The sequence below is a fragment of the Bidens hawaiensis genome, unplaced genomic scaffold, assembly GCF_021521415.1.
Source record: "Bidens hawaiensis isolate Kalapana, Puna unplaced genomic scaffold, B.hawaiensis_p1.1 tig00010168_1, whole genome shotgun sequence".
Lineage (NCBI taxonomy): Eukaryota > Viridiplantae > Streptophyta > Magnoliopsida > Asterales > Asteraceae > Bidens > Bidens hawaiensis.
This window is the reverse complement of record NW_027491771.1, coordinates 21,401-141,837: the sequence shown is the minus strand read 5'-3', so window position 1 is coordinate 141,837 and position 120,437 is coordinate 21,401. Positions and strand designations below refer to the sequence as shown.

Sequence of the window (120,437 nt, the reverse complement as noted above, 5' to 3'; positions counted from 1 at the left end):
GTACAAACAGTTATAACTGTCATGTTGTACTCTCCGGTTTTGGCCTGCCCACTCAGTTTATAAATTATAACCCGACCACTTCACCAAAAAATCGGTTTGGATTCAAAAAATATTTACATTCAATGATGTGGAAAAATAAATGTGATAACTTTTTTCCTTGTTAAAACTTATGTGTCCATTTTATGTTGACGTTTGTAACATGTAAATGTTTGTGACAATGTGACATTTTATTGTTAAAGGACGAACATCACTTGTCTCGTTCATTCATTTAGATTAGTTTATGTGCATTTATGTTTGTTAGTTTACGTTCGTTTAAGTTCTTTCGTTTATGTTTGTGAATATTCATTTAAACTTTTAAGCCAATCACAATTTGGTAGATTTTTATAACTTTTTATGTACAGCATGTTGTTCTTTATGTTACATTTAACTAGTTCGTTCAACTATATAGTTATGTATGTCCGTTTTTGAACCGTTTGTCAAGGAACAGAACAGGAATGAACCGATGGTAATAGAATCTAAATTTGCTTGAGAAGGAGCGAACATAAATGAACCCAGTTTCCTTGTTAAACCTTTTTTTAATAAACTATTGATTTCCGACTACAAACTTTCTAAAAAGTATACGACATATGAAATTTATAAAATCCAACATCACACATCAATCGATAGTCTATGAGAAAATATTTTTTCGTTTTGTCTCTATGATATATGAGACGAACATTTCCCCGTAAACTCCACATCTGTCATGTACATGAGCGGGTGAATGACACAAAGTTATTATTTTTTTTTTGGTCACCCCTGGTTAGTAGTTTATTAATAAGAATGTGTAAAACAACAAACGTGTATCATGCAAAAGAAAAACAACTTTACTTTTTATGTCCAATTTGAAAGAAGAATTAAAAGTGCTAGGAATAACCAAAATAAACTTGGAACACCTTATTCATCATCTTATATTCTTCTTGTTTTTATTTAAGTTAGAACCCTAAGTTTGAATTCAAAAGTTTCCTTACATTTTCTTCACCTAACTTTCTTATTCAAGATTAATTGTAAAGTTGTTTTTGGAAAAAAAGAGAAAAAAACATCCCAACATATTACCTCTATTAGTTTATTCGTATCTTAACTCATGGGCTAAAGTTTTAAAGGTCGAATAACCCGTTAATAATGATGCCGTAATTTTTGCTTAATTTGACACATTGGTCATATTAACTGTAAAATCCGCTTATGGTGAGTGAATAGTGTTAAAAAACATTTTTTTACCTTCAAATATCGTTTTATAATTCCTAATGTTAAGACTGTTTATTTCATGTTTTATTTATTCCACCAATTTTTCTCAACACATTTACCTAAGGTAAAAAGGAGTTAAAATCAACTTTGTGAAATCTATAATTAGAGGACGGATGAATAGTATAATTGAACTAGAACAAAGTTGATAGATGAAAATAAAAATAAAACATTTAAGAGTCAATATACTAATTATTATATTAAAGCAATATGGTTTTCACATGGCCTTTAATTATGTTATCCATATAAGATTTTATCTCAACAATTTTCAAAATTATAATTTACACCTAATAAGCTATTTAATTTTAATCTATTTATAAATTAATCCATAAGATAAAAATATGTTATATTAAACATGTTTGTAGACATATACATATATTTTAATATGCTTTTGAGACAGCAATGTATGTTATTATGTATATTATTAAATTTAATTTTTCTTTTGTATTTTTTTAACCACCCGTGTATCACACGGGTTATAGCCTAGTAAATAAATAAATAAGTATTAATTGGACGAACTAATGATGTCGCAAGTACCCTGTTAGATCACTTGGTGTGAATTTTGTTTTATGTGTTTAATTACCATAAAGAACGTAATAAAAACCGACAAAACGTCATTTTTTTGTTTTAGTTTCAGTATCATAACTAACCTGACGGAAACCGACCGAATTCCCTTAGACTCGCCGTCTCAACGCCCGTGACCGACAATGTTCGGATTTCTATATTTTTTAGTTTGTTAGCTCCGATAACGTAACGAACGTAATCAAAAGCTACTGAATTTGTATCAAGTTACAACCATGATCGACAACGCTTGGATTTTACCATCTCTTGGGTTTTCCAACCAAATAAACTATCACTTTAATATTTTATTTTTATATGTTAATTTGACGAATCAATTTTTTGAGTTTTAACGCTCAAATTTTATGAAAGATGTGTACAACGTAATGAACATACCCGATATCAACCGAATTCGTGTAGCCTCAAACGCTCGGGTTTTATCAACTTCCGGGTTTCAATACAAGGGTTTTGCCAACTGTATTGACGCAACACACTGAGTAGAAAACTAGTTTTTTTTATAATTATTTTACTGGTTAAGTTAATCTCATATAAATAATAAAATAATCATAAATGGTAAATTTTCTCAAAGTAAATTGGTCAAGTTTCATAAAAATAGCATGACCTTCTAGAAGGATTCAATTTAAATAAAGAGCGGTTATGTAGGGGTTTCCCATGCTATTATTATTATTATTTTTTTTCATTTTGTGATAATATAGACGAGTTGGAATCACAATAAACATAAATGATCATCACGTCTCCAACTTCATTTTCTCCATATGATAGTGACATATATAATAATAATAATGTTGGCAAATATATAAGCCATATTTTCAAGGTAGCCCACATGTTTGTGACTATAGAAAGCGTCGGGTAATCCAAATTTATCATTTTTCTGTTCAGCAGAAAACCTGTCGTATAAAGATTCACGACGATAAAATCATATAGAGATCTGATTCAAACTTGAGACATTGCAATTTGTGACCGGAAAAAAATAACACGTGTGAGATTTGAGAACCGCCTTAAGTGGGGACCAGCCATCAACTATTTAGCTTTATAATTTACATGATATTTTTAGAAGACTTTCTAGAAGCTTATATGATATTGTATTATTGTGCAACTTGTAAAAATACTATCTTCAAACTTATCACATAGTATAGCTTTTAATTCTGTTATCACTTCAATAACTTTCTATCTGGAGTGTAGCTTCGAATTTATGATGACCGACTTAACAGACTGGGTGCGAGACAGATTGTTATGCGAAAGCGGTGCGGGGAGTGTCGTTGACATTACATCCTTTTTATACCAGACATACATTTATTTTGGAAATGGATCTGAAGAGGTATGCATCCGCCTTAACATCGAGCGGGGCGGGTCAACCCACAAGATATAGACAAGAGGCTTGAAATCAGGATGTCATGAAGGCACAAAGCCAAAACCTATGCGCATGGCGCATATCACATATGCTCACGCATCACATATGCTCACACATATCACATATGCTCACGCATCACATATGCTCACGCACCATATATGCTCACGCATATCACATCTGCGCGTGGCGCATATCACATGCTCACGCATCATATATGCTCACGCATATCACATCTGCGCGTGGCGCATCTGCGCGTGGCGCATATCACATATGCTCACGCATATTACATATGCTTGCGCATATCACATCTGCGCATGAAACATCTGCGCGTGAGAATAAAGAGAAGACTTTGCGCATCCCCAGGATAGGCGCGTATCACACATGCACATAATCAACCTCGTCCTTATCCAGGACAACCCTGATTGTGCTCATCAGACAACCTTCCAGAAGGTATCCTTTAAGGAATAAAGAATATGCTGATGTTGACAGCTGCCAATGAAAGGTGGACAACTCAGCAAAACCCATGTGCTACCACGTGATTGCACATGGGTCAGGTGAAATACCTTGGTCAGCGAATAATCAATGAAAGAGCACCAGGTGTCCTAAGGACACGTGGCGCGAAGCAATAGGAGGAGGCCAAAAAGGCCCTAATGGGATCTGAGCCCAATCATTGGAAACCCTAACACTATAAATACCACACCACCTCCACAAGGGGAGGTAAGCAAGAAAATACACTCTAAATCCTTACTCACTTTCAGATTATTATTATCTTCTCCTACAAACTCTTATTCTCATACCGGAGGGTTACCCCAAAGAGGACCCCTCTGTCCCTTTCTGAGGGGTAAGTTCACGGTGCTGCTCGTTTTGTAGGTGGAAGAATTCATACTCCGGAGAACCATTGGTGATATAGCACACTCGTACCCGAAGAAAGTTGATCGTCTACCAGCGAGCCGATCCACGTTTCTTCATTGGCGCCATCACCTGTTACAATGGCAATAAAACCACTATCTCATCAGTTCTCTCTAAAAATCTTCACCATGGTTTCCGGTGTTCGAAACAGCGATCAAGTTCTGGAGGATAATGAGCTTGAGGATGTTAATGAGGGACAGCAGTTTCTGAGGGCGCCGCGTGATTCTGCGCGCACCACCAGTAACCATCACTTCATCACAACTCCTCATAGCCAGACTGAAACTCCTCCAGACGATCTCACGTTCCAAAATCTGACTGGTGCAAAACAAAAAGGACCAATGGGTCCAGAAGTTGAAACCAATGACCCTAAAGAATGGTTCATAAACGAACAACGGCGTTTAATGGACAAATACACTGAGCTGGTCAAACATAAAAAGTTAGCCGACTTAACACAAAGGCTCGCATTTGATAAGCAAACCATTCAGGGAACAACAAAAAGGGCGCGCGCGCCGGAAGATGGTCACTCTGTTCACACCGAACACGCTGATTTTAGTGATGAAGAAGTGCACAGCATGAGGAAGACGCGAGATACTCATGCAGGAGGCTCACAGCTCCGCGCGAACATGAATATAGCGCCTGGAGCCAAAGCCGATATGGATCTATACACACCGTACAACCCACCAGCGAGAGGGCAAGTGGACGTAACCACACCATATAGGCCAGCCATCTTGGTGAAGCATTCAAAATTCACTGAGCGCATCGCGAAGGCTCCCATTCAACACAAAACCAAGATGCCAAGTGGTTTGGGCAAGTACGATGGCACAACAGATCCAGACGATTTCTTACAAGGTTTTTACAACACTGGAAACCTAGAAAGCTGGACGATGCCAACATGGTGTCACATGTTTGCTCGCTGCCTCACGGGCGCAGCGCGTGTCTGGTTCGAAAGCTTGCCGACTGGACAAATCGATAGGTTCGAAGAGCTATTGGAGAAGTTCCAGGCTCACTTTGTACAGCAGCGCAGACACACGCGCGACCCCGATGACATCATGCACTGCGTGCGCAGGAATGATGAAACCATTGAAGACTACATAACTCGTTTCAATCAAGATCTCTTGCAATTGGAGGTATCATTGAACAACTCTTGCGCGTGGCCTTTATACAAGGTGCGCGCAGTGATCAACTCCGCAGAGCTCTCGTGAGCAGAGATGGCATGCCAACCACTTGGGCTAAGCTTATGGAAGCGTCGCGAGTCTTCGCGCGAAATGAAAAACAAATTGCCCAAGATAGAGCAAGAGACAGAGGGCATCAAACAGAAGCACCACGCAACAATGAAAGGAGGGGCAAACAAAACTCCGTATGGTCCAGGTTGCAACAAACCAGTTTTTCTCCCGCAGAAAAGCAAGCGCAACAAAGTTCACCCCAGCCCCAAAAAGACATTCGTAATCGCGGAGAAGGTGACAAGAGGGAAGGCGGCAGAGAGCCTAACAGACCTCTACCAAGAATATGGACTCCCCTCACCAAAACGCCTTCGCAAGTGTTAAGCACAGAGAATGTCCAGTTTAAAAGCCCCAAGCCATTACTCCATAAGGGACCACCAAACAGTGGCAAGTATTGTGAGTTTCACAAGTCCACAGGGCACAACACCGATGCATGCCACCATTTGAAGGATGCGATTGAAAGAGATGTGAAATCAGGCAAGTTGGCTCACCTGGTGAAAATCCCAAGACCAGAGAATGAACAACCGGATGGAGCCTCAGCCAGTAAAAAATTCAAAAGAATCTGTGTAGCCGAGGGAGGAAGGCAAGGGCAAAGATCGAGAAAGAGAAGCGCGCAAGTCCAAGGAGATTGGCGCGAGCAACAAGTAATCTTCCCAAGAATCAGAGGAGGCCCGTCTATCAGCAGCCCTCTAGTCATCACTACACACATTGCTCATTACGAGGTGTCAAAAGTCCTGGTGGACACCGGCAGTGAATCAAACATCATGTATGAGCAATGTTTCAGGAAGTTGGATCCAGCAGACCAAGCAAGGCTCGAAATTGTGAATGCACCAATCTCGGCTGTCTCAAATGAAATTATTCACCCCCTAGGTCAGATACAATTCGAACTAACTATGGGGGATGAGAAACACAAGCGAGCTAAAATTGTCAACTTCTTGGTCTTGCCCACCACTTCATGCCATAATATGATCTTGGGTAGAGGAACGATTGCCCAATTCAACGCCATACCGTCACCAGCGCACGGCGCGTTGGGGTTCCCAACACCAACAGGTGTAACATTTGTATATCGAGATCATTTGTGCGCAGTGACAAGTATACCGCGAGAGGGAAGAATGAGACTTCCAATGGCAAACAACGCGCCGGAGGAATGGATTCTCAACCCAAAATTCCCAGAGCAAATAATCACAATTGGAGCTACGATATCAGACGACACAAGGTTGAGAATGAAAAGATTGCTCACAACGTATATGTCGGTCTTCGCGTGGCAACATTCTGATATGACTGGGGTTCCGCGAGACCTGGCGCAACATTCTCTCAACACGTTCAAGTCTGTAGAGCCAATTGCTCAAAAGAAGAGAGTCATGGGGGATGAGAAGGCAAAGGCCATGAATGAGCAAGTAGAAGATCTACTGCGCGCAAATATCATCCGCCCAATACGATACAAAACATGGGTAGCCAATCCTGTGATGGTAAAGAAGAGCAACGGGTCATGGAGGATGTGCATTGATTTCAAGGACCTCAACAAAGCATGTCCAAAAGATTGTTACCCCCTCCCAAACATTGACGCGAAGGTGGACTCTGTGGCGCCATTTAAGCTCAAATGTTTCCTGGACGCCTATAAGGGCTATCACCAAATTCAAATGGCACCACAAGATGAGGACAAGACTGCCTTCAGAACTGACAAGGGTGTTTTCTGTTACACAAAAATGCCCTTTGGTTTGAAGAATGCAGGAGCCACTTACCAAAGACTCATGGATGCGGTTTTCAACGAGCAAATTGGAAGAAACTTAGAAGTCTACGTGGATGATTTGGTGACTAAAAGCAGGGAGGAAAAACAAATGCTCAAAGACATCGAAGAAACCCTTTGGCGCCTAAAGGAAGTAAACATGAAGCTCAACCCGAGCAAATGCACATTCGGCGTAGAAGAAGGGAAATTTCTCGGTGTAATGGTCACCAAGGATGGTTTCATGGTGAACCCAGAGAAGGTGGAGGCTATCCTTGACATGCCCTCACCATCCACCATGAAGGAAGTTCAAAAGTTGAATGGTAGATTGGTATCAATTAACAGGTTCCTAGCGAACCATGCAAGCAAATCTACCCCATTCGTTAACACATTGAGAAATTGCTTAAAGAAAAGCCAATTCAAGTGGACGCCTGAGGCCGAGCAAGCTTTCAATGAGATAAAAGAATGTCTGATAAATCTGCCCGCGCTCACAGCTCCACTACCTGGCGAAACTCTAACGTTGTACCTGTCAGCAGGAGAGCGCGCCATCGGCGCAGTGTTGTTGGTGGATCGCAAGGGAATCCAAACACCAATCTATTATTTAAGTCGGGTGCTGACAGATCCTGAGACGCGCTTCTCCATCATGGAAAAGTTAGTTTTATCACTAACCCATGCGTCACGCAAGCTTCACAGATATTTCAATGGTCATCCTATTGAAGTCCTGATTGGTTACAACATCCAGCAAGTCTTGCGGCGTCCCGCGCTCTCAGGAAGGCTGACAAAATGGGCGCTGGAATTAGGAGAGCACACGATCGCCTATAAGCCCCGTCCAGCAATAAAGGGACAAGTCTTAACTGATTTCATCGCAGAAATCCCTGAAGGAAAAATTGAAGAGGCTCAGCGCGAGGTAGACCCTCCGCAAGCCAATAATGAAGAAAATGTTTGGAGATTATTCACTGATGGAGCTTCAAACAACGAAGGATCCGGCGCAGGCCTCAAACTGGTGGATCCAGAAAATCATGAGTATACTTACGCAATCAGGTTGGATTTCAAAAGCACCAACAATGAAGCTGAGTATGAAGCCCTGCTGGCTGGTCTGCGCATCGCGCACAAGTTCGGAGTTAAAAAGCTAGAGGCTCATGTCGATTCATACTTGGTAGCAGCGCACAGGTCAATGGCCTTTATGATGCCAAGGAGAACACCATGCCTCTGTATTTAGAGCAGGCGAAGAAACTCACCGAGCAATTTGACTTCTTCAGAATCATACATATTCCGCGCAGTGAAAACAAGTCTGCCGACGCGCTGAGCAAGATGGCATCAACCAGCTTCGATCACCTTGGCAAAGATGTCAGGGTAGAAGTAATGAGCAACCCGTCGGTGGGAGCGAAGTCTGTCCTTGTAATTCATACAACACCTTCATCATGGATAACTCCAATAATGGAATTCTTGAAGGAGGGAAAGGTACCGGACGATCGCGCACAGGCGAGGAAGATAAGACACAAGTCGCAAAACTATGAACTGCTGAATGGTACGTTATATCGACGCTCTTATCTTGGACCGCTCATGAAATGCCTGGATGCCGAGGAAGCAAGCTATGTGATCAGAGAGATACACGAAGGAATATGTGGAATACATGCTGGCCCGCGCATGGTGGTTGCCAAAGCAATGAACGCATGTTACTATTGGCCAGGCATGTACTTGGACGCGTTAAAAGAGATCCAAAAATGCAAAGCGTGTCAGAGCTATGCGCCAAACACCATGCGGCCAAAGAACAACTTGATTCCGGTGACCTCCGCATGGCCTTTCCACAAATGGGCAATCGATATTGTGGGTCCCTTACCACAAGCGCAAGGGCGAGTAAAGTTTTTGGTAGTGGCAGTAGACTATTTCACAAAATGGGTTGAAGCCAAGCCACTAGCAAAAATCACAGCCGAGGCAATGAAGCAGTTCATTTGGAGCCACATCATATGCCGTTTTGGCCTGCCAATGGAAATTGTGAGCGACAATGGCAAACAATTCACTGACAGGAAGATATACAGTTGGCTCAAGGAATTGCGCATCAACCAAGTCTTCACTTCAGTATACCACCCTCAAGGGAATGGCCAAGTGGAGCGCGCGAACCAAAGCTTGCTGAATGGGCTGAAGAAAAGGTTGGAGGGAGAATCCCATTCATGGGTCGAGTAGCTACCTAATGTCCTGTGGGCGCACAGGACATTAAGCAAAACCAGCAATGGCGAATCCCCGTTCAGCCTAACCTATGGAACGGAGGCAATGATCCCAGCAGAAATTGGATGTCCATCCCATAGAGTGCTCATAATGAGTAAGATGGATAACGAGCGCGAAAGGAGGTTGGATCTCAACTTACTTGAAGGGCGCAGAGAGGCGGCTATCATCAGTGAAGCCAAATACAAGAAAAAACTAGAAAAATGTTACAATCAACGCGTGAAAGAATGCCACTTCAAGAAGAATGATTTTGTCCTTCGGAACAACGAAGCTAGTCCCGCGATACCCCCGGGAAAGATGTCCCCCAACTGGGAGGGACCTTATCAAGTCTCGGAAGAATTGGAAAAAGGCGCATACGCTTTAAAAGATTTGAATGGAAAGAAGATCCCGCGCGCATGGAACGCAGCACAGCTTAGAAAATGTTTCATGTAAAAATTGTCAAGTTTGTAATCAAGGCTTTTTAAGCCATTATGAATAATGATACGTGTGTTGGTACATGTGTGTCAGTAGTTCATAGTCTAGCATTTGTAATCGAGTCTGTAATGTAATTATGTTTATGATTATATTTATGTTTTTGTAATACGCGAAGTTGTCAACAAGTTCGCTCTGGCGAACTTGTTGAATCAGCGAAGTTATTGACAACTTCGCCTATGGCGAAGTTGTCGTGTTTATATACTGTTTCAGCGAAACAGTTTGTGTTGGTCGTTTAGGGTTTTGTTTCAGTTGTTCAGTAAACGAGTTACGAGTCATTGTCTGTAATAGTGACCTCGGGTCACGTGTTTGTTATCAATATAACGTGGTTGGTTTATTGCTTGTGTGTTCGATCTCTACATATTCTACACTCGTATCTACCTACGCAGGGATTCCGCACCTGCGTTGTTAGCGACATCCCGTGTACGATCCGTCCGGGAACCTACAATTGGTATCAGAGCTATCGGCTCGATTGTGAGGTTCGGGATTTCACGCGGGTGTAGAAAACGTCTCGTTTGACCTATTCGCGGGACGTGTTTTTGTTGGGATTGTGTTTTGCTCGTGCTTGACAGTCATTTTCAAGCCATTGCATTGATCGGAAACTGCTGGATTGACGAAAACAGATCTGAACAGTTTCCTTGTTCATCGGGCGAAGTTACCGTTCTTCGGGCGAAGTTACTATTCTTCAGGCGAAGTTGCCATCACTGGAATTAGGGTTTCGGCGAAGATATAAGGATTAGCGAAGTTAACCACAACTTCGCTTACCTCATAAGTTCGCCTTAGCGAAGTTATCCGCAACTTCGCTTTCCACCCAAGTTCGCTTATCTCCTAAGTTCACTCATTCTAAGCGAAGTTATTTTTAACTTCGCCAAGTCTAGCGAATTTAAGACCCAGCGAAGTTCTCTGTTCAGCGAAGTTAACTTTCAAGCGAAGTTATTCTTAACTTCGCCTAGGGGGAGAAGACGTGTAGGGGTGATGAGTTGAGGACGAAACGGAGAGAAGATCATGACGATGATCCCAATGCACCGGAAGGTGCAGGTGGTGAGCTGCCAAGAACCTCTCAGGCTCTTGGGGCTTCCACAGCTGAAGGGGAGTCTACAAATGCAGCTGGTGACGACGTGGTAGCAGTTGATGATGATGCTGATGTTGAAGATGTTATCGACGCATTGAAAGAGTTGGATGTGGAGGATGATGAGTTTATGATGGAAGATGATGTGCTGCCAGTTGATGAGATCGAGAGGATTGGAGAGCAGATTACGGTTGAAAACGTGTTAGAAGAAGGTGAGATTGTAGATGACTCCGTGGAACACGAGATTCCGGAGGTTGAGAGACCAGGTTTGGGTGATGAGAACGCGGAGGAAGATGCTGAGTGGGAGGAACAACCGAAATGGAAGGAGGGTTGTGCCCACTGGTTCGTAAAGACGAAGAAGCCGGCGGTCCCTAAGATGTTCAGAAAAAGTTACAATATTAAGGGATACGCGGAAGCCAAGAAAGGTATTATCTGCTGGTTATACGACGAGCAGCTGCGGCTCTTCGTGATCAAGAGATACGATGGCATTCAGTACTTCCAGAGAAAGTTGAGATCTCTAAACACACTGCCAGAATGTGAAGTAAAAGATTTAGCCAGATTGGGATTGATAAACAGAAGTGAAGACAACATGGCTAGAATCATTGCGAAGATCGTGTGGAAAGAGTGCGTTAAAGAGAAAAAGTTTGAGCTACTGAAACCACAAAAGGGAAAACTTGTCGAAGACAAGGATAGAGGTCTGAGAGTTGATGGAAAACCTTGGATGGTCATGAAATACAAACCGATCCGGTGCCTTAAAGAAGTACCGATGAAGTTCATGCCCAAGGACGTGCTCAAAGATCTAAAATGGTGGTACATGGATTGTGAGACAGCTGAGGCTGTAATGGAAGATGAGGATGAACAAGAAGTACTTCGGGTTTACGACCCGATGCATCTTGTTAATCTATCGAAGGCTGATCTGAAAGTGCTCAACGAGAAGAAGATCTTCTACATTCCTGCTTGGAAGGATCAAGCTAGGAAATATCAACGGGTGGTGTCGGTATGTGTTAGAGAAGGGGCGCATGCGTAGAGATGCAAGATTACAAGACTCAAGATTTGAAGATCAAGATATGAAGCTACTGCCAAGGGGGAGTCTGTTGGTACATGTGTGTCAGTAGTTCATAGTCTAGCATTTGTAATCGAGTCTGTAATGTAATTATGTTTATGATTATATTTATGTTTTTGTAATACGCGAAGTTGTCAACAAGTTCGCTCTGGCGAACTTGTTGAATCAGCGAAGTTATTGACAACTTCGCCTATGGCGAAGTTGTCGTGTTTATATACTGTTTCAGCGAAACAGTTTGTGTTGGTCGTTTAGGGTTTTGTTTCAGTTGTTCAGTAAACGAGTTACGAGTCATTGTCTGTAATAGTGACCTCGGGTCACGTGTTTGTTATCAATATAACGTGGTTGGTTTATTGCTTGTGTGTTCGATCTCTACATATTCTACACTCGTATCTACCTACGCAGGGATTCCGCACCTGCGTTGTTAGCGACATCCCGTGTACGATCCGTCCGGGAACCTACAACGTGCTATTTTCTCTTAATGTGTGTTCTATTACCTTTTGCATACATGTTTCACACTTCCCTTTATTAATTTTGAGCAATATGACAACATTGTATTGGCATCAAAACTAAAAATAAAACGAAGTAAAACATACATGCGCGAGCTCCAAGCTCAAACGCGTTAACGAGTTTTAACTCTAAAACGTCAGGGCCTTAGCCCAATAATATGAGCCTTAGCTCAGGGCCTTAGCCCAATAATATGAGCCTTAGCTCAAATTACTCACAACATTCATCCTACATGCTGCACAGCTAGACCATAAAAATACCTAAGCACAGCTAAGGCAAAGCGCATGCCAAAACATAGTTATTAAGGTCTCAGGTCGAGGTCGCGCATGAGATTGTAATGGATATCAGAGTAACACATACTGACACGTAAAGGCTAAAAAACTCATAATTCCCTATAATAAATGCGCGATAACGTCGCGCAAAAGATGAATAATGAAATGCCAAAGCACGTGTCAACATATTCGGAATATTGCAAAATAATTTGAAATATGACAAGGACTAAGTAAAATAATTTCCTTACAACCTTATTCAAGTTTCAATGTGCAAGCATATCTTATATTCAACAAGCAAACACACGCAATATAAAGAGATGAATTGGGAAAGCGCAAGATGCAAATAAGGGAAAAACAAAATTTCATTCCAAAACATAGAAGTTTACAAATTTACAAAATGATGAGATAAAAACTACAAACAAAAAAAAAACATGAAGGGCTCTTCAAGTCTCTATATCAACATCAGCCTCTTCACCGTCCTCATCATTACCCCCTCCCTCAGCATCTGGCGCAGCCCGCTCCTCGTCATCTCCAAACTTACCATAATCAAGCTGTTCATCTTGAATGGAGTCGTTTTCTATCACGATAGTGTCAGGAGTAGGTCCTTTGGCCACGCCAGAGCCGCCAGCAGAGGCAGCATTGCCCGCGCCATCATCGCTGCCACCAGTCCCTTCACACTCGTCAAGTAATTTCTTTAGCGCGCCGAGATCGGGCTGGTCAGCAAGCGCGGCTATCTGCAAGTCATAAGGAAAAGTATGAGTACAAAAGACTAGGAAAATAAGTCAAGATAAACTCATTAAGGTTAAAATACCTGCTCAAGGATGGGAATGGGAGTATTCAAATACTTCTCCCCCACCTCGGCCATGTTAGCGCAGACAACGTCGAGCTGATAAGGGTAGTCGAATGGATTCTTCTTCAGCATGCCATATTCATAGCCATCCTTAAACCCTTCAGCTCGACCCACCAAGCGCGACGCAGCATTGCAATCCATCACAAGGGTCTGAAACTCGTCTGAGTATTTCATCGCATAAGCGCAACGAGTCATACCCTGTGAGACTAGCCATTGGCGATCCTGCGCGAGGGAAGAAACAGACGTCTCAAGAGCAGGAATCTGAGAGTTTAACAACTCAACAGTTTCCTTGGTCTGTTTTAGCTCTTCTCTGTCGGACGCTGCTGCCGCCAAGGCCTCATTCCTTTCCGCTCGCGCAGCATCGAGCTCTTCCCTGTTAGACGCTACTGCCGCCAGGGCTTCATCCTTTTCTGCCCGCGCAGCTTCGAGCTCTTTCTTCAGGCGCGCAACCTCACTCTCTAATAAAGATTTGTCAGTGATAGGCTACACAAGAGTTTGATCACGCGCCTCTGCCTCCAACTCCAAGTCACGCGCTCGGCGCGCGTACCTGGCCGCATCCGCCTCTGCTGCCTGCAGCTTCTCCCACGCAGCCTGCAGCTCATGCCCGCGCTTCACAAAGGCAGCGTTGGCACTTGCTCGGTTCTCGCTAAGTTCTGCTTGGAGTTTCTCAGCTCTCTCCCGAGCGTCAGAAAGATTCCAAGCAGAAACCTTAGCCTCTTGCTTGGCCTCCACAAGGGCATCACGCACTTTTATATAATCATTGCGAAGCTCTTGGGAGGCAGCAAAGAACGCAGACCCAGCAAAAAGGTGGTCATTGAGCAAGTCCACGCGAGCGCGGTCCTCCTGAAACCTCCTTTCAGCCGGAGGCACAGAGTGAGCCCAGAAGTCTTCACACACACCCATGGATTGAAATGAGCTATCCTTAGTAATATTCCATCTCGGGCGGTATATGTGATCGGCTTCCTGCAAACACAAAGCAACGCAAAAGCAACGTTTTAGTCATCTAAACACTAATATGGAAGTCCGCACAGCGGAGCAAAACGAACTTATACCTGCGGAGAGCAAGCAGAAAAGTCAGCGCCAGCCCCACGAGAAGGCTGCGCCACGAAATCTCGTGGCGCTACAGGACTTGCGCGGCCGCCATCAGAATCTTCAAAATTGACCTCCTCATCATCCTCTGTAACAGGTCTTTTCTCCTGCGACTTGGAAAAATCAAAACCAGTCTCGCGAGGAGGGCTGCGCGCAGGAGGAGGTGAGGGAGGTCTCGATGCCGCTAGATCAGCGCGTAAAATAGTCTCCTGCTCCTTAGTAATCCCAATGAGAGGAGATTCAGTGCTTGTTGGAGCAGGAGCAGAACTAACGGCGCCGGCGCCGGCGCCAGCAGTGCCACCAGCAGCTTGTGTGCCAGCCATAATTCCTATGAAAAAACCAAAGAGAAATGATTCATGACTTGATCTAAAAAAAAAAAAAAACGTCAGAAAATCAAAGCGCAATAAATACCTTGGCGCACCGCCGTCCGTGAATTGAGCATCGCCATGAAGTCCATTTTCCCCCTTTTCGAGGGTAAAACAAGGGACTTCAAAGCAACCTGCGGCGCAGCCTCGGTACCTTGCTGCGCCTGAGGTTGAGCCACAAAAGTCGCCGGCTCTGCAAACATTTGGGTGAGCAAAGATTCATTAATAACTCTATCAGAATCACGCTCATAAAACCACAAAATATAAACAAAGTATACCTGTTGGAGAAGATGAAACAGCAGGCGCAGCGCCGCTTCCCTTGTCCGCCGCTCGAAGAGAGGAGGTGGCAGCACCATACCTCGTGTGGACAGGAGGATTGCCCACACCCCGAGGCAAAGAAGATGAGGAAAACTTGGAGGTAAACCCCTTGGTTTTCTCAAATCCCTTTGCTTGGGTAGGAGGATCCTGGGCAACAGGGGCATCATTTTTCTTCTGTTTTTTACTGGCCCCTGCGCCAGTTTTGCCCTTAGCTTTGCGCTTAAGTTGTGGCGCCTCAGCTTCTTCCTCCACCTCTTCTTCCGCGAGCTCCAGCTCATAGTTCTCGAGCGCATCTACAATACGTGCAACAGAAATGTTAACCAAATTTGGTATTCTAAAGGCATAAGCATAAGTACAAAGGCTTACCAGGCGCATCGCTGTCAAAGCAAAATCCCAAATCAACAGGGATGAACATATCATCGAAGCGATCGGGGAAAGCAACTTCCCCAGCGCCCAGCGCGACAGAGCCACCCTCCATATGCTCATCATAGGCGGCGTGGACGTATTCCTTGCTTACTGCATAAAACAAGACAAATGATATCAGCAAAACGAATTATATTCGCGCAGAAATAATGCAATGAGCTAATAACTCACCTAAGCCATCAACTTGAATGACAGGCTCAGTCGCGCTTTCGGTCCACCTCTTGCTCATACCAACCCCCACCAGCGCCTCCTCGCAAATATTCTTGGCGGGGGATGGTTCAGCAATTAACTTGTTAACCCACGTGCCCGTGGGGTTCTTAAGAACATTCTCATCCGCGGGCGCAGAAGTGATCGCGCGCATGGTCATGCGGATGGGAATCACACCAGCCTTAATATAAAAAAATTTCTCAGACCAGTCATGAAGGCTTTTGAAGGAAACAGTGCAGCAATTAACCTTCTGACTGCGAGGTATGAATGAGAACCAAGAATCTTGGATTTTTGGCTTGTAAAAATATTGAAAGCGCCGAGGGGTGGGCTCCTCGCGCTGAGCTTTGCACATGAACTCAAAATGAGTCATGCGCACTAGTCCACAAGGATGGACTTGGGATATGTGAATCCCATGAAACTGAAGCAGCGCACCCATAAACCTTGTCATCGGGAGACGAAGGTTACAGTGAGTGAAAAAGTGACAGTATAAGGAGATATAGCCGGTGGGCGGATCTGCCGCCGTTTGCCCGGCCGCCGGAAGCAGACAGCCGTACTCAGGGAGAAAACCCTGAGAGGCGATGAGACTGTCGAAATCAGACTGTTTCAGTTTGCAGGGAATCTCATCCCATCTCTTCACTGTTTTGCTCTTTCCCACCTCCTCCGACGAGGCCTCGGCAGCCCGTTTTCCCTTACCGGTCTTCTTCAAAGTGGACATAACTAATGATTTTACACGGCGTTTGCTGGGGGAGATTGTGGTGTCTGGGTTATCGGACATACAACTGTGAATCAAACAGCGGTTACTTCAAGAACGGAAATCTGGAAGCAAAAGACAGGCTCTTAACCGGAATGAAAATTGAAGGAAAGAAAAAGCTCTGAAATAACAATGAAGATGAAGAAAAACCACTCAAAAGGCTTGCTTTTATAGGCCCAGGAGAGAGAAAGAAACATGTACTGATCAGAGTTCACGCGCCCCCACTCGCAGGTGCAGGCCAACACGAGCGCGACACGTGTTCCTGACACTGTGTGAGGAGACATGAAAGGCAACTGTAGCACCTCGAGCACACGAAAAGTCTGACACATGTCTCCATCTCTGACGCATGTCAGCACCAACCAACCACGTACATGGACGATTCATTTCAACCAAAAGGATAGAATTTCGCGCAACGCACATATGAGAAACAAAAAAGAAAAGACAAACCCTATTAAAAGAGCAAACTATTAAGTCTAATATCTATCTTACCTCGCTCGCGCGAGACAAGACACACATTAGACTGGGGGGGCTTGAAGAGGTATGCACCGGCCTTAACATCAAGCGGGGCGGGTCAACCCACAAGATATAGACAAGAGGCTTGAAATCAGGATGTCATGAAGGCACAAAGCCAAAACCTATGCGCATGGCGCATATCACATATGCTCACGCATATCACATATGCTCACGCATCACATATGCTCACGCATATCACATATGCTCACGCATCACATATGCTCACGCGTATCACATATGCTCACGCACCATATATGCTCACGCATATCACATCTGCGCGTGGCGCATCTGCGCGTGGCGCATATCACATGCTCACGCATCATATATGCTCACGCATATCACATCTGCGCGTGGCGCATCTGCGCGTGGCGCATATCACATATGCTCACGCATATTACATATGCTTGCGCATATCACATCTGCGCGTGAGAATAAAGAGAAGACTTTGCGCATCCCCAGGATAGGCGCGTATCACACATGCACATAATCAACCTCGTCCTTATCCAAATCAAGATAAGGACAACCCTGATTGTGCTCATCAGACAACCTTCCAGAAGGTATCCTTTAAGGAATAAAGAATATGCTGATGTTGACAGCTGCCAATGAAAGGTGGACAACTCAGCAAAACCCATGTGCTACCACGTGATTGCACATGGGTCAGGTGAAATACCTTGGTCAGAGAATAATCAATGAAAGAGCACCAGGTGTCCTAAGGACACGTGGCGCGAAGCAATAGGAGGAGGCCAAAAAGGCCCTAATTGGATCTGAGCCCAATCATTGGAAACCCTAACACTATAAATACCACACCACCTCCACAAGGGGAGGTAAGCAAGAAAATACACTCTAAATCCTTACTCACTTTCAGATTATTATTATCTTCTCCTACAAACTCTTATTCTCACACCGGAGGGTTACCCCAAAGAGGACCCCTCTGTCCCTTTCTGAGGGGTAAGTTCACGGTGCTGCTCGTTTTGTAGGTGGAAGAATTCATACTCCGGAGAACCATCGGTGATATAGCACACTCGTACCCGAGGAAAGTTGATCGTCTACCAGTGAGCCGATCCACGTTTCTATCCCTAAACCAAAAATTACACTAAAACTCACTACTTTTTCTCTCTTTATTTCAATTAAATAATACTTTTTATACCTTTTATCATTACCTTTTCTCTTTCCTTCACTTATAACCACTCTCAAAATATATTAAAAAATTATAGGAGATGAACAGTAACTTCTCAAATATACAGAAAAATCACTACTTTTTCTAAAATATAAAAACTCTTCCCTCACAACACCCTAAATTACTCCCTAAATTATAAAAATACCCCTCACATTAAATGAGAGGTTGGATGAGAATGCTCTTAGACGTCTATAATAATGCAGAAACTTTTATATGAATGTTAAATTAATGTGAAACTCAGTTTATTTAGTGATTTAAATATAAGTATAACTTTGACCTTTTTTAATGGCTAAATATATATGGTTTCTAGAACAATTGAAAATTTTGTAGTTTTCCTAGTTTCATGATAAAAAAGATGTTTTGTCAAACTCAAATTGTATTCTTGTTACCCAACTCATGCCATTTGCGTGGATAGTGCGTTAAAAAGGCATGTGAGGCCGACATATGAATATTCAAAGATGTATGTGCGTGGGCCAAATATCTATATTAAGGCAGTATGAATGCCCATAAAGTTTTCAGACCACATATGATAATGGCATAATATTTAATGCCTATGGTACAATTCATATGTTCTCTAATTTTTAAGAAAACAAATTTGATATATAAAAGTATGTAAACTAACTTGGTTAGATGAGTTGGTAAACTAACTTTTTAAGTTTTACCACAATTTATAAATCTTATTCTAATTTTGACTTACATTTTCTATAGGTAACACATTTTAAATGTGGAGGAGTCTCTTTAGGTTGTGGTGTACACCATACATTATCAGATGGTTTATCATCTCTCCATTTCATAAACACATGGTCAGATATGGCTCGCGGGCTCTCAGTAGCCATCCCACCCTTCATTGACCGCACCCTCTTACGAGCTCGCGAGCCAACCACCCCAACCCATGACCATGTTGAATACCACCCACCCCCCACCATGACCACCACGGGTTCTGAATCCTCCACCGCCATGCTAAAACTCACACTAGAACAACAAAACGCATTGAAAGCAAAAGCAAGGACCGAAGGCGGCCCCAACTATAGCACGTACGAGATCCTCGTGGCTCACATTTGGCGGTGCGCGTGCGAGGCTCGTGGACTCCCGGTTGACCAATTGACCAAGCTATATGTAGCCACTGACGGGCGGTCAAGGTTGAGACCGCACCTCCCACCGGGCTACCTCGGGAACGTGGTCTTTACCGCCACCCCGGTAGCTGAGTCGGGTACTCTTACTTCCGAACCATTGGTCAACGCTGTGAAATTGATTCACACAACACGTTGACCAAAATGGACAACGATTATTTAAGATCGGCTATTGATTACCTCGAGATACAACCCCGACCTATCGGCTCTAATACGTGGACCGAGTTACTTTGCTAGCCCGAACCTTAATATAAACGCGTGGACCAGGCTTCCTGTACACGATGCAGATTTCGGGTGGGGTCGGCCCATTTTTATGGGGCCCGCGATCATTTTGTACGAGGGGACCGTATATGTTCTACCAAGCCCGAACAACGACAGAAGCGTGACTTTGGCAGTGTGTTTAGATGCAAGTGAACAACCACCTTTTGAGAAGTATTTGTATGAATTGTGAGGTTTTGGAACCAAACAAGATGTAGGCAGTTTGTTCATTGTTGGTTTTTTGCTTGATTTCTTGGTTATTTTTGTAATAATAATTTGTAATTCTAGCCCATGAACAGTGAGTTTTGTACATTATACTTCTCATATAGCTAGAATTGCAAAATGGGCTGGGCTTTTTACTTTTGGGTTGACGGGTCAAACCCGACACGAAACCAAAATGATTAATCCATAAATGGTGTCAAACTCTTAAATCTTAAAACAACACAAGTATTTGTAAATTGACACATGCTCGAAGTGCTTAACAAAGATTGTTACTAAATTTTTTATTTTTATTTTTTTCTTTTTAAGCAATTCTCTTTGAACCATGTCAATTTATATTTGTACCTTTTAACTTATTATATAAAATACAGTATTATTAGAAAATATAAGCATACTCCAATTCCGTGATATTCAGACTAAGCATACCAATAGTCATCAGATTCATCTGAGCTTTCTGATTCATCAGATCTTACCTATTTTGAAAAAAGTCTATAAAAAAGACATGCACTAACTTATTGAATTATTAATAAACTAGGTTAGAACCCGTGTTTTTTACACGGGTGAAAAATATAATAAAAATAAAAAATTATTATATGTAATACGTAAATTCAATTGTTTCATATAATAATTTTTATTTATGACTTTTTCTATTAAGTTTTTGATATATTATCCACTATAATTTTAAGTTGAAAATCAAATATTTATGTTTGGTTTATTTAAGATAAAACATTCATCCCGATATTGCTATATTAAATATTTTGTGTATAAAAATGATATTTATAACAAAATGTTGTCATATATTTAAAAACTAAATTTACGATGACTAAAGTTTTGTTGTAAAAGAAAATAAATAAAAATATATTATATTTTAAAATAAAGAGAGAAAAGATAAACAATCTTAAATGATTGTGTTAAAGAGATATGAGAAGACAATGTGATATTGTGAATTATGAAAATGTTAACAATTAAATATAATCTTACTTCTTACTATACTATTAAAACAATACAATGTTTTTACATGGCATTCAACTAGCATGTCCACATAGGCTTCCAACTCATCAATTTTCTATTTATATAATTTTAACGTGTTAATTTGAACATTAATTTTAAACATTAACTCCTAAGTTGAAGAAAGTTTCAAAATAAATTGTTATAATTATCATTAATTGAATAATAAAGACAATTAATTGTTTTCATTGTTATTTTTTTAAATTTTGAGACTTTGTTATTTTATTTTATTTTTTTTTTATTTTTTTTTGTATTTTGAGAAATTATTTATGAACGTTTAGACTGGATGTATGGATATTTAGATTGAAATGGTGGTTTAAGTCACGAGGTTTGGATTATAATGTTGCTTTATTAAACACGCGGTTTAATAAAATTATAATTACATCTCATGCTATATTCATATTTTTAGCATTTTTTATATTGTGTACATAAATGTTTTATAATTTCAATAAAAATAGTCTTTGTAACACACAACTTATGTTACAGCATCTACATGTTTACGCTTCATAGTTTAGAACATATAATATGTCTTTTTTGTTTCATGGTATAAGTTAGAAATATGTGATATAACTTAGAATTTTGTTTTAAATTGTAATTTTTCTCTATTTGTCTTTTTATGTCGAGTTCTTTTAATTAAAATAAAAATGTGCTACATTATAATAATAATAATAATACTAATAATAATAATAATAATAATAATCTAACTAATATATTAAGGGAAAACCAATTTGTCCACGTCCTTCTCCTATGGTGTCCACCTAATGTTCCATGTCATCCACTTTTCATACTTATAATTTCCACATAATTAATCAATTAATTTTAATCCTCATGCTTGTGACATTCGTCAATTTCGGGTCTTGTTTGTATTCGTTTTTGTATTTGTTTATTATGTAAACCGACCCGATTTGTAAACCAAAGCTTATGTTATAATCAAAATGATGGATTTATATTACAATATTGTTTCACACTTGTTAGGTCTTGAAAACATCCTATTTTTATTTTTATTTTTATTTATTTATTTATTTATTTTGTTGTTTTGTGTTTTTGTCTTGATCCATTTTGCATGAAAACTCTTGTGTCTCACACCCATATTTGACCACCAACATTACCCTATATATACACCACATTTTCTCTTCATTTTCCCTTGCTACAACTCCAAAAAAAAAAAAAAACTCTCTCAAACATCAAAGATTCAAGGTTATCTTCTTAAGTGTTCTTAAAGGTTTTTAGTCTTTCATCTTAATTAGTTTATGTAGCCTTATTAATACTTGTTTATGGTTGTGCAACATATATATAATATACACCCCTTGTTTACCTTTGGTAGGTACTTCTCCGATTCCGGTCGGTGAGGTTTCGGACCTCATAAGGCAAGGCTTCATGGAGGACTTCGTGTCCTTGATATATATACATCTATATAACTTGTTCATACATATTAATCTTGCTTATTTTAGTTTGTTGGTCATGTTTACAAGTTTCATGGTTATGGGTTTTTAAGAGTCTATGCTTCGGTTTAACCGTAAATAGCTCTAAACCGTAAACCGAACTTTGTTACCAGTTTTGTTAAATAATTGTTTAAACATACTTATTGTTAGATCTAAGTTTCTAAAATCATTTTTACAAATTCTATGGTTATGGGTTTGTAGAATCTTACCTCGGTCTTAACCCGAAACACGATCTGAACCGAAAACTGAACTTTTGTTTAAAGACTTTATTGTTAACTTTTGGTATTTTTTATTTGTACATTATTATACACGTTCTTTAGTGTTTGGACATGTGGAAACCATCTATGAACTTGTTGTGAGATGGAAACCGAACCAAACCGATTCTTACTCGCTTAAGACACACAAGTGTTTTTTTTTAGCCATCAAGACTTGTATATTTCTTTAAAAATAGTTACAAATTGATTTTTAAATATTTTCTTAAGTACTTAGAAATGTTGGATCCAATTTGATCTCATAACAAAGTTTGGACCGACAAAACCGAACACTCGCTTAACGTGCGTTGTTAGTTCTAAAACAATGGAACTACATACTTGGTTAAGTCTTATTAAATTTTATTGAGTTATCTCATAACATTCAATATTTTGGAAAGTTGACTTTGGGTTTGACCAATTATCAAGACCCGAACCGACAACCCGAACACTCGATAAAAAAAACCGTTTTAGTATCTTTATTCCAAAGGGATTTGCATTCTTACATTTTACCCACCTTATTACTTAACATAGGTTGAGTAAATATTAGGGTTAGATACTTTAACCCGGTTTCGAGCAAACTTATATTTTTAAAGGGTTATTATTATAAATTCTTAAATAGTTACATTTTAAAACCTTGAACTTTAATTATTTACATTTCTCAACATTTATTTTGTTTAAAGATCTTCAAGACAACCTTTCTAAATTCAAGACTTCTTTTCTTTTTAGGCATTGTGCGTTAAACTCGTCGTTCCGACAAATCTCCAAATTATCATCTTTCAAGTTTACTACTTGAAGGTGAGTACTTCATACCCCATTTTCCATCTTTTATTTTGGGAGTGACATTTCATACTTATTCAACAAAATGCTTTATATTTGAATCTTAAACCACAAACGTAGTTGTATACTTTACCTAAATAATTGCTCGATTTGGTGTTCTATGCTTATATGCCTATGTGTTTATCGCTTTTGGTTGGTGGAACTATAAAATCCTAGACTATTTGACATCCCCTTATAGCAAAGTGTCGTTAACGTAATGCAATTAATGATAACTATAAAATCCTAGACTATTTGGCATCCCCTTATAGCTAAGTGTCGCTAATGTGTGTAGCAATATCTATTTATCCAAATTACCACTTTTATTTATCGTTTCGTATGCAAGTTTTGTGGCTATCTTTATTATATACTAATATGATTAAACTTATGAATTGCTCACCAACCTTTGTGTTGATAAACTTTATTTTATGAAATGTTGCAGGCTTGCATCTTGGCTGATTTATGATTTTGAAGAAAACGACATCAAAGACCTTAAGATATTAGTAAAAATGAACAATATCAAAATTTTCATATTTTGTGATATCTTGTTTATGGTTATTTTATGGATAATTGGTATGTGACATTTTCGATGTTGTGAAATGAAATGAGTTTATTAAATACTCTCACTTTAATTAGTGTCATGTGCTTATGGACAATCGTTACACCTCGACATGTTCCGCCGCCTTTGGTCAGGATGTGACAGATTGGTATCAGAGCCCTGACAATAGGATAGGTGGTTAGACGTAACGACCTAGTATTGTTATGTTTAGGGTCCTATACGTGTGCTCATACGTGTTTACTCTATTTTGATTGTTCATATCGCATATTATTTATAAAATTGTTTAAAATTCACCAATATCCCAAATGTTCACATACACACACTTTCATAGTATTTCCAATGTATCCTTACCTTAAAACGCAAAAAGTAGATTTTCATTGTGTTTTATGGATTACAAGATTAACTTGGATCCCGTTGTTTATAATCCCTTAAAGGTTGCATTTATATCGGGTTCGTAGCCCTTATAGGAAGCGAGACATTATAAAACGACCATTTGATAAAAAGATTCCAAGAATCGAAAGTGATTTACTTACCTGGAATGGTGGGATTATAGTGCTCGTTTTCTAGGCCACAAACCATGTTATACATGTCAATACTTTAAGTAGTCGAATGCGAGCGTTCCGGTCGCCATCCTAATTTTTCGGTGTCAAAACAATAGAACTACGGTGATTCGTGGACTAGTGCTTTGACATGACGTATCCCGATTTATGGTGTTATTATCGTTATTTGAGTCAAATACATGAAAAGGTTGTGGTGATTCGTGCACATGTTTAGAATCCAACGTTGTGTTTTATAAATTTTTTTTTTTTTGAGTTGGAATATCAAATCATGATGGTTCATGTACGATTTTTTCGACTCTATAAACCTCAAAATCTCAAAATTTTAAGCTTTAACCCCTCAAAATCTCAAAATCATTTACGATTGTTTCCGGTTTGTTGTTCATATACAAAGATTTATATTTTATCTAACACTAACATCTACTCCTCACTAACTCTAGGATTCACAATCAAAAAGAAAATTTAACTTCATCTTATTCTTATTTTATACACTCTCATATCCATTTCTTTTTACCTAAAACTTATTCCATTTCTTTATAATCTTTTAGCATGCCTCCACTAAGACCGCGAAAAAGCACCAACCGACGTATGGCTGTTTTTATCGTCAAGCAAATGGCCGCTGTGATTCCTGAACTTGTAACTCAAATCCAAGCTACCCAACCTCCTCCACCCGTTGTTGCACCCGTTGAACCCAAACCCGTATCCTACCCATATAAGCAATTTACTAGTGCCAACCCAACCGAATTCTGGGGTACGAACTGTGCGACTACCTTGTTGCAATGGTTCGAGTCTATGGAGAATGTGTTTAGATATAGCGAGTGCCCCGAAGCGAAAAAGACAAATTTCGCTTCAAGCATGTTTAGAAAAACCACTCTAACATGGTGGGGTAGTGTCTGCATCTCCAAGGGTCGGAAATGGCTATGGCTTTTTCATGGTCAGACCTCAAGGCACTCATGATGAAGAAGTTTTGTCCCAAACACGAACTTCAAAAGCTTGAGGAGGAATTATGGAACCTCAAGCAAGATAGTGGTGATAACGCCGCTTACTCACTCTGTTTCCACGAGTTGAGCATTCTCGTCCCTCATTTGGTTACCCCGGTTGAGCGTGAGCTTGACAAATACATTGGGGGTTTACCTATGCAAATCCGGGACTCAGTCATGAGTAGCAAACCCGTGAATCTTGAGGATGCCATTACTCTAGCCGGTGCGCTATCGGAGAATCATGTGAAAGCGGGTACCCTAACCCTCAAGAAACCAAACGAAAAAGCCAAACCCGAGCCTGCACCACAAGCCAAGGTTGAACCCGCACCACAAGCCATTAACTACTCCAACTCTTCCCGTCACAACAATAACAACAACAAGAAGAAACCCAAAACCAACTACCGAAACTATGTCGTTACCCAACCCCAACCTCAACAACAAACCCAACTTCCACCCCAAATCCGAAAACCCTATACCGGTACCGCCCCACTATGCAACATTTGCCAACTCCATCACCCACCAAACATGCCTTGTCGCCATTGTACCATTTGTAACTAACTTGGTCATCTCAACACCACATGCCGATCCGCACAACGAACCCAACCTAACCAACCAAGAACTTTTCCCCAAAATACTCAACACCGATATGCACCCTACCCACCAAACAACCTCAACAATCCCGAGCTTGATACAATTGCGGTGACCCTAACCATTTCTGCAACAATTGTCCTCGCCTCATCCTTACTAACCAAACCATGACCGCACCTTACTACCAAACTCAAGCTTACCAAGTTCAAACCTACCAACCTCAACTTTCCCAACTCAATGCACCACTCATCCAACCCATCCAAGCCATACAAGCACCACCTCCTCCACCACCGCAAGCACCTCAAGTCAACCAACGCAATCAAGAACGAGCTTTCATGATGAATGTTAATCAAGCTCAAGCGGCAAACGATGTTGTGAACGGTATGTTTTTAGTGAACCAACATTTGGCTTCCATTTTATTTGATACCGGTGCCGATAGAAGTTTCATTTCTTTGAAATTTGAGTCGAAAATTGCCGTGTCTCGAACCAAGCTTTCCCGATCGTTTTTTGTTGAAGTCACCAATGGGAACTCCATCACCATAAATTCCGTCGTCCGCGATTGTACTCTCGTTCTTGCTAACCACAAATTCTCCATCGATCTCATCCCGATGCAAATGGGAAGTTTCGATGTCATAGTAGGCATGGATTGGTTATCTTTACGCCGTGCTGAAGTTGTTTGCTTCGATAAATTAGTGAATTAACTGAAAAAATAAATGGATATATTTAAAACATATATTTATAATTTATAAAAATATTTATTTTTATAAAAATGTATAGTAATAAAATAGAGTTTAAAGGAAAGTGAATGATTTAATCATGTTATAGATATAATATAAATGGAGTGTAAAAGGAAAGTGAATAATTGTTGATATATGACATAATTATTTGTTTGGAGGGAAAAAAGTTATAAGGTTTAACCATAAACTGAAACGTATGTACAATTATTTTACTTAATTAGAATACGTAGATCTCATTTTTAAATATTTTTTTCCAATTTTATCTCCATTTAGTTCTGTTGTCTGACTATATCTAGTTCTCTTTGGCATTAACTTATTTTATCTCATAGTTTTCAAAAGACTCAGCAAGTTATACTCTTAACAGGCTGCTATTGTTAATTAACTTATTCGTAAAAAAAACACCATAGAACAACCTATAAGAAATCTTTCATAAGTTTTGGATCATATCTGAATAGAATTGGACATTTTGTTTTACTTCATAACAATGGTTATCACTTGTGTTAATTAATATTTTAAATCCGATAAGAAACCCGAAACCCGATGCACTTGTGTTAATTAATATTTTAAACCCGATAAGAAACCCGAAACCCGATGGGTATCCCGAAACCCGATGGGTAATTACCCGATAAATACCCGACGGGTTTGGGATGGGTTTGGGACGCCCTTTAATAAACGGTATGGGTTTGGGAATACCTAGGTGAATTACTCACATTTAACATCTTTTTTTCCAAATATCCACGACTAAAGGAAGCGTAACTCCGTTAGCCTCTGACTGCTAGAAATACGTCTTTTAGCCGGAAAACTCAACCCGAACACCACCACCTGAACAACATCGCTGACCACCACCACGTGAACACCACTACTTCCGCCAACCAACAACCACCACACGAACACCACCACCACCAATGGTTTCCACCTGAAAAAGGAGTTTTCCGTCTGAAAACGTTTTTCCGCCAACAGGAGACTAACAGAGTTACACTTCCGTTAGTCATAGATCGTTGGGAACAAACATGTTAGTTAAAAGTTAGAAACGTTACCAGTCATTCCATTAGTTGAAACCGTCTACGACCAAAAGATAACAATTAAGATTATTTAAACCCAATATAAATATCTATTGATTAATTTTTATACATTAATGGAAGACGAAGCAATATATTAATTATTATTTAATTTAACCATCTTGTACCAAACGTATGAAACAAGACTTGGTCTGGCTGCCTTCTTCTAAAACCCTAATCTTCTTCTCACTTCACTCTCTCTGACAACAACAATGGAGTTCAACAATCGAAGATCTGATACGCACAAGCACTACAATTACGTCATCCCCACGTCATCTTCTTCTTTAAACTACTCATACTTGTCCAACCAACCCATGATCCGTACGTGCGCATTCACCATTATTATTATTATTATTATTAGGGTTATGCCATAGTTTGATAAATATTTGTTTGAACTTGAACAATATCCAGACAGCCGTTTTGATCATAAGCGGTAAAACTTTAAAAAATATTGGTCAGACGTGCATGGGCGGACCTTATTAAGGGCGGGGAGGGGTTGTGGCCCCTTGGGTTTTCGGTTCAGAAGTAGAATACATAACCCATGTCTTTGTAATTATGCTGTGTTTTATATTTTGTCTCTACTATCCGAAAGCTCATGTTCATTTATGTGAAACAACATGCTATTTTTTTGGGATTTATGTTTTTTATTTGATGAAAAAAAATTTGGTTGCTTTATATATGTATAAACTTATGACTAGTTTAAAATTTTTGGCTCCTCCAATGTAACTATTCAAGTTCCGCCACTGCAGACGTGTAGCCAATTTCTAGATATTGTTTAATGATGTAGGCTTAGATGTAAGACAATGTGTATATATGTTTTTTTATTATTATTATCATTGTTATTATTTAAGTTATATAGTTTTAAGTTAAAGTTTTCATGGTGTAGTGGTTTGCAAAACCTAAAAATCTGATTTGAATGTTTTAACAGACGGGTTACACGGCGTGGTACTGATGAGAGAGGCGCCGGCGGCGTTGATGCTGGTGCAACCGCTGCGTTCCTACCACCCGTATGAGTCGGATATGCGGTTGCATGTTGAACAGTTCGCACAGTACGGTGTAACAGTCCCGGTGGCGTGTGAGGAGAGATATGGTGGCGGTGGATATCAGTACTATCGTGACGTTCGGGCGCTTGAGGCTGCTAAGGCTCCGGTTTCGTTCCATCGGATGCCTCCATCACCTGAGCTTATTATGTTGGTTAGTTGTTTATCTAAATATAGGAGAATTCATTTAAACACATAGCAAGACGCTAGAGGCCAGACAATAATGGAAAATTACAAAAAAAAAAAAAAAAAAAAAAACCACGACGCCTGTCTTTCTTAACAAATTTCTAAAAGAGCGATTTTGAATAAATCTTACGTCAGTACGTAGATAAAAAAAAGTCTCGATGGTGTATTTGGATTTTAGTGAAACTTAATATTTTTAAAATGTTATAAAAGAAAAACTAATTAGGAGTAAAATTAAATATAATAATATAATATTAAGAAAAGTACAAAAAATTCTTAAAAACTCGTTTTCTTAGCCTAAAATAGTCGTCGCGACTAGTTTTATAAACTACTCGTTGACAGTCGTCACTACTAGTTTAATATACCTATTTTGAATTTTTTTACAAATGATACCTAAAACTCGAAACTTGTTTTTAAAAATACCAATTTTGAGAATTTTCTCTAAGTTAAAACCCTAAAGTCTTAATTTTGAATTTCTAAACTGAGTATGTGACATGTGTCTGGTCCTATATATGTTCTAGGATACCAAGAAAATATTCTCTAGTTAGCAAGTACTGTTTGTTATGATCATATAAATGTACCAAGTTATATATACTTGATGTCATGCTATTTAATGTCATATCAATGCATGTAATCTTCTATACATATACTCAATCTTGTCTAGATAAAAGATATTCAGAATGATAGTATTGTTACATCACTAGTTAATTATAATCTGTTACAGCCAAAGCCAACTGGTGCGAATGCGTTAGGATCAAAACGCCAAGTGTCGTTACCACATTCACCACCGCCTGTTGCAAGTTCAAGCAGGCTTGGTTCGAAAAAGTTAACCGAGGAGTGGAGATGCTCGGTATGTGGCATTACTGCCACATCCGAGCACGGTCTGAATGACCATTTAGCAGGCAAAAAGCATCAGTCAAAAGTGGACTCTTTGAAATCCAACACCACTGGTAGTGGTGGTGACATTGGGCTTGGAGTGATGAAGACATCTACAAAGAAACAAACACTTGAGGTCAAGAGTTTGAAAGGCAACAACAGTGGTGGTGGTGGTGACATTGGCTTAGGGGTAACTAAGAGTGTTTCAAATGTGAAGAAAAGTGATGGTGGAAAGATGAGAAAAAAGTACAAGTTTTGGTGTAAGATGTGTAAGACTGGAGCTTATGATGAGGTGGTCATGAGGGATCATAAGAAAGGCAAAAAGCATTTGAAAAACCGTCGAATGAAGGCGAAAGCGCGTGCGCAAAGGAAATTTGATGAATAGGTAGTTATGTTGGTCACCTTGTTTAGGTTAATTTATCTTTGTTGTTAGGGATATATAATATTTGTCATGACTCATGATTTGATTTAACTAAATATGTTTGATCAGATGATCAGCAACCTTTAAAACTTGTCAGCATAATATGGAAACCGGAAAGAGATCTAATTTTGTCACAAGTCAGACGTTAACGAGCATAAATGGACATGAACAAACACAATTGGACAAATATGGCCTATGTTCTTCCGTGCTCATTCGTTTAGTTAATCAAACGAAATTGTTTGTTCATGTGCATTCGTTTACTAAACAAATGAGCATAAATGAACTTTCCGCCAAACGGTCATTTAGCTTGCATAGTAAATTACCAACCATATAGTTTGTGTTTTCGTTATAACTACTGAACTCAAGGAAAAACATGTAACCGAACTCGCTTCTATCAGTTATGCAAACACAATTGCTACTGGAAAAACAAAAAAATATAATATTGATATTTTTGGCAAAATCTATAGCTGGGGTCTCGGTTACCAAGCACCCTGAACCTTCAAAGCCGACTAAAAGTGCAAACGGCCGGAAAGAAAAATGGGCCCGAGAAGCAGCAGTCCGTGAAGAAAGAATACAAGAAGAAAAGAGGAACATTGTAAGCGATCGAATGGTTGAAAACGAAAGATTAGATAGAAAACTTGAACCCCTCGGTTTGATGATAAATGACGTTAAACCAGACGGTCATTGTCTGTACCGAGCGGTTGAAGACCAGTTAAAAGTTAAAAGTTTGACTTTTTGCACATTTCAAGAACTTAGAAAACTGGTAGCTGATTGCATGAGGAAAAACGCTTCGGATTTTCTACCTTTTTTTCTCTGTCGGAAGCCGTTACAGATGATATTGAAAAAAGGTTTGAGAGTTATTGTAATGAAGTCGAGTCAACGGCTGCTTGGGGTGGTTAACTCGAGCTCGGTGCATTGACTCATTGCTTGAAGAAACATATTATGATATTTTCTGGATCTTTTCCTGATGTGGAAATGGGAAAAGAGTCTTTGGATTCAAGTATTTTGTTGTCATATCACAAGCATGCCTTTGGGCTTGGCGAGCATTATAATTCGGTTGTGCCCAGTGGCGAAGTTTGGACGAGTTTGTGTGTGTGTTGGGGGGGAAATTTTAAGTCGAAAACGAGTAAATTTACACTACGTAAAAAAATTTTTAGACGAAAACAGATAAATTTACACCATGCGCAAAAAAACACAGGGGGTGGGGGGAGGGTAACCTTCACCCCTGGTTGTGCCCGTATAAAAAGTAATCCAAATGGGTTGGGTTAACATATCATACATTTAACTTTATTTATACTTTTTTTCCCATATTTTTAGACTCTGCAGTGAAGTATTGTAATGAACTATTCTTGAATTTGAAATTGTATCACCTGAAAAATGTGATGTTTATATAAATTTTAGATGCCATCTGAATTCTGAAGTATGGTGTTTGATTTGAGTTTATGGCATTTGTGCTTTGACTTTGACTTTTTAAAGAATGCTACAACTTACAACTTTACAAGGGTTTTATGGTCCGGTTTTTTATTTTAGGTTGAACTGCTAACTACGATTTCAGAAAACGACCAACCAAACTGATTTTATCACTTACGGTTCGAACAGAATGATTTTGTGATTAAAATACTAGTAAATTTAACAGACAATCTAAAGTTTGACCGTTCGTGATTATAATATCTATAACTAATAAAGGTTAAAACGGCTGAATTCAAGTTTCAAACTCGGCTGTTAATTGTCATACCAAACCATTAAAATCACGAACCAACCGCATGCTTCTGTTTTGGTAGTCTAGCAGTTATAAACATCATCACTAAACTGATTTTGTCAATAATGTATATGCCAAACTGTTTTCAAAGAAAACAACTTAGCACATAAAGATTAAACAGACAAAACATTAACCCAAAAAACAAAATTCTTCCAAAAAGATGTTTTTGTTTACTCAGCCAAAGTGGTCAAACACATAATTTTATAACCATATACATTCATATCATTTTCATCATCCTTGTTTCCATATGACAAAACAAAACAAAAAGACTCACTAATCCCACAAACCTTTCTTTACATAGATTTCTTATAAACCATAAAGTTACCATCAAAACATTAACTTCAAGTCTTGATCTTCAAGTATATAGATTTAACCTAATCCATCCAGTTAACCATTAGTTCATACCCTTAAAGCCACCGGATCTTGCCATGATATCTTCCTCTTTCCTGATCGGTTTGTCGAACCATCACTGACATTTCTACATACCGATAGCTTCAAATCATTTTGTTGTTCTATTTCTATCCTTTGATCATCAAAGCTCTCTTGTAATTCTTCTTCTTCGACCTGAAAATAAACCAACAATAAAACGTTTAGAAATCTTTAACGAGCGTTTTAACCGTTTCAAAACAAGTTTTTTATGGTTAAAAAATTTAGTTAACGTACGGATATCTGGTTCAAGTCGAATATAGGCGCTTTAGCTTTAACCACAGTTGATTTTTGGTTAATATCAACCACTGGAGACGAGTTGTTTCCATGCGAATTTACATTCCGGTCCAAGTCAAACACGGGAAGTGGTTGACTCGGAATGATGTTTTTCTTCTTCGTGTACGCGTTTCCCCTCTGGAATTGGTTGGGAATCAGGGGTAAATTGGGCAAAGTTGCCACCTTTTTCGGGTTAAGCTTCTCCTTATTGCTTTTTCTGTATTGGAGTGTTTCAACATTATGTGATTTCACTTGTTGTGGAATTGACAGTTTGGTTTTCCTTAGAAACTTGTGTCGTCGCCTCAAGAATCTGAGAAAATCAAGAACAAGAATTAGAATCTTGATGAAAATTAAATCTCATGATTGCTAAATTGAGTATGTTGTAGATTATTTAACTAGGTGATACCATACCTAACTTCAGCTTCTAAAGTACGTTTCTTTTGCTTCGTGGCTTCCAATCTGTTTCTTGCAGCCTCTGTTTCCTGTAAATGCAGTAAAATATTAACTATTTTGGTGCTAAAAAAACAAATGTCCTAAAAAATCAACGAGAGCAAACGCTCGTACATGAATATTCAACGAGAGCAAAATACGAATATTCATGAACGAGCGTTTACTCAACTCCTAGCTCGTAACAATATTTATTCTCGTTCCTACGCGGTCTTAAGTAAATCTGATTATACTAAAAAGATCATGATGGCAATAAAATAATTAAAACTCGAAAAAGCACGCTAGCAACCGCAGCTTAAAATCATACGATAACCGAGTTAACTTCAACAAAGACTCTAAAACACAAAAGATTTATTACATAAATACCCTTATATATCTATATATGAATAAAGCACCAAAGATTTGCCAAGAAATTTATGCTAATCACTTCTAAATCTAAACCCTAATACCCAAAAGTTTGTAACTAACAAAATATATCTAAATAATCAAGGGTGCAAGCATAGATCAATAATTAAAAAAAATCAATTCTTTAACATAAAACTGGAAATCTGCTGATGGTACTCATGTAAAAAATCAACGAGAGCAATTTACGAATATTCATGAACGAGCGTTTACTCAACTCCTAGCTCGTAACAATATTTATTCGCGTTCCTACGTGGTCGTAAGTAAATCTAATTATACTAAAAAGATCATGATGACACTAAAATCAACAACTAAAACTCGAAAAAAGCGCACGAGCAACCGCAACTTAAAAATCATACGATAAGCGAGTTAACTTCAAAAAAGACTCAAACACAAAAGATTTATTACATAAATACCCTTCTATAAAGCACCAAAGATTTGCCAAGAAAATTATGCTAATCACTTCTAAATCCAAACCCTAATACCCAAAAGTTTGTAACTAAATACACCTAAATAATCAAGGGTGCAAGCATAGATCAATAGTTTAAAAAAAAAATCAATTCTTTAACAAAAAACATGATTTTTCCCAAGAATCTTGAAATAACACATAGATCTATTCATAAACATAACACATAAGATCAAGAAATATTAAGAATTCTTACATAACATATCACAACATATGATTAAAACAAGAAGAACCCACAAGGAAACAAATCAATCCAAGCCCAAAAACACAAATCTTGAAGCATAAAAGATGAGATCAACAAAAAAGGTATACCTTTTGCAACTCAAGATAACCTTGAACAAGGGTTTGATGCTTAAATCTTGCCCTAATATCACCATGAGAAGATGAATCAAAAGCAACCCCTTTCATCTTCTTACTCATCAGATCTCAAATATGATAATAACAATAATAATATTATAAAGATGAGAGAGAGATAAAGAGTTGTTATTATTATGAGGGGTGTGGAACAAAGAAAGAAAGAAAGAAAGAAAGACTTAAAAAGAAATATGCTTTTTCCTGTTTTCTTCTGTGTTGATGGTGATGAAACTATGACCAAAGAGAAAGCCCCAAAAACCCACATAAATCGGTTGGTTTGGTAGACAATGGAGTGATGAAGATGGAGAATTTTGGGGGGTTGCAGAAGGGTATTTCTGGAACAAACATAATTAATTTTGGTCTCTTTGTTTTTGTGTGTGTGTGTGTGAGGTGGGTTTGGTTTGGTTGGAGTTTGAAGACTCTTATTATGATTTCTTTTCATTTTCAAGATTATCATTTTAACATGTATTTTGGTCCAAATGGGCCAGTTGAAGAGACATAGAGGATAAGTGGTGTGTGTGGACTAATCTTTCTTTGATTTCTGATGATGGGTGTGTTAAAGTTTCCATTTTTCTTGGTTTTTTTGATGACTATTGTCTGTATATAAAAAATATATATAAATGAAAGATGTGTAAATATTAAAAAAAATTAATAAAAATTGTTTCTTGACAGATAAAGATTGAAGAGAGAGATGAATGTTGCAGTTGTTGGTTGTAACTTGTACCTTGTTTTTAGGCCTGGTTTCTTTTAATATTTTGTTTGAGATGGTGACAGTGGTGAAAATTACTATTTTACCCTTCTTGTTATTTGCTTGAAAGATTCTTCTTTTTGGGCCATACAAGGGTAAAGCTGTAATTTTATAATAATCATGGAAGATAGGGGTCAATTTATTAAACTTTCTGGTTGGGTGTCACTGTATGTGTGTAATCCTGTTACAAAAGGAAACAAAAGAATCTTTCATCCACCATCTAGCAACTAAAGGGTATTATGGTAATTTCACATGTTCTATGTGCTTTCATATCTTGGTTCACCCACCATGGTTGACATTACCTGACAAAGGTGTCAGCATGTGTTATAAACCAGTTGAACAGGATAGAGAGAGAGTCTTAAAAGTTTTGGGGTATAAAAATAGAAGTTTAAAAGTTGGGAGGGTTTATTGCAAATATTAAATGTCATTTTATTTTAGCCTTAAATTACTTCTTAGTCCTTCATATAGGATGCTTGTACAATTGTCATCCTTTATTTTTACCATAAAGTTAAATTATCATAAAGAAAATTTGATTGGGTTTGGAATACGAGCACACGATAAGTTTTAGTGTTGTGCATAAATATACATGTTTCGTGTTCGTGTCTTATCATGCACGGATATACACGATATGCCAGTCCTAATATAGACCCAATAAAATTTTCTTCAGCCAACCATATAAACTAATAAAATACTATGCAACAGATAAAACTCATGTAAACAAATAGAAGAGTGTTTGTTTCATAACCACAAATATGTTGATATATGCAAGAACCATATATTGCATTTGTATCTTTTGTTGTAAGTGTTATATAGATGGCGGCTACGTAACCGCCCACCCCACGGTCTAATTAAGCCATAATGCACAACGAGCATGTGTGTTATATCATACGTCTTGCTTTAATTAAGGGGGTGTTTGGGTGAGCTTTTAAAACTTGTTTATTTGCTTGTTTGTTTGTTGAAAAGCAAAATGTGTTTGACAAAGCTCCTCCAAAAACTTCAAATTAGAGTTTTTCAAAAGTTGTTTTTGCTTTTCAAAAAGCAAATAAGCAAAAAATAATTTTAAAAGCTCACCCAAACACCTCCTAATTCAAATCCAAAAGTTTTAGTTTGATGATGAACATAATGCCAAACAAGATTTGTCACACCCCGACCAATGAAGGCGGAAACATCGAGGCACGACATGATTGCTCATTGCACAATGACACTATAAAGTTACAATATTTAAACAACTCATTTAAATCCATATCATCATAAATAACACAACAATTGTTCATACAAAATGCCAAATAGATAGATAAACAAATAACTTGTTCTTTTATTTTCTAATATCCTAAAGCCAAGATAATAAGTTTCTTCAAGTAATCCAATCAAGCTAACATCAAACCTGTAACATTGCATAAAATAGAGCTTGTCAACACGAAGGTTGGTGAGCAATTTTCATAGTTTTGGACAATAAGTATATAGTATGAAATCCACAACTAGTATATGAAAACAATAAATAATAGCAACAATTTAAATAATAAAACCGTCAATAAGAATACATTGACGACAATAATGAAATCGTCAATAAGAATACATTGACGACACCTTTCTATATGGGGATACCATAAATACTCGGAATTAACGTATGATCATACTTTGATGAGGCTACCCGCCTTAGCATTCAAGAGGCTACCCGCCTTAGCATTCAAGAATTTGCACATAATCATGTAAAACATATAACACCAAATCGAGCATTTATTTAAGTAAACATATACAATACGTGTTGTGGTTTAAGACTCAAGTATAAATCATTTGAATTTGAATAAGTATGCAATGTCAACCCCAAAACGAAAGATGGAAAACGGGGGATGAAAAAGTACTCACATTAACAAGTAACTTGAAAGATAGTGTCGTGAATAATCGGAGAGATCGGTTTAACGAGCAAGACCTATATTAAACGGGTCTTGTGTTAGTAGGTAGTCTTGGAAGGGTTTAAAATAAAATACATGACAAATAAAGTAAATAATAAAGTTTATGATTTAAAATGTAAATATTTGAGAAATTAAATAAACGAGTTTTGTAAAATAAGTTTACTCGAAACCGGGTCTCGGTATTCTATTCATTAGTTTTTTTCCTTTTTTTTTACTCAACCTATGTTAAGTAATAATGTGGGTTAAAATGCGATATTGCAAAACCCTTGGTTATAAGAATACCCAAAACGAGGTTTAAACGAGTGTTCGGGTTTGTCGGTTCGAGACTTGATAATTGACCAAGCTCACAGTTAACTTCCCAAAATAATAAATGTTATGAGATAACTCAATAAAATCAAAATATAATTAACCAAGTATGTAGTTCTATTGTGAAGAACCTTAACGTTCGTTAAGCGAGTATACGACCTTATCGGTTCGAACTTGTTATAAGATCAAGTTGGTTACCGACATGCCAAGTATGTTTAGAAACTAACTAAAATTGATTTAAAATATAATCTTGAAAAAAAATATGAGTTTTGGTGGCTAAAAACACACTTGTGTGTCTTAAGCGAGTGAACTCGGTTTAGTTTGGTTTTTGGTTCGGGCCTTGACTCGGAATAAGACCGAGGATGGTTACCACATACGCAATTACCATGGAACTTGTAAAATAACTTATAAATAATAATACTTAAGTTTTACATTCAAAAAGTTAACAATAAAGCTTTTAAACAAAAGTTCGGTTTTTGGTTCGGTCCTTGACTCGGAATAAGACCGAGGATGGTTACCACATACCCAATTACCATGGAACTTGTAAAATAACTTATAAATAACAATACTCAAGTTTTACATTCAAAAAGTTAACAATAATGCTTTTAAACAAAAGTTCGGTTTTTGGTTCGGTTCTCAACTCGGGATGAAACCGAGGCTAGTCACCACATACCCAATACCATGGAACTTGACAAATATGAACAATAAACTAAAATATGTAGAAGTTAAGCAAGTATAACAAGTTATATGGTTAGATTTGTTAAATATATAAACAAGGACTACAAAGTCCTCCATGTAACCTTGCCTTCCTAGCCCGACATTTCAATCGGCCGAGACCGGAGAAATGAAAGACCGAAGGTAAACAAGGAGTGTATATTATATATATGTTGTAACATCAAGCTTTAAGTGTTGAGAAGTTAGTTAAAATGAAAGATTTAGCTTATGAAGAACAACCTTAGAATTCAAGAATTTGAGAGAGAAATGAAGAAATGAGCAAGCACAAATGAAGAAGACGGGTGTGTATATATAGAGTAAGTTGAATGGGTCTTTCATAAAGGGTGTTTCATGAAAATGGGTTGGTTATAGACCTAAGAAGCACAAACTACAAATGGGTCCTTCAAGTCTCCATTTTGATAGTTTTAGTCCCTGGAGTTCGTTTTGAGCGTTTTCGGGGAATTTTAAGAACCGAAAAGGGTGTTTTTTTTATCCAACAACTATAAAACAAATATTTAACATATAATTCATCATTTTGATAATATCGAAAGGTTCGGGATACAAAACGGGTCGAGTTTATATTAAGAATACAAGTATAAAATAACCCAAAATTGACAAATGTCACAAGATTGATAATCAATTAAGGGAAACAAGATATACAATATAATTAATCTCGGCTGTGAAAATGTAGCATAAGCAATCTTTCTGCCTTAGGTTAATTTTTAAATATGTTAACTTTATATTTGATAACGATGTTCACCATTTCACTTGATTTGATTGATATAATTTTGGACACTAATTAAGCACAATCCCCACCAAGAAATTATGATAATCATGAATATGAATGAATCCAATATGTCACAAAGCAATTAACATTCAATACTTTACTTGATTACAATCATAGTAAAGATATAAAAAACGATAAACATGAATATGTAACACCATCTATAACAACAGGATGTATAGTTATACATGATGTGTTGAAGATCAGTGACGGGGCCACAGTTTACAATGGGTTCGGCTAAATCTGTATTTTTTTTTTGTTTTACATATAACCTGTGCATCGAACTAACGAGGGAACCGAATACCATTTTAAGAAGAAATACCCAAACAGATTAATTATGTAAAATTTAGTAAAAAAATCCGTAATGAATATTTTTGGTTTTTATCCGCGCATGTGTGTATATACTATAAACACTATTTTACTGCGGTGTGATATGAAAATGTTCATGTGATGGATACATCTAAAAACACTTGAATCAGCTTTCCACTAACTCAAATTATGGGTTTACTTCATTTGTTGCATCATGTATCTTCCTTTGCATAACCACCTCATTTGAAAATGTAATAACATACGGTTAAGGTATAACAAGGAACATACAAAAAGCAACGATTGGTGGATCATCAAATACTACAAGTCATTAAATTTTAAATCATATAAGTTGGAGGATATGAAAATTTGTCACACAAATTATAATTGAAAAATCTACTCAGAGTTGATGACATAAATATTAGTAGTTATTGTTGCTGATTAGATGATGGGGTGTTTCAATTTATCATTATCAATTACTATTCTTACCAAAAGTCGAATAATTGACCTTCCAAATCAACCCCATAAACTTCTATAAATACCACCAACATGATAACATCCAAGTCGGAGAAAAAAAAAAGTTTTTAAGTATTATTATTTAATTCCATAAACCTATAATTAGTAGGAAATAAAGAAATAAACAGCATTGCTCATTTTGTGGGCTGGAATGCTGGATAGAAAAAAACTGGATAGAAAAAAAAAAGGTCCATTTGTAATTTGGTATGATACATTACTTCAAAGTTAAACGGACACAGTTGCTGGTGTTGTTATTGTTGTTGTTATTATTATTATTAGTAGTAGTAGTAATGGTAAATAATAATAAAAATAAAAATCTTATCAATTTTTTTAAACAACCAACAAAGTCTGACCATCCGGATACATCTATTGACAGAACCTCTGGTCGCACACAACATTTTATCACAAACGACACTCAAACCAACTACATGTCCTAGAGAAAGTCACCAGAACATTAAAGTCCTTTGCTAAAAAAATTTGTTGAATCAATAAATGGTCAAAATTCAATTCCAATAAATATAAAAATATACCCAATTCCCAACAAAACTGAATTAAAAAAAATAAAGAAGTTAACATATTAAATTGTATTGAATACCCATCAATTTATTTCTAAATTGACCATATTTAAGATTTATAATAACCACTATTAAAAATGAAACGGCTTAATTTTGAATAAAATCGTTATTATCAAGTACGATATAATCTCAATTCCTAAAACGGCTACACCAATCTATGAGGCCACGACTCTGACGTGGCAATATTTACAACCTGGATATTTCCCAAGCATCTATAAATTGGACTCTTTTACCTCACAAGTAAACCATTCTTCAAAGTAAAATTAAAATAATAACAATAATCTTTTACTTTGATATTTTGGTCTTCTTGAGAAAATGGGTTCATCTAGGTTTTTTGTCTTGTGTTTTATAACGGGTTTGGTATCGTTTTCGATGAATTTTGTGGCGCACGAAGCAATTGAGATTGTGGTTGGTGGAAAAGAGGCCTCGTGGCGTATCCCTACGTCTCCTAACGGGTTAAATGAGTGGGCTAGGCTTGAAAGATTTAAGATCGGAGATGTACTAGGTGATTTTCTTTTCTTTTTTATACGTGATATAACTTTTATTATTTGTTCAATGTTATTAGAACGATTTTAAATGTTGATTTTGTTTATTTGATTTTACATCTTTCACTATAGAAAACGAAAAAAAAAAGTCCATAGTTATCAATAATACAGAATAGCTTATGAGATTTTTTAATTTTTCAGTGTTTAAATATGACCCGAATACTGATTTGGTGTTGGAAGTGGAGGAAGGGGACTACAACAAATGTAACAAAGCAAAGCCGATTAAACAATACACCGATGGCAACTCGAAGGTTAAGATGGACAAGTCGGGCAGTCTTTTTCATTAGTGGTGCTGAAGGACATTGTGAGAAGGGTGAGAAATTGGAGGTCAGGGTTTTGTCACATAAACATAGCACACCATCACCAACTCTACCACCAACTCTATCGCCTAAAGGTTCACCGGTCGTGTCACCTCCACCGGCACAAACTCCCTCAGAATCTCCTAAATCGGGTTCGGGTGCACCGAGTGTCGGGGTTGTTGGTGTTGCCACGGTTATTATGGCTATGTTGGTTTGTTTTATGGTTGGTTTTTAACTTCTATATGTTTTTATGTGTTTGATTAGACTTTTGCTTGGATTATGGTCTTTTTGTTGAAAGACATATTGTTAATTTTTATTTATGTGTTTATTAATTGGTTGATCTGTTTTATACTTCTTGATTTGGTATGTTATGAAGTAATTGTTTTAATTTTAATTGAATTTTCATATTTTTAGACTCCTCATTTAAATAACTATAAATCTATGTGTAGTGGATGCAATAAAATGGAAGGATTTTTGACACGAGGTGTCACTTTAGCAAATGAGTGTTGTAGCCAAATATGCCCTATCACATCACACATGCTAATATAATAATATCATCCAAAAAAATAACACGTCGACAAATCTATGTCCCCACCATTGTGGGTGGTGTTCTCGCCCCTTATCGCAAACAAGTCGCCCGATACGCATGGTCTAAGGCTCATCAAATGATAAATAACAGTTACCAAGCCAATTTACTTCATTTGTCTCTAATTACCATTTAAATTTTAGTAATTCAAAAGTTAAATTGTTAAGTCTAGGCTATAAATTGTTAAAGTTATACAATATAAATTAATTTGTATAATAGTTGAAAGTTTATACATTAATAGAAAAAATTATAAAATTACTATGGTAAAATAAACATCTAAAACGGTAAAACCGTTTGGTGGTGCTCTTAGATATCCAACCTTTGAATAGGATCTATGATCAACTTACGTTCACTACTTTAGAGCATCTTCAAAGTTGGACGTCTTAAAACCGTCATATCAGCTTCACATCGTATTCTAAACTTTTTATCAAAAACTGATATTATCTTCCCCTTCATCTGAACCCCATCCAAACACAATCATTACAAGTGACTTTAACTTATTGTGAGGACAATATACATAAAAGATATGTAATTCAATACACAATGAAGGTGGAAATTAAATGCATTGATATATAATAAGAGATATATGGCTAAGCATGCCACGGTCACACAACTACCTTCCATATCTTGAATATTGTTCAATATCTTTAGTTTCAAATACTATCTATTTAACAATTTTGTTTTGTAAACGTAAGACTGAGTGTTGTGGTCTCGACCCGGGCGTCATCCACCTGCCACACAGACACGATGTTGCTTTGTGTCTCGTATCAAAAGCCAAACACTCGAGCATTAGTGATACTTGATTAAACACTAAACCAAATCTTTTGTATCGACAAAATACAACAAAAGCGTTAGCAGTGTTACGCTAAACACTACACCAAATCTTTTGTCACAACAAAGCTTGAGATAGGATTCATCATTTTGCACTTTAGTGAAGGTTATACATTATCTATCATATTTCTTTATGCTATCAAATCTTTTGTCACAAAATATAAATGATTTTTAAAAAAATATTAAGTGGCGATAGTTACACACTACCAAAACGAGTGTCGTGTGAGCTTCTTGGGCTGCAAAATTTCTATGTGAAGCAACCACAATCCCTTCATTTAAGCAATCTCATAAATATTTAACTAACTATTAATGATGGTTTCTATATAAAACAATATTTAACCAACTATATTTGCTAAAATAACAAATTATACTTTAAATAAATTAGTTTATGAGATTTTGTTGCAACAAAGGTGTTTTTATACATACACCGTCAAATATACGCATTAGCATGCCTTTTGTGTAACCTTCACAAATCAAATTTGTCACATCATATGAGTTGTATAAACAAAATATATCATACACATCGTATGATTTTGGCATAACACGCCACCGTTAAAACAATCAATTAATAAGGTTACACTAGCCCGTATAACATCTCACATTATCTTATATGGTCATGTCGGGGTGTTTGATCTTACGAAAATAGAATCGTGACGCTTGTTTAGAGGTGAGCAATAACTGAACTGTTTACCAAAAGCGAACTGAAAACTGATTAACCAAAAATAAAAAATTAGTTATCCGGTGTTCTTTTGTATCCTCGGTTAACTAAAGCTAACCGAACCATTCACATGTTTATATATTTATAGCCTTAATACCTCAAGTTCATGTATTTCATGTTTTTATATCGATATTTCATGTATTTCTAAGCTAAAATTATAGCCCATGTCTGATTTTGGTTAATAACCAAAACTCACCGATAAACTAACCCAAAACCAACAAACTAATCGAATAAACCGAACAGATTGACCGAAAACCGACCATTTAATAAAACAGATTAACTAGTGCCTTTAGTTAGACTAGTAATCATAACGAACTGAACCGAACTGTTCACATCATTATTAATAAAACTGGCGACTTCAACCGTTTAAAACTGATCACACCCCTATTACAAAAAGAAAAAGGAGTACGAGTACTCGACGGTAAAAACTTTTTTTTTTGAACGACAAAAGAATCCTCTAAACGAACCACCGACTAAAGTACTCAAATCAACATACACTTGTCTTTCGTTCAGGGAAAACCCTCACCTAAGGCCAACGTGGCAACGCCAGTGAACGCTCGTTCGAAGACATGATAGTGCGGTGAGATAAAACCCGTTCAGTTTAAAGATCCAACAAGTGAAAACCACATACTCACCTAGGCTATCATCACCCTAAAACATCTGTAATTAAATGCCGGAAGCATGAATCAAACCCGAGATTACTAATAAAACATCAAACCCGTAACTAATAATAATAATAATAATAATAATAATAATAATAATAAATCCCATAAAAACAAATCCAACGGCTGAGAATAATACAACCATCGCCAATCTCCACTCATCTTCCCGATCCCCAATTAGGTGCAGCTGCAGCAGCAGGTTTCCACCATTAAAACCAAACTCACAACTCACACACAGATCTGAAAGCTTCTTCAATTGCATGACATGGGCACTCAGTCGCATCTGGGTCTTCACTTACGGATCTGTTTCCTTCTTCTCTTATCAATCCACGGACTCTCGTTCTACCTTCCCGGTGTCGCTCCTCAAGATTTCTTCAAGGTATTAAAAATCAGATCTTTATGTTATTATTATTGTATTGGGCTTGAATCATTTGATGGGTTGATTGAATTGTTCGTGAATTTGTGATTGTGGGTTTAGATCTTGAAATGTTGGGGTTTGTAGTCATTGTTTCAAGATTATAATTGTTTTGATTGTAGTGTTTAGTGGCTACTGATAAATTAAATTTAGATTATGTATGCTATGATGAGTATGAATATGAAATTGATATGATTTGATTAATTGGATGGACCGTTCGAGAGTCTGATGCGCGTGTGCGTAAGTTATTGAAGATTCGTGGGTAGATAATACGTTTTGTTGCCGGAAGCTTTTGATACTCGGGTTGTAGTTATCGATCTTTCATTATTGTGAGTTTGTGATTATTGTATTTATAATGTTAGCTTGTAGTTATTGGTTATGTTCATGAAATTGATCTGATTTTATTAATTGACTGGTCTGTTCGCAAGCATGATGCGCGTGCGCGGTATTAATGAAGATCCGCGGGTAGAGTTTATGTTTTATTAGCCGGAAGCTTTTGAAATCTTGGCTTGTAGTTATCGATCTTTCATTATTGTGAATTTGTGATTATTGTTTTTCATAATGTGGATTATGTATGTTATGATGACTATAGATAAAAGCTAAGGTTATTAGCTTTGGGACCGTAGATCTTGTATGTTCACTAGGTGGGATCTTTATGCATTATGGAAAACCTATTGCTTAAAGAAAACTAACAGTCTTGTAATACTATTACACCTCAAATACCAAGACCTGATTTGTATACGGCTATACGAGTGTATGCATTCATGGAAAACTTTTACTGTAAATTTGAAGTTGGCAACATCTCATGCTTAATGCTCTCGAATTAATGCAGTATATGCGTGTATGCATTCACGAAAAGCTTTTACTGGAAATTTGAAGTTGACAACATCTCATGCATGATGTTCTTGAATTAACACATCTTTATTGAACAGTAAACGACTGTGCGTGACAATAAGTTTCATGCATTATAGTGTTACTTTTGTAACTGTAATATGGAAAATAAATCTTAGTTTGTAACTGTTAATTGAAAAAAAAAAAAAATTCACGGTCAATGATTAAACAATGTTTTTCATGTCATTTTGTTGTATGTTTTGCTGTTTATGGCCATATGTAATTATGCATTCTATGTTACAAGCTTCATCAAATGTGTATCTGTAATTATGCAATATGTACTTATTATTATGTTGCAGGGAGATACTCTGAGGGTAAAAGTTAACAAATTGGCTTCTACAAAGACTCAGCTTCCTTATTCTTACTACTCCATACCTTATTGTCGCCCTCATAAAATAGTCGACAGTGCCGAGAATCTTGGTGAGGTTCTTCGTGGTGATCGTATTGAAAATTCTCCATATGAGGTAAAAAAATTATAATTTTTGGAGATTTTCTTATTATGTTTCTTGTTACGCAATGTTTTTAATTACATTTCTGTTGCAGTTTCAAATGCGAGTTCCACAGATGTGTAATGTTGTGTGTCGCGTAGTACTTGATGAGAAGAAAGCCAAAGAGTTTAAGGAGAAGATCGATGACGAGTATAGAGTTAACATGTAAGTTACTTCACACCTCATTTGATTTGTCATGTTATAGCAAATATACTTATTTAACCTCCATTTCAGCATAATATGGGATAATCTTTATTCCCGTTTCACGCAATCTCTTATTTTTGGTTATTGTTTATTGACAGGATATTAGATAATCTACCTTTGGTTGTTCCAATGGCAAGGCTGGAAAAAGATTCGCCCGTTATATATCAACATGGATATTTTGTTGGACATAAAATACAATATGCAGGAGTAAGTATAACTAAATCAAATTTAACTGTTTTTTTTTAATTATCTGTTATTCATCAGTTTTACGGTAACTTATGTGTATCTGCAGACAAAGGAAGAAAAGTATTTTATCAACAATCATTTGACATTCATAGTCAAGTATCACAGGGACATTCAAATAGACTCCGCAAGAATCGTGGGATTTGAAGTTAATGCTTACAGGTAATGATTCTTTGACTCGCCATCAACCTGAAGTTGTCAAATGGGTTGACTTACCACTTATAAAACTGACTGAACTGTGATTATTTGGTTGGATCCAGTGTGAAGCATCAATATGATGGAAAGTGGAACGACAAGAACCGCCTAACGACATGTGACGCACATGCTAAACGGACCGTCTCGGCCTCTGATCCTCCACAAGAAGTTGAAAATAACAAAGAAGTTATATTCACTTATGATGTTGATTTCCAGGTAAGTCTTAGTTTAAAGATATCACTTTTATTATCATTTGGATTTTGCATTTTCAACTCACGAATGGAGCATGTTTGTGTTTGTTCATTTAACCTTAATCGAGCAAACTATCGAACACGAACAATTAAACAAATCGGCATTTCTTGTTCATGTTCACGTTTGTTTATGTTCGTTCGTTAATGATATACACGAACAGTTCATGTACATTGACGAATGGACATAACTGAGTATAGATAAACGAACATAAGTAAATGAACACTAATTATAAGTAAGCACGAACATAAAAATGTCGGGTGAGGCTTAAAAATATATTATAACCAGACTAAATTGGCTTAAAATTTTATATACTTATGTAAATAAATTACGTTAAACAACATATACTAACAAACATTAATGTACATAAACGAACGAACGAGACATGTGTTTATGAACAGTTTACTTAATGTTCGTTATGTTTACAGGCATAATTTTGGTTTTGTTATATACCAATATCTCAAAAGTTTTTTAAGTAAAAAATTTTAGCATAAATGGATTCTTTTAAATGGGTTGAGAGTTGTCCAAACTATTTTTAATGCATACAATCTTTAAAAACGCTTTATTTAAAAGATTTAAGATTGGTATTGTTTTAGTAATGACTAATCATAACTATTGTGTTTTATATATAGGAAAGTAATATCAAATGGGCATCCAGATGGGACACTTATCTTCTAATGGCAGATGATCAGGTTCACTGGTTTTCCATCGTTAACTCGCTTATGATCGTTCTTTTCTTATCGGGTATGGTAGCCATGATCATGTTAAGAACACTTTACCGCGACATTTCAAAGTACAACCAGTTAGAAACACAAGAAGAAGCCCAAGAAGAAACGGGCTGGAAGTTGGTTCACGGAGACGTGTTCCGCCCTCCGGTTAACTCGGATTTACTTTGCGTTTATGTCGGAACCGGTGTTCAATTCTTCGGTATGATATTACTCGCCATGATATTTGCGGTACTCGGATTTCTTTCCCCGTCTAACCGAGGCGGGCTCATGACGGCTCTACTCATACTCTGGGTTCTCATGGGTATCTTTGGCGGGTACGCGTCGGCTCGTCTTTACAAATCGTTCAAAGGAACCGAATGGAAATCAATCACTCTCAAAACCGCCTTCATGTTCCCGGGTATCGCATTTACCATCTTTTTCGTACTCAATGCGTTAATCTGGGGTGAGAAGTCGTCCGGTGCGGTCCCGTTCGGTACCATGTTTGCTTTGGTTTTCCTATGGTTCGGGATCTCGGTCCCACTCGTTTTCGTCGGAAGTTATATCGGGTTTAAAAAGCCCGCACTCGAAGACCCAGTGAAAACCAATAAGATCCCGAGACAAATACCCGAACAAGCTTGGTACATGAGCTCAGCTTTCTCGATTCTGATCGGTGGAATACTTCCGTTCGGTGCGGTCTTCATTGAGCTCTTTTTCATCCTAACATCGATCTGGTTACAACAGTTCTACTACATCTTTGGTTTCCTTTTCATCGTGTTTGTGATATTAATCGTGACGTGTGCGGAAATCACCATCGTGTTATGCTACTTCCAGCTCTGCAGTGAGGACTATCTTTGGTGGTGGAGATCATATTTAACGTCGGGTTCGTCGGCTTTGTATCTGTTTTTATACTCCATCTTTTATTTCTTCACCAAGCTTAACATCACAAAGCCGGTTTCGGGTATCTTGTACTTCGGGTATATGTTGATTGCATCGTATGCTTTCTTTGTGCTGACGGGTACGATTGGGTTCTACGCGTGCTTCTGGTTCACGAGGCTCATTTACTCTTCGGTGAAGATCGATTGATCGGTTGGTTAAGGAAGGGATGAGTAGTAGTAATATGTAACAAGCTTTGGATGTTTTTATAGGGAAGTAGAGTATGTTATTGATGTTTAGTTATACAAACTGTTGAAATTTTACTTGCTTCTGCATAATTTGTATGTAGAGATTTGAGAGGATTTTTATGAGATTTTTTTTAATGTTTATTGCTATGTATCAAGATTTTGAAGTTTGTGTTTGTGAAGTTGATTGTGTTTGTTGGCCATGTTTTTTTGTCATGAAACTTGTGGCATTGCTACATAGGCTATTGGGCAATAACTAGTCATCCGTTTAAATCCGTTAATTTAAACTTCGTGGGGTTAGTGGGACTAGTTAAAAAGAAGGATTGGTTGTTAGTGGGAGCGTACTAGTTTGCTGCCGGAATAACATTTGGGGTGTTGTGATATGGCGTGCTCTTAGCTGGTGAGGTGGCTAGATGACGCCTCCTTTGCCATACGACAACGAATAGCCTAAATGGCCATTGATATCAAAAGCTCTAAATGGTAATCATTATATCCTTTCAAAATGGAATGAGATGATCGTTCAAGATCTCAAAGTGTTTCTATGAGCGGACCATATTCACTTTTAGTAATTGACAGCTCGTGCCAATTACAAAGTTATAAATACGTCTTATCTTGCTTTTGACGTGACTTAATCATTTTTGTATTTAATCAACAGATTATGAAGATTTTGAAAATAACCGAAAAACTAAGGATAAATGAAACAATGGAAGAAAAAGAGTAACAACACCCATAGAGAAAAAGATAACTAGTACGCGAGAATATGTATACTTTTATGTGTCACGTATTGTAATGAAATTATGGTTCTTTATAAGAGAACGGTTTTCTAATTGCACACAGAGTGATAGTAATTAACATGTTGAAATCAAAGACTACTATAAGTTAAGCTTAACTTGGTTCATATGCATTTTTCTTATTATATGTGGATTAAATCATTAAATACAACAAAAACTGTGAGACTATTGTAAGTTGAAGTGCCGAGTGAAGATATTTTGGAGTATAAAAGGAGTTAGTTAACAGCATTTCAAGTTCGCAAATCCACCCTCTCAACAATCATCGGTTACGAAGTTTGTTTAGCCGATCAACTTTAGTTTAGTCTAAATTTTGGTATGATTTTTGTCGGTTTTGTTCTTGTTATGATTTGTCTTCTATTTATTCTAATAAGGTTTATCATTTACGTGATCAAAATTATCTTTGTTTATATTATGATTTTCTTAAATAGCTTCTTAGTTGGTGCTTAATTTGAAATGAATGTATAGATAGATTAATAATTCTTATTTTAAACTCAATTTATTATCGAAGTATAAACCAAATCGGAACCTTACTATTGGTAATGGTTTGCCTTGGTTGGGTTTTAATTTTCAACGGTTCAATTTCGATTTTTGATGAGAAAAAACGTTTACTAACGGTTGAGCTCATAGTTTAATGTAAAATCATCAAAACCGGACTGCAACACACCCCAATACAATTTTTGTTAACTTCGAAAACTATAGCAATATGGTAATCAAATTAAAGAGAATAAAATGCTCGTTTTTATGGAGCAAATATTTTTAAAAAATATTGACGTATGAAAAAGTTATGACCGTTTAATAATCAGGGGGAAGTTGGGTTAAAAATGAAATTATAATAATATATAGGTAAAAGATAAAGGATAACTATTATTTAAATTTAAGAGATTAAAATTGTAACTATTTGAAGAAACAAAAAATACACATGAGATTCAATATTAAAATGACTTTTATATCCTTAACGAGGATGGTACCATATGCTTCAATAATTGTATTTACCCTTTAGTTATGTATCATATATATAGTATATAGATAAGTGAGTCACAAGATTTTTATAAAAATAAAAAAAGATATTTTATGATTTCTTTTTATTAAAGTTATACTTATTATATTATAAAAGTTAAAACCCTTAGAAATAAAAGCATAGGCCAGTGAGGAGTCACGCATGTCAACCACACTCCCTTTGATCTCAACCCAAGTTAACTCCTTACCCTATATATACTCGCCAAATGGCTCCATTAGCATTAGCAGCCATTCGAGTTGCAGCAGTAGTAACACCACCGTACTCTTTCATATTCACTAATAATAACTTCAGATCCATATCCTATCTCCGACAGCACATACGTATGGCTCATGTTATCGCTAAGGCCACTCTCGGCCTCACTCATCCCGCCCTAATCGATCACCCCAAGGTTATTATTATTATTATTCTTAACCTAGTTAGTTTTCATCGCTTATTACTTTGATTCATTCGCATCAATTAACTTCTATTATTAATTTTTGATCGATTATTGCGTTCACTTCACTAACCTAGATTTGTATCCACTTGATTCGTGGTTGATCGTTATGTTGATTTTGTAATACTAGATGCAAATTGATTGTTTGACCAAATAACTAAACGAAGTTGCATGCACGGTTATGTTGATCTGGTTGGCTTACGAAGCGTTTTTTTTCAAGCTCGAGCTTGGATCGGGCTCCACTCGTTTTTTATTTGTTTGTTTTTATTTTTATAATCGTTGTGAAGGCGTTAAACAAGCCTAAGCTTGGCTCGAGCCCGTGTGCAGTTCCTTAAACGAGCCAAAGCTCTGCTTGAGCTCAATTGTGTAGTGTGAAATGAATACATAGAAGTCCGAAAAGGCTAAAATTAAAATTAAAAAAAGTGAGTTGTTAAGGCCAGACTAGCCTAAACAAAGGCTTGAGCTCTGGCCCAATAACTAAACGAGCTTTGTTTGAGGCTCAGCCTTGGCTCGTGCTGCTTGCGTTATTTCGAATTGATACCATCTCGAGTAGCTCGCGAGGTGCTGAGCTCGTTTGCATCACTAATTACTCTTTTTAACTTATAGTTTTATAAATCTAAAGCAAGTCCTTTTTTTGTCAATTTTTAGGTTAAAAAGATATTTTAGTGGAATATGACTTATTTTGAGGGAAATTTGGTGATTAGATTTTGGTTATGTCCATGTGCATAAGCCATAAGTATAGAAATTGAGAAATCTTTTTAAAAGTCACTGTGTGCTAATTAGTTTCGTAAGTTCATTGTATCAGTGGAATAATGATTGTATCTTATATTTACTTGAATTCTGCTAATTGTGTAGTGTTACTTAAATAATTACTTACCTAATGTTGCTTTACATTTGATCATCTTGATCTATAGGCAAAAATGGGAAACTGATCAAATGAGTTAAACTCTGTAAATCAGTCAAAAGTTGCACAAAGTCTATTTTAAGTGACTACAGCCTCTTTACATGTTTTATTTTACCAGTCATATTATTATTATACTAGCATAGTTTTTGTGATTGTATTTTGTCATATCTAATAAATTCATTTCAGAACTTCGATGTTATAATTGATGTCAACTTATCCTTAATGAAATGTGTTTGTGGATTGTTTATAGAAATACTAAATTTTTCTTCTACTTTTTTTTTTGAATATGAAAGATCTCTTTTGCTGCTAAAGAAACCGATTTGTTGCAATGGAAAGGAGACATACTTGCAGTTGGTGTGACAGAAAAAGACATGACAAAAGACAAAAACTCAAAATTCCAAAACCCGATTCTAGAAAAACTTGATTCAAAATTAGGTGGATTGTTATCTGAAGTTTCTGCTGAGGAAGATTTCACTGGAAAAACGGGACAGTCAACAGTCATTAGGGTTTCAGATCTTGGGTCCAAACGGGTCAGCTTGATTGGGCTTGGAAAGCCAACAGGCCCATCTACCTCCGGTTTTCGTGCTTTTGGTGAGTTGGTTGCATCAGCTGCAAAGGCTTCACAAGCAAACAATGTTGCTGTTGCATTAGCGTCCGATGAAGGCTTAACTCCTGAACTAAAGCTAGCTACTGCTTCTGCAATAGCAAAAGGTTAGTCCTCTTTGTTATTTTAATTAAAGGTTGAAAATTGGTGGGTTGGGTGGGTTTGGTGACGGGTCAAAATGGGTCTCAGACTGACCCGCCAATGCTTATCGCTCCTTTTCTTTTAATTAGTTTTTTAAATACTTTTTAAGCGATCGGAAGCATTTATATTTGATCTCTAACGGTCAAATGCTTAAGCCTAAAGATTTGTCTAGAAAAAAATAGATTAAATGTGTCAATCGGGTTGAAAGTCATGTACTCATGCATTCAAATTCATGAAACCTTCTAACTTGATTATCTACAACTAAATGAAATACATTATGTAATACCTTCTAACTTGATTATTTAAAAGCAAATGAAATACAATTGTAATAATAATGTTTTTAATCATACTTTACAAATTAGTATTTAGGTGAATTGGCCGAAACATCACACATGTTATTTATGTTAAAAAATTAAGGATTTTAGCTGTACTGATAACGTTTCTAATATTGAATGTTTTGACTGTGATATAGGTACATTGTTGGGTACCTATGAAGATAACAGATTCAAATCCGAGTCAAAGAAGCCGTCTCTCAAGTCTGTTGACTTTTTTGGCCTCGGAAGTGGGCCCGAGCTAGAAAAGAAGCTTAAATACGCAGAAGACGTTTGCTCAGGTGTAATTTTGGGAAAAGAGCTTACAAATGCACCTGCTAATGTCCTCACTCCTGGTTAGTCAACATTCATCTCACTTATTGTTCTTTTAATTCTTTTAGTTTCATTAATCTTTTCTTACTCTATTTGTATTGTTTCTGTTTTGACATTTATGCCCTCAGAGGTACTAGCAGAAGAAGCTGAAAAGATTGCTGCTGCATACAGTGATGTTTTTACAGCAAAGATTCTCGATACCGAGCAATGCAAAGAATTGAAAATGGGTTCGTATCTCGGTGTTGCTGCTGCTTCTGCAAATCCTCCAAAGTTTATACATTTATGTTATAAACCACCAAGTGGGCCTGTTAAAACCAAGCTAGCTATAGTGGGAAAGGGGCTGACTTTTGACAGGTAATGATAGTTTTATATCTTTTTTTTTTTTGGTATAAGATATAAATTTGAACATTATTTGTTTTCAGTGGTGGCTACAACATCAAGACTGGCCCTGGTTGTTCTATAGAGCTAATGAAGTTTGACATGGGTGGTTCAGCTGCAGTGTTAGGTGCTGCAAAAGCCCTAGGTCAAATTAAACCCTCTGGAGTAGAGGTGAGTCAGGCGGGTTATAACGGTTTGGCCTGTTTGAGATTATACATAACTAGAATTGACCCGTTATGGTGGTGTTATCACAGGTTCATTTTATTGTGGCGGCTTGTGAGAATATGATAAGTGGGACCGGTATGAGGCCTGGTGACATATTAACAGCCTCAAACGGAAAGACAATCGAGGTATATTTTGTTGGGTAGTTGAAGAAGTTCATCAAATCTTTCACATGAATACGTTAATTGTTGGTTTTTATATTTTAGGTTAACAACACTGATGCTGAAGGGAGACTTACACTAGCTGATGCTTTGGTGTATGCCTGTAATCAAGGTGTAGACAAGGTAGATTTAGCTGTCCATTAACATTTTTAAAAGTTTATTTTTTGTGGGTCCTACAAAGTATACTTTGTTCATATCTGCAGATAGTTGATTTGGCTACTTTGACTGGAGCTTGTGTAGTTGCTCTTGGGCCCTCAATTGCAGGTATCATATGAAGCTTAATATATGAATAAGAAATTACTGCAACAATAAATTATTATTTCTTGATTTTGATCGATGTTCTTGGGTGGCAAACATATGGAACATGTTCCAACATCACTTGCCACCATGAATGAATTCATTCCAAAATTCTACGCCTATTAAAAAGATAGCATTTGTGCACATGGCGCTTAACGTCTAAAATGGAATCGAAGCTTATTCAAAGTGCCATCACCCAAAGCATCCACTTTTGACACGTTTACATTATTGAGGAAGGATATGTTATATACCCTAAAGAATATGTATTGTTTGTATGCGCACTATATGGTAAACTTCTAATATTTGTTAATATTTTTGTAAAAAATAAAACAGGCATCTTTACACCGAATGATGAATTGTCTAAGGAGGTGGTTGCCGCCTCGGAAGTTGCTGGAGAGAAACTTTGGAGGCTGCCAATGGAGGAAAGTTATTGGGAGTCAATGAAATCCGGGGTGGCGGATATGGTCAACACTGGTGGTCGTCAAGGTGGTTCTATTACTGCAGCTCTGTTCTTGAAGCAGGTATCTTTTTTTTGCCTCATGAAAATTGTGTTAATTTTCAATATTAGATGTTTCATTAAAATTGAAAATTTAAGCTATTTTTTTGCTTATTGTTATGATGCTTTGTTCCACTTTCTATTAAAAGCTAAAATTACATTTTGTGCATTGTGATCATCTGTATATATTTATTTAACTACTGCATTTTTAACTGCATATGAACTGTTTTTGAGGCACCACAAGGGCATTTAAGACATTTTACTTGTAGTGAAGTAACATCTCTTTGCTTCCCATTTGGTGAAAGTTGTAAATTTATCCGTTGTGATTACCATACATGTACTGTTTAACCTCCTTGAGTCAACACAGTATTTTAGAAATTTGACTTAGGTCAAAAAGTCAAACTAATGTTTTGCATTGCAGTTTGTTGATGAGAAAGTGCAATGGCTGCATATCGACATGGCCGGGCCCGTTTGGAACGACAAGAAAAAGGCGGCAACTGGATTTGCTATCCCCACTTTGGTGGAATGGGTTCTGTCCAACTCATCATCTAAATAAGACAGAGTATCCTGATTATGGCAACTACAAGTTTAGAGGTTCGAATCAATTCAAAATGTGGTGAAAATGGAACAATTTGTGATTTGATCTCGTAATTGAGAAGAAACAAAGTTTGCCAATTTGGATTAATAATAATCAAATCACTAATATTTCTTGACAACTTCTACAATCTCATGAAGCATGATTCTGATTTTTAATATTTCGGCATTTCGCGTGCATTTATGAAATACAAAAATAACATTTGGAGTGCGCATTCAATTTAATTTAGTTTTCTTCATATCAGTGATATATTGGCGATATTTGCTCTGACCTGAAACATATGAACCTTCAGCAATCTTATTAATATAAGTTACATTCTAAAGAACATAACATAAAAGTTACAAACTTTTCATCAAATTTGAAGTTTAAAAGTTTTTTCACAATAAAGACTCATTTAACTTTCTAATCCTCTCATACTGGTTCAATATCCTTTAGCAGCCCAACCACTTGTTGTATATTCGGTCGCTTATATGGAACATCAGCCGTGCATAGATACCCGATTTTCAAACCTTCCACCATTTCATCTTCATCACCCGTGGCTCGAATCTTTGGATCAATGGCTTGTGACCCTCGGTTCACTCGCACGAGTCCTCTAACCCAACTAACCAAATCTTGTGCTTTCAAGTTCTCATCATTTGGATACTCATCACCAACGGCCTTTTTACCCGTAATCAGCTCAAAAAGCACCACCCCAAATCCATACACGTCAGATTTTGGTGTCACCACATCATCTGGCGAGACGTAACCAACGGACCCACATGCCACGTCATCACTTGCACCATTTCCAAAGATTTTATAAAGACCAAAATCAGATAATCTTGGTTCAAGACTGTAATCAAGATACACACTACTCGCTTTCATGTCTCTATGAACGATCGGTGGTGAACACCCGTGGTGCAGAAACGCCAGTGCACGGGCTGCACCGAGCCCGATCTTGTGCCTAAATCGCCACGTCGTCAACGAACCTTCGGGCCCCACATTTCGAATACCATTTTCATTACTTTCTTGATCTTCCCAACTATCATTACTCCAATCTTCACTCACATGAACTCCAAGAGGAAGGTCATACAATAAATTATGCAAATTCCCATTTTCCATATAATCGTAAATCGCGATTCTTTGATCACCCGCCAAACAATAACCCATTAACGGAACAAGATTCGGGTGTTTGATTCGACCAAGATACTCAAACTCATTTGCAGCCTCTTGGTCAGTCATGGTGGAACCATGCACCAGAACCTTAATCGCTACATGAACCGCACCCCCCAAAAACCCGTGATAAACGGGTCCGAACCGACCTTCTGCCAAAAGGGTGTCTTGACTGAAGTTTGATGTAGCTGATAAAAGATCAGAGAAAGTGAAATTCAACAATGGTTTCTCAAAGATCACCACAGGGACTAAAGATGCAACCTTTACATCTGCAACCCAAGTGGTCGAATCCGTTTTGAACGAAAACGGGCCCGAAATGATCTTTTCTTGATGGGAACACTCTTTAACATCCCACCTTATGGTTCTTGACCGATACCCGAATGCAAAAAGTAGTAAACAGAGAAGCAAACAGATCAAAGTGATCGATAAACCCAAAACAAGCTTAAATCCTTGATGTTTATGCACTTTTTTCTTGAAAAGTGTTGGGTTTGCAGCAATCGGGCAGCTGTTTGTTGACCCGATGAATGCGGATCGAAGTGTTTCGAGTGAAATATCAGAATCAAAAAGGGTTAAATTATTGTAAGAAAAATTGAATCTTTCCATCCATGGGAGTTTTTGCAGGAGTGTTAAGGGTATGTCTCCAGATAAATTATTATTTGAAAGATCAAGATTTTGAAGGGTTTTGAAGGTTAAAAATGGGATCTTTCCAAAAAGATGATTGCTTGACAGATCAAGTGTTTTCAAATGAGTTAGCTTTGAAATTTGATCATCAATTTGACCCATGATGTTGGTTTTCGATAAGTTAAGGTACTCTAAACTATTAAGTTCATCAATTTGGATTAATCTTTGTTTGGAAAACCTGTTTTTAGCAAGATTAAGATGCTTAAGATTATGAGCTTTAGTTAAGTTACCAAAAAACATTCCACTAATCTTGTTATCAGACAAATCAAGATGAGTTAAGTGTGACCAATCAAAAGATTGATTAAGAGAAATATGACCTTCAAACTGATTACTCCTCAAATCAATCACCTCCAATGGCCCTTGAAATATTTCAACCACAGGACCCTTAAAAAGATTCTTGGAAATATTCAAATAATTCAAAGAAACCATTTTTGAAAAATCAGAACCTCTTCCATTAATCAAATTTTCAGCAAGATTCAAACTTTTTAACTTAGGAAATGATATGCCAAAATCTTTAGGAAGACCCCCATGAAACCTGTTGAAAGAAAGATCAACAGAAGTCAAAGAGTGGCAGTTTATGATCCCTGATGGAATAACCGAATCAAACCGGTTTTGGTTGAGGTTAAGAACTTGTAAACCAGCAAGAGAACTGAGTGAATCAGGGAGATCACCAGTGAAATTATTCAAAGAAAGATCAAGTTTTTCTAATGATGCAAAGTTGCCAATGTTGGATGGTAGATTATCTGAAAACTTGTTGTTTGAAAGATTAAGTGTTTTGAGTGAAACCAAGCTCCAAAAATCAGATGAAAAACCAGTGATTTGATTACTGTTTAAATCAAGAAACTGAAGTTTTATAAGTTTGCCAATGGTGTTATCAGGAATGGGCCCAGTGAGGCCTAAACTAGGAGCAACAAGACCAATGACATATTGTTGTTTAGAGTCACAAAACACAGCTTGCCATGAACACACAGAGGAAGAAAGATTGTAACTTTTTGATGAATTAATACCCATTTTTTCAAAAAACTGAGAGATGAAGAACTCATCTGAATTGGGTATGGACTGTTCTTGCTGTTGACCAAGGTTTGACTTCAAGAAAAGTGTTAATATCAAAATGGAACCTAATAAAGCAACCCTCATTTTCAATATTAGCAAAAGAAAGATTGATATAACAAGATGGTATGTAAAACCCTTCAATAAAAATCAAATCTTTTTCACTTTTTCACCACCTGCCACCAGTCAACCACCACCAGCCACCAGTCCACCACCAGCAGAATATGCTGCTTGGTTTCAAGAAAATATACCCACCAGAGAAAAGAAGTAAAGTTTAAAGCTTTATTGTCTTTTTGTTAAAGTTGCATGAGAAAAGGCTTCAATCTTTTTATGAAAATAATAATAAAAAAAATGGTGAAATATAGGGAATAGGTAATTTGGCAGTTTTTTAGTGAGTGAAGAGAGGGTGAGTGGAAGGGGTTGATAAATGTGTCATGGGTGGGTGAATATATCAGAAAAAAGCTGTTGATATTCAATGAATGATGGCATACTGTGTGTGTTTTGAGTGTGTTTTGTTGTGTGTGTGGGTTGGGGTGGTAGACATCATTTTGATTTTTTACTCAAGTTGGATTATAGGTTTTTTCCATGATGAAATTGGATGTAATTATGGATATGATATCAACTTTTTAGAAAGCAAAAAGAATGTTTAGAGGGAAATATAATAACTTCTTTGTCAACAGTTTTCATTTAGGAGAAATCATCAAAAATCAAAAGACATGTATGCATGATTTAAGTCAATATACACATTTACTTCGTAAAAAACCAACCAGAAAACGCCAAATAAACTAAGCTGACTATGGAAGCAAGCTTTTCGAAACATAAACTGTTGAAAAGTACTATAAGTCTACGAAAACAATCGCGTTTAATAGATAGGTTTTACTTTTTAGCCGGGGCTTTTACTGGGCACATATTTTATGGTTTTACCGGGCACAATCGCGTTTAATAGATAAGTCTACGAAAACGTTGTCCTTTTAAGGTTTTATGTGTCGGCTAAAAGCCGACCTCTTTAGCCAACTTAACTTATTTTACTTTTTTCATGGTTGGTTTTGAGTATGTTTATTTTTCAGTAGACTAGAAGTCAATATCTATTTTTAGCTTAAAAGATGGCCAACATATCTATTTTGATGATTTTTCCTTTCATTTATACCGGATTAAAATAATATCATATTCTTTTTAAATGTGTCTATCGTACATAAACCTCAACGGACTTTCTCATTTCTTCCTCTTTCCCGCTTTCATCTCACATTCATCATCTGTAGGGGTTCGTCCCCAAAGACTTATGCTTGTGCCTCTCTTGTTGTCCGTGATATTCACTTACCATCAGAAGTCCACGTTGGTGTCGGTATAAGCGTATACTAAAAACCTTTCATAAGATAATTTTGAAGATTGGCAAAGCAATTTTAAGGTGACCTTGTTAAATGTTGAAACCAAAGAACCTCAACCATAGTACAGGCTAGAGTCACACATATTTTATAACATGGTGCAATCATATTGATATATAAAAGGTTAAAAACTTTACCTTTCCTTTACCTTTGAAAACATTTCCAGGATGCTCATGTATATTATTTTAAAACCACATGTATTAGTTTGTGGGGAATTAAATAACAAATTCATAAATACTTGAATTTTAAATATACACATGCATAAATAAAATATTTTAATGCATAGATAAAAGTAGAAAGTATTTAAGTTGAAAAAAGTTATTTTTTCTACTAAGTTCTTAACTTATTATTTTTGTCATTAAATATAACATTATTCACTTAGATTTAATATTTTTTTAAAAAAATCACAAACAATGGAGGAATATTGAACCTTGAGTTAAAAGAACAGTAAAAAAGACACTTTTCTAATGATATATTTTTTTACATTTTTATTTCTTCTTTAATGTTAGTTTCTTTTTTTAATGGGATAAGTGATAAAAAAAAGGTTGCTCGATGATGTAATTTCTTAATGGGATAAGTGATAAAAAAAAAGGTTGCTTGATGATGTCATGTCATGTGCATGGTTGTAAAAATCTCGTCTACCTAATTAATCGTTAGGCCGTACAGACCGACTAGTCGTCGATTAATCTCTATTTGGTCAAAATCGGTTAAAACTGAAAATTATATATACAAAATTTCATATGTATATTTGAAAAATTACATGTAAATTGCAATCTGATTAATCTCTAGCTTTACCCCACTGACTAGCGCCTTGCGTTTTACAACACATTTGACCTATGCATAATCACCAGTTCAGTTTCCTCTCAATATTTAGACAAATTTAAACTATGTGAGCAATTAAATTCTGTTTATATTAACACAAAAGATGATACAACTATTTGTCGTGAACTTGCTTTAAAAAAATAAAAACACTTGTGAAGTCATATTGATTATTTATGTGAGCTCACATGTTACAACAAATATATCTCATTAAAGTATGACTTTGTAGGCAACAACATAAACAAATAACAATCTTCCGGGTTATAAAAACAAACAGTTACTTTATCCAGTTGATGATATTGAATATTATGTTTTTCTAGTACTCATATTTTAAAATGATAATAACTTGTAAATACTCAAATTTAACCCACCCTACAAGAGTCCAGTCATTTGATTTTCTAGAAACTTAGGGTCCGGGGCGGGCCCGATCCTGTCCAGCTTCAACTAGATGCAAATCCTTAATTACTGATACTTAAATAAGAAATCAAGAATAAAATCACAATAATGGATATCTATAATGAATCATTATACATCCTTTAATGGATTGTGGAAATAATTACAAGTCATTTAGCAGCCTGATGTTATTTCATGAATACTTATGTAAGCTTGTTTATGAAGAAAGCCATCATGAGAATTATAGTGGTGTTAATCATTGTGCCCCAATGCTCACCCAAACACACATTGCTTTTCCAAAATAAATAAAGCACAAAAAATCTTAACAAACAACCCGAAAATAGTTGTATGGTCATTACATGCAACAACGCTGTTCAAGGTCGTTGAAGCGCGTTCGATACAGAACCACATTATAAGTTCAAAGCGTTCAAAGCTCCAAGAACCGCATAATACACTTTACGCATTACAGTTAAAAAAAAAGATAAAAATATTTATTAAGTTATGGCATTTCTTTACTTGCACTTGATCTTTATTAAAAGTCCCTGCTATATGCTAAGATATCATTTGCACCAATTAAAAATGTTATAACATTTAGAGGTATTACATTACTTCAATATCCTCTTAAATCAAATGTAGTACGAAAAAACCTGAACTCGAAATACTAATTTCAGACAAAATACTCCTCACACCTCAGGAACTCACTCAATCTACAACTCACAAAATAATTTTAAGAAAATACCTGGTAAATATGCCGGGCATTCTCAATCGTCAAATCCGAGAAAACAATAATCTTGGCATAATTTCAGCATCATATCCTGTACGGCACATTGCTAGATCTTGACTCTTTAAAATGCTTGTTTTTCTTTTTTGATAAATTTTGTTTTTGTGAGTGTGACTTTAATCTCTCGTTTGCGATATCCTGAAAAGGGTTTCTTCCGTCAAATTCAGTTTTTGAGATCTTAACTTTCTTCCTCTTTCCTCTGTCATATTCTTCATCCCTGTTGAGAATTACAAGTTCATACAATATAAAGACTGTATAATTAATCAAAGTTTCTTATGATTAAAACATTTATTTGTGGCATTATAACTCACCATTCATCACCAATATAACCAATGGCAAGATCCCGCCTTTCTTCACTAAGGATCCGAGATGGTGCTGACTCATCATCGTCCCATCGAGGAACTGAATTAAGAGGAAAAACATGTGTAGGTCAAAAGTATTCAAACCATTTTCCTCAAAACACAGATAAACAGAAAAAATAAATTTTATATTACTATGAAAGTGCGGAAGAAAGGGCAAAATAGTAATTTTACTCACCTGTTCTCTCATCAATGCCTCTGGTAGGCATATGAAGAAAATTCTTTTGTGACGATTGATTTAATTCTTTAGGGTTTGATTGACTTCCACTATTAGAATCACTTGTTGCAAGTACAGCACTGTCTTCAACAACTCTCGGTTTGAATCCGTGATCATCAACAAGTTTGACCGTCTCCTGTACTTCGATTTTGACAAACGAAGACAAGCTTTCATTGACCAAATTCTCTTGAGCAAGATTCTTGACCCGCTTGTTTCGCTTATGCTTCTTTTTCTTCCTCCGGTTTAACGATGCCCCCAAAAGAACATTTGAGCTGAATTTCATACTTGTTACCTTACACTTTAACAAGTTCTTAACTTTTTTACGAGGTTTCTGCACATAAGCTTTCTTCTTTATAGAACTTTCCTTTTGTGGCAAATTTGGCAATTCTGTGTTATGGGTTTTCCCGCCAAGATCTGATGTTTTCAGCAATGCTGACTCATCCTCATCAATTTCCTGAAACTTTTCTCCAATTAGTGATAAGAAAATTTTCAGAAAGTTACAGTGGTCAAATGTGTAAAATATAAGCTTAGCTAAATGAGTCCAAAGGGTCAAAAGAGTCAAAAGCTAAGGGGTTTTTTTTTTTTTTTGCATAAAACCGCCAAAATCATTCGATTCGAAAGTTAAAATTATAACAGTTATTGCCATAACAATGTAACACATAGATAGCTTTTGTAATCATACTTAGCACTGCTAAGTTTGATTTTTTAAAATGTAAACAAAAAGTGTGCCTAACTTGTTAAAAATGACCCGTTTTGACCCCTAAAAGATTACCAGTTTTACACCTTTTACTGAGAAAGCATACCTTCTTATGGTCTTCTGTTTTACTGGGCTCCAAGGTGGTTTTTGAAACTGAAGTTTCTTTGGTTTGGGTCTGTTCTGGTTCTGACGCATCAGTATTTAATTTGAAGTCTGTTTGGGTCTCTTTTGGTGCAACCGGGTCGAGCCCATTTCCCTCAGTACCGACAGCAGCCAAAGAATTTTGAGCATTTAAGGATCCATCACTCAGGCCCATTTCCATCTGGGTCTCTTTTGGTGCAACTGGGGTGAGCCCATTTCCCTCGGTACTGACAGCAGCAAAAGACTTTAGAGCATTTAAGGATCCATTACTCAGGCCCGTTTCCATTTGGGTCTCTTTTGGTGCAACCGAGTCGAGCCCATTTCCCTCAACACCAACAGCAGCCAAAGACTTTTGAACATTTACCGATACATCATTCAGACCTGTTTTCATGTGGAACTCTTTTGGTGCATCAGAACAAGTGGATGTGCTAACAGAATTCAAAGATTTGTCTTCGCTTAATGATTCGTTACCAAGAAGAGTGTTTGTTTGGGCCCCTGCTGGTGCACCTGGCCCGTTGGGTGTACCATTACTTAGACCAGTATTCATTTGGGCCTCTGCTGGTGCAACTGGCCCGTTGGGTGTATCATTCTTCACAATGTTCTCTTTTTGTTGAGCAACATCTGCAGTTTCTGTCAATGACATTTGAGCATTTAACGAACAGCTACTTCGGCCCGTTTTCATTTGAGCCTCACTTGACGCACTGGGCCCATTGGGTGCACCTGTCATCACAATATTCTCTTTTTGCTGAGCAACATCTGCAGCTTTTTTCAATGATGTCTGAGCATTTAATATATGGTTACTTGGGCCCGCTTTCATTTGGGCCTCTCTTGGCCCATTGTGTGCACCATTCATCACAATCTTCTCTTTTTGATGAGCATCTTTAGCCTTTTTTGATGAAAAATTGTTTCTATCTTTAAAATAAAATAACATGTAAGCTTTCTGCTCAAAAACCATCTTTTCACTCACTTGAAATACCTGTTCAAATCAAGAAGTTAGACATAACACAAGAAAATGACCGTTTTATCCGCTTTCAAGTCATATTATTACCCGATTGTCATCAAGTGCATACCACATGCCACTAGACGTCCTAACAAAACAATAATAATGACCAGAACGTGTACTCCAACCAGCATGAACCAAAACACCATAAAGTGTGTACTTCAAATCACCATCCTGCATCATTTTGCAAACTTATTTTAGTTAAAATTAAAAAAGAAAAAAAAAGGGTTAAAAGTGGATACATCAATTTCAACTCGTTAACTTATGTATTAGTTGATTTTGGTTTTGTTTCACCTCTAATTGGTCAAACGAGTAAAATCAACTATATATTGAAATAATGCAGGTCAAAATGGTCAAACTTACATATGGACCGGTGACAAACGGTTTCAGGTCCAAAGTGGGACCGAAATGAACTTTCTTGTCAATCTTTTGGCCTGACATGTAGCATCCAAAGCGCTTAAGGTGAACGGTTAGAACATTTGGGGCCTTGTAAACTGTAAGCTGTTTGAGAGCTTTGACTTTTTGCTTGCACTGCTGACACTGATATTCCTTAGCCCCACCATCTAAGTGTTCTTTAGCAGTAAAATTTGCAAAAGCCTTATATAAAGTGTCGGCATTCAAAATTTCCAGACTTATATCCAAGAACGGGTCAAATTTGTTTGAGCAAGAGTTACACTGCATGCATTTCACCTGAAATATAAACAAAAAGATTAAAAAATTCCTTTAAAGATGACAACTTTGACACACTAATCATTCAAAAAAATTAAAACTTTGGTAAAGTGTTTTGGGTCAAACCACCTAGTTTGACCCACATAAACCAGCTACCCAACCCGTTTCGCCACTCGCCACAAAAAAATTACCTGACTACGAAGTTGACCACCGAATATTTTGTGAACCAAACTTTTATCATAAGCACTTTGTGATTCAATAGGCACTCCTTTAGGTAAGCAGCATTTGTGCATTGATTCCAATAAGTTCATCATGTATTCATGGGCATCCTCTTGTCTTGAATTCCTAAAAGTTCTAGATATACCTAATTATGTGTTAAGATTCAAAAACTGAAATAATAATGAATGTTGATAGATTTCTGAAAACAAAGTAACAAATAATGAAATCTTTAACTTAAAACAAGAAAGTGAACATCAATATATTGTAGGATACAACGCAAATTTGAAACAAGGTCCTTAGGTGCTAGTGATCTTCCTGGTAACTGTAGTGCACGGCTGACGTGATTCTGAATAGCACATAACGCACAAAATCCTGATTTCCGACCTTTATAAAGAGAATGGAGTACAATATAAGTCAAATGTTTGTCTAATTCATGACCAAAAATATAAGTTGATGCTTACAGGTAACTTGATGTTTTCCACTCTGCAAATATGCAGCTAAAGGTTCGGTGTATGTTAAACATTGTAGTACTGAATTAAGAAAGCAAGTGTTCCCAAGATTCTCTAAACCAGCACCCTATATATATTGTCAAATCAAGATAACATGTAAGTGTAACTTTTTCCTTCAAAAAGTTGATTGAAGTGATAGTGTGATACAATCTTATTATAATCTAAAACTTCAACTCTTCTACCTCCTTGGCGTTTTATAATCTTACTATATCAACTATTGAATAACTCAAATACTCAAATTGACTATTGCTCTCCAACAAACAAACAATCCAGTAACCCACATACTCAAATTGATTATACGGATTGGATTTTTGGTAACTTTTATCTTATTGTGCCTATTCTTAACCTGTTTAGTGAGGCATGACAAATTGACAATAAGTGTGCTAAGCATATGTACGGGTATGTGCTATGCCAGCTTAGTAGCTTACTTTTTGTTGTTAAAGTGTGTGTCAATCGGGTATGAAACTCTCCGACAACGCCTAACTCATCAAGTTACATAAGAGAATCATAGAAAAATACAACACGTCTTTTGTATAGAGGGTATTACAAGTATTCGTTCATTACAACTAATGAATACGATTTCTACACGTTTACAAGTATACGTTGGATTACTCACATATTCTTGATGACATTAGCCCAATTGGTCTCCCAAGACCACCTCCTGCCACAAACGTTGTACAAACTTTTTTGTAGCGGACCCCACTATTGAAAACAATTTGTAATTTAATTTCCACTGGGAAGGGAATCGCATATCAAATTGACAAGATTGACCAAACCTACACCATCCACCAAATCGGCTAAAAGCTTTGTAACAAGTTATAGGTCGACTTCAATAGCGGAATCCCCTATAACAAACTTTGTAACGTGTTGGTACCACAAGATCAATATGGGTGATGCCATCAAGCAATGCAATGTAATCCAATGTATATATATGTAAACATGAAAATCATACTCATTAAGTATAAGGAACGAATACTTGTAATACTCTGCATCAAAATACATGTAATTTTCTATGATCCTCTTATCTTGTGAAAGCAACTTGCTGAATTAGGCCTTATGGGATAGTTCCATATCCAATCAACACTCATCATTACAAAAGTTTAGTGATTCACGTATTTGTGCAACTTATTTGTCTTAGCAGAACATTAATCTATATATCTCACAACAATGAGAAAAGTGTATGGACTAACATAACCTAAATACCTCTATCCAATGATCATCTTCATTTCTTCACTAACAAGTAATCACTATACTTTAACCAAAAAGTCAATAGCTTGAATAGCATTTAAGTACTTACCATCCCATCACATACTCGCAAGCTACTCGAGATCAAATCGATAAAAGCTCAAAACGAGCCAAGCTTTTTCAACCTCAAGCCGATCCCGAGACTCAAATAAAGCTTGTTTAGTTATCAAGCCCAAGCTCGAGCCTCATATAGGAAGCTCGTTTATGCTCTTCGAGCCTTAACGAGCCTTGTCTATTTTTAAGTTTTACCTGTTGTTGACTTCTATGTATATATTAAACAAAACACCACACAAGTACTACACAAGCTCGAGCTCGAGCCGAACTTGTGCGTTTAAGATTTTTTTCTCAAAATATATAAAAATATATAACTTATTAAAACTGACTAAAAACGAGCCAAGCCGGAGCTTGAAAAACAACTCAGCGAGCCGAGCTCGGGTTTTAGAAAAAGAACTCGAAATGAGCCAAAGCTCGAGCTCTGGAAAGTCAAAACGAGCCTAGTTGAGCTCGGCCCTTTTACTCAATCACACCCCTAATAATCTAAAACAATTAAATTGGATAATAATAATAATAATAATAATAATAATGATAATAATAACTTACAATTCTCCTGATAGTAATGTGAAAACTGAGTTCCTGATCCATCAACTCCGATGCATCTCTTTTCTTACCCGATAACCCGATACTTTCCGACCCGACACTTTGCTGATTGTTATTATTATTATTACTATTTAGGGTTTCAAGCCTAAAACCCCCATCATTAGTGAACGGCTTGCTTGCTAAATGAAACTCAATCCTTCTAAATGTCGACTCACCACATGGCTTTTCAGTGGCACTAATATTATTATTACTATCGATCAAGCTCAGTGGTTCGGCCATGGCGAATTGAATTGGAGATTTGTGTGCTGCATAAACCCTGATAACTCTTGTGCCGTGTGAGTGAGCTTAGGGTTTGATCGGTGAATATGGACCTTTGATTTGATTTGATTTGATTTATTTAAATGTTTGTTGCTAATTTAGATATTTACGTTATTAGTTTTCAATATTTATACATGTATATTTAGATTTTAATTTTATTTATTGTAAGAAAGTTAATAATTAATATACTTGAGGTTTGATGATGAAATGGTTTCACAAATAAATGATATGCTATAATCCGGTTTAAAAGTTATCTGGGTTTGGAGATACCCATTACCCATTTATTTTCTTTATTATAAAATTGTTTATTAATTATAAATAATATATTTTTTTAAATAAAATAAGATATTAATTTTTAGTATATCCGTATTTTATAGGATTTTCATATCAAATAATTTATGAGATTAATTTTTAATATAATGAGATGTTATAACTCGTTTAAGAGCTATGTGGGTTTGGTAAAACCTTTACCCGTGAATTCGAGTCAAATGCGTGAGAAACCTTCATTTACAAATAAAACAATCTGATGGCTTGAGAGAATGATTGTTTTACATTTTTTGTTTTTTAATATTTACTTTTTGGATTTTAATTTTCTTTATTATGAGAAAGTTAATAATATACTTAGGGTTTGATGATGAAAGGGTTTCATAAAAAAATTGATATGTTATAACCCGTTTAAAAACTATCTGGATTTGGTGACCCATGACCCACTTATGTTTTTTACTATAAAAGTATTTAGTAATTATAAATAATATCTTTTTTTTTAAATTGGATATTAAATTTTAAATATATCCCTATTTTATAGGATTTTCATATCAAATAATTGATAAAATTAATTTTTTATTTAATGAGATGTTATAACCCGTTTAAGAGCTATCTGGTTTTGGTAAGACCCATACCCATGAATTTGGGTTAAATCTATGAAAGGCCTCCGTTTAAAAATCAAGCAATCTGGTGGCTTCCATAAAAGGGGGGAGCGACCACATCGCGATAAGCAGGATTTTAGGGTGTTCGTTTATATATATTATAGATAGATAGAATATATTAAAATGATCAAAACCATAATAAGTTGTTGTTGTTATTATTATTATTATGTAATGATATAGTAACACAATTCTCTTGTAGATCCATATGATATACAACTCCAAGTCGGAGTGTTAATTCATCAGATAAATACTGTCTTAAAATTTGTATACCGCTATACAATCACTGACATATGTTATGCCATATATGAGTGTATAGTGATGGATCATACATCATATATGACTGTATAATATCATATCAATAAAGTAGTGACGTATGTAGTGTGTGTATAGTCTCTATTATAAGATGTGACTAGTTATGTAGTAATATTTGGTTAAATCTTAATTTTAGATATGTGAAAACTTCAATTAAGGTATTTGAAGTTTGATTTTCATATTTTGATCACAAAACACCTTTAAAGGGTATTATTTTGTATTATCTCCTTTTAAGTGTTATTTTTATTGTTTTTCATTTACATATCGTACGGTGTGTTTAAAAATAGTAGAGAGATAAATGTTGTATCAATTTACTGAAAATAAAGAATCACATGAATAACCTCATAAGAATGTATCTGTATTTGTTCTTGGATTGAAATTTGTGGCAACTTGCTAACTTTGTGGTCATGTTGACGACTTTAACGATAGATTGGTTAAAACGATAAGTATAATGCTCATCATTAATTGTTGTGTATATTGCTAATTCAGGAAAATTGTCGTACGGAGAAAATCAATAGTAGCCTAAGATAATGTTAGCTGACATATGATAACATTCGGTATGTAAAATACGATCTCAAAAAAAGACGAGAGCGCTATAACGTCTTTTGCGTTAGGTAATAAATGTAAGGTGACACATACTTATCATTTTCATCTATTGTTTGTTTGTTTGTGTTTTAGGTATCCATGAGACCATGACTTGGACCACCAATAACGAAGACCTGTATGGTTAGCAACTAACACATGGGTTCACAAAGAAATCATGCTACTACCACTTGTACCCTACGCATGAGCGGTTATACTGCGAACGTTTGTAATCTTTATCTTTGAAAATTAACAATGTTTTTTAAAACCTGATCATCTATTGAAGCAACACTCATCTAGTTTAGCGAACTACCAGTTATACTAGTCTCACTCTGAAGGACCGAATGACTTGGACGATAAATATAAATACCAACTAAAATTTAAATTAAAGAAAAGAACAAAAGAAAAAGATAAGGGGATTGTGTTATGCATAATCGGGCATTATTCTTCTAAGAAATGCAATCGGACCGGATATCTCTGGAGCAACCTCTTCAAACGAGATGTAATTTCTTTCCTCGTTGTACAAATGACATGTTGTCAATATTGTCTTCATCAACCGCCAGTTCCATGACGCTTCGTTTAAATACTACAAGATAGTCCATACGAATGTCACTTTCAACCCATTTAACTTGTTCCATATTTAACCAATTTTTTTAATTAAATATGTATACAAAATGGCAAGGAATCATACTTTTCCCCAATTCTCTTGGATAGATTTATGAGCAGCACGAAGATTGTAACTAGGAATCTTTGTCGAAATATGATGAGGTATATGAACATTAATATCATGACAAAGAATCTCTATCCTGTAACATACAATGATACAAACCTTAAGTTGTAACATGATAATTATTACTAAAGTTAAATATACAAATATACCAGCGAGGATAATCACAGTGTACAGTTCCATTAAGTTGGGCACGGGCCGCATTCCATTCGTCTAATGGTTTGAACGGTATGTGAGGCGCGGTGTGGTGAACCATTGTGAAAGTGCTCATCTGCAAATACAATAGTATTAATTTAATTTGATAAAAGGGGGCGGTTAACTTACAAACTATAACTATAGTAATAAAATTATAGTGTATTGATTTTTATTAATTCTAACTATCATTTTTTTTGTTGTTGTCGATTCCAAATTTGTGGCTAATAATGATCCCCCCTTTTATCTTATGTGTTCCCAATTGTTCGCGACTAACAGAATATTAACACCCGCTAGTTGCAGGTAGCCGGAAAAACATTTTTGGCCAAAAAACTCATTTTTTTCCGGAAATCTCAACATTTCCGTCACAAACATATTTATAACCTTAGATCGAATCTTTAGAAACATTTTTCTAGTGAAACCCCAATTATTGAGATCGTCAGAACCCTAGAACCATCGCCAGAATCGGTTGGTGATGTTGGTTGGTGGTGAGTCAGTTTGTGGTGGTGGTAGTGTTCATGTTGAATTTCCTGGCAAAAAATGTGACTTTTATGGCTAAAAGTGCTTATCCGGCGACGTAGAACTAACAGCGTTAGCATTTTGTTAGTCGCAGACTATTGGGAACAAAAATGATAAAAGGTGGAATCGTTATCAACCAATTCGTTAGTTGGGACCAGTAACAATCAAAAGATGATAGTTGAGATTAATAAAAATCAGTACACTAAAATTATAGTGAGTAGGAATGAGGTAACATTGATGTTAAAAAAATAATACTTAAAATAAAATTACGCTACAAAATTTGCAACAGCGTAATTTATTACACTATAGAATCTACAAGTAGAGTAACTTTCTTCCTTGTAAATTTTGTGGCATAATTTTATTACTCTAGTTATAGTTTATGATACAACGTAATTACACTATAGAATAATCTACCAAAATGCTATCACACTTTTTTTCGTTCGGTTTGCATACTTCGCACGAAATAATGATTTTGTATTTGATCCATCTCCGTAAATAAAGTTAATACGTAGTAGTAATAGTTAATTAGTTACATACCCAAAAGTGATAGCCCAGCCATGGCATTAACCAGAATTTTATCCATCCGACTATCCCCGAGTAGTAAATAATTAATGGCCATCCAATTGCCATGAATGCAAAAACACAAGCAAGGCTTATCTTTACTCTACCAACTTCATTTGGTCTAAATTTGGTCAAATTAAAATGCATGATAAACCTGAAAAGATTATTAATAACAACTTTTATTCACTTTTATAGAAATATGAATGTGTTACAAATTAATTACTGAGACAATGGTATTGCAATAGGAATCTAAATCTTTAAATAAAATGATGTTCGGTGCATTTGACCGATTCCACATTTGGTTGTTTCTTTTAGTTTGACTAGGCTTGTAAATGAACAAAACGTTCAATAAACTATTTGTGAACATTTTGACAAGAAGTTCGTTTGTTTAATAAATGAACAACCACGAAGCACAATGTTTGTTCATTAGTTAAATAAACAAACACAAACACAACTCTCATTCCTTCGTTCATTTATGTTTGTGAACGTTTGTTCATTTGAATCCGTTTGCGTTTGGTTATGTTTCTTGTATGTTTATTACTTTACATTTTTTTAAGTTGGTTTATATATTTATTCAAGTTTTTAGGCCCGCTACAATTTAGTTTACTTTCATGGGATTAAAATATCACTTGTCACAACTTAGTAGTTTTATAGCTTCCTAGGCTCAGTGGATTGATGTTCACGTTTACATTTAATTGGTTTTCTCACTAAATTATGTTTGTTCATCTTAATTCGTGAGCCATTCGTTTATACATTTAATGAATGAGCACGGACACATGCATTATTCTTAACGAGCGAGCACATACAAAAAGACCTCGTTCGTTTTAATTGTTCGTGTTTAATCACTTGTTAAGTTAAAGTTAATCAAACGAACACGAACATAGCTAATTCGTGTTCGTTTACAAGCCAAATGTTGACCATTTAAGATAAACCACAATCCAAATTACAAGTAAACACATCGATATTGTCACCTTTAGATATAGAGATGACAACATGTATGTATGTATGTATTCGTGTGTGTGTGTGTAACATTACCAGTGCGATATAGACATGATGGGGCGAATAGGACCATAACAGTATATGATTACGTTACTAATAATCGGGGACTCATCAAATTGTGTTTTCATAATAGGTTGCCAAGCTGTATCTTCATATAACCTAAAGTTTCATACAATGTAGCAAATTAAAAAAAAGTTAACTAAAACAATATAAGTAAAAAACTTATAATATATCATGCATACATGTTTGTTTTTGCATGATGTTTGTCATGTTTGAAACGCCACGGTTCATAGGGGTATATTATTGGCAAGAAGGCTAAAGTTCCAACAATATCTTCTAACAATTTGTTCTTTGAAAAGGATTTGTGTGCACAATCATGACCTATTATAAAAAACTTTTGAAGAAACAAAAGTTTAAATTAATAGAATAATATATGCCAATGTGGGCTAGCCAGTAGAGGTGCCCAAGACAGTTAACTAGTTATTAACCGAACCATAATAATATGAAATGAAAAAAACGAAAAAAAAAAATATTACCCCGGTAATTGCAGTTCCGGTCCAGGCCCAAGTGAATGGAAGAAGATACCAAGGGGATTTAGAGATCATAAAAAGCCCCAATGCATATGATGTTGCGGATATTAAAACCGATTTCCATGCTTTAATGTTATCTATCTCAAACACCTTTTTCGGAAGAGTGTCGATGATGTTTTTTAAGGTTATGTTGTCAGGAAGTGGTTCTCCAATTTGTCTAAAACCATAAGTTTCACATAATTGTTTTCTATGTTGTGCATTGTCTTCTGGTAATGGTGTTGTAACGGGACTCGCAACTGATTTTACGGTTTTACCCCTCAAAAAGGGTGTTACATGTCTATGGTGTGTAGCCTTACATTGAGGAAGAATTGTCCATTTCAAATAAGATGTACCTGAAACATATACTCATAATAATTTTTGTAAAATTTTAATAATATTTTTCGTTTTATTTTGGACTGTGTTATAAAAAATCGAAATCCAGCGTAGTGATAAATGTTTAAAACAAGTTTAAAATGACGGAATTGACATGATAATAATAACTTGCTATGAACAAAAAAAGAAATTCGATAGTAGGGATTCGTACATGTTGGATACAACGACGCATGCCTATGCCCGTGAATTGGCTTATGCAAGTTACCCTAAATCAAATTGAACACACATGTTTTAAACTACAATTAAATGAAAGTGACTCGACCATAGATATTGACGTTACCTTCAAAAGAAAACCAGAATACGGGAGTGTGTGAGCCATTGGAAAAGTGTGGTACTAAAAAAGAACTGAAAAAGCCGATTTAGCGGGGTTTAATACATATACATCTATATAAGGCAGCCAACATGTCGTATGTGCCCGCATTTAAAAATGTTCATATGACTGATGTTGATGTGATTACAAGAGGTGTGCATTTAACATTCGTGAAACGATGGAAGTGGTATATATAGTGTGATCCTTATCGTCGTCGTATATTATTGCAAATGATTTTATACTTGATAATTATAATAGTGTAGTTTGTTTTTCATTTTCATGCAAATTCAATGACAAATGAGTGAGTTTGTTACGTCATGTATTAGTCTTTTAGAGGGGTGAAATCATGTTCCCTGAGTTTTTGCAAAAGGCATCTATATGATATACGAGTGTTACGTTTAAACGTCTAAATCGCAAATATTTAACAAAATTGTCTCGGTTTATATAAAGTAAATTATGGATAGACCGTCTGCAGTCTTTGATACTATAGCCCAACTAATATTTTGTTTGGTTAGAAGAGAGCGGAGTAGGCCATTATGTATCACGTGTTAAGTAAAATGTACAAATATTTATATGGCTTTCACGTTTTGTATCTAAAATTAGTTGTATGATAAAGAACATCTATAAATAATTACATACTAAAAATCTATTGTTTTCGTAATTATGATAACTGTTATCAGGAACTTACGGGACCATGTCAATACCTTGCTAACCAACAAGATTGAATAAATTATAGATTCTGATGGATAGGTTACCTGCGTAAGGTTATTAAAAGAAGGTTGGCAACCTAGGTGGATTGAGGTCACACGTCCAACATGAATTTAGTTTAGAACGAGTTAACGTCAATATGGGTTCTAAGTAAAATGAATTATTGTCAAAACGAGTTGTTTAAAGAAAATAATAACAATTTGGTTCAGGTCAAATGGGTTTTGTCAAAATCGGAATGGATTGAAATGCGATGATTTTAGATAAAAGGTAAAATCAATTTGCTAGAGGCGTGCCTGTACTAGATGTGGCGATGGCGATAGAGTGGCAACGACGTCAATATATAGTGACAACAGCAAAGTGGTTGCGGGGTGTTAATAGCGGTAGTGGCAATTCGACGGTGGTGGCGGCGATATCAAGTAGGCGGTGGAGCCAAATATTACTTTTATGCACGTTTCACTTTGGTCCCCACTTGACACATACCAAATAATTATGACTTCTCGACACTTCTTATTTTTATTAGTCTTTATGAAATAACTCAACCCATACTAATAATAAATAGTCTACTAACAATGTCACTATGACATGCCTAACTTTCATGTTCGTTGCTAAAGATAGTCCAATTCCTTAAAAATATTAATTTTATAACAATCATAGCATTGCACCTAAGTGTCTGTATACACACACATATATATGAACGACAAGAAAATTTTAAACAAAGAAAACGAAGGAACCACCGGTAGGAAGCGGAAAGGGACAAACAACAACAAAACTGAAAAACAATCACCCGAAAGTGTCAACCTATTACATGGATAAAAGAGATTTAATCCAATCTAACCAAGCAATCTCCTTATTAAAAGACCTAGACTTAATCCAACCATAAAGATTTAGCAAAATCTCTTTCATAATTGCATCCGTGGACAAACACCGGTGGTTAAATATTCTTGCGTTCCGTTGCTTCCAAATAAACCGCATCGAGGCACATAAGTATATGGACACATAAAATTACATCCCCGTCATGTTGACACTCCCTTAATCATAAAAGTGACAAGAGTCATGAGTGACGTTTATTAAAGTACCGATATAATTTCATTATCATATTATAATAAGTTTTATGTTAAATGAAAAAGACAAAATTCATATAGAAGAAAAATGTGTCAGATAACAAATACTTTGTTGCTAATTAGTCTCATTCTTTTGTCGGTGGAAATGAGTCTCGTTCTTCTTCATAGAAGAAAAATAATGTTTGGTTGTCAAATAAATGAATTGAAATGGGAAAAGATTCAACTACTTAATGAAATTATACTTTCTTTCTTTCAATCCAAGGATTTTAAAATAGTTGAATGGAATGCTTAAACATTACAAAAAAAATCTTTGACTTAGAGAATCATAAACAGAAAAAATATGAACCCATCTAAATTATAGTTTACGAATTATTCTTTCATAAATGGTTACCAAAAATTTTAATATATAGCCATAATAACTTGTGTATTTTTTGTCTAAATATTAATAATATTTTATCGAAATCCATTCTAATCGTATATATCATCACATAGCCTTTCCTTTACAAATTATATTTTCACATATAGTTACCATAACTTAAGATGTACTCATGTACAATAAGTCATGAGTTGTATATTTTATTTATATTCTATGTAGTATTTATCTTTTATCAAATTCATCTTATATATATACAGGTCACATAACATTCAACATTTTATTCACATAATAATCAAAAGTCCATTTAATATTGTAATCCATCATGTCTATTAAGGAATAATAACAATATCATTGCAAGCACAAAAAAATAGAAATCTAATTACGATCCTCAGCATCGACGGCGGTGGAGTACGAGGGATTATTCCAAGCGCAATCCTTGATTTTTTGGAGAGCAAACTACAGGTATAAGTTATGAGTATGGTTGAATTATATACATTTTTTTTATAGAATAGTATTGGTTTAAGACTTGTTGAGACTTGATAGATGTTAGATGGGGAGAATGCAAGAATTGCTGATTATTTTGATATTATTGCCGGTACAAGCACCGGTGGTCTTGTGACAGCTATGTTAGCTGCTCCAAATAAAGATTGTCATCCGATTTTTAAAGTTAAGGATGTTAAAAGTTTTTATCTAGAACATTGTCCTAAAATCTTCCCACATGATAGGTATGCACATATAGTTAGACAATATTAGTTGATATGTGCAAACTTTGTGTTATCCACTTATTATATTTTCTGACTTTGCACAATATGTAGCAATCCATTAGCTCCTGCTGCAAAAGTGGTGAAAGCTATATCCGGACCACAATATTTTCTACATAAGATTATACAAGAAAAACTACAAGAAATACGACTCCATGAAACATTAACAAATGTCGTTATACCAACATTTGACATCAAGTATCTATAGCCAATGATCTTCTCAAGCTACCAGGTATTTTAAAGTTCACACTTGAGACACCATAAATATTATAACTAAGAAAAAAGATATGTTATTTTTTTGACAACGTAATATTGTACTAATAGTTGTGTTTGTTTAATCAGTTGAAGTTGAACCCGGGCCTTGATGCCAAGTTATCTGATATATGCATTGGAACGTCAGCAGCACCAACTTGTCTTCTATCCCATTCGTTCCAAACCAAAGATCTTGAAGGACGGTTACTAAAAGAATTCAATCTTATTGATGGTGGAGTGGCTGCCAACAATCCGGTATGCCCTGTATATATAGGGGAAGGTTCATGTGCATTTCAGTCTTAACATGAGAACGTGAGAAATAATACCTGTAAGACCCCGAATCCCGGGAATCCTACAGTTGGTAATCACGTCCACAAATTCACAAAAATTTAAAACCAATCGATTCGTTTTATTTAAAACAAGTTCAGAGTAAATAACAGCGGAAAAGTTTAAGTATTAAAAATCCCAAAACACGGGTACAGATGTCCAAAATCAATTGTAAATAAAATATTCGTTTTATTTGAAATCTTCATCTCATTAAAATCGTTTCAGAGTAATAAACAGCGGAATAGATAACATCAAAATTCACAAAACCCGGGAAAGTGACCAAAATCAAAATTTAAATACTTATGGTAATAATTTAAAAGAAACAGTTTGCGTTATTAATTCTTCGACTAGATGTGCCTTCAATCGTCCGAGTAGTCTCTAGCACATCCAAGAGGAAATCTCTAATCCTCAACCTAAAAGTCAATCTAACATACACACAAAGTCAGCTTGAGCTGAGTGAGTTCAAGTGTTCATAAACAATAATTCATACTTTATTTCAAAGCTATGGTTATAAACAATAGAGAAGGTATAAATAAAATAAATTATATATAATTCACCAAGTAATACAATCATCGTCGAACACACGTACACAGGCCTCTCCACCACGAGTCAAGACTCGAGTAATATATTTGACCCGGACGCGGTAAGACCTAAGCATGTGACACGAGCCTCTCTACCACGAGTCAAACCCGAGTAATATATTTGACTCGGTCACAGCTTATACATCCGAGCACGATATACGGGCTTCTCCACCACGGGTACAACCCGAGTAATATATTTGACCCGATCCCGGCTCACACATCCAAGCACGTGATACGGGCCTCTTCACCACGGGTACAACCCGAGTAATATATTTGACCCGATCACGGCTCAACATCCAACGGACCTCTTCACCATGGGATTTTAAAAAAACCCGAGTAATATATTTGACCCGCCAAAATGATGATCACGTCACACGGGCCTCTTCACCATGGGTACAACCCGAGTAATATATTTGACCCGGCCGTGAATCACCATGCACACACACAACAATAAGCCTACATACATCATTCTTAGTCACGAGAAACTAAATATCATTACACAATCGTAGGCTATAAGGTACACATCCTCATACGTACATACATACCTCCATATATACATACATATATATATATATTCCTACATATAATATATATATATATATATATATATATATATATATATATCATCCCATACGGGAACTAAGTAGATATGTTTACTCATATTCAATTACTACCAAGTCTGCTAACGTCCTCGAGTGTAGACCATCAATAGTGTATGTAACCTTAAGGACACAAGACCATGAACGAGTCTAAAATATCCTAATGCATATAAAATAATTCAAATATAGCTTTCAAAATGCACCATCACGAGTGAGACCATGTAAAACTATTCAAATCATTGTAACGAGTAAAATCGTTTAAAATTGTGTTTCGGTGTGTATGCTAGCCCAAAACGTAAAAGAGTAAAAAGGGCATCATGAACTCACCTGAATCAACCGAACACCTGTAATGAGTTAGGAAATCCCAAAGTGCACACTCATAAGTAAGGGCCTGTAAATTACACACAACGCGTTACTAATCTAGACCGCAAGGACACACTTGCCTAATGGGCCGCCCAAGCCCAACACTTTGGCCCAAGGCCCAACAACTTGGCCCAAGGCCCAACACTTTCGCGCAAGACCCAACCACTTGGCCCGAGGCCCAACCACTTGGCCCGAGGCCCAACCACTTGGCGCATGGCCCAACACTTGGCCCGAGGCCCAACCACTTGGCCTCAGACCCAAAACTTGGCCCAAGGCCCAACACTTGGCCCGAGGCCCCTAAAACCTTTCAACTAACCAAAACCACCGATTAAGCCTAAAACGAACTTATTGATCAATACGAATATAACATGCAGATTTTAGCATGCAAAGATGTATTTTATTGCATAGGAAAACCATGGAATTAAATTATTAAATTTTTACCAGTGTTACATAAATATCTTAAGTTTATAAAAATATTTTTATTATATTTTTCTAGTGGACAAAAAAATCATAAAAATTCTTCTAACACAGAAAGGTATGTGCAGCTATTTCAGCTGCGCAACAAAATGGTTTTATTTTTATAAAATTCATTACCCAGCCAAATTAAACGATTCCAATTGGGTTTGGTTCCTAACTCAAAATATTAACTTCCAGAAGTGGAACCAACCAATTTAGACTTGTCGAAAAAAGGTTATGATGTCGGGAAGACGGACCAGAATCCGTCGTCCCGCATCAGGTTTGACACTCGATTTTATAAAATCATAAAAACTATTCAAATCTCGTCCAAAAATTACGTATTATACCTTTCTGGAAACTAGACTCAAAGTAGAATATCATGGAATCAAGAATCGATCAAAAACAGTGGATTAACATCGCGTTACAGACCCTACAATAAACGTATACTAATCTGTCAGCAAGCTGTTATCATCAAAACTCAATCTTAAAGACCAATAAACGCGTTAATATGATCAATTAAGGTGTAAAAGACATGGGGAATCATAAAACCGAACTTGAATTGAAGTTTTCAAGGAGGAAACATGGCGGGGCAGAAGAAAAACGAGCAGGGGGGGTCCAGGTCCGACGGCTGCAAATAGGTTTAGGGTTTGAGTTTTCTTTTGTTTTATGATATAAAATAGTTACATCCAAGTCCCTCCAAATTGAAGTATGTAGCAACTTGGGTGGAAAGTTAAGTGAGAACGTTTACGAGGTTTGCAAGGAGCTCCCGAGAAAATGCCGGGTCAAGCCCGATAAATATACAAACTCTACAACGTGCATGCCGATAAACGAAAATGTCGGGTGCTACATACTAGTATAATACTTTAAGTCGTAAGAGGAGATGTTTTGGGAAAAAAGATGGACAAACGGACTTTTAAAACGTATTACAAGGCTCTAAATTAAAAAGATGAAACCCCGGCTTTTTGACCAACATTTATAAACGATCAAGCCGATTAACAAGATTTACGAGCGTTACAATACCAATTTATAAAAAAATAAGAACATAAGAAACAATACCAACTACAATATCAATCTACATAAATAATTATTTATAATAACAAAGAAAAAAATCTAAAAATTACAACAAAATAATCAAAATCAAGAACAAAATAATAACAGCAAATACCAACAAATACTTATATCAACAAAAGAAAAAAAAATAATAATAACAACAAAATATAAATAAGCAAATACTTATAACGTCTCATAATAAAAAATTAGCAAATACGAACAAAAAATAGCAGCAAACACTTATAAAAATAAACCTAATAATAACAACAAATTGGTTCTTACTATTTTCATGTTAAGAATAAAATGTATTTGATCCTACTTCATATTATATATGCGTGTATATCACAAAGAGCATATCTAATTAAATCTTTAGTTTTCACGTTTGACTTTCTTGGATATTAACGAGTACGTATATATTATATATACAAATACAAATAATCATCAAAGTATTAAAATATAAAACTTGTACTGACATATATAATATGGGCTTGTTATAATAGAAAGTATAGTTTTTGTAGGAAGGATAAGAAGTAATTTTATCCATTGATTTTGAACATGCGAAAACCTTATCCAAAGATTAGGGTAAGGTTAAATTGAAAACTCACTTGAGTTGTGAAAACCTGCGAAAACCCTATGTAACATCGTTTTTTTTGTTACATGTAATATATGTTGTAACATTTAATACAAAACATCGAAACATAAAAAAAAATGTTTTGCTATTTTTTAACATTTTTTTACTAATTTTTATATATGTTTTCAGGAGAGAGAAAAAGTTATATTTATATTTACATTTTTTATTCACTTTAATTGTGGACCACAAGATTCAAACATTAATTAAAAACATGTGGTTGAAAATAGGTTTATAGAGTGTTCACAACTCAAGTGGGTTTTCATTTTATACTTAGCCTGTAAGATTTTATATATATATATATATATATATATATATATAGTCTTGTGTGTGTGTGTGTTAATTGAACTCCTAATCTTTCCTAATCTTTGTGGTTTGTACATTTGGCTAAAATATTTTTTGTAGACTTTGGTCGTGATCAATGAAGTAACTAAAGAAATATCAGTAAAGCCAATAGAATACGGGCGGTTTCTAGTTCTGTCATTAGGCACAAGATCCCCAAAATTTCAAGAGAAGTATGATGCTACCCAGTCCTCTAGTTGGGGCGTTCTGGGGTGGTTGGCTGATGGTGGCTCTACTCCATTGGTGGATGTTTTTACTCATGCTAGTGATGACATGGTTAACTACCATATCTCTACCGTCTTCCAAGCCCTTCATTCACAAGAAAATTATCTTAGAATTCAGGTATTTGTAATACTTTGTTAATATTTATTCACAAAGTTAAAAAAAGTGGCTAGCTAAATCAAAATACACCGTAGCAAAACTTACTTTTTCTAAAACATTTTTAATTTCTACATTCTACAATTACAACTCGTTTAGAAACAGACAACATATTTAATAGATTCAAGAACCACCCATATGTATGAAACACGTTTTCTCAACACTTAATATAACTGATATAAATGATGACTTTGTTATTTGCAGGATGACACTCTAAGCGGTGACATAGTTTCCATAGATTTGACAACACAGGAAAACTTGCAAAATCTAGTGAAAACGGGCGAGAACTTGTTAAATAAGCCAGTGACAAGGGTGAATCTAGGCACGGGCATATACGAACCTTATGATCATCACACTACAAACAAGATGGCGTTAAAAAAGTAAATTTAATTGGTTTTTTCTTCTAGTTAACATACTTATCTTAGAAGTTATAACAAGTGTTTATGTATTTGATTATCATAGGTTTGCAGCAATGCTCCATACGGAAAAGAATGCCCGAGAACATAGAGGATAGTTTAACCAAGGAAAGTCGACCGAAGATCCAACTGCTGTTTCACAAATGATGCTACTTGATTGATATTACTGGTCTTTAATTACTTTTGACGTGCTTGTATATTATACTTTTATGAGTTTATCAAATAACAATGTAATTAAAAATATCTTGTATTTCAAATAAGCCTATGGTTATTTGCTTTATAATATGTTTTTTTATTCTATCATAAAATATGCAATCAAACACTAAAAGAAAACTTTGGCCTTATGATATATTTATTCGGTTGTTTATCTACTTTCAACAGTTTGTTTTGTAATTGACCAAACTTACTAAAGTCAATATGCAGCCAACTTTTATAGTGTAAAAATAGGTTTGCTAAGGCGCAACTGCACATTTTGTACGAAGCAGCGAATGATCAATTAATGTAAAATATAGCAACAACTATGATATAAAACGCAGTAAGTCGGTAACTATTGATATAAACGCAGTAAGTCGGTAACAACTATGATATATGCTATGGTCTTTGACTTTACCAAATGGATGCTACTTTTAGTCAATCTCATTTTTCGTCTAACGTCTCAAAAACTAGATCCATTTAGCTATTTAGTTCTACATATTCTGATCCGCTAAAATGTTTAGTTTTATTTAAACGAGCCAAGTTGAGCCCGAGCTCAACTGGGCTCGTTTCGACTTACTAGAGCTCAGCTCAAGCCCTTTTTCTAAAGCTTGAGCTCGGCCCGTGATTTATTTTTAATTAATTTTGTATATTTTGAGAAAACTCTCAAACGAGCCTAAGCTAGTCTTGAGCTCATGTAGTACCGTAAATGAGCCGAGCTCGAGCTCGAGCTTGATAATTTACTCACAAGCCGAGTTCGGGTTTTGAATAGAGCTCGAACCGAACCGAGCTGAGCTCTGTGTAAGGTAAACGAGTAAGCTCGAGCTCGGGCTTGGCTTGGCTCGTTTCACATTAGTCACCAAAGACAGTCCCATTATAACAGAAAAATAATTCGAGTTTCCTTTAAAAAAAAGTTTATTACCTTCTGTTACCATCAAGATGCTGCACGTTAGTAAAAGTTATGAACATCCAACTAAAGTTGCTCTATGAAAGTGAACCATAAGAAGTGACGTTTATTATATTACCGTAGGTAATAGTTTGGGTTACTATAAAAGTAACAATATCATGTAAACGTCTAAAGTGATTTTTTTTATCATTATCTTATCATAATAGTTTTAAGGGCAAATTCTCAAAATAGGCCAAATGATGGGAGAGAAACAAAAAATAATCCAAATTTCGAAAAATTTCTAATAATGATCCATTGAAAACTCACGGAGCCGTGACATTTGGGTTCGTGCCATGAGTTTTCGCTAGCCACTAATATTATGCCACGAGCTATATGTGTGACTCCACCAGTAAGATTTCAAACCAAATCCGTCTGACCCGTGAGTTTGATACCAAAACCGTCTCATTGAAAACCATCTCATTCGTGAGATTTGGAAAAAAATTGAATCCACCTCATTCCACCATTGATTCTCCACCATCACCATCTCCGTCCTTCAACGCCCAACATCATCATCTCCAGTCACCGTCAACTACACTATCTCCGACCACCGTCGCTTTCACCATCTCCAACCACCATCGCCTTCACCATCCGACATCACAATAACATTATAACTAACATAGTCTATAGTATGGTTAAAGTTTGACAACGGGACTCTCCAATTTAGAGGGTTCCGTGTCCTAAAAAACAAGAAATGGCCGTTATAAAAAGTAATTAAAAAAAAATAAAAGTCATCTTGTTAGTAATTTGGGTCCAATTATTATAACTTTGGTCGGTCGTAATCAGTCTCATTCTTCATCTTCATGTCCAACAACAGTGCTGTCCACGTTACCACCTGACCTGACTGACGTGTAACTGCAACTCTCTTCTTCCCCTTCACACTAACAAATTATTATTATTATTATTATTATTATTATTATTATTATTATTCAATCAATCTATTAACAACACCTGGCACCAAATCAACCGCCATAGATTCACCTCATAACCACCTATCACCATATTATTTAACCCACACCGACTTCTAGGGTTTCGTATGGCATTGTTACGGAAGCTGCTGTTCTACAAACAACCGCCTGACGGACTCCTCGAGATCTCTGAACGACTCTACGGTAATCATTCATTTATCCAATTAATTAACTCTTATTGTAGCTTAATTCTGTATTTATTTAGTTTTAGTACTGTTTCATTTCAGATTGTGATTTATTTGATAGACTGATAGTCTAGTGAGTTACGTTACAAGTAGATGTATGAACTCGGGATCATAACCGCCTCAACCGAATAGCTTCGTTTTTCGGATCTTAATTAACAGATAGAAAGAGATAGTAGCAATCTGTTTAGTTAGGGCTGGCAATTTCTGACATGGACATATTAACACGGTACGAGTTAAACAAGTTTCGGTTTCAGTTGAACAGGACAATGTCAAGGCGATTAAATTCGTGTCCATACTGGTTAAACGCCTGTTTAAACCTGTTTATATTTTTATTTTTTTTAAATATAATATATATGGCATATGCGATAGCTACCTTAAGTTTCGACCGTTTTTAATTTCTTAAAAAATAAAATGTATGTATTAGTTAAGAATGTTTTAAACTTTTGGCAACTTTTGTTTCACTAGATATGTGATATTTAGTGTATCCCTAAACAGGTCGTGTCGTGTAAATTGTTTTTAAACAGGTCCGTGTTTGTGTTTGGCAAAAATGACACGATTAGTTATCGTGTCATGTTTGTGTCGAGCACCACAAGTAATCGTGTTTGAGCTTTTTGCCAGCCCTTTAGTATTGATAGGCGTATATGAAGTTTGTTTAATTCTAAAATTAAACAGTGCAAACATAGGCTACATTTTGACCAATTGATTGTTTCCATTATCAAATTAAGTTAAGACAAACACTGGCTGCTGTTAATTTAAAGATGAGGTGTTTAGATGTATACATACGCCAACTGTTACCCCCTAGGTTTGAAATTAACATTATGATAGAATGTTACCACGGTTCTAAAACAAGAATATAAATTTATGATATTCATTGTAGTATATTAATGCATGCATCATTTGATGCATTATCTGTTGAAATGTCTACTGAATGCAATCATCTTGTATTAACAGTTGACTATTTCATGTATTTGATGTGCATTTAGTCTTCGACTGCTGTCTAACTACCGATGCTTGGGAACAAGAAGATTATAAAAATTATGTGGGAAACACAATTACTCAACTTAAGGACCATTACCCTGATGCTTCCATCTTGATTTTTAACTTTGGTGAGAAAGAATCAAGCCAAATTGCCTCTGCTTTGTCAGATTATGACCTAACAATTATGGACTACCCTTGACAATATGAAGGTTGCCCATTACTCCCAATGGAAGTTATCCACCATTTTCTAAGATCAAGTGAAAGCTGGCTTTCACTTGGGCAGCAAAATATCCTTCTAATGCATTGTGAGCGGGGCGGTTGGCCCGTTTTGGCTTACATGTTGGCTGCACTCTTGATTTACAGAAAACATTACACTGGGGAATACAGGACTTTGGATATGGCTTATAAGCAAGCCCCTAGTGACTTGTTGCACCTTTTGTCACCTTTAAATCCTTTACCTTCTCAGTTAAGGTATTTACAATATGTATCAAGAAGAAATGTGGCTTCAGAATGGCCTCCATTGGACCGAGCTCTAACTTTGGATTGTGTGATAATCTGGACGATTCCTGACTTTGATGGAAACGGCGGCTGTCGCCCTATTTTTAGGATTTATGATCAAGATCCTTTATTTCCTAGTGAGAAAACTTCCAAACTTCTGTTTTCAACCCCAAAGAAGAGCAAGAATGTCCGATACTGCAAACAGGCAAGATTTTTGCTGTATCTATTACCTAATTATGTATATTATACTATTATGTTTGCTATCCTATCAATTGTCTTGATACTCATCTTTATTTGTTTGTACCTTATCGGCTCATCATTAAATCCATTATGCGTCCATTTCCTCTTTTGGATTTAGCGTATCTTGATGATGTTCTGAAAGGAGTTTGTTATAATGAATGGTCCTATAAATTTAACTGCCTTTGATTTGTGCATATTATGAGTGCGTGCACAATGTTACATGAAGGATCCATTATGAACTTTGGGTAGAGAAAAAAAAACGTTTATTTATTTTCTAAGCGACAGTGCTGTGTTTTTGTTTGTGTATCTTCGAGAGGTCAGAATTGTAAGAACAAAAACGTCATATGTGGACAGCAGAATGTAAGAATTTGTGTTCTTTTAACAAATATGATCTCACATGCACGTGTCCCTAGCTCAATGCCATGACTGTTCATAAAACCTTGACCTTGGAAGAACATACTTATATATAAAAGAAATAATGAGAAGAAATTGCATGTTTAACACTTTAACCTACATAATCATATTTCCAAATATGCATAGCCATATAAGTCATCATTTTGACACCTCAATAACCTCATCTTATGTGATTTGCTAATCTGCATACCTCATACATGTATTCCGGATCTTTATTCTTTTGTAAATTAAAGTGAATGCCTCATGCAGGCAGAATGTGAACTGGTTAAAATTGATATCAATTGCCATCTTCAAGGCGACATTGTGCTCGAGTGTATCAGCTTACATGATGATCTGGCTCGGGAAAAGATGATGTATCGTGCCATGTTCAACACAGCATTTATCAGGTCCAATATTTTAATGCTTAGTCGTGATGAAATCGACATACTTTGGGAAGCTAAAGATCTATTTCACAAAGATTTCAGAGCTGAGGTATGTTCACCATAAGTTTTTCCAGTATACCTTAACAGTAATGCATTTGTATCTGTTACATGTGTATTTACATTGAATATGTATATATAACAAATATATATTTTGGTGAAGCTTATTTTCTCAGATATGGATGCTGCTGCTTCTACGGTTCCATTAGATTTGGCTGGTTTTGAGGAGGGCGGTCTCCCGATAGAAGCATTTGATAAAATTCAAGAGATTTTTAACAGTGTGGATTGGCATGACCCTAAAAGTGACGCTGCCCTAAATGTTCTCCATCAGTTGGAGACTGTAAAGGTTGATGATGTGGCAAGACCACCATTGCGGTCACCTTCAAATTCTACTGCGAAGACACCTGCCACGCCCTTAAAAACACCAGAATTTGCGGATAATAAGGTTGAAGTTAAACATACTTCACATTGTCATAGCCTGTCATTAAAGAACGTTTCGGAGATTACGGTTGAACCTTCTACTCCAACACACCCTCAAGCACCACCTTTGAGGGACAATATATCAGTTGAACCCGCAGGATCTCTGTCCACAGGTCATGTAACCGAGTCTCCATCTCCGCTCTCTATCCTCCATCGTAGCTCATTAGAAAAGGACCAATCAGATCACGATGTTAAACCCTCTCAATCCTTGTCTTCTCCAGCAGGCTCCCCAACCCCTCAATTGAAGGTTCAAGCTGTTAGAACTGCAACTTCAACAGCACCACCGCCGCCACCACCACCACCACCACCAACTACAACAGTTATGAAAGTTGACCCCTCTCCACCACCACCACCACTACCACCAGTCATGAGAGCTGGTCCACCACCACCACCAACAGTTATGAAAGTTGGCCCCTCTCCACCACCACCAACAGTTATGAAAGTTGGCCCCTCTCCACCACCACCACCACTACCACCAGTCATGAGAGCTGGTCTCCCTCCACCACCACCACCAGTTATAAATGCCGCCCCCACTCCCCCAGCAGTCATGAGAGATGGTCCCTCTCCACCACCACCACCACCAATTAACAGAGTGGGTCCCTCTCCACCACCATCACCACCACCATCTCGTTCTGCAAGGGAAGGTACAAATTATTAGTGATATATTGTATTTTAATATAAATATATTTGGTATTCAATGTTAAGTATTATCCAAATATAGTTTTGGCTTAATTGTCCTCTCTATATTAATGTTAAATATTAGCCACAAATAGATTTGGCCTAATTGTACTCTATACATTAATTTTAGGAGCTAACATTATTTTCTAGTTTTGAATCCCATTACTGTTCACATAGGAGGTACTGTTCCTGCCGGAATACTGTTCATGATCCAGTTGCTTCTGATAGTTATTCCAGTTTTGCTTTAGTAACTAGCCCCATTCACCCTAAAGCAATCCTCCATCTTCTTTCTCTTGATTTTAATTCTCCATACCAATTCATTCTCATGGATTCCTCAGGTGCACCGCCTCCAATGGTTTCTGCTAATGGATCTAACAAGGGTGTTGTCCCACCCCCGCCTCCACCGAGAGCCGCCCATGTTGCAGGAGCTCCTTCTCCACCACCGCCTTTGATCAGGGGGCGTAGTTTGTCAAAAACAGGTTCTTTAAAACAATCTAAGAAGCTAAAGCCTTTGCATTGGTTGAAACTCACAAGAGCAGTACAAGGAAGCTTGTGGGCTGAGACACAAAAATCTGGTGAAGCTGCAAATTTAGTTTTTTTCCTTCTTTTTATTTTATTTTATTTTATTTTGAAAGTGCATGGTTGATCTTATAAGGCACCAGAGATTGATATCTCAGAACTTGAGTCTCTATTCTCAGCAACGAACCCAATGTCAGAACAAGGGGATGCAAAGTCAAGATCGCGGGCTGCAGCAACTAAAAGTGACGCTGCCCTAAATGTTCTCCATCAGTTGGAGACTGTAAAGGTTGATGATGTGGCAAGACCACCATTGCGGTCACCTTCAAATTCTACTGCGAAGACACCTGCCACGCCCTTAAAAACACCAGAATTTGCGGATAATAAGGTTGAAGTTAAACATACTTCACATTGTCATAGCCTGTCATTAAAGAACGTTTCGGAGATTACGGTTGAACCTTCTACTCCAACACACCCTCAAGCACCACCTTTGAGGGACAATATATCAGTTGAACCCGCAGGATCTCTGTCCACAGGTCATGTAACCGAGTCTCCATCTCCGCTCTCTATCCTCCATCGTAGCTCATTAGAAAAGGACCAATCAGATCACGATGTTAAACCCTCTCAATCCTTGTCTTCTCCAGCAGGCTCCCCAACCCCTCAATTGAAGGTTCAAGCTGTTAGAACTGCAACTTCAACAGCACCACCGCCGCCACCACCACCACCACCACCAACTACAACAGTTATGAAAGTTGACCCCTCTCCACCACCACCACCACTACCACCAGTCATGAGAGCTGGTCCACCACCACCACCAACAGTTATGAAAGTTGGCCCCTCTCCACCACCACCAACAGTTATGAAAGTTGGCCCCTCTCCACCACCACCACCACTACCACCAGTCATGAGAGCTGGTCTCCCTCCACCACCACCACCAGTTATAAATGCCGCCCCCACTCCCCCAGCAGTCATGAGAGATGGTCCCTCTCCACCACCACCACCACCAATTAACAGAGTGGGTCCCTCTCCACCACCATCACCACCACCATCTCGTTCTGCAAGGGAAGGTACAAATTATTAGTGATATATTGTATTTTAATATAAATATATTTGGTATTCAATGTTAAGTATTATCCAAATATAGTTTTGGCTTAATTGTCCTCTCTATATTAATGTTAAATATTAGCCACAAATAGATTTGGCCTAATTGTACTCTATACATTAATTTTAGGAGCTAACATTATTTTCTAGTTTTGAATCCCATTACTGTTCACATAGGAGGTACTGTTCCTGCCGGAATACTGTTCATGATCCAGTTGCTTCTGATAGTTATTCCAGTTTTGCTTTAGTAACTAGCCCCATTCACCCTAAAGCAATCCTCCATCTTCTTTCTCTTGATTTTAATTCTCCATACCAATTCATTCTCATGGATTCCTCAGGTGCACCGCCTCCAATGGTTTCTGCTAATGGATCTAACAAGGGTGTTGTCCCACCCCCGCCTCCACCGAGAGCCGCCCATGTTGCAGGAGCTCCTTCTCCACCACCGCCTTTGATCAGGGGGCGTAGTTTGTCAAAAACAGGTTCTTTAAAACAATCTAAGAAGCTAAAGCCTTTGCATTGGTTGAAACTCACAAGAGCAGTACAAGGAAGCTTGTGGGCTGAGACACAAAAATCTGGTGAAGCTGCAAATTTAGTTTTTTTCCTTCTTTTTATTTTATTTTATTTTATTTTGAAAGTGCATGGTTGATCTTATAAGGCACCAGAGATTGATATCTCAGAACTTGAGTCTCTATTCTCAGCAACGAACCCAATGTCAGAACAAGGGGATGCAAAGTCAAGATCGCGGGCTGCAGCAACTAATAAGCCTGTAACAGTACAACTGGTAAATCTTCTCCTCATCATCATATTCATGAATATACATCTTTTTTATTACATTTGAAGTATACTAATGGCTGTTTTTCTCTCTTGTAAATGAAATGAGCTTGCAATTCTTTGCACAAAAAGGTTATTTTTATTTATTGCACTTGTTGCAGATTGATCACAGGAGGGCATATAACTGTGAGATCATGCTTTCAAAGGTCAAAATACCATTGAATGAATTGATGGTAAGGTCAACTGTTTGTATTATAACTATGGGATTATTTATGTTGTCCACTTAGTGAGTGACACTTGGCAGGATCATGTCCTAGCTTTGGAAGACTCAGCAATGGATGCTGATCAAGTGGACAACCTCATAAAGTTTTATCCAACAAAAGAGGAGATGGAGCTGCTTAAGGTAAACTGTTTGTTGAGCTGTTTAAAAGGTAAAATGACAGAATAAACCCTGATCTTGGGGGAAGATGTCATTTGAATCCTCAGAGTTTTATTGTTGCGTACTAGGATTTGACGTTTCACGCTTTTGCAATTTATTTAACTGGTAAAGAACCAGAAAAATTTAAGCAAAGCACAAGTGCATTGAACAGTATTAATGGTTTTTGTGCTCAGGGATACAAAGGAGAGAAGGATAAATTAGGCAAATGTGAACAGGTTTGTAATACACATTTTGTCAGCTTGAACACGCTAAATTGAAACTTGTCTACAAATTAACTCAAACTTGACGGATGTATTTTGTTTCTATTTGAAACAGTTCTTCTTGGAGCTAATGAAAGTTCCACGTACAGAATCTAAGCTTAGAGTTTTTTCATTTAAGTTACAGTTTAACGCACAGGTCAGATGAAAGTTTTATACCATGCATCCACTGCTTGTTATAGGTTTGGATTTTGATTTAACGGTCGATATTTGTTTCCATCTAGGTTTCTGATCTTAGGAAGAGTCTGAACATAGTAAATTCGTCTGTAGAACAGGCAAGTTTTCTTCATGGGTAATCAGTGATGATATTATCGTTTCAAACTTTTATAATTCGTGTGTTTCTATCAGATCCGGAGTTCTGGTAAACTAAAGAGAGTCATGCAAACAATTCTCCAGTTGGGGAATGCTTTGAACCAGGGGACCGCAAGGGGTGAGTGGTAAAAGTTTAGATTCATTTTATCAATAAATTATTTATGTTATCACGCTAGGTAAATGGTAATAATAATTTGGATTTGTTTTAGGGTCTGCAATTGGGTTCCGGTTGGATAGCCTCCTGAAACTTGCGGACACACATGCAAGGAACAATAGAATGACTCTCATGCATTACCTCTGTAAGGTACTCCGTTTTTTCGTTCTTTTAGATTATCAGAAATTGATATGTGGCGCTTGTTTTCACTTTTGTTTGTTGTGGCTCTGCTTGATGCTTGTAGGTGCTTGCTGACAAACTACCTGAAGTCCTTGATTTTTCGAAAGATCTTAGCAGTTTGGAACCTGCATCAAAGGTAACCAATCTGGTTGGATTTTTCATAAGGTTTATAATATGATTAAACCGTTTACGTTTTGATTATCTTGATTGTTTCTGTCCAGATACAACTGAAATACTTGGCAGAGGAAATGCAAGCAATTGTCAAAGGGTTAGAGAAAGTTGGCCAGGAATTATCAATGTCGGAAAATGACGGACCCATGTCTGAAAATTTCCACAAGGTAAGAATACCCGTTTGACCGTTATAGGTAAATGGATCGAAATTAATAATTTGGTATTTATTGGGTAGGCTTTGAAGGAGTTCCTTTGTTCAGCAGAAGGTGAAGCAAGATCATTAGCTTCTCTTTATTCTAGTGTGGTAAGTTAATAATTTTCCTTTTTACATACAAAATGATTTAATCGTTAATTATCATAAATTTTTAAGCCAATAATTCTATGCGTTTATAGGGAAAAAATGTGGATGCTTTAATTATATACTTTGGTGAGGATCCTGCCCGTTGCCCATATGAGCAAGGTACTTACAAAATCACATTTAAAGTTTTGATATTTTGGAATACAACGTTGTATATGACTTTCATTCTATATAACCGTATTATTTTCAGTCATAACGACTTTGCTGAAATTTGTGAGAATGTTCAATCAAGCAAATGAAGAAAACGCCAAACAATTAGAGGCGGACAAAAAGAAGGCAGAGAAAGAAGCCTCAAACGAAAAGTTGAAACAAACGCAGTCTGATATCAAGGCGGAACATATGATACTAAAATCTCGGTAAATAGTAGCAATTTAGCAAATACCTTTTTTATTAAAAGAAATTAATATGGCTGAACTTAACAAAAATCATGCAAAATGTGCAGGTGTTCTGAGGTTCAAAGAGGTATATTGAAATTGTAAAGTTGTGTAGTAAGTAGTAACATAAGTTTCTAAAGCAATTTAGAGGCCAAAAGGGCTAATACTTTTGTACATATTTGTGGATCATTGGAGCAATTTGGGTAGTGTACAACTTGTAAATATTAAGGTAAAACAAGTTTAATATTAGAAATGTGAAGTTAAAGATGCACTTAATACATGGGTTAAAGTTGTCATTTCTTATTAACCTACATAAATGCTTACTTTATTATGTTTTTTTACCTCTCTCATTATTATGTATATCAATATAATTATTATTCTCACATCTAGATTAAGATATATAAAATTTATACCCCGCACTAGACGAGGTGATGAGGTGGAAATGGGATGGTACCAACTATCAAGCTCGAGCTAAAATAGTCTGTGTTTTGTTCCGATCTTATTCTCATTCAGGCATGTTTTAACATGATCTGATATGACATGAATCTGTTCTAAACCCGACACCCTCCCATTTTTAAGAGGCTATTATATTATCCGCTTTTACTATACTTATCTAATAATCATAATAATAGTAACTTTTATAATTGTTTCATCGTTAAAGTATGATTGAACTAACCATAAAACTTAGTAGATTCATTGTTACCTAAATTTACTTTTAGTGGTTTCTTTAACCATTAGTCAAGATACTTATGTGATCTTAATTATTTTGTTAATTTAATTACGAAAAGGTTTGAACAAATGTACTACATGTAATTATGTTTGTACTTTGCACTATACTACATGACCAATAGAAAAAGACAAAAAGTAATCTTGTACAATTGTACGTTTAAGCTCTCTTTATACTATTTGCTAGTTCAGTATTTTGTTTGTAGCAAGCCTACATGAACCAATAAAAAGAAGGCAAAAAAGAATATATTACATTGCAGTTCAATTCGTATATTTTTGTTTGTATTTTGCTACATGGACCACTAAAAAAATGACAAAAAGAAACAAAAATTATGTAAAGAAAGTAAATCATGCTAATTAATATAAAACTAATATGAGAGTTGCAAAATGCTTTATATGACAAATGAGTAGGGCTATAAACGAGCTGAACCGGACAAGACATTGTTCATATTCGTCGATTAAGTTTTGATCCGATCTTATTCTCATTCAAGCATGTTTTAACATGACCTGGTATGACCTGAATCCGTCCTAAACCCGACATCCTCCCATTTTTTTGAGATTATCCACTTTTACTACACTTATCTTATGATAATAATAATAATAATAATAATAATAATAATAATAATAATAATAAGTTTTATAATTGTTTCATCGTTAAAAAATGATTGAACTAAGTTGACCAATCATAAAACCTAGTCGATTCATTGTTAGAATAAAATTTACTTATAGTGGTTTGTTTAATCAAGATATTTATGTTATCTTAATTATGTTGTTAATTTATACGTACATACGAAACAGCTTGAACATATATACCATGTGAAAGTATCTCCGTACTATGTTGCACGACCAACAAAAAAAGCAAAAAAGTATCTTGTACGTTTAAGCTCCCTTTATACTACGTGCTATTTTAGTATTTTGTTTGTGGCAAGCTACATGAACCTATAAAAGAAAAACAACAAAAAATATGTTACATCACAACTCAATTCGTATATTTTTGTTTGTATCTTGCTACATGGACCAATAATAAAATGACAAAAAGAAACAATGATTATGTAAAAAAGTAAATCATGCTAATTAATATATAACTAATTTGAGAGTTGCAAAATGTTTTATATGACAAATGAGTAGGGTTGTAAATGAGTTGAACCGGACAAGGCAAGATATTGTTCATGTTCGCTCATTTAGCTAATCAAATAAAATTGTTTGTTCGTCTTCGTTCAACTATTAAATGAGCGAACTTCTCACCAAACAGTTTGTCGAACTTCTGGTTCGTTTACAGCCATACGAACTGGTTTAGACCGGTGGCATCGAATACATGATTTTAATATATAAGAGTGTTATTCTCATACCATTAAATATGATATGCTATTAAGACTGGACGTAGTGACACAATTTGAGGCGCCAAGCATGTGACATGGCTGCCAATTTGTCAGCTAAAACCATTACGAGACCTTCAAGTATGGAGTTATGGAATTTGCCCGCCAATCCCTTAACGGGCTCTACTTGGGCTAAAATATTTGTTATCTGCCAAATAAATGCACATGTAATTGACTTATTGTAATATTTATTATTATTTATCAAATGAAATGGACACTGTTTTGTTGTTATTAATATTACTATTATTATTGTTAATATGTTTTGATATTATTATTATTATTTGTTATTGAACTAAAGGTTGATCAATCGTCTAAATGATCGAAAATATCATCGAGCAACAACAAAGCAAACTCTATTCATACCCAAATAAATTTAAATGACAACGCCGACGAGTTTGATATTGATTTCCTCGAAGAACTGGCTCGCTTGATTGGTATAGATAAAACAAAAGCTAGGCCCGGTTCCTCATAATCTACATTGGCTACAATGAATCACAAGATAATAGCTCAAGTAGGAAGCTTGGATTTTAAAATCGACTGTTTCCTCAGCTTTAAAGAGGAACAACAAATCGAAATCGACTTTGCCCTTATTAAAATAGACTTCTCATTTACCACCCGAAGATTGTGCTATAGTCGAGCGAAGGAAAGCCGAAATCGCTATCATATATCATGCCAACGAGTATTCGTTTTTTATATAAATAATGTTCTTGTATCTTCTTTTTATTTCAGATATTTTGTCTTATTTCTTATTTCAAGTATTTTTTTTTTCCGATGTGATTGTAATTTTATATTATTAAAATGTTATACATATTGGGTGGTTTTATTATCTAGGTTATTATGTTTATTGAAGAACAAAATATTAAGCTAATAAAAAGTGATTGAGTAATAATTGCATATTGTGAAAACCACTACAGATGATTTAAAATTGACTGTAATGAATTCATTTTTACCTATGTGACGCCTAAGTATCATTTTAACTAAACAATTAGTTAAAACCACTATACATAGTCTAAGTTGTTATTCATAATTAGTAAGTTTATAAGTGATTTGTGAGTGCTAACACAAAGTGGATCAGAGAGGACACATGTACCAATTATATATGTACGGATTTATATACTCACTTGTTTAAAAAGGCATGGGTTATTCAAACACACTTTTTTATCGTGAGGAACGAACTATAAGTGTGTAGATAATGGAGGGGACATATCCTTTAAACCTCCATCCTATTTTTATTTTTCAAACGCCACCAAAAGCCCTCGAGAGAGTGTCCTAACCCAACCAACAACGATTACTCGCTGCGAGTGGGAAGGTATAAACGCACACTAAAAACTATTTAACGGTTAACTATTTGTGTATTTTATGTTTAAAAAATAACTAAGCTTTAAGGACCTCTGATCAATGACACGGTGATGAGTAGGGATGAGCTTGATATTAATCTTGAATTTTTCAAAAACTTGGTGTAGGTACCAAAAATGTTTGGTTCGGTTTCACTACCTATAGCAAAAATTCTTTTAACTTACACGAAGCTTGAGCTCGACTCGTTTCAATCTCTATTTCTAAAACTCGAGCTTGGTTCGTGAGAAGTTTTTCAAGCTCGGACTCGGCTCGTTTGCTATTCATAAAATCAACATGCTCATTTAAGCTCGTGAGCCGACTAGAGCTTGCTAAGTGAAGCTCGGGTTCGGGCGCATTTATTAAACGAGTTTACTTTTAAGCTCGGCTCAATCAAGCTTTTTCATGAGCCGATCTCAAGTAGCTCGGCTCGATTAGACCTTTGTGATGTAAACTAAGAATCTCTTTTTTATAGCTATAAACTTTCATATACAACGAAACTTTATAATTGCTTTTATTTAAAGCTACAGTTACTTTTTAGTGCCATTTACTGGCATGGCTTTTCAATTTTCTCGATTTCAATTTATAAAATGATTTGAAATCCAAATATTTGTTTCACTGTCTTTGTTCACACGTTCCATGTTCTTCTTTCTTTTTTCATAACCTCACATTCATATAAGTTATAAAGATTGAAGAACAATGGTTAGGTAGGTCGGGCTTCCAGAAGAAGGTGATCGGGTTACCGTTGTTAAAGAATGGGGTGCGGATTGAATGTCAATCGCAATTGACTTCAGCCATTTATTACATGATGAGGATGAAGATCAACCGCTGGTGGTGTTCCCTTGTTGCCATTTGGAGAAGCGCTCTCTTGTTTGGATCCTCATACCACGGGTGTTTCACTTACAATCTATGGACGGGCATGAAGGCTTGATTATTTGCGATTTTCGATTCGATTGGGGTATCAAGCAATGCTTCGAGGCACTAAAATAGTGGCCGATCCACGTGACGACGAGCACTACATCATTTAGTTCTTTCACCATCGCAAAGGAAGGGCTCGTATTCTCTTCCACCATTCGGATTATCACCATCATCTCTATCAGATAGATGGTCAAACCGACAATGCAAACGGTGGTTTCACATATGAGGAATGGAGACATTCCTTAGCTATGATGATTCCCATCCTCGGGGGACCCAATTACATGATTACTAGTGTGCGAGGTATCAATCCGGTTGTAGCGTATATAAAGTATAAGCCTCTCATGGACTCCCTTGAAGCTCGGTTAAAACGTGGAGATAGAGATGGTCTAAACTTTGTGAACTTCTATTACTGTACCCCCCGAAGATGGGAATCATCATAGCTAAGGGATGGGCACGTGCATGATCGCCTATGTTATACCAGTCCTTTTCAACCACCCGGGATCGGGATGTGAAACCGTCCTTATCGGTATGATATTTCATCTTTGGCGCCATACCGGAAGGCGTGGGTGAATCAGTTCCTACTTGGCTACTTGCTACAATTGCAAGTTGCAAAAAATTAATTTATCAACAAGTTTCTATAATTGAAATCAAGAAACACTGAGGGTTGCTTACTGGCTTGACAAGTCGATTCCAGTCTTCGACTTTCTTGCCGAGGTACCACAAATCCTGTTACTGGTAGGCCTTGGAACATTTGAGTCATTTCATGTGACTAAAACCAATGAAGACACTGTGAATGTGTCTTTTTCTAACAGACTAGAAGAGGATAATGAGGGTGACTCGTCTGTGGTTCTTTTGAGTGAGGTGTTTTCAAATAGATTGCTTCTTTCTAAACATTAGAAGATGACACTTCAGTTATTGGTGATTAAGTGAAACCTTTATTAATATTTTGAGTGTTTTGGACTTTTACTTCTAATCAAGTGAACTCTTTATTAGTATTTAGAATGTTTTGGACTTTTACTTCTCTTCTGTATGGGTGGTATGGACCTTCTAAGATTGTATCTTTTTCCACCATGTTTGTTGATCTTGGTGTTAATCAATGACTTCTTGTTTGGTATTCGTCTAGTAAATACTCGCAACGGTACCAGGTGAATTTGTCGGTCTATTTATGTTGTTAATGATAATACCTATATAACTATAAACACATTGAAAAGTTTATTCTGACCAACATGCTACTTTTTTTTTAAGTTCAGCCATACTATATAACTATAAACGCATTGAAAATGTTTCTAAAAAATATAGTGTAAAAGATGTTGAAAATGTTTCATAGCAGCAACGTGATAAAAGAAGAATTGCAACCCTTAGGGACAACTGATTCCGAAACAGAAAAACTCAATTGCCTCGAAAAGATCCTCTTTTATTGGCTACCAAAAATGTTTAACGTCCAAGTTAAACAGAGGGCCTTCAAAAGGTCAAGGCTTTAACGTCCACCACCATCCCCACCAAAGAAGACGGGTTACCATCGAATACACTATTTTGCATCAACCATATAACCTGGAAGGAAGTGATGATATACCACGAATTGCTTTGGACACCTTATAGGGTTCCTTCAAGTATTAAGTCATCTCCAAAAGATCTTGAATACGGCTAAAGGAGGATTTTACACCACAACGGACCACTTTCCATAGAGTTGGCGATGCCTCACGAGACATAAAAGTGATATGACGCCTCTTCAATCTCGAGCAGTCAGTTTAAAATTTTTAATTTTATTTTTTTTCTTTCATTATAACGAAAGAAAATATATAAGTACAAAATTTTGTTATTTAATGTGGCTTTAACCTTTTGTTTTAGCATAAACATTAACATTGTAAACTTGTTCTCTTTTAGTTTCTAATTTAAATAGGTGACAAGACCCGTCTCAACGAATTCCGTCATTGGTTAACTTCGTTAACACCAACATTATTTAGAAAAACAAATATGTAAATGCCCAAAACATTATCGGCACACATACAATTTACAACTTAAGTGAGCTCGGTCGATATCGATTACATTCGTTACGGTACTGATGTGCTTGTGTGTATCATGATTAAAATGAAGTAAAATGCATAGTTTAGATTTTTTTTTTTGCAAAATGGAACGCACTACTTTGGCATGCTTATATGTGTAGGGGAGCAGATGGAAGAAGCATACCGATGTGGAGAGCTGGTCACGAAGTTAGAAGCAAGTTCGGTTACTGAGAAACAACAAAATAGAAAAATTAAAGCCCACCGAAATTACACTACATTCACTGTAATTTACGGTGAATTTTAAACATGTTAGTCCACCATAGAACAGGGGGGGGCGTATTTGGGTCTTTTGGGAGCATATTTGGAATTTTGGACAACCGTAATTTACGGTGAGACACCGTATTTTACGATGATGGAAGTTTTGGACAGATTCAAATGCATTCTGATCGGGATTCTCTTCACCTAAGGGGTTAGAGAACGAAGGAGATCAAGTGACAAGGCCTCTAAACTTCAATTTCTTCATGACTCCTACCCGAAATCGCAACATATCAAGGTTTCTACTAAGCATGTGTGCTTAAAACCCTCGTGATCATAACCGAGGCTTGGGTTTGTGTGTCATTTAGTTCAATTTGAGTTTCTAATCTACGTTGAACATGATTACATTGTTTTTGTTAAAGGTCATTGGCAATTATGGTGTTTTCATGTGTTTTATGCAAGTTTACGTTAGTTAGTTGACTAGAATCACTTCATGTATCTTTAATTTATTGGTGTTTGATCACTAAATGTTTAGATATATAATAGAAGGTCATGTTAATATGTTGGTATTTGATTGATCACCTTGTGTCATCTAATTATCTCGGTGTTTATTCGTTGTAAGTTAGATATACAGCTTGTAGGTTCTTCATTACACATTCTAAACTTGTTTAATTGAAGTTATGCCTATGATACTTTCCATATTTGGTCTAGAAACTCAGATTACTAATTGTATTATCAAATCTATAAACTTCGTTGAGTTCATTGTTTAAATCAATTGTTTTCTAATTTATTATGTAAGTGTTAGTCATATGAATTACAGCAAGCAATCTAATCGCAGTTTGCATATTATGTTTTGCAATCATTTAATTTTAAACATCAACCACTAACTCTTCGTAGCTTGACATCTTATTTACCCTATCTAATTTAGGTGATTAGGACATATAACTCTTCTATCTTTGATCAACACTTCGACATCGATCACGTAGTAATACTAAACTCAAAAAATAAATTAGTTAGCGCTCATATGATTAAAATAAAATATTGAAGATGATGTTTATTCAGTCGGGAAAACCAAGGCATTGTGGCGATAAGCCGACGCGAACCGATGCGCTATTGGTTAAGTTCGCAGCGGTACCAAAATTAAACCCAAAAATAATTTCGTCAAATTAACATATTTATAATAACAAAATGAAATAAATGATAAAAAAAACATGTAAAAAACCTCAAAAATAATCAAACAGTTTTTATTTATGCGTTTCTAAACAAACTTTGTTAGTGGGGCTTCACCAAAATTTTTTTTTCTTGACAAAGTTAGGTTTCGAGCATGGGAAGTCTAACTCATCTTTAACCATATTTATAAAACTTTTGAGTGATTTGAGTAAATAGCAAAAGAGAACTACTAAAATATTAAAAAAAAAAAAAAAGAAAGAAAAGAAAAAGAAAAAATCTTTTGTGAGTCAACCCGTGCATAGTTGCATAAAAACCAATTTTACTTTAAAAATAAAATATGTTTACAATTAAATTGCCCACCATAGCAATCCTGAATATATTTAGAAAGCATTTTTAATTGAAAAAAATACTTGTGAGAAATTTTAAAATAATATAAGATGTCCCACGTGTTGTGATCCGATCTTATTCTCATTCAAGCATTTTTAACATGACCTGGCATGACTTGAATCCGTCCTAAACCTGACACCCTCTCTTTTTTATGAGGCTATTATATCGTTCATTTTTACTATACTTGTCTAATAATCATCATAATAGTAACTTTTATAATTGCTTCATCGTTAAAATGATTGAACTAACCATAAAATTTTGTAAATTCACTGTTACTAAGATTTACTTTTAGTGGTTTCTTTAACCATTAGTCAAGATACTTGTGTGATCTTAATGTACTATATGTAATTATGTTTGTACTATGCTACATGACCAATAGAAAAAAGGCAAAAGGGAATCTTGTTAAGTTGTACGTTTAAGCTCTCTTTACAGTCTTTGCTATTTTAGTATTTTGTTTGTAGCAAGCCTGCATGAACCAATAAAAAGAAAGCAAAAAAGAATATGTTACATTGTAATTCATTTCGTATATTTTTGTTTGTATCTTGCTACATGGAGCACTAATGAAATGACAAAAAGAAACAAAGATTACGTAAAAAAGTAAATCATGCTAATTAATATATAACTAATTTAAGAGTTTCAAAATGTTTTATATGACATACGAGTAGGGTTGTAAACAAGTTGAACCAGACAAGACATTAATCATGTTTGTTTAATAAGTTTTTATCGGACAAATGAATGGTTTATGGACACCAAACAAATAAAATTTCTTGTATAGACACAAATGAACATAAATAATGTTTTACTTGATTTTGCTAACCGGTAATGGTTAATGCCAATGGTATGGTCCATCTACCAAGTTTTTGTTGACAATTTTTTTTTAACATTCATATGTTAATTTACTTATAAATTAATCATATAATACTCACGTATATTTTTTTACTAACACATTATATTTTTAACATTAGAGAACATAAACGGACGTTAACAAACACCTTATCAACCATTCACGAGCACAGTTTAAAGGACATGACCTTCGTTCATTTTCGCTCATTTAGTTAATCAAATAAAATTTCTTGTTCGTCTTCGTTCAATTATTAAATGAACGAACTTCTCACCAAACAATTCGTCGAACTTCTGGTTCATTTACAGCCATACGAACAAGTTTAGACCGGTGGCATCGAATACATGAATTTAATATATATATATAAGAGTGTTATTCTTGTTCCATTAAATATGATATACTCTTAAGTTGTTATTTATAATTAGAAAGTTTAAATGATTTATTTGTGTTCGCTTATTTAAAAACCCTTTGCAAACCTTCATCTTGTTATTTTTATTTTTCAAAACCACCCACCAAACCGTAGAGAGAGTGTCCAAACAAGGTAACAAACGCCGGCTAGATATACAGTTAGGGGGTGTTTAGGATTTCGTTTTTCATTAAGTTAATAAGTTACAAAAGTATAACTTATGAAACTTTTCATCTCACAATATAAGCAATCCCAAACACCTTATCAATTTTCAAAAAGCCAATAAGTTAAAAGCTGATGAAAATAAGGAATCCCAAACACCCCTTAATTACCTTTTTGCCATCCAAATCCTAGGTGTAAATACCTTCTTATAACTCCATCATCCTCATTTCCACCTCCCAAAACCCTAGCCGAGATAAGAGGCAGCCGGATTTCCGGCAGCCGACCGCCGGCAGTGACATAGGCGGATAACACAGCTCACACACTAACAGACATCACCACTTCATCCCCCATTTTCGTTCCAGCCTCACACACTTGATTTTAAGCGTTAATCCGACGACCTAAACGGATTCCGACGACTTAGAGAACGAAAAATGGTGTTCTGCCAGCAAAGGCGACGGTGGTGGTCAACACTAGTCAACCTCGGGTCAAACTGTTGGTCAACTCTTCTCGGGAACGAGTCAAAACAGAAAAGGACCTCGGGAATGAGTTCTTGACCAACCCGAGCATTAGTGGTCAAACCAAGCGAGTAGGTATAAACTTATTTTTATTTATGTTATAAAGGAGATGTGTCCAGATTAGATTACATAAAGATCTTAAGTTATTTAATGTTGGAATCGGTGGTCTCGGAAATATAACAATCTCTCACAAATGGTTAATGTGTTAGGTTACATAAATGGTTGGGTGGGGGTCCCGTCTAAGCTTTTGCTTAGAATAGTAGTGGGTTGCCCATGCAATCGGTTGCCAAGTAGGTTAGGGCTCGGTCGGGTAGGGGGTCCCGTCTAAGCTTTTGCTTAGAATAGTAGTGGGTTGCCCACGCAATCGGTTGTCAAGTAGGTTAGGGCTAGGTCTCGGGGTTTCGTTTAAGCGAACCGGATAAAGACACGCTGACCTTGATATTATCTTCAAGAAATTGACCATCCACTCGTCGCGATTGTTTTACGATTTAGCCACAAAACCCGCGATGGACCTCAGTTAACGTCCCACTTCCCGTCAGAGGCGACCAAATCCAGAGTCTCATTTTCTCGAGTTACCGAGTGATTTCGAAGCACCAGATGGGCTGAGTGTTGTTTACCTGCCTGACAAGTCGCTTCCGCGCTTAGACTTTCTCTTCAAGGTACCACAAACCTTGTTACCGGTAGACCATGGATCATTTCACTCATTTCATGTGACTAAAACTAATGAAGATACTTTGAATGTATTTTTTTTAAATGAGATTAAAAGATGATAATGACTGGTTTGTGGTTATTTTGAGGTTCGGCCACCAAACCCAGAAGTGGATTTCAGTAGAAACAAGATTTCAAGTTGAAGTTGGGCCAGAGATCTTAATTGAGGTGTTTTGAAGTGGGTTGCAGATTTCTAAATATTAAGAAGATGACATTTTTAGAGACTTTAACCTTTTTTGCGGATTTTAAATATTAAGAAGATGACACTTCTAGAGACTGTTTTAACTTCTTTTATTGGCATGTATAAATATGTATTGAAATTTTATTCTAGAAAGATCCATTGGTGGTGGATAGATTTGGTTGTTTGGATAAAATAATTTGGTGACACAGGTTTGGTATGGTAACTGTTTAAATGAGCAATGCATAGAAGAATATGTTGGCATTTTGAAAAAAAATAATTATGTTGTTTGTTTAAACTCTAAATCTAAAAGAATAGTTTTTACACTCGAAATACATAATAATTTGTCCAATATTGTTCATAACTTCCGAATTTGTAGTTAAAAGGTCAAAATAGCTAGAAAGTTAAAGATTTCACGTAACAAAAGTGGTATGGATAATTAATACCCACTAAAGGTGTTACTTCTTTGACGGTCTGTGATACGATCATCCTGCATTAGCTTTAGTTCGGTTGACTGGACTTGAACGGTGACTAGCCTCGACTCTCGAGTCATGGTTGAGGCATCTTTGGTCGGTGACTTAGCCAAGGCTTGGCCTTATGCTCCAACAAGCAATAAAAGTATTTGGAAACCTATAAACATGATCAGCAAAGGTGGTGGAGGTGGTGACAGCAGTGGGCCCAAAGGCGGTGGAAATGGTGGTAAAGTGGTGGTGGATGTGACTACCTGAAGGGTATTTTGAAGGGATAAATCTTATAGGTTATGTAACAAGTGACATGAGTTAAGGGTACCATTTCATAATTATATCCTAAATAAATATTTACTTTGAAATGTTTTAGTATGTGTTTATCTTTCTTGGTAGTGTCTCAAAATATTTTTAGTAATTAGTTATAAATCTAGAGTTTTATTTTATTCTTCTAAAGTTCTCTATGAAAGGGTCCAAATTATCATTTTATAGAATTATTTTATTTTCTAGAATTTTAAAATGATTTTGATTCTAACAACTATGGTTTATATTTAATTATTCGTTATACTATTCTATAGTTTATTCTATATCAAATGATTATTTATCTAATTATTTTGTATTTTATTGAATATATAAAATGAGCATAGTACGCATTATACTAGAGAAAATTACTGTTTGTGTTCATGTGGTTTTAAGACAGAGGCACAATGAGTCTATGAAAAAGTTTTTGAACTGGTTGAGTTCATATAGTTTCAAAAATGAATCAATTGAGTCTCTGCCATTACTTAACTTTTAAGGTAAACTTTTATTTTACTGAAATCATGGGGACTTAAATTGTTCACTTCTGAAACCATAGGAACTTAAATTGTTCATTTCTGAAACAACGGGGACTTCATCAGTTCAAAATTTTTTTCGAAAACTCGTTGTGTCTCCGCCCTAAAACCACAGGACCGCAAACAGTAATTTTCTCCATTATACTATTATACTATACTATATAGTAAAAGAGAAAGTCTGCTACAGTATTGGGGGAGTGTAGATCCAATCTTCCAGCTCTAGGCCTTTTATTAGTTAGCCCCGGTAAAGTCCCCAGGCGACGTACTAAGTGTCTTTTTTTTTTTAATATTTTGGAATCTGTTTTAATATTTGAAAGTAACAAAAGTAACAAACATGGAAGTTGGTGTGGTGGTAGTGCAGTGTTGTAGCACAAGTTCGATCCTTAGCTCAAAGCCGGGGCTATTTTTTTTTTTTTCGGGTTCAATTTTTTTTTTATTATTTTTTTAATAGAAATAGATTTTTGTGTTTATAAATTTCTTACTAAATCAAGTAATGGAAAGGGTGGTGTGGTGGTAAAGTTATCATGTATGTTTAAATCATGTGACCGGCGCGATTGTTGCAAGGTGGGAGATAGACGATAAGCGTTGGTGTTAAACGTACACCAAATTGCCTAACTAAACGTAGCACCATAAATGGAAGGAACTTTTGTAACAATTAATAAATCACACCCACTACCTAGCTAAACAGAGAAACAACTACAACGAAGGTACACCGACACAATCGCCTGTCTAGCTAAATGGAGAAACAACTAAAACAAAGGTACACGGGCGTTAACACCTAGTTGTGTTTAATTGATATATATTTAAGTAAGTTACTATGTAACAGGTGTGAAACTGTTGACTAATCGAGGCACTAGGATTACTGACTTGTCATTCTTAGCAATAATATACGCCTTTGCCGGGAAAATCTTAATAGGTATCAATTTAGCTAATAATTTATCTAATGCGTAAGTTTAGGGTTTATGATGGTTTTATACGACGTGGAATGGTTGTTAGAGGTCCGATTTTAATTTAGAATATTATGAATTCATAAATGATTTGATTAAAGTTTGCCAACATTGTATTGAATCTAAAGTCCGATTTTATTTAAATAGAAGTCTGTTTTTAATTTAGAATTTTTTAATTTAGTAAATGTGATTTACTTGTAAACTAAAAAGAAATACGATATTCATGGGTGCACGTTAGGAGGTGTGAGCACACAGTTGTTCCAAGACTATTTTATGTTCGGTACTAATGAAATGTTACACTTACACATTTGGCCATGGGGGTTTCAAGGGGGCGATACCCCCTTGGCGTCGTTCCTTGTGTGGCCCAAGGGACAATGCCTCTTGCCGGATCAATATGAATGAGAAAATGTTGCATGAAAAATTATATTTAAACATTACTAGGAAGCAAGTTGCCACTTATGTGAAACTTGGTCACCAATTAAGTAGTTCACAACTTCACACAATAATGGCTCTACGTACAAAAGCAGCTAAGTTGGACTTTAATCAAACGTATATGTTGTATTGGTGACTTGGTCGTAAACAAGAGACATGTCAGTACTCCAAAGTCCAAACTTATGGATTATTAGAATCCACTGGCGACTCTCCCAACCAAACATGCTGGTTGTTTCGAAAATTTTTTAAAAAGTTATATTATATAATTATATTATTTATATATGTGTGTGTGAAAAAATATGTATTCATAATTAATATTTAAACGGAATTAAACCCAGTACTAACTTCAATTAAGCCCATTTTTATAAAATTAATAAATTTGTACAACTCAAACGATAACCCAATAAATCTATTTAAAAGTTTAATTGTTTAATTAAAACCACTAACAAAACTCTTTTGTTTAAGGCTCAAAATTTTTTCTTATGTCAATAATAATAATAATAATGACTTTCACATGGAACAACAAATTAATATAACTTGTTGTTCAAGAGGAGAAAATCAAACCTATTAGACATGGTTCGATCAATGATGTGTAATTTGTTTGGGTTTAAAAAGTTTGACCATTCTCGTAAATAATTTGTGTAGGAGATTTTGACAAAGTTACATGATTAATCACGTGTGTTTGCTCAAAAAATAACTATTCGATCTCAAACAAGCACCACATGCTTGGTACCAACGCTTCACGGACTTCGTTCTCAAATTGGGATTTCAACAAAGCCGTTGTGATACTTCGCTGTTTATTTTACACCATGGGAATGATCTGTTACGACAACAGCTTGTGTCACCTTGCCAATGAGTTTGCCAACAAAGTTAAGTAACCAATCGGGCAACGACCTTGACAACCCAACCTTATATCGTAGCCATGAAGGAGCTTTACAATTCTTGACTTTCACTCGTCCGGGTATTAGCTAGGTATGCCTCCACATGCAAGCTGGCTATTAAAACAGATAATTGGAGTGCACTGAAACGCATCATTCGGTACATCAAAGGAACCGCTTCGATCTCTTGGTCTTACTCTTGGCAGTACCCTCACTTATGGCATATATAGTTTACTATGGTTCTAACCTTATATCATGGTCCCATAAACTTAAAGCTACCATTTCTAGATCAAGCGCCGAGGCCGAATATAGGGGTGTTGCAAACGTGGTAGCTGACATATGTTGGTATTTTGGTATGGTACCATATTTCAGTTTTGTTCTCTAATCTTCAATGATTTTGATACCAGTATCATTACTTCCAAATTGGTTAAGTCGGTATGGGTACCAAATAGGCAAAATTAGTACCCGACCAATTTTCATATGTTCTCGGCCATTTTTAGTAGTGATTAGAATCGGTACCAAATTGGTTAAGTCAGTCAGTGCATGTATTTTTTTTGTTCCAACTGATACCGTACCCGTACTAGTCAATATTCGGGAAAATTCTTATCCCTGTTGTTAGGCTGTGTGTAGTAGGGCTACAAATGGAGCGATTTTGGATGATATTTTGAAGGAACACCCCCCCCACCCCCCCGCGGATAAGAGGGGAGACAAGGGGGAAGGGGGGCGACGAGAATTTATCGCCCGGGTTTGTTTTGTGTTTTTTATTATTATTATATTATATGTGTATATTAGGCTACAAAAACCACTACCCTAAAACAAAAATTCTCCATTTACTGGCTAGGCGTCACATGACACTTATACCCTCCAATTTGTAGCTTCCACTACACAGTCTCAGTTAGGGATGAGCAAAATTCGGTATGGTATCGGTACCGGTACCGATTTGGTACCGTCGGTACCGAATCGGTACCAAGGTTTTGAGTTTTCGGGACCGGTACGGTACCGGTATTTCCCGAATTTTACCTTAAATACCGGTATCGAACCGAACATTTCGGTACCGGTACCGGTATCGAAAATTTGGATTTTCGTGATTAGGATTTTCGGTACCGGTACCGGTAAGGTACGGAGCTCATCCCTAGTCTCAGTGGTTGGATACGTGGTGTATGTAGCTATATTCTTGGTATTTACAAGGCTATTAATAATGTTAGTGGTGTCGATAGTTGTTTTTTGGTTATTTTCTTGTAAGGTTTCAATATTAGGTAACATGTTTTTTTTAATGGCAAATTATTATACAAGTTTTGCTCAGTATAGAACTTGAACCAACAGTATTTATAACATGCGCACAAATCGGTTATTAACCTTCCGGTTATTGGGAAACCCGGTTTTGACTGTGTTGATCAATAATCGGTTCGGTTAATTACCGATTTTCCTATTTCAAAAACCCTAATCAATCAACCGAGATAGGTTATAACCGGTAAAAAAACGGTATTTTAGTTAAAAATAATCAAAAACCAAAAAAATAAAACATGTTTTGATTAACCGGATCGATACTCTAAACCGTTAAAAATAATCAATACTCTAAACCGTTTGGAAACCGCCGCCGGTTAGAATCGAGTTGGAACCGGTTTTTGTGCTAGTGGTTAATAACTGAAACCGATTTCGGTTAATAACCGGTTTCTGTTTAAAAAGACTTTTTTTTTTCACCGCTATTTGTGAGGTATCCATCTTAACAAACATCTTACGTCCAAGTGGTTGCGGGTCATTTGTCTCAAGGGCTGGCTTTGAAAGCGACACAATGGGCTAGGATTCATATTTTATTCAACATATTATCATTTTATAATACTTAAAACTAATCATTTTATTTTCTTGAATTTTATATAGATTTTGATTCTAACAACTAAGCTTCGTTAAATATTGTCTATTGATCCGCGTTTAATTATTTCATATTTTAACTTATTGAATATCAAATGGTACTATAACGTATGATATATATATATTTCATCTTTATAAAATTAATTATTAAACAATTTTTATTGCTGACTATAGTAGGAATAGTGTCGGAGTATTGTAATAGGTGTCACTTTAGCTAGTTTATTTAAGGCTGGTATATTATTTTCTTCTCATCACCAGTTCACCACCGGCTTTAGGGTTTGGTTATTTATATATTTTTAATTTAACTTGTAAACTTTGCTAGACATGAATGTGTTTATTGTTACAACCAAATGATCGATATGAATATATTCATGTGTTACGTATTTGTTTGTTGAACGATTCACAGTTTTGAACACGTCATGGCATCGTGTCTTCTTTTTGGTTTTAATCATTAGAGAACATGTTTTGGTTGTCAGCGTTGAATAGTGGAATGATAATCAATAAGTACCACATCATACAATAAAAAACGACTCGGTAGCTTGATTCGCTAGGAGAGTTATTGCTTGATTGAAGCGTCAACTGGGTTGTCGACCGTCATTAATTCAAGTATATATGTTAAACAAGGATATATCTATATATAGCTTATCAGGGTAGTTTATTCCAAATTTATCAGATTTTTTGTGCTATCAAACTCGAACGTGGATGTAATTTCTTTTTTCTTGTCTCGTATTCTTATGTCATTTTGTTTCATGTTTCTTAACTTAATTGCAACTTAGGTTAACGTTAGTTTATTCCAAATTTATCAGATGTTTGTGTTTAACTTATTATGCTTTTGTAATCATATAAAACGTTTAATACTAACCACATGCTCATCATTGTAGACATGATAACCTATTCACCCTAGCTATTTGTGTTAGCAGGTTAATTAGGTTTTTGAATACCTTGACAACACAAGTATCACTCGGCCTCGTACATAAGTATGGTCGAGACTCTACAAAACCTCATGTTCACACGACCAAATATTAGATACACAATACAACAAATTTGCATGCACATACATGCACCACGGACCAATTACTAAACAACACATTGACATACAAAAGTGCTGATGTCATGGAGGGCGTTAAGGCACAACGAATAGCGGTATTATAATTATCATTATTTTATTATAAACAAGTCATTTTCATCTCCCAATTATTAACATTTGTGACGCTAAAATATCAGGTTACGACGAACTTGCGTGACGCTTGAGTGCGGTTGGATGCGACAAGCTACAAACCCACTTGCTTAGCAGCCACCATAGATGAAATGACTCTTCAACAACTTAACATATTATAACACCACACCCTCAATATTTGTCTTAATGCCATGCTATACCTTTTACAATACTTTTATGTTGACACTCTCCTTCATGTTTTTGTTACTATTACGAAAAATATTATCTAAGTTTGCGATAGGACTACAGAAACACAAGCGAGCCGTTATATGTACATACGGCGCATAAAAGTTATAAACACAATAGTGAATCTATTTTTCATACTTCATAGACGCTCTGAGTGTTAAATTTTGACATGACCGGAAACATATCAATGTATCATATTGTCGTAAAAATCTTTTAGTTGTTAATCGATGGGGACTTTGTCGGTGAGTGGATTGAACAAACGATCTAACACCATCAACCTCTTTTTTGTTGCTCAAAAACATCGATAATTTTTTATAAGTATACAAAATTAATCGAATATTGACCTTGAGTTGGATGCCGCTATATATATTTAAATCAAAGAAGACACCGCTAACTACGATATGAACTAGGTGACTCGAGCAATGGTTAAGATCTTATTATAATTGTTATAAACTTATAATGTTAATACTTAATACCTCAACCCGTTTTTTAATTATATGCTACAAACTATTTATAACCCACGAGCAGTTCACAAACGCATTTACACCCCCAACAACTTGCTTCATTAATCGCTTAAATGTAGCAAGGTACATGTTTCGTTCGGGTATAATTAATGTATTAAGAGCTAAGCAACTAATGCGAAAAAATACCGGTAATCACCAATATCTGAGATATCAGTTATCGCGGTGAGATATCGGTAATTTTAGTATCATGTAAAGTTCATATATATAACAATTTAACACTAATAATTCAGTAAACTTTCATACCATTAACACATTGACCTTTTACAACTTGCAAAACACTAACAATCACAAGTAGGACCGATTAAGACTTAAAACACTAATATTGAACACTAAAATTTATAACTAAGACTTACAACACTGAAATATCAGGAATATCGGTGATATATTGGTCAAATATCGGTCCAATATCTGTGAAATATCACCGATATTTTACCCGATATTTTACCAAGAGACCGATAACCGATATATCACTGATATATCGGCGATATTGACTGCAATAAAGAGTCTATAGATTAAGCTTGATTACAAAAAAAAAGTTCATGGAAGAAAATGTAAATAACATAATAGTTTAGGACAAGAAGTGTAACACCCACTCCACTTGCACAAATTGCAAGTGCACATCAAACAACACATGTCATTAATTAACCATACATTAATTAAATACTAAATTTAAGATAAAAACAAAATCCACCTCACTTTCTAGACTACATGCAGATAATCTTAAAATATGTGGGCCCCATATCCCCATCCTTATGCCTTCCTCTATCTTTATCTTTATATAAAAAAATCCAAACCACGTGCTCCTCACGCCCACTTATATATAACATATTCACATAACATCCCACCACACTTTGCTACTCATACAAGTCATAAGTCACAAGTCACAACTTGTAACATATTATTTTTAGGCTATGGCACTTGTTCGTGAACGCCGGCAGTCAAAACTCGGTCTGCGGCTACCCGAAATCACCGATCGCAGCCCTCGGTTCCCTTTACCGCTCCCTCCAACCGTCTCCCAACAGCCGAAAACCAGCCTGTCCGACTACGAGACAATTCAAGTACTCGGACATGGAAATGGTGGGACCGTCTATAAAGTTGTTAGCAAAAAAACATTAAATGTGTTTGCTTTAAAAGTCGTGCACGCGGATAGCGATCCAATTATGCGGAGACAAATATTCCGCGAGATGGAGATTCTCCGAAGAACAGATTCGCCACATGTTGTCAAATGTCACGACATATTTGAAAAGGATAATGGGGATATCGCGATATTGATGGAGTATATGGACGCGGGTACGTTAGACTCCGTTATTAAAAAGCGGGGCGTGTTAACCGAGCGTGAGCTCGCTAACGTGGCGCGTGAGATCCTAAGCGGACTTAATTATTTACACACGCATAAGATAATTCATCGAGATCTGAAACCCGCTAATCTCCTAGTTAATAAAAATATGGAGGTTAAGATTGCGGATTTTGGGGTGTCTAAGATTATGTGTCGCACGCTTGATGCGTGCGACTCGTATGTGGGCACGTGTGCTTACATGAGTCCGGAGCGGTTTGACCCGGATAGTTACGGGGCGAATTATAATGGTTACTCGGGTGACATATGGAGTCTCGGGTTGACTTTTCTTGAACTTTATATGGGTCATTTCCCGTTGTTGCCAACGGGTCAAAAACCAGACTGGGCGACGCTAATGTGTGCGATATGTTTTGGTGAACCGCCGAGTTTGCCCGAAGGGGCTTCGGAGGAGTTTCGGAGTTTTATCGAGTGTTGTTTGCAGAAGGATTCGGGGAAGAGATGGACTGCGTCGCAGTTACTTTCGCATCCTTTCTGTAGATTGTAGATAACCGGGGAAAATAAGGATCGAACCCGGGTGGATGGATGATGAGATTTTTTTTTTTAAAATTTTTTTTTATTTTATTTTTTTAATGTAAATAGATCGTAGGGAAATTCGAAGTATTTGGAATTTCTTGTTATTTTGTTTTTTCAAGTGTATATTCTCAAATCTCTATTTTGGAAATCAAAATTAAATAAAGTTCATAATAAAGTAGTGGGAAGACCCATACTTAGTAAACAAGTTTAAATTTTTTTTTAATTAAGTCACTCATTCAAATTTTTTCAAATTAGGTTACTGAATCTTTAAATCAAGCCTTGTCAAATAAGATGTTGCATTAAAAAGCAATGGTGGATAGGATGTTACAGTCAGAATTTACAATATATGTAGTTATATTTAAAAAATTATATATATATATACATATATATATATATATATATTAATTATATTAAAACTTAAAAATAAAATTCACGTCACCATTCTATGTTAACATCAAAAAAAGACACAAAGGTTTCCTATGTGAAATAAAAAAGAAAAATGCTAAAAAAAACATGTTAAAACTTATAATTTAAATAAAATATAAAGTTGAGTGACTAGTTACTGTTCTATAAAATTGTCTCTTCTTTTAAGTATAATAATAACGAATTGTCTCTTCTTTTAAGTATAATAATAACGAAAAGCAAATTCTTGATACTATATAGCTTAGTTTAGCACTTGACCTATTTTTGCTACATCTAGTACAATTTTCAACAGGATATACAGTAACAGAATTAATGAGCGTTTACTTGTATTGTTCTAAGAATCGTGGATGACACTATAAGATTAAACTCGTATAAAACTTAGGTAGTGTTCTAAGAATCGTGGATGGCACTATAAGATTAAACTCGAATAAGACTTGGATAGAGTTTGGTATACACTGATGAAAGAGGGATTGAATGATTCATCAGTGTGAATGAAAAAAATGGTGTTTGTTAGCTCAATGTAATAGAATCACCTATTACACATGGAATACAATTTCATTAAAATCATTTCTTTCTAACCCTCTTCTTTTTTTTTATTCCATCCCTCTTTCACCTTGTTTTCTTAACAACACCACTTGACAGCAACCACTACCATCGCCGCCGCCACCACCACCACCACCACCACCACTTAGGGCTGTTCAAAACCGAATATTCGAAGTTTCGGATATCCGAACTTCGGATATCTGGTCCTTTCGGATAGTAGATTTTACTATCCGAATATGAATCCGAATCCGAAGTTGATATTCGAAGTTTCGGATATCCGAACTTCGGATATCTGGTCCTTTCGGATAGTAGATTTTACTATCCGAATCTGAATCCGAAATTATATCTGAAGTTCGGATATTCGAAATTTCGGATATCCGATCGGATAGTAAATCGGATATCCGAAAATCTAAAAAAAAAAACTATTTTAATAATAACCTTACACCATCTCAAGAATCCAAGTTTTTCAATCCAACAAACTAAACAAAAATTGTTCAAAATACAAACAAACAAGCAAATACCACACATTCCATTGTTCAAAATAAACAATCTTCTTAAATACACATCTTAAAAATTAAAAAAGAACAGAGATGAGGGTTGTGGTGAAGATTGACGAAATGATGAGTGTTGTGGTTCGGTGAAGACTGACGAGGGCTATGGTGACGACGGTGAGACGAGGTGGTGAGTGATGGATTGATGGTGAGACGATGGGGGAGGCAGAGCTGCTGCCTGTTGGTTCGTCTGGTCAAGATCTAGTGGAACACTGGAACTAAAAGAATAAAGAGAACAGATGAGAGAATAGAGGTTGGGAGTGGCGTGGAATTGAAAAAAGAAAGGATAAGAATTTGGTTAGAGTATTAATAATTTGATATATAAAATTAAATTAAAAATATAAAACTTATATCGGGTAGTTCGGATATCCGAACTATCCGAAATATCTCAGAAATGCTATCCGAATCTGAATTTTCGGATATCCGAAATTTCGTACATTTCGGATTCGGATTTTCGGATATTTCGGATTCGGTTTCGGATTCAGATTTTTTTGAACACCCCTACCACCACTTGACCGTCACCACCACCGCCGTCGCCACCGTCACCACCATTGTCGTCACCGGAGCTACCACCGTCGCCATTGCATTTTTTTTATTTTGGTAAAAGAAGAAAATTATTTTTATATATAGATATTTTACTTATTTGTATTTCATTTCTACATATTTTGTGAATACTAAATAATATAAAGTAATAATTCATTTCATTCTTACAGGTTAACCAAACAAAACAAAGAAACGGTAATGATCCATTTTATTCCGTTTTTTTCATTCAATTTCTCCTTCATTCCATTACACCAAATATAGCTTTAGAGAACTCGAATGATTTGATGATACGTCGTGAGCAAAATTTGTACCGTGCGAATTTGTGACCAAATTTGTAATATCTCAATGTTTTAATTGGATCCCTTCTTTAACAATTGGATCCTTCATGAACCGGCTGGATAAGATCCAAGCCCAATTTCAATTGTAACTCCAAAAGGACCAAAACCCATCCAAATGCATATTAAGCCCATAGCTCATATCGATTATTTTATTTAAAAAAAAACAATCATTGATATATAGCCCGAGGAGGCGATGAGTGCCCGACAAAGCACTTAACATATTGGAAATAAACGAGCATGCGCTTCCGCATTCTTCTAACTCGTTAATGACTAATAATGTTTATTAGATCATCAAGTTAACCTATTAACACTAAAATCATGTTAATAACATTAAAATTACCAACATTTATTATGTAGACCTTTAGTAGCATATATACTATTTTCATTTTATAATTATTAATTTGTTGAATATGGGCGTTTTGACTTGCCATAAATAACTAAATATGCGCTACCAAAAGTTGCAGCAGATTGGCTCTATGTTTACATAGTCCCATCCCGCCCTTTCATAAAGATTTTTGGTTGCTTTGTATTCAGGCTGATTAATTTCTCAATTAGAACAAGATAACATTAGATCCTATCTAATTATCCGATTAAACCAACGTATCATTAAACCTTATGTAATAATTCGATGCATGTTTGATTATCCATTATTAAATTAATAAGAATGAATGATCACATTTTCTTAATCAACGAAAACAAATAAGAAAAACTGTCATTTTAAAACATTTTATATACTCATTTAGTATTAAATCAAACGTGAATAAATGATAGTTTGTTTGCTACGGCCTTATTACATTACAAACATTGATAACTTGTCAAAGTAAAACAAGTAACACATGGACGAACTAAAGAGTCCCATATGGATTGATTTCACACCTTACACCTATGATCAAAATCTCAATATACTAATTTTATGATTTTAAATTACGAGTCATATTACACTAATTTGTCATGTTACATTATTTTTATCATACCTAAACTCTAAATTTTAAAGAATTTGCAATTGATTTAGTGTGCAATAGGAAATATAAAACAATTTAAAGTAGACCATGAACTTAACTTTAATATGTAAGTATTTTATTTAATAATTAACCTAATATCCAACAGAACTTAGGTAGACCCTTAAAACCCGAAAGTAGCTTGTTCATTGTTTTCCTTGAATTATTAAGATATAAAATAGTTCACTTATTAACTCGTATAATTAATTAGTACCGGTGTTATTTGAGGTTTGTATGATCTAATACTTATTGTTATCTTGTAACTAGATTAACATGTAAAGAAAATCAATATATATATATAAAAAGAAAAAAAGAAAAACAAGTCATCTCCTTGAGCTTTAAGCTGACTCGATATGAACACCTGCTAAGCCAATTTTAGGTCGCTACGAACATGTTAACTCAAGTTTGTTTTATTAGTATCTGGCATCAACTTGAGTCTGAATTGACGTTGACTACCTGACTCATATTTATTGATCAACTATTTGTTATTGAAACACAAGTAGTGGCTATGTTTCTTTATGTGAAGATTAGGATTCACAAGCAATTGCGATCTGAGTCATCTTCTAATATCTAGCATGTCCTTTTCAGTCTACTAATAAGTAACAAAAACTAAAATGTTTACATATTCATGGTCGTGATCAATCAATTAAATATGTCAAAAAATACAACCAAATGTATAAAATTACACACAAGATTCGTTTGTCCCTTTGCAAGGCTTACAAAACCTATTAGTTTGTTTTCATAACCTACGTGTTACCTATAAATGGTCATTTTCAGTGGATAACTAATGTAGCGTGTACGTAGCGATAATAAAACATATACGTGTAAAAAAAGTTATTATACCTAAAATAAATAAATAAATGAAAGCCTTGAAATTAAAAGAAAAATATATATATGAAATGAACAAAAGAAGCCAAATCAAAATTGCTCAAGTACAATATATGGTCAAAATTTTGGAGCTTCAGTATACATTCATGGAACATTCATGTGTTCACAATTTTTAGGAGACAAATTTTCTAAGTTTGGTTTGTTAGTGTCCATCAACTTTGTTTTAAGATTGTCGAATCGGATCTGGTTGAACGCAAACGAACTCTAGTGCTCAGTCTAGAGTTCCAAACGAACTTTGATTCTCGATTCATTGTACTAGCTAAGTTCGCATAAACTCTATTTTCCAATCCATTGTTTTTCATATAATAACTTTTTATGTAGGTGATTTTAATGTAGGTAAAAAAAACCAAAATTAAAAAACAACCTATGGGTTACTTGCAGTGTTGTAAAAATCGCTAGTCGCTAGTCGGGCGGTGTAGGGTGGGGACTAGCGATTAATCAGGATTAATCGAGACTAATCGGGATTAATCGGATCGGATTTTAATGAATAATTTTCAATTTTATATATACATGCACACATTTCAATATGCAATTTTTAGGTTTATACATACATAAACACATTTTGGCCGAAATTTGGTTGGAATCTCGCCGGAAAAAATCGCTGGTTTTTTATGGAATCTCGCTGGAAACTGCCGATTTTGGCCGGATTTGACCGTTGACCGATTAATTGGCCGATTAACCCAAAATTAATCAATGAAGTGGAGAATAACAATTAATCGGGAATTAATCGTTGCCTTGTCTGGATTTTTGCAACACTGATTACTTGGGCTTCAACAATATAGTCATTACATAAAAATAATTCTCCTAACCTTATTCAGCAACTGCATATATGCGCGCTCTTTTTAGCTATGGAGTTATATTGTAAAAATTTGTGAAGTACGTAGTTGTATTCTTAATTCATTGAATGATAATGATATCTGAATTTGTGTTCAAAATAATATTTTAAGGAAAACGTAATTCTTGGTTCTTGTTCATCTAAAGGTCTCTAGAGGAATAAAGGCACTTCCCTAATTGAGGCCTTTAAGTTTATCACATTATAAATAGTACTTAACTTTTTAGCAATATCAAACTTTTTGTAACTTTCTTTAATGCAAACTCTTTAATAAAATTTAATAATTAATAACTTCGATTTAAGTTGATAATCTTATTCGCCTATTTGTTACCTGTGGTAGTATCTAACATTAAAACAACTAATGAGGTGGCGGTTCATTGACAAAGACAAAGTCTTTAAACACCTAGGGTTGAAAGAGAAGGTCTTAATTCAAATCCTACAAACAATAGAGATTAAGAAAATAACTCACCATTCACAAAAATCTGGCAATAAAACAAAATTGTATAATTTTCCGAAGAAAAAAGAAAACTTTTTTTTTAATTTTCATACGCAACCTTTAAATAAATGGTTGATATCATTATGTAAATACATATTTAAAATGAATTAAAACTAAAGCTTTTCATACATTTATTTTTGTTGTTAATCATAAGAACCTATTAAAATATACTAGTTAAGATTTGAGCATGTATTTGAATGAAGGATAGAAGTTTGAATCGAGCTTGAGATAGATGGAAATGGTTGGTTCTGTCTTTTGTTTTTGTTGTGTACTTAAATGCACAATGTTGTAGTAATCATTAGTCGCTAGTCGCCCAGGGAAGTGGGGACAAAGACTAGCGATTAATTGAGTATTAATCAGGTTTAATCGGGCTCTAGTTGAAATTTTTACAACCAGCTCCGGCTAGCTACTTTTTAGTGGGGGTATTGGTTTATGGAAATTTACAATTAAAAAAAAGTTAAGACCATTTGATATACAGGATTTAAATTGTATGAGTTGGGAATCAACCGACCAATAATTGTGAAACCCTTAAATATACAAAAGTAGTTCAAACTTGAAGTATGTGAAAATATTAAAAGCGGCCACTCTTATAAAAGAAACCAACAAAAGTATGAAAAAGTTTCCACTTCAATTTGTGAATACCAGGAATTTCTGAGTAGTAAACTTTGTAGTGCTTGAAATTAATTTTTCAATGTTTTTTAAGTTTTATTTTCAAACAAGTTTACAGAATCTCAATTAAATCTATAAATTCTTAATTTAAAAAGCAGTGTGAGCATCGATATAGCACCGCTAGCCCTGATAGCAAAACTAAGTTGTTTAAAAATAACATTCAGAGAACGTGGTGTCATGACATTACTATTCATTACACGATGGACACGACTAAGTAGCTTTACAACATCAAATGCTAAGAAATAAAAAGTATCAAGTGCGAATGGTATAAACACGTGTTGGTTGCCAAGACACACTTTCTCGTGTTTGGTTACTTTGAATGAAGGCTGAAGTAACTTTTTATGTAATCTAACCCAATGTGAAAACACTACTACTCAAGCTCACAATGAAAAAACCCCTGTCAGATCTACGCATGCGGGTTTCCCTCCTATCCATCCAAAAACTAAAATGTCAACTGGTCTAAAAGCTGACCTTAAATCCAATGGGACGGGAAACAAATTCACAGGTATTTTTTTCCTAATATGGTTTAACTTTTAGGATTATACTTTAACCTGCCTTTTTTACATGCTTTAACAAACCATTTTAAATGGTCATTTTTCTCCTACTAATAAAAATTCACATATCCGTCACTCTTTGTAACTAACTACAAATATAACAGCCAACAACTACGTACAAAACTACAAATGAATAATATGATTCTCGCATTAATCTATTTAAAATTACTTATGTAATTCCTTTAACTTAATATCTTGTCACGACTTTGGTTGAAGATGATAGAATTATAAAGTCTTAAATCTTAATGATGAGTAGATGACAATTTAGAGAACGTACAAAGCTTAGGCTAAGGGGTGTGGGGGGCTCTAATGGGGGCTCCAGCCAATAATATTATGACGTGTGGCAGAGGGAGAAACTGGATAAGGGGGGTGTTGGAGCCCCTGGCCCTGGTGTGGAGGGGCTCCAGCAGGGGCTCCAGCGGATTTTTTTTTTATTTTTTTATAAATGTATTAAAAAAACGTATTATTAAAAAAACTCATAAATTATTTAAAAAAACACACATTTTTTTTAAAATTCAAATTACAAAAAAAAACATACTAAAAATTAAAAAACAATAATACTTAATAATAACACTAATCTAATACAAGATCATCGGGTCGCCTCGCCCACAAATGTTCAACCAACTCATGTCGAAGATCCCCGTGTATCTCACGGCTCTTGATATTTGCTATGTTATGAAGTCTTTGTTGATCACTGATTGTGGACGGTTGTGGCGGAATGTCACCTTGGTAGTTTTGGCAGATAGCTTTGCCCTCGTCTTCTAACGTCATGTTGTGCAGGATCAGACACGTGTAGACGACGTCCGTTATCCTCTCCCGAGTCCAATAACGTATCGGGTTCGCCAGAACATAATATTGTTTTTTT

At 35.8% G+C, this 120,437-nt stretch overlaps 6 protein-coding genes and 6 pseudogenes across 7 annotated transcripts; 8 read left to right on the top strand and 4 right to left on the bottom strand.

The window, feature by feature from the left end:
• Window positions 1–19,037: 19,037 nt before the first annotated feature.
• LOC143534462 (shikimate O-hydroxycinnamoyltransferase pseudogene) lies at window positions 19,038–20,111 on the top strand (annotated as a pseudogene).
• Window positions 20,112–30,578: 10,467 nt separating this feature from the next.
• Window positions 30,579–31,804, top strand: LOC143534440 (OVARIAN TUMOR DOMAIN-containing deubiquitinating enzyme 5 pseudogene; annotated as a pseudogene).
• Window positions 31,805–32,444: 640 nt separating this feature from the next.
• Window positions 32,445–34,713, bottom strand: LOC143534461 (uncharacterized). The gene is made up of 4 exons (XM_077028942.1): window positions 34,564–34,713; window positions 33,348–33,418; window positions 32,898–33,246; window positions 32,445–32,798 (listed from the first exon to the last, which is right to left on the bottom strand). Exons 1-4 carry the CDS (start codon window positions 34,669–34,671, stop codon window positions 32,634–32,636), a joined length of 693 nt encoding a protein of 230 aa, XP_076885057.1. The 5' UTR covers window positions 34,672–34,713; the 3' UTR covers window positions 32,445–32,633.
• Window positions 34,714–40,782: 6,069 nt separating this feature from the next.
• Window positions 40,783–41,546, top strand: LOC143534481 (early nodulin-like protein 15; annotated as a pseudogene).
• A 2,818-nt stretch (window positions 41,547–44,364) lies between these two features.
• On the top strand, window positions 44,365–48,820 carry LOC143534480 (transmembrane 9 superfamily member 8-like). The gene is made up of 7 exons (XM_077028956.1): window positions 44,365–44,487; window positions 45,714–45,878; window positions 45,958–46,067; window positions 46,205–46,313; window positions 46,399–46,511; window positions 46,610–46,760; window positions 47,426–48,820. Exons 1-7 carry the CDS (start codon window positions 44,374–44,376, stop codon window positions 48,581–48,583), a joined length of 1,920 nt encoding a protein of 639 aa, XP_076885071.1. The 5' UTR covers window positions 44,365–44,373; the 3' UTR covers window positions 48,584–48,820.
• A 1,921-nt stretch (window positions 48,821–50,741) lies between these two features.
• Window positions 50,742–55,382, top strand: LOC143534479 (neutral leucine aminopeptidase, chloroplastic-like). The gene is made up of 10 exons (XM_077028955.1): window positions 50,742–50,815; window positions 52,058–52,475; window positions 52,982–53,176; window positions 53,282–53,507; window positions 53,576–53,702; window positions 53,786–53,881; window positions 53,960–54,037; window positions 54,118–54,178; window positions 54,545–54,732; window positions 55,129–55,382. The coding sequence occupies exons 1-10, from the start codon at window positions 50,750–50,752 to the stop codon at window positions 55,261–55,263; spliced, it is 1,590 nt and encodes a 529-aa protein (XP_076885070.1). The 5' UTR covers window positions 50,742–50,749; the 3' UTR covers window positions 55,264–55,382.
• A 331-nt stretch (window positions 55,383–55,713) lies between these two features.
• On the bottom strand, window positions 55,714–58,402 carry LOC143534478 (putative LRR receptor-like serine/threonine-protein kinase At2g24230 pseudogene; annotated as a pseudogene).
• A 3,006-nt stretch (window positions 58,403–61,408) lies between these two features.
• Window positions 61,409–67,489, bottom strand: LOC143534439 (uncharacterized). The gene is made up of 10 exons (XM_077028929.1): window positions 67,214–67,489; window positions 65,321–65,435; window positions 65,133–65,243; window positions 64,832–65,004; window positions 64,335–64,661; window positions 64,020–64,145; window positions 62,937–63,947; window positions 62,095–62,587; window positions 61,869–61,959; window positions 61,409–61,774 (listed from the first exon to the last, which is right to left on the bottom strand). Exons 1-10 carry the CDS (start codon window positions 67,487–67,489, stop codon window positions 61,585–61,587), a joined length of 2,913 nt encoding a protein of 970 aa, XP_076885044.1. The 3' UTR covers window positions 61,409–61,584.
• A 2,283-nt stretch (window positions 67,490–69,772) lies between these two features.
• On the bottom strand, window positions 69,773–73,627 carry LOC143534438 (omega-6 fatty acid desaturase, chloroplastic-like). The gene is made up of 9 exons (XM_077028928.1): window positions 73,589–73,627; window positions 73,460–73,514; window positions 72,883–73,268; window positions 72,589–72,740; window positions 72,383–72,505; window positions 71,324–71,501; window positions 70,228–70,346; window positions 70,040–70,154; window positions 69,773–69,934 (listed from the first exon to the last, which is right to left on the bottom strand). The coding sequence occupies exons 1-9, from the start codon at window positions 73,625–73,627 to the stop codon at window positions 69,773–69,775; spliced, it is 1,329 nt and encodes a 442-aa protein (XP_076885043.1).
• Window positions 73,628–73,710: 83 nt separating this feature from the next.
• LOC143534437 (patatin-like protein 2) lies at window positions 73,711–82,014 on the top strand (annotated as a pseudogene).
• Window positions 82,015–84,087: 2,073 nt separating this feature from the next.
• On the top strand, window positions 84,088–97,793 carry LOC143534436 (formin-like protein 18; annotated as a pseudogene). The gene is made up of 21 exons (XR_013135551.1): window positions 84,088–84,163; window positions 85,188–85,885; window positions 86,584–86,805; window positions 86,917–87,877; window positions 88,250–88,503; window positions 88,567–89,494; window positions 89,867–90,309; window positions 90,461–90,532; window positions 90,604–90,702; window positions 90,912–90,953; window positions 91,054–91,134; window positions 91,220–91,270; window positions 91,344–91,425; window positions 91,517–91,611; window positions 91,706–91,777; window positions 91,863–91,979; window positions 92,048–92,116; window positions 92,206–92,272; window positions 92,361–92,526; window positions 92,613–92,632; window positions 97,549–97,793. The product of XR_013135551.1 is annotated as a formin-like protein 18 (transcript).
• A 13,968-nt stretch (window positions 97,794–111,761) lies between these two features.
• Window positions 111,762–112,708, top strand: LOC143534491 (mitogen-activated protein kinase kinase 9). The gene has a single exon (XM_077028963.1). The coding sequence runs from the start codon at window positions 111,782–111,784 to the stop codon at window positions 112,706–112,708; it is 927 nt and encodes a 308-aa protein (XP_076885078.1). The 5' UTR covers window positions 111,762–111,781.
• The last annotated feature ends 7,729 nt before the right edge of the window (window positions 112,709–120,437 follow it).

What these genes read in the sequence shown, in the direction of transcription:
- LOC143534461 (XM_077028942.1), bottom strand. Translation starts at nt 34,671, where the DNA reads ATGAGTAAGAAGATGAAAGGGGTTGCTTTTGATTCATCTTCTCATGGT. An exon ending in GTTATCTTGAGTTGCAAAAG is followed by an intron (nt 33,419 to 34,563) that starts GTATACCTTTTT and finishes CTGCATTTACAG; the next exon opens with GAAACAGAGGCTGCAAGAAA. An exon ending in ACTTTAGAAGCTGAAGTTAG is followed by an intron (nt 33,247 to 33,347) that starts GTATGGTATCAC and finishes TGATTTTCTCAG; the next exon opens with ATTCTTGAGGCGACGACACA.
- LOC143534480 (XM_077028956.1), top strand. Translation starts at nt 44,374, where the DNA reads ATGGGCACTCAGTCGCATCTGGGTCTTCACTTACGGATCTGTTTCCTT. An exon ending in TTGAAAATTCTCCATATGAG is followed by an intron (nt 45,879 to 45,957) that starts GTAAAAAAATTA and finishes TTTCTGTTGCAG; the next exon opens with TTTCAAATGCGAGTTCCACA. An exon ending in ATAAAATACAATATGCAGGA is followed by an intron (nt 46,314 to 46,398) that starts GTAAGTATAACT and finishes GTGTATCTGCAG; the next exon opens with ACAAAGGAAGAAAAGTATTT.
- LOC143534479 (XM_077028955.1), top strand. Translation starts at nt 50,750, where the DNA reads ATGGCTCATGTTATCGCTAAGGCCACTCTCGGCCTCACTCATCCCGCC. An exon ending in AAGGGGCTGACTTTTGACAG is followed by an intron (nt 53,508 to 53,575) that starts GTAATGATAGTT and finishes ATTTGTTTTCAG; the next exon opens with TGGTGGCTACAACATCAAGA. An exon ending in TCTTGGGCCCTCAATTGCAG is followed by an intron (nt 54,179 to 54,544) that starts GTATCATATGAA and finishes AAAATAAAACAG; the next exon opens with GCATCTTTACACCGAATGAT.
- LOC143534439 (XM_077028929.1), bottom strand. Translation starts at nt 67,489, where the DNA reads ATGGCCGAACCACTGAGCTTGATCGATAGTAATAATAATATTAGTGCC. An exon ending in CCTTGTTTCAAATTTGCGTT is followed by an intron (nt 65,005 to 65,132) that starts GTATCCTACAAT and finishes ACACATAATTAG; the next exon opens with GTATATCTAGAACTTTTAGG. An exon ending in AAACAGAAGACCATAAGAAG is followed by an intron (nt 62,588 to 62,936) that starts GTATGCTTTCTC and finishes GAAAAGTTTCAG; the next exon opens with GAAATTGATGAGGATGAGTC.
- LOC143534438 (XM_077028928.1), bottom strand. Translation starts at nt 73,627, where the DNA reads ATGGCTCACACACTCCCGTATTCTGGTTTTCTTTTGAAG. An exon ending in CATCATGCAAAAACAAACAT is followed by an intron (nt 72,506 to 72,588) that starts GTATGCATGATA and finishes ATGAAACTTTAG; the next exon opens with GTTATATGAAGATACAGCTT. An exon ending in TCCAAGAGAATTGGGGAAAA is followed by an intron (nt 69,935 to 70,039) that starts GTATGATTCCTT and finishes ACTATCTTGTAG; the next exon opens with TATTTAAACGAAGCGTCATG.
- LOC143534491 (XM_077028963.1), top strand. Translation starts at nt 111,782, where the DNA reads ATGGCACTTGTTCGTGAACGCCGGCAGTCAAAACTCGGTCTGCGGCTA.